The sequence below is a fragment of the Aotus nancymaae genome, unplaced genomic scaffold (genome assembly GCF_030222135.1).
Source record: "Aotus nancymaae isolate 86718 unplaced genomic scaffold, 86718_ANA_hifiasm-v0.15.2.pri h1tg000064l_1, whole genome shotgun sequence".
Lineage (NCBI taxonomy): Eukaryota > Metazoa > Chordata > Mammalia > Primates > Aotidae > Aotus > Aotus nancymaae.
The window spans coordinates 23932044-24053939 of record NW_026988479.1 but is presented as its reverse complement, the minus strand read 5'-3'; the positions used below and the strand labels follow the sequence as shown (position 1 = coordinate 24053939).

General features: G+C 42.1%; 1 protein-coding gene, 1 long non-coding RNA gene and 1 other non-coding gene across 3 annotated transcripts; 2 read left to right on the top strand and 1 right to left on the bottom strand.

Moving 5' to 3' along the window:
• The first annotated feature begins 10436 nt into the window (after window positions 1–10436).
• On the top strand, window positions 10437–79070 carry SH3TC2 (SH3 domain and tetratricopeptide repeats 2). The gene is made up of 17 exons (XM_021664913.2): window positions 10437–10604; window positions 20849–20947; window positions 25013–25140; window positions 34394–34499; window positions 36210–36353; window positions 37420–37621; window positions 38355–38428; window positions 40828–41023; window positions 47624–47757; window positions 50591–50632; window positions 50754–52448; window positions 52556–52736; window positions 69300–69450; window positions 71796–71918; window positions 73485–73635; window positions 75120–75316; window positions 76799–79070. Exons 1-17 carry the CDS (start codon window positions 10553–10555, stop codon window positions 76988–76990), a joined length of 3867 nt encoding a protein of 1288 aa, XP_021520588.2. The 5' UTR covers window positions 10437–10552; the 3' UTR covers window positions 76991–79070.
• On the top strand, window positions 15872–15977 carry LOC135270710 (U6 spliceosomal RNA). The gene has a single exon (XR_010338839.1). It is a non-coding gene; the product is annotated as a U6 spliceosomal RNA (small nuclear RNA).
• Window positions 69052–90134, bottom strand: LOC135270648 (uncharacterized). Its single transcript, XR_010338784.1, has 3 exons — window positions 89954–90134; window positions 79629–79747; window positions 69052–69354 (listed from the first exon to the last, which is right to left on the bottom strand). It is a non-coding gene; the product is annotated as an uncharacterized LOC135270648 (long non-coding RNA).
• Between the last annotated feature and the right edge of the window lie 31762 nt (window positions 90135–121896).

Below are 121896 nucleotides of genomic sequence, written 5' to 3'. Positions count from 1 at the left end.
CTATGGTCTTAAATGGGATTGGAGGAGATAAGGAGTAGAGGAATAGACACATTACTGTTCAAGGGCACTTTCAGTGCAAACCTTCCAGGGTGAGGCTTTGGTTTTCTGCCCTCGACACCAGGTTTGCCCATAGGAGACACAAAACGGGGAGCAGATGCTTTAAAAGGCCGTCAGCTTTCCCAGGTGAGTCAGAGTCTGCAGCTTGGTAACCTAAGCCCTGGTCAGCAGCTCCACCTTCTTTCCTGGAGCCTCAGCTGACCCCTGAAGAGGGCATATTTTACATCTCATGCAGAAGAAAGCCTGGAGAAAGCCTTGCTCGAGACTTAGTAGTCTGCATTTCTGATGACTGCCGGGCTCTACCACCACAGATGCCTGGTTTTGTGTTTCTGACAAAGAAGTAGAGCAGAGCGGTAAGGATAAAGGCCCTGGGGTGACACGGCCTTGGTTTCCATCCTGCTGGCAGACAGAGCTAGAGCAAATCACTCAGACTCTTAGTTTCCTTATCTTTAGGAGGGGGGTGAATGTTAAGTGAGGAGTTTTCACATGAGCACACAAGTGCTCAATAAGCATTTATTATCGTTGTTGTTAATGTCCACAACAAACAGAACTTTTAAAGTAACTGATGGTGTCTGATGAATTAGTGTCCATAGTGTATAGTAAGTTACAAGGCTAACATTCTGATCATATTTCTGCCACTAGCTCCCTCCAATATCAGTCCTCTGCTCATTCAAACTGAAAAAAAGTGTTCCCTAAACTGGCCTCGATGGTAATCCTAGCAGCTTTTGATAATGCCTCTTTCTTAATCTGGGATTGTCTTCCTACCTATTTTCTGCTTATCAAAATCCCATCATTCAAGGCTCCCAATCACATGATACCTCCTCCATAAAACTGTTTTTCCCATCGAGAAGTGCTAATTTTGTTTTCATATGGAATATATATCTATTTACTGATGATTCCCACGTCTGTATTTTTCCATAGAGACCTTTCCCCTAAATACCAGACTTGTGAACAGTTCTACCCACCCCCCACTCACCCAGGCCTGCTCCCCTGGCAGGCCTCCTCCTGACCCTCATGCGAGATAGATCAAGTGCCAATTGTAACAATAGGAGAAACAAGCTCTTATTCCTCCTGTCACATACAACATTCAACACAGCATATAGAGTATTTTACTACTTTCCTGAAAAAAACGTTTTCTCACCAAAATGTATCTGTTTGTTTTCCTCACATACCAAGAAATTCTCCAGCAGACACCAACTGGGTGTCCTATAATTCAGTTCAGTTATGACACTATCTACCTGAAGATAGTGTCAGATCCCACAGTTTAAGAGCCCAGTCTCATAAATTTGCCCTCCACTTCAGATGTCAGTCACAAGTTCCTGGTTGTGAGCTGTACTTCTGACTAGCTAGCTGTAAATTAGGGGTTCCCATGATTCCTTCTTTGTGTTTGATTAATTTGCTAGAGCAGCTCACAGAACTTGGACACACTTTACTTACCTTTACCCATTTATTATAAAGGCTATCACAAAGGATATGGATGAACAGCCAGATGGAAGAGATGCATAGCGTAAGGTATGTGAGAAGGGGCACACAGTGTGCCACCCTTCCAGCACCTCTACTGATTGATCAACCAGGCAGCTCTCTGAACCCCGTCCTTTTGGGGTTTTATAGAGGCTTCCTTATGTAGCATGACTGATTAAATCATTGACCATTGGTGATTAGCTCATCTTTAGCTCCCGTCTCTTCTTCAGAGGTCAGAGGAGTAGGGATTGAAAGTTCTAATCTAATCAGATAGTTGATTTTCCACTGGCTAAGGAGTCCACCTTTAGAACCTTTAGGACAAAAGATGTTCCTATCCTCCAGGAAATTCCAAGGGATTAGGAGCTCTGTGTCAGACGATCATGTCACTTAGGAAATCATAAAAGTTTTAAGAGCTCTGTCTCAAGAACCAGGGACAGAGACCAAATGTGTATTTCCTTTTTTTTTTTTTTTTTTTTGAGTTGAGGTCTTACTATATTGCCCAGGTTGGTCTCAAACTCCTGAGCTCAAGCAATCCTCCTGCTTTGGTGGCCAAGGTGCTGGGATTACAGGCATGAGCCACCATGCCCACCATGTGTTTTTTATTATGTCACACTTTTACACAACCTCCATCAGTTCATGGCACCTCTAATCCTAGGTGCTCAGGCCTTCTCTCATACCCCACATCTCATGCAACAGTCAATTCTGCCTCAGCCTACAAAACAAACCAGACTCTTACCACTTCTCATCACCTCCACTGCTACTACTGTTAAAAGAAAAAACTTTCAAAAAATTAACACCATTTAATTGAGCAAAGAATGATCCACAAATTGGGAACCCCCCCTCTTGCCCCACTCCCACCAGAACAGGAACAGTTTCAGAGAGCTCTAGGCTGCAACTTGAGCAGGCAGCATTTATGGACAGAAAACAGAAATGAGGTACACAGGCTGCTTGATTGGTTACAGCTCAGCATTTGCCTTATTTGATCGTGGTTTGATCAGTTGGCTACCTCTAACTGACTGAAGCTCTGCTGCTGTGATTGGCTGAGACTCAGCTTTTTGTTACAAAAGTATACACCCAAGTTAGTTTCAGTTAGTTTATGTACTGTTAGGTTATAGTTTGTAACATAAGAAATCAAATATGTAGGCATCCTCAGGCCAAATCCACTTTAATATTATCCTTAAGAAAAGAAAAATGCTCCAAACATTCTGAGCTGTGTGAGATATGCAAAATTTATAAGGCTCAGAGACATGAGTATGGGACTTCAGTAATGTCTCCTGCACCCATGCCCTGAGTCCATTTTTAAAGACATTTTGTTCCTGACTAGTTGCCTCACCCATACTCTTCATTTTCCTGGAATCTGTGAAAGAAATAACAATGCATAGCCAATCAATAGCTTATGTTATTTTAATGTAAATTATTGGTAAATAACTTAGGAACTGCTGCTTTTTCTTTTCCTTTAAAAACCCACCTGTAATTGCTGCTAATTCCAGTGCATATTCAGGGCAACTTGAATCTATACTTCTGGGTTGCAGTCCTCAAACTTGACTCAAATAACCTCTCTATTTATATTAAGTTTGCTTCAGTTTTGTTTTCCTTTAGAGTGACCCCCGGTCCTGCCACACTCTTGCTTGCATTACTGCAATAGCTTCCTTCCAGTCTCCTTGCTTCACTCTTGTCCTTTTCTGCCAAGTCTATTCTCAACACAGCAGCTGGAGTGATTCTTTCAAATCATAAGTCATATCACTCTTCCATCCCAAATTCTCCAGTGGCTGCCATTTCACTCAGATGAAAGCCACTATCCTTAAAATGATCTAGCAAGCTCTATATACCCATGTCCTTGTTACCTCTCTGACTTCATTTCCTACAAATCTCCCTGTGCTGGCCAATCTTCAGTCATCCTTTGGCACCTATTCTGCACTCTTTTCTAACCTGTGCTGTGCCCCCAGGAGGCTGGCCTCTACAGGCTTCCTCCACAAAGCTCTCTTACTCTTTGGCTTCTAGTTATATTCAATCAGGGGATGATGGAAGGTGAGAGGATGGAGTCTTTATTCTGCTGGCCCCTTTCTATTCATGATCTTGGCTAGGTCATGGCTATGTTCCCCTATCAAAGACATAGCTCCTGGCCCTGGGCCCTGGCTGCAGCCGGCTCTTGCTAGATTCCACTAGCTACCCCTCCTCTTGTGCCTTCAGGTCTAAGGATATTATGACTTGTTTTTATTTCTAGCCCTGGAGGGTCTCATCATACTTGCTGGTTTACCTTAACCCTGCCCACACTTTTGTAATGAAGCTCCTTCTTCATTCTTTCTTTAATTATGCCCTTGAGGGTGTCTGCTTCCTTTTCCTTTCTCACTATGTTCAAGTCACACTTTCTTCTGCTCTTCCTCTATCATGCTGGGCACCCTCCTGCCCCCGGGCCTTTGCTCTGGCTCTTCCTTTTCCCTGGCATGCTCTTCCCCTGGCTGCCCCTGGATCCTTTCCTCATGTCCTTTCAGTCTTTGCTCAGTTGTCATTTTCTCAGTGATGACTTCTGTCTCTCTGCCCTTCTGAAAACTGCAGCCCCTCTACTCTGGCAACCCTTTTTTTCCTCATAAGACTTTCCACCTGTAACACACTATATAATTTACTTATTTATGATATTTCTTGCCTTTCTCCTTTCGCTAGCATGTGAAAGCTACATGAGGGAGATATATTGTCTTTTTTCCTTGCTGATGTATCCTCTAGACTTAGGTCAATGGCTGGGTGTAGAAGGTGATCAATACAGATTTGTTCACTGAATAATTTGTTGAATAAATGACATACCCTTATCTCTTATGGGATCTGTATTAGTTTCCTAGGACTATTCTAACAAAGTACCACAAACTGGGTTGAGATAATAGAAATCAATTGTCTTATAGTTCTGGAAACCAGAAGTCCAAAATCAAAGCGTGAGCATGGCCATGCTCCCTCTGAACCTGTAGGGGGAATCGTTCCTTGTCTTTTTCTAGTTTCAGGTGGTTTGCAGGCAATGCTTGCTAATCTTTGGCTTGTGGCTACATAACTCCAATCTCTTTCTTCATTGTCACATGGAGTGCTCCTTGTGTGTCCTTGTCTATTCAGAGATTTTTGAGACAGAGTGTCACTCTGTTGTCACCAGGCTGGAATGCAGTGGCGCGATCTCGGCTCACTGCAACCTCTGCCTCCCAGGTTCAAGCAATTCTCCTGCCTCAGCCTCCCAAGTAGCTGGGATTACAGTCATGCGCCACCACACCAAGCTAATTTTTGTATTTTTAGCAGAGGTGGGGTTTCACCATTTTGGCCAGGATGGTCTCGATCTCTTGACCTCGTGATCCACCAGCCTCTGCCTCCCAAAGTGCTGTGATTATAGGCGTGAGCCACTGAACCCAGCCCAGGTTGTTTTTTCATAAGGACAGTTTTATAAGGTCATATTGTATTAGGGACCTACCCTACTCTAGTATAACGTCATCTTAAATAATCATGTCTACAACAAACGTGTTTCTGAATAAAGTCAGATTCTGAGGGTTAGGACTTCAACATGTCTTTTTCCGGGGGACACAATTCAACTGACAATGGGATCTTTTCAGTTTTTCCCTGGAATTATAGTACCTAAGTTACTATTGCTCCAACTGGATTACAAATTTTCTAAGAAAAAAATTCAGTTTTATACCTGTAACGGCAAACTGGTGGTTCTCGGGTTGGATTTAGTCTGCAGGCAAGTTTGTCTGTCTTGAAATATATAGTGCTTTGAAAGATTTTTTGAGATAATTTATAAACATTTATTTATTTATTTTTAACATTTTCTTACAGAAAGGGCATTTATATATTGCCCAGGCTGGTCTTGGACTCCTGCCTTAGCCTCCCATAGCTTATGAACATTTAAACGTTAGGAAACTTCAGCTACAAATCTGGATTTCTGGTTTTCATGACAAATAAGAATGTCTGGTTACACAGGCTGTCTTGCACCATGTTTCTCATTGCTCAAAGCCTAGCAGGGGCTTCTTCCTAGACAGAGCAGCACCCTCCATGCCCCACAGGTACACTCTCCCTGTTGTTGCCCCAATCTTGACACCAGTGAAACTGTCTTTGCAAAGATTATGATAGTGAGAGAAGTTTAATATGACTGATTTCACCTTGCTTCTAGCCTCACAGGTTGGCTGTCTTTCCGCATCCCTAGGTATAGGTAAAGATAACCATAGGAGAAATTTAGTTTTAGTTTAACTTTGAAGCAAGGATGATAATAGTCTCCCCCCGAAAGTGAATTCCCTCATTGTTTGGGGGCTGAAACTGCCTTTGGAAGGATTAATGAAAAAACCATAAGATTAAGATTATGGGAGGGACCTGAAATCTGCTAAAATGTAGATATAGTTCCTATGATCCCTTATTGCTCAGGAGTCATGTGGTCAGAAGTCACAAGATTTGTGACTCCCTCAGCTGCTTCTGTAGGTAAAACTACCTACAGAAAATTGGTCTTTTGAGATACCAATTTTTTAACTACAAAAAATTGGTCTTTTGAGATATCTTTCAGTCTCTTACATTCTGACGACTGAGTGACCCCATCCAGATTCATGAGTCATGACTTCACCTGTCCTGTGTTTCCCATTAGAAATGAACTCAGTGCATGAGGACCATTTTCCACATTCCTTATATTGCATCTCCAACCAATCAGCAGCACCCACTCCCTAGCCCCCTGCCCACCAAACTATCTTTGAAAAACTCTTAACCCTAAACTCTGAGTCTTCAGGGAGATTGACTGGAGTGATAACCCTGGTTCTTCTGCATGGCTGGCCTCACGTTAATCAGAGGTTTTCTTTGCTGCAATACCCCAGTCTTGTGAACTGGTTTTGTTTTTGCAGCAGGCAGAAAGAATCCATCAGGCAGTTACAGTGGGGTCAGTTGCCACTTGTCTCCTGGACAGCTCACTCATTTCCATCAGCTGCCTGGCTCTTACAGACATATGAGTTTGTAACCCCTGAACACCAAGCAAATATCAAGGAAACGAAAGGTATTCCATAATGATGGCAATGACAGTGATGGTGGTGAGTTGAAGGTGGGTTGGAGCTCCACTTTTTTTTTGACCATATACTCTTGAGGCTTTCCCAATCTAGCCTTATGTCCACTGCTCCAAGATGTCCAGTGTTAAGTTCTCTGTCTGCATCTTACTTATTAGCAGCATTTGACATAATCACCTTCTGCTCTTGAAATAATTTCTTCACTTGAATTCTGTAGCATTTTATGCCCTTGGTGCACATCCTCTCACTGGCTGATCTCTTTCTCTTTTGCTGGTTTTGTACCCCTTTCTTATTCATATAAAAATTGGTATGCTTGTAGGGCTCATTCTTGATATATCCTCTGTATTCTATCCTCCACTTTCTCCCTTAGGAGATCTTATTTGGTCTTCTAACTTTACATACCCTCTGCACAGTAACAACTCCAAAATACTTACCTTCAGCTTTTAACTTCTCCCTGAACTCCAGATTGCTTTGCCTACATTTGCTGGGATGTACTAAAGGACTATTAAATATCACATATACGAAGCCAAACTTCTGGTTTCAATTCACAAAGCTTCTTTTATCCTAGAATTTAACATTTCAATAAATATTAAATTATTTCAGTTTTTCAGGTAAAAATGTTAGAACTACTCTAGAGTATATTTTTTTTTCCTCTCATACATTCAATGTATCAACACATGAAGATTCCTGAAAAAGATGAAATTCTTCTCAAGAATTCTTGACTGCAACATGGGAAACTTGTGTGAGTTTCTAGTCTGCTGCTCTGTGGAATTTGGACTAAAGACTGCAATAGCAACTCTTTCTTGAGTTTCCAGTCTGCTGGCCTGCCCTATGGATTTCAGATATGCCAACCCTCACAGTTGCAGAAGCCAATTAGTTAATTTTTTTTCTCTCCCTTTCTCTATCTGTATCAACTTTTATCGGTCCTGTTTCTCTGGAGTACCTTGACTAATACACCGTTATTTCAAAATATGTCTAATACCTAAGCCCTTTTCATCACCTCTACCAATATCACTTTGGTTCAAGACATCATCATCTCCCTGCTGGACGTTACAATTGTTGCATATCTGGAGTTCCATCTATAGCCTATTTTCCGTGGGGCAGCCAGACTGACCCTTTTTAACACCATAAATCAGGCATGTTACTCTTCTTTTTAGTGTCCTTCATTGGCTCTTACCTTATTCAGAATAAAAGCTGAAGTCCTTAGATGACCTCCAAGGCCCTACACTGTATCATCTCTGGTGGCAACATGATCAGAGAGACTCATCCCTCCTGCACCCCACTCCTCGTCTCAGCTCTCATCTCCTGGGCTTTGCATAAATGGTTAGCTGGCTCCAGAGATTTCAGTCCTTCCTAGGCCTTCCTCATTGTGTGTCCTAGTAGTCATGGGAGAACACACAATGTGTCCTATGTATCAGTGCTTTCTTCTGCTGCTTTCTCTGACTTCATCTCTGTGCCCTCCCCTGCCTCACTAGCCTTCAGCCACACTTCCTTTAACATGCTAAGCAAGTTCCTACTTCAGGGCCTTTGCTCCTGCCTGGACATCTCTTTGCTCTAATAAATTCATCAGGCTACCCAGGAGCAGAACAGCACTAGTTTCTTGCATCTCAAGGGAAGCAATGACTTCATCCAGAATGGACTATTCATTTACGACTTGCTGCAGTGTGTGTCTCAGCCAACTGTCCAGGGTGTCATCTATAACAGATGGCCCAGTAGTTGGTTTTGATCATTTATAGTCTGATTGTTGTACCTGTGTAAGAGTGGTGTGTAAACCAGTCAAGGAGCAATGATAAGTCTGCACATTTGTCAGCATGTGTAAGTTAGAGCCTGGGGCTTCTCACCCCTGTCTGATTTTCATGTACATCCCAGTTTTAACTGACCGCTTTCTAAAGAAACCTTTCTCCTTTCATTGGGGGCCCAAGAAAACATTCTAATTCGTACTCAAAAACACTGTGCTTTGGTAAGGGAAACACATGAGAAACCATATGGGAAGTAGATACTTTAAATAAACCTGCACAGAGAAAACATCCTCTTTGGTGACAATGTGATCAGAGAGATCCCATCCCTCCTGCACTCTACTCCCCGCCTCAGCTCTCATCTTCTGGGCTTTGCATAAATGGTTAGCTGGCCCCAGCGATTTTAGTACTACCTAGGCCTTCCTCACTGTGTGTCCTAGTAGTCATAGGAAAACATGCAATGTATCCCATGTATCAGAAACGTGATCCTTCTGGGCTGTGGAATCAACTAGACCTGGCTCAGTCTTGAACATTCATAAATGGTGGGAGAAGGGAGGGAGTTGGACAAGTTATACACTCCTCTTTATCCGTTTCCTCACTTACAAAGTAGAAATGATGCCTACGTAATGGGGCTGTTATGGGATTTAAATGAAATAATGTATAGTGAGAGCCTGACCCACAGTAAACATTCAGTAACCATACATACCAGTTTTAAGTGGCTGCTTTCTGAAGACTCAGGATGAGTCAGCATGGAGATGGTCAGCAAAGTTTCAGAGACAGGCTTGAGACCCTTTCCTCTGGGTCTGGGCTGGTGTGTGCAGTGGATACTCTTGACTTCTTCAGTGGGACTGACTCCTAGGCCATTCTTTGCCTGGTCATACAAGTTCTTCTCTCAGAATATAAACTTGATCAGGCCACTGCTCTCCTTAAAATGCTGGTGATACTGACCTCAAGTTCAGCCTCTAAATAGCCTGCAACACAGGCCCAGCAGGATCCCACCTGCTCTTGGCTCACACCTCCTCTTCTTTGGGCCTCTCACCAGGATCCTCTCACCACTTTGTTCTAGGCATGAGGAAAACATTGGGTGAGCAGTGCACTTTGAGGTTGGTGGTTAGAGCGGTCATGCTTTCGTCCATCCTTGCTGGCATTCAACCATAGTTTCTCCATCGCCTTTGCAAGATCTTATGAGAGGTTTTCTGAAATTTAGCCACACTGTGTTAACTGCATTCTCCTGCTCCGCTGCCTGTGTGAAACAGAAATGAGGTTAGTCTGGTGGGACAAGTTTTGTATGTATATCTGTAGTCTGGCTGTATTTTTTTTTAGTTCTTTTTTTAATTGACACATAATAATTGTACACATTTATGGGCTAGAGTGTGTTGTTTCAATATATCTATATATCGTGTAATGATCAAATAAAAGTAATTAGCATATCCATCATCTCAAACATCATTTTTTTGTGTGTGATGAGAACATTCAAAATCCTCTCTTCTATGTTGAAATATATGACACATTATAAACTATAGTCCCCCTCCTGTGTAATAGAACACTAGAACTTATTCCTCCTATGTAACCCTAACTTTGTACCTGTTGACCAACCTTTCCCGGTTCTTCAATGTATTTGGTTTTTCATCCCCTCACCTGTAAAATGCTGGGTTTAATCAGGTGATTTCCTGCATTCTCTTCCTGCACACCAGCAGCTGGGGCTTTGCGTGTTCATCAGTGAGGAGCTGGCTCATTGATGCTGCTAGGTTGTGGTGAAATGCTGCTGCACCCACAGCTCTAACTTTATCAGAGAGCCAAGGGAGGCCTTTGCAGAGAGAAGCTGGGTGGAGATCACTTTAAAGGGGTGGCAGGCCAGTCATGTGGGCCAAGTCAGTCAGGGAGGGAGCAAGAACAGCAGTCTTGATCTCTGGGATGTTCTCTGCCCTCCTCCCCCGCCCTGGCTGCCCCCACAAGAACCACACTGTGTATCTCAATCCTAGAATGCGAGGAATGTGCTGCAGGCCGATAGGCAAGAAGCGATCTGCTGAGAGGCAGGGAGGAGCCCTGTTCCCCAGGCCTGACAGTGGGAGAGCTGTGGGCCTGCAGGCTGGGCTGGGCCGCCCCTCCCACCCTCCCTGGGCCTCCTGCTGTAGCCGGGATATCAAAGGCTTCATTGTGCATTGAGCAAGCCTCGGTCCCTCGTGTGCCAGGGAGGAGGCGGGAGGAGGGACACCGTTGGGAGGCTGTCCCTTGCAGCACTTTTCTGGCTGATGTTCCCAGGGGCCTCAGCCAGGGTAGGATGGTACACACATGGGTGGCTGCTTCTGCATCCCCGGGGAGCGGAGTCTGACCTGGGGCCCAGGTGAGTTTCCCAGGGGGCCCTTGGCCTGTGGCTTGGCAGAGGTGGATGGTCCAGTGGAGGCTCAGGGACCTGCTGGGTTGGGGAAACTTTTCTCCCAAAGATGGGGAGATGGCTGTGCTTTCTTGCTGCCTTTCCTTCCTCCCTGGCTAAGTGTTTGTCATGCTGGCTCTGTAAAAAGGGAGTAAAGCCTTGAAACATCTATTTTTTCCTGAAGAAAGAGGCTTTGAGCTCATTCTGTCAGGAGCTGAGCAGCACTGCTACTGGCTGCCACTCCCAGGGTGTGACTAAGCCCTTCCTTCCTTTTTTCCCGAGATTCGCCAGGACAGGAAGAAAGTTCAGGCTGTGAGTTCCTCTGTGGCCTATGGGTGGTCATAAACTTGGCCTTAGTCACTCAAGCCTATTTTTGTCAGGGTTGCTGTTACAGGAGAAAAACAGACAGTTTCCTGCCTCCAGCTCTTACAGTGTGATTTGTGTGTGTTCATGTGTGTGAATGTGCATCAAGTTGAGGCAATGGAGAGTTGTTGCTCTAAGAAATTGTCCAGTCATGGGAGAGTGACTTAGGGTGACCAGCCATTCTGGTTTGTGTGGGACTGAGGAATCTGCTGGGATATGTCAGTTCCAGGCCAACCAGGCTGGTTGGTCTCCCTGAAACAACCTTCTTGCTTTTTTTAGGAAGAGAATCAAGGTAGGGCCTTGTGTTCTCTTGTGTGGTGTTTATCAAGAAGAGTGGTGGCTTTGGGGAAATGTGGGGATAAATTGGGGGAGGGAGGCTTGTTTGGGAGGTAGGGGAACATCGCTCCAAGGAATCATTCCTAACCCTTGTTAGAACTCTGTGTCTTCCTGGAGCGCCGCCATGGAGCATCCCCTAGCGAAGGGCTTTCTATTCTCTGACAGACAACTTTCTTCTGTAGGCTTATGATTTGGGCTTGTAGAAGGCACTTGAGGTCCTTAAAGTGAACCAAGCAACCGTATTCTCCTTCCTCTGCTTGAAGTCTTGGCCTAGGCACCTTGGCACCTACAGCAGGGAGTGCCTCCTGGAAAAAGGCAGCCCCTGGGCCTAAAACTATAAGCAATACAAACCCCAAACGATGCCCTTGGCACAAAAGGCATGACTTTAGCTATGAACCATTTCGCATTGCCAGATTTCTCAGATGTAAACACTTTTAGTCCCTCCCCCTAAGTCCTATTGTCATTGTGTCCCATAGGAGCAGAAATAGCATGGAGGGAGACATACAGGACCGCTGGTCTGGAAGTCAGGGATTGGGGTTCTAGATCTGACTCCGTCTAACTCTAGTTAGGCAGGTATCATCTTGGCTACTCACCTGGTCTTTGAGGCCAAAGTGTCTCGATTTGATCTTGGTTCTTTTACTTGCCTTGACAACTTATTTAACTTCTCTGTGTTTTAGTTTCCTTATCTGCAGCTTTTATGAAATGATTATGCCTTCTTCATAGAGTTGTGGTGGGGATTAAATCTACATGTGAAACAGCCTGGTGCACAGTTAAGCACAATAAAATTAACCATTGTTAATTCCATTTTGACGACCTTAGTATATCTCACTCTCTCTCTGGGCCTCCATTTTGTCATCTATACAATTTTAGGGCTGTAAACTGCGGTGTAGAGGTGTCTCAGGGAGCTCTGCTCCTGTGCCCTCTCATCCCTACCTAGAGCGGCTCTACTTTTATTTGACATCTGTCCTTCAACCAAAGATTTCCTGTAGAACAATTATGCAGCTCAAAACAAACAAACAAAATATTGACAAAGGTCAAAATCTTAATAACGCTATCATTCAATTACTTTACATTTTTCACCTTCTTTTTGCCATTAATTACTGGCTGGCACTCCAAATTCTTCTTTTCACCAACAGTCAGCCTGCTGTGTATCTCCCTGGAGACTTTTCATGCCATTCCTCCATATTCTTCCCCGGATGTGCCAGGCCCTTTTCCTAGTGAGGTTGATATGGGTGTTGTAGGTCCAAGTCCAGTTGATCTGGATATTCCCATTCCAGATTCCCCCATTTATCCTAGAGATACTTCATTCCTTTTTTAGGAACAAAGTATGAGATCCATCCTGGAGCAACTTAATAGTTGTATGACCCTGAGTAAGTCTCTCTTGTTTTTAGAACCTCAGTTTTCCTGGCTGCAAACTGCATCTAATGGTGGTACTTATTCCATGGAAGTTTTGTGAACATTAAGTTGAATAATTCATCTCATGGACATCTCACAGGGTCTGGATTTTGATTACCCTTCAGTAACTATGGGCTGTTTTATCGTTAGTTAATATGGACCACTCCCACATCACCTCCTCCTAATTCCTTACTGGCCTGGAGAAGTCCATGCTCATGTTTCCCAGGCTACTTCTGCTTTGTGTCTATTTAAATGGGAGTTAACAGCGGAGAACAGACAGAGTCCTCAGGGCTAAGGGATACAGGAAAAGAGAAGGTTCTTGAGCTGGCAGGCTGGTTTTCATGGAGTAATGCAATAATGAACATTGACTCTGACTACTCCAGGCAGCTGCATTCTTACATGTGGACTCTGCCTGCAGCATCTGTTCCCTGGGATGGCTCTCCATTGCTCACAGAAGTCTCCTGACTGCACATGGTGAGAGGATAGGTTCTGATAAGTTCCTATTAATCATCTCTGACCTCCCCACCCTATCTATGAGTTTTTTCTTGCCATTGTTTAATAAACTATAGTTGCTCACTTTGGATCACAGAAAAAGTCATGTCACAGTTTGTTGATTGAAAAGCTTCTAGTACTTCTCCCTTATTTTCAATACTTATTTGAAGAAATTTGGCTGATTTACGCCCTTAAACAGAAGATGTGGAAGAGATACATTTGCCTCTGTTGATCACTGGTGCTTGTAACTTTCCTTTTAACCTTTTTGATAAATGTGAATTATCAGGATAATAACAGGAGATCAAGGGTGAATGCTGACAATAGTAAATGATGCTTCACTTTTGAATTTTAAAAGAGGTGTAAAGCATTTGAAACATACTGATAATAGAGAATATTAGAATAATTATACCACCATCTAGCTGTAACAAATTTTCGCATTATGCCATTTTATCTTTATAACTTTACTTTTTTCTTTCTCTTACTTTTTGAATAAGTAAAACATCACCAACATACTTAGGGGCCCCTGGATATCTCTTTCCAATCGGATTCGCCTTCTCTCTCCACATAATCAATTTCATGAATTCAGTAGTTAATGTGCTTTTACTACATATTCATAAACTCACAATCATACAAAGAATTGTTTTGCAGACTTTAAAACTTTAAAACTTAAACAAAATGATATCATAATGCAACTTTTATATTTGGCTAAATATTATGATCTAAGATACATTAATGTGGATAGATGTAGCTGTAGTTCTAACATGCTATTCCTCCCAAGAAGGAGCAAGTGGGTTTACATCATTAAAAACTGCTGATGGTAGGGTTGTTGGTGTGGGTAGAGGAAAAAAATGCAGAGAAATGTTTACTGTTTAGTCTTCTGTTTAAAGTTGAGCATGGTGGCGGGTTTGTAGGAGCAAAGAGAGATTGAGAGAGGAGAAATGAAGGTGAATTCTCATTTTCAGCAAGCTGTTGTAAGATGTTTCCCTGATCAGAGGCCCGAGACTTTAGAGTTCTGAGGTCAGGTTAATGTAGTGAAAATGGTAAGGTCTATATCCATTGATTTGGATGGCCTCTGGCTCTTTTGCTAATTTGCTGTGTGATCTCAGTAAAATCCGGACTTCTCTCTGGGCCTTAGTTTCTCAACAGTAAAATTGGGAGTGGACTTAGGTGATCTTTTAAATCCCTTCCTTCATTCATTTTCTGCAATTCTTGCTGCTTCCCCACCTTTATCCCTCATATTTAATATGCAAAGATGCCTTCTCTTTTCTTGTTTTAAAATATAGCCTCATTCACTATATGCCCCCACTTCTCATTGCCAGGATCACAGCCCACATTCTGACACTCACATCCCTGGATTTTCATGGCACCTTTTCAGCTGGTCTCCCCGCCTACTGTGTTTTTTTCTCTTGGTCCTTCCCATGTTATCCCAAGTAGAACTTTTTTACTTTTGTTATACCATTCCCAAACTCAAGAACATTTCACATCTCCCCATTGCTTACTGTATCCATTCTAAATGCCCCTGCCTGCCTTAAAGTACTCCCCCATCTTGACCCTACCATACTTACCCATTTGGTCCCACAACCACCCACCTCCCTGGCATGTGCAGGGTGGCTTCTACCATCCCATGTGTGTACAAAGCTCATTCCCACCCTATCCTGTTTTCCTCCCACTTAAATACATCTGCCAAGAACATAAAAAGCAAGCCATCAACTAGGGAATCATATTCAGAACAAGTATATTAATAAAAAAGCTCTTACAACTCAATAATGATAAGATAAATAACCCGACAACAATTGCAAAATGTTGGAATGGACACTTTCATATAAAAAATATATGGATGACTAATAAGCACGTGAAAAAATGATTAATGTCATAAGTCATTAAGGAAATGCAAATGGAAACAATCTGATAAAATGGCATACCTACTTAGAATGGCTCAAATTAAAAAGACTGATAATATCAAGTGTTAGTGAGGATGTGGAGCAACTAGAACTCTCACACAGTACTGGTAGGAATACAAAATGTTATAACCTCTTTGGAAACCAGTTTGGCAGTTTACAAATAAATCTCAATGTTTTTCTGAATTGAGTGTTAGTAACTTTTTCTGATAAATAATAATGAAAATAAAACTAGCTTATATTGAAAGGAATTTATTGATTAATAACTGAAAGTCCAAGTTTTTTTCTTCAGATATTGCTAAATCAAGGTGTTCAGATGATATTATCAGAAAGCTATCTTTCCTAAGCTCTGTTTGTGTGAGCTGGACTCAATGTCAAATGGGCTTTCTCTTTGTGGTGGGCACCACAACTCCAGGCTAATGTATTCATAGCTTCTGGTGCAGTGAAAAGAAATCTCCTCGCTAAGTGTACTGATGAGGGTCCTAGAACTAATTCCCATTGGCTTAACTTTGATCATGTGACCATGGCACCGCATAACCCATTTGGATTATGCCTGAATCATGTGCTCACTTTTGGAGCTAGGGAGAGAGCCACCTCCACATAGACTGGGTTCACATGGGTCACATGGCTAATGATGACACCAGGGTTAGAGTCCAGGACTGTCTGATTGCTGCATATCCTTAGCCACTTCTCTACCTGCCTTCAGTGTTAGAAAACAAATGCATGGTCATTACAGAATATGTGAAAAATAGAGTGCTTGCTTTGGTAGCACATATGCTAAAATTGGAAAGATACAGAGAAGGTTAGCATGACCCCTGTGCAAGATGACATGCAAATTTGTGAAGTGTTCCACATTTTGAAATAGACAATAAATGGATGCTGGGCTAAATACCTAGGTGATGGGATGATCTGTGCAGCAAATCACCATGGCATACGTTTACCTATATAACAGAACTGCACATCCTGCACATGCACCCCTGAACTTAAAATAAAAGTTGAACAAAAACTAAAAGAAGGGTGGAGGAGGGGCTTTATCATTAAAAAATGTCAATATCATCAGAGAAAAAAATGTCATTAAAAAAAGCATATGGAAATGTTCCAGATGAAAGGAGGCTAAAGATATTTAACAACTAAATGTAATACTTGACCCTAGACTGCATTCTATACTGAAGAAGAAAATATAATAAAAAGAATATTACCGATATTACTGGGCCAATTGTCAAAGATGGAATTTAAATAGTAAAGTATTAATATTAAAACAATGATTAATCAGCAGCCTGTATTGTTAGTAGATTGTGTTATCATCTTTAATATACAAAACTTTTATCTTTCAAAAACTGATATTTCAGTTAAATAATATTTAGATGTGACTACATAAAAGAAAAAATAGAACATTTGGAAAGTAGATGAAAACTATCAAAAAGATTGTTAAAATGACTCAGCAATAACTACCATAAACCTTTTGGCTTATTTTCTTTCAGTTATTAAAAAATCATACATTTTTTCTAAGGTAATTTATTCTATATGACAATTTTTTGTTGCCTTGAATCATCTCTGATTCTTTACCATGGCCCAGCTCAAGTTTTCAAACTTCTTCGTGTTTGAAACATATGTAACTGCACATGTAAAAGAATTATGTAAATGGTCAAACCATGGGTAACTATTGGCTGTTTTTCCTGTTATAGAATACACTCTAATTTTCCAACTTCCTTATTGTTTCTCCAAGAGCTGCCCTTCTGGCTCATGGGATCCAAGGTCTCTGGTGAATTGGCTTGAGCATTCTTACATTCTAGAAGACATCAGAAATATCCAGAGTGCTTATTAAAAAGGCACACCTCAGGGTTCTACCCCTAGATATTCCAAAGTAGAGTAGATAGAGAGGGGCTCCAAGAATATTTAAAAAAATCAGCTTTTCATAAAAATTTACCACTAACACATATACACCATAAAATACTATGCAGCTGTAAAAAGGAATGAGAGCATGTCTTTCATGGGACATAGATGGAGCTCAAGGCCATTATTCTTAGCAAACTAATTCAGGAACAGAAAACCAAATACCACATGTCCTCACTTATAGGTGGGAGCTAAATGATGAGAACTTATGAACAAAAAGAAGAAAACAACAAACACTAGGGTCTACTTGAGGGTGAAGGGTGGGAGAAGGGAGAGGAGCAGAAAAGATAACTATTTAGTACTGAGCTTAATACCTGGGTGATTAAATAATCTGTATAACAAACCTCCATGATAGAAGTTTACCTAGGTACCAAACCTTCACATGTACCCCAAAACCTAAAATAAAAGTTTAAAAAAGAATGTTGAGATCAGTAAAGGCTTTAAGAGGATTTAAATTTTTTTACCATTTATATAGAATTGTGCATGAAATCATGTGTACAGTGTGGTGACTTTTCACAACTGAATATACTTATCGATATTGTTTTATAAAGTTGTAATTCATTCATTCTCATTGTTGTGTTGGATTTATTTATTTAATTAATTCTTTTGGGATGGGTCTTGCTACGTTGCCTGGGCTGGGCTTGAACTCCTGGGCTGAAATGATCCTCTAGCCTCAGCCTCCCAAGTAGCTGAGATGGTAGTCATGTGCCACCATGACTGGTGGCTTGCTGTATTAGATTTAACTATATGTTATATATACATCATTTACTTGTCCATTCTAGGTAGACTGACATTTGAATTGCAGCCAAGTTTGGGTTCTTATAGATAGTGCTGCTCCTAATATTTTAGTGGATGTCTTTTGGTCTTAGTGCATGCATATTTTTAGCTTGAATTGACACTGTAAGTTTTCCAAAGATAGAACTTCAGTTTATTGTCACACTTGCAGTATATGGATATTCTAGTTGCTCTATATCCTCACAAACACTTGACTTTATCTGTGTTTTATTTTAGCCAGTCTGTGTAGTTGTGTTCCACTGTGGTTTTAATTTTCATTTCCCTAATGAGGTGAAACAAATTTCCGTGTATTTATTAATATTGTCTTTGGTGAAAAGCCTATTCAAGCCTTTTGTCCATTTTTCTGGTGGACTGGCTACCTATTTCTCAAAGATTTTTGGCATTCCTTACATGTTCTATGTTTTAGTTATTTGATGACTATACATATATATGGTCAACATTTTCTTGTACTGTCACTTGCTTTTCAGTCTCTTAATTGCATCTTTCGATTAATAGAAGTTTCTAATTTTAATGTATTACAATTTATCCATTATTCCTTTTGAGGGTAGCACTTTTTCCATCCTGTTTAGGAAATCACTGACAACATCAAGTAGATAGTCTTCTATATTTTCTATAAGTTTTTTTTGTATAGACATCTTTTTAAAAGCAATTATCTAAAAAATTCTGATACAGACATACACAAGCCACATTTTGCAAAACCTTGCAATTTTTTCTGCTCTAATCCTCACAAATCCTTAAAAAGCTTAAAAATCCTTTCCCCAAGCTACGGTCTCCATCCTTGACTTCCCTTCTTCAAGGTGGGCTCATCTCGCAAGCCCTTATTGTCAGGCTGTTGCATTTTCTCAGAGAAGTCTACAGCAGGGATAGACTTGTAAACTTGTCAGGGCCAGGTATAAATGAGTGATGGAATAGGGTGGGGACCATGGTGGCTGGAGAACAAATGCCCCGTAGAGGAACAGCAACCACTCGGCCCCAGCTAATTGTTGTCATATGACAATGAGGCTCCTGGGCTACAGATCTGCCATGTTTCAAAACAAATCCAAGCATCTGGGTTAAGTGAAACATGTCAATTTCTAAATGATGTCAAGCAGTTCGAATTAAAAATTCACTGTGTGGGCCTGAAAACAATAAAGAGGATATTTGTGGGTTTGCTGTAGTCTATGGTCAAACTTTGTCCCAGGGAAGCAGGCTGCCACTCCAAGTGTGGTCCTGGGAGCAGCAAGAGGAGAATCACCTGTGAACACATCAGAAATGCAGAACCTCAGCTTTCAAACACTGAAGGAGAATCATCATTTATCAATATCCATAGGTGATTCATAGGTACAATAAATTTCAGAAGCATCAATGTAGACATATGGTTCTCAACACTGGCTCAAATTAGAATCTTTTGAAGAACTTATTTTAAAAAATCTATAAATCTGAACCTCTAGGGATGAAACAATATTTTTAAAAGGCAACCTAGATGATTCAAATAGGCAGCTGGGGTTTGAAAGCACTAATTTAGATCAGTCTTTCATTTATAAGTGGGGAAAGTGAAAACTCACACAGTGGAGAGGTGAAGTATCTTGCCCAAGCTCCCTGAACTCATGTATGGGAAAATTTGATTTGTGCTCATTCTCATTTCTCATTATTCCCAAGCCAGTGCCTTTTTTCTGCAGTTGCTTTTGGTTCCTCAGGGCAGAACTGAAAAATCATCCTGTTCGAATATAGCTCATTGCTGCCAGGTTTCCAGCTAGGCTGCTTAGCTTTCAGCATTGAACAGCTAACAAGATTTACTGGATGAAGAGCTGCTGGGCCCCTGCTTCTGCCTTTTCAAGCTGAAATCCACTTCATTCTTCCTGTACATCCCCAAAAACAGTGCTAATTGCTCCCACTGTGAAGAAATGGAAGGTCCTCAACTTGGGTGTCAAAATCTCCCTCCATAGACACTGAATGGAGACACAGGCTATCATCAGCAATATGAGCATTTAGGTTCAACATTAACCAGAAGTGAGTGTGACTGCTTCACCCATGTTACATTGTTGGGCTGTATCATTAGAAGCACAGATCCACGATGCAAAACTTGGTAGGCATTTTTGGCTCTGATGCACAATTCTGTAAGCAAATTAAATGAGTGACACACAAATAGTGGTTGAGCCAAGGTTCCCTAACTCTGCTTTTCAGGACCAGGTAATGCTTATGACATTCTGACTCCATGGTACAGTTCTTGAACGGGTTTGTGGAAAAAAAGACAGAATCCAACAACCAAAATTAATGGGTGAAGGACTTGAGCTTCCTTGTTGTACTTTGGGGATGACAGAAAGGAGACCCATGTTCTACAGCAAATGTTTTTGACATTTCCCTCTGTATCTACTTCATTATGCTTTATACTTGTACCATCTTCTTTCTTTTCAACTCTCTGCCATCCAAGTTTTCTCCTTCCCAGCTCTAGCCTGTGTCTTGATCTTCTTTCTTCTCCTTTTCACTCCACTTCTACAGTTGTGAAGACAGTAGCTTTTCAGAGAGTTGGAAAGAAAGAGATGCCTGACAGGATCCTATTTAATGGGTAGACAGAAGGACAGCTGGGGACAATCACACATTTCAGGGCCATTACAACTACACCCCAGTTATCTCCCTAATGATGCCAGTGTCTGTCTCCACTCCAGCCCTTCCCTCCCTTGACCTCCCAAACTTCTGGGATTATCTACCCCCATTGAACCTTAAGCCTTGCTGTGGTCAGACCTGTGATGACCTGTGTAGGCTCAATGTATATTGAGCACCTTCAGTGTTCTAAGCCATGAGACTTAGTTTGATATGCGAATGGAGATCTGCTTTTTTAATAAGATGGGCATACCCAGACTGCTGCTGGATTGAGATAGCATGTATGACAGTTCTTTGATAATAGCTTAGATAATTATAAGGCAATGGTGATAACAATTAGAATTCTTCTATGCCACCAATCCTGGAAAAAAGTTGTCACTTGACAAAAACTACAGCCTTGCTTATAACTTGTTTTCAACTTCCTTACACTCTACAAATGACCTTTTATTTCATCTTCTCTAGGTAAAGAAACTCCTTCCAAGGATCCAACTGTTTCGAGTGAGTGTATAGCCTCATCTGAATACAAGGAAAAATGTTTTCTGCCACAGAACATGAATCCAGGTATCCAAATCCCAAAGACAAGCCCTATTCTTCCATGTCGAATATTACAATAACCTCTTTATCTCTGCCATTTGAAGAGCCCCTTCCCTCTTTTCCTCTTGATGAAAAGATTTTGACTATGGTATTTGCTTGTTCACAAATCTTCTGTTGCACTCTATTGCCTACAAGATTAATTTTAACTTTCTCAAGCTTTCACTCAAAGCTCGTCACAATCTGGCACTTATTAGGAGCTCCATACTTATTTGCTTTGTTAAAGAAAGTATGTCACAAATTAGATTTGAAGGTATTGAGACATAGGGGTAATTAAAAATATTTATATTCAACATCGTACCTCAAAGAGTTGTTCTTACATTATTGGTGCTCAGAATATGTTTGATAAATAAATACATGGGCTGCATGGGGTGGCTCATGCCTGTAATCCCTGAACTTTGGGAGGCTGAGATGGGAGATCACTTGAGCCCAGGAGTTGGGGCCCAGCCTGGGCAACATAGCAAGACCTCATCTCTAAAAAAATCAAAAAATTAACCAGACGTAGTGGCATATGCCTGCAGTCCCAGCTACTTGAGGGAGTGAGGTGGTAGGACTGCCTCAGCCTGGGAGGTTGAGGCTGCCTCAGAATAAGTAAACAAATGAATACATGAATGGTCAAATGAATACGTGGAAGTCACTTTTACATGCTATATGATACCTAACATAGTACTTTATATATAGTAGGTTCCGAGTGAATATTTATTAAATAAATAAATAAATAAATGAATATGTGAAGTGAGATTAGCTTGAGCAGAAGGGCATCTGTATAAATCTTGCAGAAGCAGAAAATGTTTTGAAATTAATGTGAAAAAAATCTTATTCTTAATACACATCTCTCACAAAATCCCCTTTAAAAGACATTAATGATGCCTGCAAAGAGAAAATTGTCATCAGAGGAAAGGTGCACCTGTGCTGAACCCTGTACCGGAAACTCTGAGGACAAACCTGTAGACAACTTGATTTCTGTTATACAGCAGATGGGACCATTTTAGAGGGCAGTTCATGTGCCAAGTGATCCTCACATGTTTTTCCCATTTTTGCATGCTCATTGCTAGGTGGAAGTGCCCAAATCTCCATTTAGCTGATGGGAAACAGTCTCAGAGAGGAAAGTGACTTCATTGTGACACAGGTGACATATGATCAGGAAGGGCCTTATTCAAAACCATGATGTTCCTTCACCCTCCATAAATATAGCTCTCCCTGTAATACAAAATACAGACTTGTGAAAAAGGTTAGAAATATGTAAAGGATCTGGACCATGTAAATAGATATTGCATACATGTCATATGGGGTTCTTTCTTTTCCCAATTTCAGATGAGATCAAGCATGTTCAGGGTGGTATGGCCATGGGCCCAATTTCAAATTCTGTCAAACTTCTTGATTGAAAACTGCCCTTTCTTTCTTGATACTGTGTCAATCTGCTTATCTGTCTGTCAGCTTGGACCACCCTTGAAAAAAACCTGAATTACCATCTGTTGTTTCATGAATGCTGTAGGGTCAGCATTTTGCCTTATCAGTGCATGAAGGCCAGTGAACAAAGGGTATCTGTAGGTAAAACTGAACTGACCTCGGGCTGAACTTGTCCATCTTTCAGCAGTTTCCACCCTGATGCTGTTTCCAGGAAGGTCACGGAGTGAGAAGGGGAGATGGCTATAGCTGCCAACCTCTCCTTAATGCGGTACAGTTGCAGACAGAATCAGTCAGACATATTATCACAATTACAGAACTGACTTTGAGAAGGATTCAGCTGTGACACAATACATTTCCTGAAAACTATATTGAGCTTGACTTTCTCCCTGCTTTAGTGATGCAGAGGGCACTGTAGGATCCCACTGTGGACACAGAGTTTCTGCTTTAAGTATCAGTTCTCATGGTTGAGATCTTTAAGTCCAGGTCTTTTGAGTTCCATACACGTGGATTCATGGGCAGTGCAAGGAGATTCACACCAAAGGCCCTGTTAGGCAGCAGGGTCTACTCTAAGAGATTTGAACAGGGATTTTGGATCAGGTTTTGGAAGGATAGATAAGATGGGTTTGGTAGAAAGAAATCACAGAATCAGTTATTGCCAAAGTTAATAGGTATGATCACCTGAAGACAGCCAGCCATGAGCAGTACTTGCTGGTGTGGGGAGGTGAGCAGGGGCAACAGCTAATGCTTAATGTGTTTACTGAATATTTAATATGTACCAGGCACTGAGCAAAAGGATTTATATGCATGATCTTATTAGGAAGCATTTTTTTTGGAGGCAGGATCTTGCTCCATTTCCCAGACTGGAGTGCAGTGGTGTGATGTTGACTCACTGTGATCTCAGCCTCCTGTGCTCACGCCATCCTATCTCAGCCTCCAAATAACTGGGCTACAGGTGTGTACCACCATGCGCAGGCCACCATATCTGACTACTATATGTGTGTGTGTGTGTGTGTGTGTGTGTGTGTGTGTGTGTGTATATGTATTTTTTTGGGGGTGGGTCAGAAGACAGGGTTTTGCCATGTCTTAAACTGGTCTTGAACTCCTAAGCTCAAGCTCTCCTCCTCTCTTGACCTCCCAAAGTGCCAGGATTAAAGGCATGAGCCACTGTGCCCGGCCTAATAAGCATCTTAAAACCCCTGTGGAACAGGTACTATAAAAGCCATTTTGCTAATGGGAAAAGTCATTCATAGAGAGGCGATTAATTGTTTAGGATGGCACAGTTATTCAGGGGCATAGTCAAGCCTTGAGCTGGAGCCTGCATGACCCCTCCCGGGGCTTCATCTTTGCACTGTACCTCCTCCTAGAGCTCAGCATGCCATGAGGCTACCAGATGGAAGCCTGGACAGATGCAGGGTGCTGAAGAAGAAGGGGTTGCATGAAATTGGAGCACAAGCCTAGGAGGAACGGACTAGAACAAACACCCACATGAAGTTTATATCAAAGTCAGGTCATTTAATAATGTCATAGAAGAGCTTGTTTGCAGCCATAGCATTTTCAGGACTTCTAGGTTGAAAACAGGCCTTTTAAAGGTAGAAGTCCACAGCTGCCTTGTAGACTCAGGTCAGCATAATAAGGGTCATCTCTGATGTGTGCTGAGGAATTTGCAAAGGTCCTGGCAAGTGGGGGCTGGAAGTGAGACCTCTGTGATAATCTATTCCAATGCCTTCTTGGTTTATTGTGCTAATTACTGTCTAAAGAAGACACATTGCAAGTGCAATTATATGATGAACCTCCTCAGTGTGGCCTTTCTCGACAATACTATCCAAAGGCATCCCCTGCCTTCAAGCACTCCATCTCTCTGTCTCTAGACCCCATTAATTTTTTTTTTATAGCACTCTTCTCCATCTGAAACTATTGTGTTTGTAGAATTACTTGTCTAGTTACTCACTTGCCAAGAAGAATACAAGCTCCATCAGAACAGGACTGTTTTGTTCTCTGCTAAGGAGCCCATAAAACAGCTTCTAGCTTCTGGGAGGCTCTCAATAAGTATCTGTTAAATGAATGTGCATTCTGGAGAAATTAAAGGTAGACTTTAATACATTAACTAATTACCTTGACAAACATTAATAATTGCAGTATCAGAAAAAACAGGTTAGAGAAAATGTATGCGTTTTTGTGTAATGCACAAAATGTCTGTCTATAACATATGATAACTTTGACATATAAGTACATTTCCTTAAATATGAATAAAGTCCTACTGATTCTAAACTTTCATACATCATTCACAGGGAGCAATGTATGTCCTAGCTGGTCCTGTGTCAACATCATTACGTCAGCGCCAGGCAGTGTAGGAATAAACCCAGGGCAAAGCAGAAATAACCAACGTGAGTGCATCAACTCCTACAAATCCAGAGCCCTCCTGGGTTCAGTATGTGTTTTTCCTCTAGGAAGGACAATTTAAAGGGGTGATCTGAGGAGTGTTAAGGCCACTTTAATCTGTAACTAATGAGGATACCTGTTGAAGGTTCAGTTAAACATACAGGGGAAACACTGTGGGTTTATCTAACTCTTTCTTCCTTGTTATTCCATTTCTAGCCTGATCCTTCTGTATCTGTTCTCTTTAAGACCTGACACTCTCCTTCTGTGTAAAGAGCCGCTCCAGGAGGTGTGTAAATGGACCCCTGCAGGAAGCTGCTCGGAGGCAGCTCTGGGCGCTGGAGAATGAGGACCAGGAGGTGCGCATGTTGTTTAAGGTGAGCGTGCGGAAACAGGTGAATGCTGAGCGCTGACTTGTGTCAGTCTGCTACAGGATTCCTAGCAGCTAAGACAGCATCTGGAGCAAAGTAGGCCCTCGGAGAAAACATCTAATAGGCTGAATGAGCGAAAGATTGCATACACATTCTCTGCACAGGAGTGGAGAGGAATGGGCAGGAACTCTGAATGGGCAAGTTGGAGTTGCTGAGTCAGAGAAAAGTTGGTTTCAAATCTTCTATTAGTTGTGTCATCTTTGACAAGTTACTTAACCTATATAGAATGGGAATTGTTAAAATACCTACCTCATTAAGTATGCTTCTTTTCTAATTTGGTAATTTTGAATTCTTTTTTATATGTGATACAATATACATAACATAAAATTTTCCATTTTAATAATTTTTTAAGTGTACAATTCACTATGGCACTAAGTACATTCACAACCTATCCACCTCCAGAACTTCTTCATCATCCCAAACTGAAATTCTATATCTATTGAACAATAACTCCCCACTATCCCTGTCTCTCAGCTCCTGGTAACCACTAAGTATATATTTTTAAACTACCAAGATTGCCAATCAAAAAACAATACCTTATAAGTATTTGGATTAGAGGAGGAAAAAACAATAAAGCAAATAAACCAATTTCTCATCTTTCATAGTAGATAATATCTTCATTTGTTAAAACCAAGGAAGAAGGATATGATCAAATTATTTACAGCTTAGGACATACTATGTAGAAGAACGAAAGTCAGAAATGGAAAAAAGTTGTCTCAACTAGAGGTAGGGAAAGGATAATATTACTTTACATAATAGACTAATATGTTCTAGTTATTTTTTACAGTTTCTGCATGAATCTGGTACAAATTGAAGGAGAAAAGTGGTCTAAATGTCATGCAACAAAAAAAGATAGTGTCTGGTTTTTCAGGGGGAAAAAATGAGATTGTATCTGTAGAGAGCTTGGCATTGTTTTTGGCAGTGATATGTGTTCCATAAGTAGTAGCTACAGTTTTTTGAATTTTATTTTATTTTTTAAATACCTGGAATTCAGGAACTTGGAGATACTGGCTGCTGTTGGAATTGTAGTTTTCCTTTATTTTGAGTCTCATTTGGTATGGCAGGAGCAGGGTTGATTGAGAGAGCTGGTCTGATGGGCTGAAGCTTGAGTCAGACAAACTTGTGGGCTAAAGTTGAGGCCTGAAGTCAGCTAGATCAGAAGTCTAATCAAGGCTCCGCAACTTACTCCCTGAAGGTGATGTTGGACAATTTACTTAACCTCTCTGTGCCTTGTCCTCCTTGCATATACAACAGGGAGAATGACGTTGATTAATCTAAGATGCCATTGATTATAAAATGCACTGTTATTTTATGTACCTCCAAGAAAGAAAGCAAATGCTGCCAATTAAGGTTGATGACATACTTCCTAATCTTTTAGTTTAGAAGTGGTTAAATGTGAAAAAGCACATTTTGGAATGGACTAAATCCTGTCATTGCATTCTCTTTGTAGGGCTTTTGTGGGAGTTAAATGACATACTGGTCATAAAGCTCTAGGTGAAATGCCAGGCATGTAGCAAATTCTCTGTAAGTCGATTTTTACCTACCACCCCTTCCCTAATTATGGGCTTAACATCCTCCAAGCATCTGGGGCCCCCTGGGGTCTGGTATGGCAGAAGGAACCCCAGAGTTCTGACTTTACTGAACTGGGGCTTTTCTTCTGGATTCTTCCATCTTCTTCTTCCTCTAAGTTTCCCTCATGATAGGACTCCAGGAGCTGGTACTGATGACAGGACCTGGCCTGGTAGAGGGATGTTCTGACCATCACTAGTTATAGTCAACTCTGGAGGCTTGGACAAACAACAGAGATTTAAGGAAAAACTAAGTCTGGGCAGTGATTTAGACCTGTTTTTTTTTCTTTAGGTATTAAAATAAAAACCCAAGAGACTTATAGGCCTCCTCTCACTCTCCTTGTAAGCATGTAAATTGGAATGCCTTTCTGAGGGACAGTTGGGTGACTGCATTTTATGATTAAAAATATGCATATCCTTGCATTTCCAATTGTACTTCTTAGAATTACTTGTGTTAAAACAATTAAGAATGTGCACAAAGATTTAGCTATAATGATTTTGGTCACAGTACCATTTAGGATATTAAAAAATGTAAAACAGAGAGAGGGATCCAAGATGGCCAAATAGGAACAACTCTGGAGTGCAGTTCCCAGTGAGAATGAAGAGGGTGAGTGATCACCGCATTTCCAAATGAGTTTTTACTGCCCACAGACCAGGAGACTCCTGGGCGGAAAAGTGCCACAAGTCTCCAGCATGGCTGTTTCAGCTGGTGCAGTGGGTCACTGCACAAAAACCCACACATATCTGGGCAGCTGTTTCAACTGGTGCCTGGAATGCCTGGGAGACAGAGTCAGAGTCACCCACTCAACTGAAAGAAAGAGGGCTGAAACAGGGAGCCAGGTGATCTGGCTCGGTGGGTCCCACCCCCACAAAGATCAGCAATCTGAAACTTTCTGAATTGAGAGTTTCACAGCAAGCACAGCTGGACCTGGTACAGTCCAGCTCTGCGGAGGTAACGGTGTATGCCATTACTGAGGTAGTCCACCACTACCGAGGCAGTCCATCATTACTGAGGCAGTCCACCATTACCAAGGCAGTCCGTTGTTACTGAGGCAATCCACCATTACCAAGGCAGTCTGCCATTACAGAGACAGTCCGCCATTACTAAGGCAGTCCACTATTACAGAGGCAGTTCTAACTATACCACTGTAAACAAAACTGCAAGGAAGTTCACACGATAGCTGGGCAGAGCCCATGGCAGCTCAGCAATGCCTTTGCTGGCAGACTGTGAGTAGGCTACCTCCTCGCTGGGCAGGGCATCTCTGAATAAAGGCAGCAGCATGTCAGGAACTTATAAATAAAGCCCCACCTTCCCAGGACAGAGCACCTGGGAATACAAGGTGGTTATGAGTTCCGCTGCAGCAGACTTAAATGTACTTGCCCAGCAGCTCTGAACAGAACAACGGAGCTCACAGCTCAGCACTTGAGCTCCTATAAGGGACAGTCTGTCTCCTTAAGCAGTTCCCTGACCCCTGTATATCCAAAGAGACACCTCATAAATGACAGCTCAGGCTGACATCTGGCAGGTATCCTCCTGGGACAAAGATAACAGAAGAAGAAACTGGCAGCAACCTTTACTGTTCTGCAGCCACTGCAGGTGATCCCCAGGCAAGCAAGGTCTGGAGTGGACCTCCAGCAGTCCTACAGCAGAGGGGCCTGACTCTTAGAAGGAAAACTAAAAAACAGAAGGAAATAACTTCATCATCAACAAAAAGGATGTCCACTCAGAGACCCCATCCAAAAGTCACCAACTACAAAGACCACAGGTAGATAAATCCACAAAGATGGGAAGAAACCAGTGCAAAAAGGATGAAAACACCCAAAACCAGAATGCCTCTCCTCCTCCAAGGGATCACAACTCCTCACCAGCAAGGGAACAAGGCTGGATGGAGAATGAGTCTGATGAATTGATAGAAACAGGCTTCAGAAAGTGGGTAATAACAAACTTCTATGAGCTAAAAGAACATGTTCTAACACAATGCAAAGAAACTAAGAACCTTGAAAAAAGGTTTGACAAAATGCTAATGGGAATAAATAGCTTAGAGAAGAATATAAATGAATTGATGGAGCTGAAAAACACAACATGAGAACTTCGCAAAACTTACACAAGTTTCAATAGCCGAATCAACCAAGCAGAAGAAAGGATATCAGAGACTGAAGATCAGCTCAATGAAATAAAATGAGAAGGCAAGATTAGAGAAAAAAGAGTCAAAAGAAATGAACAAAGCCTCCAAGGAATGTGGGATTATGTGAAAAGACCTAATCTACATTTGATAGGTATACCTGAATGTGATGGAGAGAATGAATTGAAGCTGGAAAACACTCTTCAGGATATTCTCCAGGAGAATTTCCCCAACCAAGCAAGGCAGGCCAATATTCAAGTCTGGGAAATACAGAGAACACCACAAAGATATTCCTCTAGATGAGCAACCCCAAGGCAATAATCATCAGATTCACCAGCGTTGAAATTATGAAAAAAATGCTAAGGGCAGCCAGAGAGAAAGGTTGGGTTACCCACAAGGGGAAGCCCATCAGACTCACAGTAGATCTCTCAGCAGAAACCCTACAAGCCAGAATAGCGTGGGGGCCAATATTCAACATCCTTAAAGACAAGAACTTTCAACCTAGAATTGCATATCCAGCCAAACTAAGCTTCATAAGTGAAGGAGAAATAAAATCCTTTACGAACAAGCAATTGCTCAGAGATTTCATCACCGCAAGGCCTGCCTTACAAGAGCTTGTGAAAGAAGCACTAAACATAGAAAGGAACAACCAGTACTAGCCACTCCAAAAATGTACTAAATGGTAAAGAGCATTGAAACAATGAAGAAACTGTGTCAACTTATGGGGAAAACAACCAGCTAGAATCAAAATGGCAGGATCAAATTCACACATAGCCATATTAACCTTAAATGTAAATGGGCTAAATGCCCCAATCAAAAGACACAGACTGGCAAATTGGATAAAAAGTCAGAACCCATTGGTGTGCTGTATCCAAGAAATCCATCTCATGTGCAAGGATACATATAGGCTCAAAACAGGGGATGGAGGAAGACTTACTAAGCAAATGGAGAGAAAAAAAAATCAGGAGTTGCAACCCTAGTCTCCGATAAAATAGACTTTAAACCAACTAAGATCAAAAGAGACAAAGAAGGGCATTACATAATGGTAAAAGGATCAATACAACAAGAAGAGCTAATGATCCTAAATATATACTTGCCAAATACAGGAGCACCCAGATACATAAAGCAAGTTCTTAACAACCTACAAGGAGACTTAGACTCCCACACAATAATACTGGGAGATTTTAACACCCCACTGTCAATATTAGACAGATCAATGAGACAGAAAATTAACAGCATCAGATCTGGACCAAGCAAACCTAATAGACACCTACAGAACTCTCCACCCCAAATCCACAGAATATACATTCTTCTCAGCACCACATTACAGCTACTCTAAAATTGACCAAATAATTGGAAGTAAATCACTCCTCGGCAAATGCAAAAGAACGGAAATTATAACAAACAGTCTCTCAGACCACAGTGCAATCAAATTAGAACTCAGGATTAAGAAACTAACTCAGAACCGTACAACTTCATGGAAACTGAACAACTGGCTCTTGAATGTTGACTGGATAAACAATGAAATGAAGGCAGAAATAAAGATGTTCTTCAAAACCAACAAGAATGAAGACACAATGTAGCAGAATCTCTGTGACACATTTAAAGCAGTGTCTAGAGGAAAATTTATAGCAATAAATGCCTACATAAGAAGGAAGGAAAGATCTAAAATCGACACCCTATCATCAAAATTGAAAGAACTAGAGAAGCAAGATTGAAAAAATGCAAAAGCCAGCAGAAGACAAGAATAATTAAGATCAGAGCAGATCTGAAGCAGACAGAGACATAAAAAACCCTTCAAAAAATTAACAAATCCAGGAGCTGGTTCTTTGAAAAGATCAATAAAATAGACAGATCACTAGCCATATTAATAAAAAAGAAAAGAGAGAACAATCAAATAGATGCAATAAAAATGGTAAAGGGGATATCACCACAGATTCCACAGAAATTCAAAGGACCATCAGAGATAACTACAAACAACTCTATGCACATAAACCAGTAAACCTGGAAGAAATGGATAAATTCCTGAACACTTGCATCCTCCCAAGCCTAAACCAGGAAGAAGTCGAAACCCTGAATAGACCAATAACAAAGGCTGAAGTTGAGGTAGCAATTAATAGCCTACCAACCAAAAAAAGGCCAGGTCCAGATGAGTTCACAGCTGAATCTACCAGACATACAAAGAGGAGCTGGCACCACTCCTTCTGAAACTATTCCAAACAATCCAAAAAGAGGGAATCCTTCCCAAATCATTTTATGAGACCAACATCATCCTGATACCAAAACCCAGCAGAGACTCAACAAGAAAAGAAAACTTCAGGCCAATATCCATGATGAACATTGATGCAAAAATCTTCAATAAAATACTGGCAAACTGATTGCAACAGCACATCAAAAAGCTTATCCATCACGATCAAGTAGGCTTCATCTCAGGGATGCAAGGCTGGTTCAACATAAGCAAGTCTATACACATAATTCACCACATAAAGAGAACCAAAGACAAAAACCACGTGATTATCTCAATAGATGCAGAGAAGGCCTTCGACAAAATTCAACAGCCCTTTATGATAAAAGCTCTCAATAAACTACGTATTGACATATCTCAAAATAATAAAAGCTATTTACAACAAACCAACAGCCAATATCATACAGAATGGGCAAAAACTGGAAGCATTCCCTTTGAAATCTGACACTAGACAAGGATGCCCTCTCTCACTACTCCTGTTCAATATAGTAGTGGAAGTTCTAGCCAGAGCAATCAGGCAAGAAAAAGAAATAAAGGGTATTCAATTAGGAAAGGAGGAAGTCAAATGGTCTCTATTTGCAGACAACATGATTGTATATTTAGAAGACCCCATCGTCTCAGCCCAAAATCTCCTGAAACTGAGAAGCAACTTCAGCAAAGTCTCAGGATACAAAATCAATGTGCAAAAATCACAAGCATTCCTATACACCAATAACAGACTCAAAGAGAGACAAATTAAAAATGAACTGCCATTCACAATTGCTACAAAGAGAATAAAATACCTAGGAATACAACTAACAAATGATGCAAAGACCTCTTCAAGGAGAACTACAAACCACTGCTCAAGGAAATAAGAGAGGACACAAACAGATGGAAAAACATTCCAATCAATCATATTGATTCAGGAAGAATCAATATTGTGAAAATGGCCATACTGCCCAAAGTAATTTATAGATTAAATGCTATCCTCATCAAGGTACATATGACCCTCTTCACAGAACTGGAAAAAATCACCTTAAACTTCATATGGAACCAAAAGAGAGCCTGCATAGCCAAGTCAATTCTATGCAAAAAGAACAAAGCGGGAGGCATCACACTACCTGACTTCAAACTATACTGCAAGGCTACAGTAATCAAAACAGCATGGTTATGCTACCAAAACAGAGATATAGACCAATGGAACAGAGCAGAGGCCTTGGAGGCAATACCACATATCTACAACCATTCGATCTTTGACAAACGTGACAAAAACAAGCAATGGGGAAAGGATTCCCTGTTTAATAAATGGTATTGGGAAAACTGGCTTGCCATGTGCAGAAAGCAGAAACTGGACCCCTTCCTGATACTTTACACTAAAATTAACTCCAGATGAATTAAAGACTTAAACTAAGACCTGACACCATAAAAACCCTAAAAGAGAACCTAGGCAAAACCATTCAGGACATAGACATAGGCAAGGACTTCTTGACTGAAACGCCAAGAGCATTGGCATCAAAAGCCAAAATAAACAAATGAGATCTAATTAAACTCCAGAGCTTCTGCACAGCAAGAGAAACAATCATTAGAGTGAACTGGCAACCAATAGAATGGGAAAAAATTTTGCAATCTACCCATCCGACAAAGGGCTAATATCCAGAATCTACAAAGAACTAAAACAGATTTACTAGAAAAAAACAAAAAAGCCATTCAAAAGTGGGTGAAGGATATGAACAGATACTTTTCAAAAGAAGACGTATATGAGGCCAACAAACATATGAAAAAATGCTCATCATCACTGGTCATTAGAGAAATGAAAATCAAAACCACATTGAGATACCATCTCATGCCAGTTAGAATGGTGGTCATTAAAAAATCAGGAGACAACAGATGCTGGAGAGGATGTGGAGAAACAGGAACACTTTTACACTGTTGGTGGGAGTATAAATTAGTTCAACCATTGTGAAAGACAGTGTGATGATTCCTCAAGGACCTAGAAATAGAAATTCCATTTGACCCAGCAATCCCATTACTGGGTATATATCCAAAGGATTATAAGACATTCTATTATAAAGACACATGCACATGTATGTTCATTGCAGCACTGTTTACGATAGCAAAGACCTGGAACCAACCCAAATGCCCATCGATGATAGACTGGACAAGGAAAATGTGGTGCATATACACCATGAATCTGGAAACCATCATTCTCAGCAAACTGACCCAAGAACAGAAAATCAAACACTGCATGTTCTCACTCATAGGTGGATGTTGAACGATGGGAACACATAGACACAGGGAGGGGAGCATCACACACTGGGGTCTGTTGGTGGGGACTAGGGAGTTGGGGAGGGATAACATGGGGAGAAATGCCAGATACAGGTGACAGGGATGGAGGCATCAAACCACATTGCCATGTATGTACCTATTCAACAATCCTGCATGTTCTTCACATGTACCCCAGAACCTAAAGTGCAACTACATATATATATATATATATATATATATATATATATAATGTAAAACAGTCCAAACATGAAACCATAGAGAAATCATTCATTATGTTAATGCAACAATGCTATATGTAACCATTAAGAATGGTATAAACTACATGATGATATGAAAGATGCTCTGTGAAATATTGCTTGCAACAAAAGAAGATTGTAAAAAGAATTTATGGAATGTGATTCTATGTATGTGACATAGTTATAAGAAAACTGGTGTAGGAAAAATGATTCAACGTTATTACATGAAGGTGTTAACACTGATGATCTTTAGGAGTAGGGACTAGGGATGAATTTTATTTTTGCACATTTTGGTTTTTTGTTTTTCAGTTTTATATTAATAAAAATAATCATTAGACATAGATTCACAATCGGATTTGCTTTTAAGATGCCTTCTATGAATCATCATCCTCTAACCTCCCACATACACTTTTTTTGTTTTTAACACAAAAAGTAGCATTCTCTGCACATAGTTCTATTCCCAGGCTTCTTTTTGCTGCTGCTGCTTTATAGCAGTGTTATATCTGGAGCCTGTATCAGTACACAATGAGCTTCTTTCTTTTCTGTGACTGCATAATACAATATTTCAGTTTGTGGATAAATTGTACGCCATTTTAACCAATCTCTTTTTAATAAATATTTAAGTTGTTTCTATTTTTTTTTTGGTGATGCAAAAATCAATGCCATAATCAAGAAGTTTATACAGAACATTTGCTCTATGTATGAGCTTGCTAATTGGACACTTCTGTCATTCCAGGCTGACTCATTGTTTTCTTTACGTAGGACCTCTCAGCAAGGTTGGTCAGCATCCAGTCTCAGAGGGCCCAGTTTCTCATCACCTTCAAGACCGTGGAGGAAATCTGGAAGTTCTCCACCTACCTTAATTTAGGTACGATACAAAGCAAGGGGGTGGAGGATGACCTCCTCCACAGTTCAGCCAATTTGCAGGGCTTGACATTGAGGAATTGGGCTGGCTTTGGTAATTAAGAAAAATAGAGCCTTAAAAGGGATGGTTAACTTTTGAAATATCACAGACTGCCTCAAACTAAATCTAAAGCAAATATTAAGTAGTATTCTAAAATGCCATATAAAGAAGTGTGCTGCTTTGTATCCAGGGAGATCCTTTTTTTTATTAGATAACCAATCAATTAGAAAACAGTACTGGTCATCTACTAAGTTCAAAGTAACTGAAATAGATGTGAAGCTGGGGCTAGTATGTGTGTGTTTAAAACTATAGGGAACTAATCTTGAGTAAGATCAAAGTAGCTGCTCAACATAGTAAATAGTAAAGTTCCAGATTTTTTATTGTATGTATTAGAAAAGAGTTAAAGAAAGAAACAGGAATTATCTGCTTATAGCAGCCTCCAGCTGCAGGGTTTTCTAGAATATAAACAAGGATATTGGGATGCAGCATCAGTTCCATTGTGGTGGTAAATTCTTCATCTGCATTCTCCAGGGAGAATAACTTATAATGGGGAAGTTATGGTTGCAAAATGAAGCCAAACAAAGCAAGAGGCCACCTAATTTGATGTATGTTTTATATCTCCCAGAAAATGCTGGGCTCCACGCCAACATACACAGGGACAGATGTTGTGTAGGAGTGGAGGGTCAACATGACTCAAGACTGGAAGGTGTAACTTCTCCTCTTATGGTCTGGAGATCTGCTCTCCACACTACACATTTCCTTCTGGACCATCAGGCATCATCACTATTCAAACTGTGCTTCATGGACCAGAAGCAGTGGCAGCACATAGGACCTGTTAAAAAAAGGAGAAGCTCAACACTATCTCAGACCTTCACTAGGCGTCTGTAGTTTAATAAAATCCCCAAGTGATTTGTGTGCACATTTAAGTTCAAAATCTGCACACAGAAAAAGGATGGGATGTAATTATAGACGATACATAAGGCCTAGATCAACACAATGGACAGTCAGGGTGGAAACAGGCAGGCTTTTGCATCTTAGAAAAAAGAAGAAGCCTCAAGAGAATCAATAGGAGTAATTCATATTTATGGCCATGTTTAAAATACTATGTATAATTATTAGAGTTTTACAATTTACATAGTTTTTAGTCTGCTTTGACCAGAGAGATCTTCTGGGCATTGGAGGTGGAGCAGGGTCAGAGCTTGTGGGTGGAAGCAAATCCTGACTCCTAAAATTCACTGAGGGGGAACCATGTAGAAACTCCATAGCCACTGCATCATCCAGGCGCAGTAATTTGAACTTCAGATCAGGAGAACTTTAAGGAGGCACTAGGAACCCCTGAAGCCAACACTGTAAACTTGGAGACCTCCAGGGATGTATAAGAAAAAGGCAGTTGGTTTTGGTCATCTCATTATGCATTTATGGAAACCCACAATATGTTGAAATAATAAGTAACATTTAGAAATGACTTGTATTTCCCAACAGATGTTGAGAAGACTCAATTAATTCTAGAAAATGTCTAGCTTTTTCTCTTATGCTGTTTTAATTCCAGTTAAATGACAGGTTGGGGCTCGTGGTCTGAGAATCAAGCTCAGGAGGGAACTTTCTCACTCTCTTCTGTGCTCAGCTATGTCAGAAATCATTTTGTTCAGGAATCTTGTTGGCTTGACTTCTTAGGCTATGTATCCATGTGTCTGGAACATCTCCTCTTTGACCACAAGTACTGGCTCAACTGCATATTGGTGGAGGATACAGAGATCCAAGTGTCTGTAGATGATAAACACCTGGAAACAATATACCTGGGACTCCTCATACAGGAAGGTGAGTGTGGCATAGGGGTAGGGATGGGATCTTATTCAGATATTTGCTATCAGAGGCCCTGAAATAAGCAGGATACTAAGGGAGGGAAAAATCATTCAAACGTGGCATATTCACAAATGAAAGCACCTGTTATCATAGTACTTCGAACATTCCTCTCAGTTCAACACCGACATCACATGAACAGCTCTGGTGGTCAGTCTCACTGACTGATATTAGAATTGCTTGGAGAGTTTTCCTAAGATAACTCATGCCAGGGCTCCACTTAGGCCCATGAAATCTCCGAAGATGAAGACCCAGATATTGGCATATTTTGGAAAGTTTTCCACATAATTGTAATGTCTACCCAAAATTGAGAAACGTTTTTCCAAACATGTGATATAATTTGATTGTAAAATAAAGCTGCAAATGTTGCAAAACCTGAAGTTTTTCATGAAATTGAGGAAAGTGATATTGAGGAACCCTTTGGAGCACCTCCTGATCTGTTTACAGGTGAGCGTCCAATCAAGTCCACCAATTAACAACTAATGAGGTGGATATGCCTGATGACATCACAGGCACATGAAAAGAGCCAGATTTGCATATGACTTTTTTGCAAAAAGGATTCTTCTTATGATTGCATTGCATGAAGGAAAGAATTTCATATCATGCTATTATAAAACTTATTGGAGTAATTATATTCACTCAAACGAATTAATTCTTTTTTGGTTCTAATTTGAATCATGATGTTTCAATGATAAATGAAATTCTATTAAATATTAATATATTTTTACAAGTTTTCATCTCTTCTTCAAGATAAAGTCCCAATTAAGTCTTTTTCTCATAGATAATTAGAAATGTTGGTGTCTAATAATCTAAAATATTGGTGTTCCCTCTCAATGGCTTTTTTCTTCTTGGTGCCAGTTTTCCTGGGATCACAGGCCTGTTTTAATGTCTCCTTGTGAAATGTCTACTTTACATTAAGGAAGAAAAGTACTCCAGCTCTGGTTAGAAATATTACTTTATGTGATAATCCCTTTTCACTTCCTGCTACTCCTTGGAAAGCCATTGCTTTTCTCATTATCCACAGGCCACTTCTTCTGTAGAGCCCTGCACTCTGTGACTCCATCAGCCGAGAAGGAAGGGGAGTGGTTGACACTTTGCAAGAATGAGTTAATCTCAGTGAAGATGGCAGAAGCAGGGTCCGAGTGGGAAGGCGTGTCCTTGGTGACAGGTCAGCGGGGCCTGGTACTGGTGTCAGCCTTGGAGCCTCTGCCTCTCCCTTTCCACCAGTGAGTAGCCATCTGCCTCCTGGGAGAGAGTCCCAGAGCAGATTGAAGTCTGCACAGAACAGAGTAGGCATGCTTTCAGATGTGGGCATCCACAGTGTGGAGGAGAAAACAGATTCTTGGTGGCTCTTTATCTTTCTGTCTTTTTCTTTTCTTTTTTAACAATCAAGGTTTGTACAATTTAATGGCATTGGAGACAACTCTGAATTTTAGATGGGCATTGTATCTAGGAGCAAATATACCACATGGCCACCAATGTAGGTTTCTCCATGTATGGACTGGGAACCATTTGTCTGGGTCTCCTCAGGCTCTCTTGGGGTTGATTCTAGGAATCTGCATTTTAAATAAACTTCCCAGAAGATGTTTTTCACACTAAAGTTTAAGAATTCCTGCTGGAAGATATGATAAACTTAAAATTACAGATTGACGGTAAACATTAACCCAGGCCATGGACCTGTGTGTAGCTTTGGCAGAGATCTGACAAAATGTAAAGGGATTGTTTGTTAGTTAGTTAACTGACAACTACTTTCAAAGCCACAAAATATCCCAGGTCTGTTACCACCTCACCTCTTCACAGGTCCTGGTAGAAAGTAAGTTCTCAATAAATCTTTGCCATCATTTAAATAAGAGAAAAAACAATACTTACCATTTATCATCATTGTTCTGATAGAGTGTTCTGTTCATTGTTGCAAGTTTTTGAAATCCATGTTTGCAAACCCCATGTTTTCATTGGCAGATGGTTCCTAAAGAATTATCCAGGAAGCTGCAGCCTTTCCAGGAACAGGGGTTGGACAGGCTCCTATCAGATTGGTATGGCTGAGTCAAAAACATAGTATTGTTGGGGAGATAATGTTGTCCTGCCTCTCAATTTTATCTGCAGATTTGGAGTCAGTTGATGTGAATTTCTGTCTCATCTCTGCTAGGGACTGGATTTAGGGAAGTCAGTTTCTTTCTGTGCACGTGGTTTTCCCTGCCTGTGAAACGATAGGTCTCAATCCAGGGGGCAGCTACACATGCCTGCAGGTGTGGGCAGGACACACAGATGCTAGAGGGCCTGGATGGAAGGTGTTAGGGAATGGCAGGAACAATTAGGGATTTTAAGATACATGGGTGAAAAAAGAGCCTGGTGTGGGCCAAATTAAATGTTTTGTGAGCCAAATGTGGCCTGTGGGCTGCCTGTTACAATCGCTGGTCAAAACATTTTCTAATTTCCCTTAGACTTTTATAAAATTAACTTTGAATTTAGGAAAAGTAGAAATCCTGGCATATAAGGGTACTCAGTAAAAATTTGTTGAATAAATGAATTACAAACACACACACAATTTAAGTAATCTCTATATGTGTGTATACACACACATATCTGTAAGTAATGTATATACATATCTACTGGATAATTAAGTCTGACACTTTTTAGACATCTAGAATATATCTTCTATTTATCGTCATTCTTAGAACTCCCCTTTACCCTCCTGCCACACACTCCTACCACAAAGCACAATTTTACAAGTGCTAAGCCCAAATAACACACACACAAAAGAAACAGAAGGATTATGGAACTCAGACATCAGATCTAATCAATTACCGATGACAAGATTTTTAGCTTCCTAAAACAGTATAGCCTTGTAGTTAGAATGCAAGGCTTTGAAGTCTGTTCTGGGTTCAAATTCTGGTTCCCCAGCAGTGTGGTCTTGGCCAATCCACCTGTCCTATGTTGCAACTTCCTCATTAGTAAAATGATACAATAAAACCAACTTTAATGTCTTTATGAGAACCAAACAAAATGACATCCATAAATCACTTCATTCAGTTTCTGGTACAACGTAGATACTCAACACATGGTAGATCCCATCAACCCACAAAACAAAGAGAATTTCTGATCTTGAAGACACAATCTAGAAAATTGACTACAAATGTCAGAAAAAAATGGCAGTAGCTTTAGCAGAGAAGCTAAAGCAAATATGGAAACTGAGGCACATAAAACTCATTATCTCTACCAGGCAGGATTAATAGAGAGGCTAACCAGCAGTTGGAAGTCTTAAGCTCTAGACCCAGTGTTGCCACACATAAGATCCTTAGACAAATCATGTACCCTCTCTCTCCCTCTGTAATCTGGGAAAAGGTGATTCTGATAGTTTCCCTGCCCTTGGAGGCTCTTGGGAAGACCTGAGAAAGTGAATGCAAATTGTACTTTGTAAACTGGACAGCAAAACATTCATCAAAAGGTCATTGCTAGATCCTAGTCAGGCAATTTATCAGACTGAGTAATTACCATATTCAGAAAGTGAGTCCTTTCGATTTTTTTTTTTTTTTTTGAGGCTGGAGTGCAGTGGCGCAATCTCATCTCACTGCAACCTCCTCCTCCCTGGTTCCAGTGATTCTCTTGCCTCAGCCTCCCACTGGGTTATGCCCAGCTAATTTTTTTGTATTTTTGGTAGAGATGGAGTTTCACCATGTTGGCCAGGATGGTTTCAATATCCTGACCCCATGATCCACCAGCCTCGGCCTCCCAAAGTGCTGGGATTGCAGGGGTGAGCCACTGCGCCCAGCCGGGAGTCTCGTAGATCCTTCTGAGTCATTAGAAGATTTCTATTCTGCCATTGGTAATGAGGCCAATGTTTACTGAGGGCTGACCAGGTACCAGGCATTGTGCACTGTATCTCTTTGATTCTTTTTAATATTTATAAGCAGTAGGGATTCTTATTATCCCCATATTACAGTTGGGGAGACTGAGGGTCATAGAGGCCAAAGGAGCTGGAAGGACATGGAGAGCTCCTCTGGTTTAATGGTTCTCACACACTGGTCTGTGGATTTGTGCCAACCATGACAAAGCATTTTTATGACGGTGGCAAAATTGGACAAAGCAGGACAATGCAGTTAGCCTTCCTTTTTCCCATAAGCTACACTTACTCATTTTTAAGGCATATCCAGTATCTGAGAATATCTTTTTTTTATGTCTGTTAAAACATAAAAAAACCACTTTTCTTTGGTGAAAGTGGATTATAGTTCTTTTAAAAATATGTTCTAGTTTGGCAAAATGAAAAGCCAACTGAGTCATTCCTGCCAATTTTTGGATGGGGAGGGTAGTGGAATGTTACTGGTCCTTGACATTCTAAAGTCTGGGAACCCCTCATTTTCTATTGCATTGGAAGGTGGTGGGAGGCTCAGCTGTTCACACCTTCTGTAGCTGATCTGTGTGCTATTTTCCACAGGCAGAGGACGCTGTAAGGCCTTGAAGGATTATGAGCCAGGAGAAAAGGATGAACTGAGTTTCTACCAGGGAGAAAGCATTGAGATCATTGGCTTTGTCATACCTGGGCTTCAGTGGTTCATTGGAAAGTCGACGAGTTCAGGGCAAGTGGGCTTTGTCCCCACCAGGAACATAGATCCTGATTCTTATTCCCCAATGTGAGTATGACAGTGAGCATGTCCTGGAGCTGGGCTGCCTTTCCCAGGGGTCCCTCCCCTCTTTGAGCAGATTTGCAGTTGAGCTTCAAGGGTGCCCTGGTAACATGGAGCCAGAAAAGCACGTTCTGACGCCAAGATTGATATAGAAAGGAGAGAATGCATCATCAGTTCAGTTTATTTTAACAGGTGGTCACTGAGGACTTCCTCTGTGCAAGGAAAGAAGCAAAACTCCAAGACAAAGGGCGTGCTGTTAGGCACTGGGGGTGCAGCTTTGGTACTTGGATCCTGCTACCCACCCTGTCTAACCACAGGGCCCCTTCAGAGGAAGGGCACACACAGGGAGTGATAGATTGGCAGCGTGCTGATCCCACGTAGGGCTAGGAGGTAGGTCCCATGTAGGTCTTCACTCATTCAGCTTTCAAGTCGAATGCCAATGTGTGACATCAGCATTGGCTAAGAAGGCGGAGTGCTTCTCTTACTCTTTTCTGCCTTGAATCCAGAAAGGCTGGTTCTGAGGGGCAGACTCATCTGCTTGGTCAATCAGGAGAAGGTGACCAGCCTGCTGCATCTACCCTGTCAAGGAAGGGCAGAGGTATGGGGTATTGGCCCCTCTTTTTGGAGTGGGCTTCCTGCATGGGGATAGGAAACAGCAGAAAGCCTGGGTGCAGGAAGTAGATGGGGAAAGGGAGAGTTGGCTCCTCACACTGAGACAGCATAGCTCCCTACACTGGGAAAATGTGGCCAAGAAATGTCTAAGGATCTGAACAGAGACTGAAATTCTTTCTCTTGTGGGAATTAGCCAATGAAGAGAGCAGACCAAGGAGCAGAAGCTCCCTGTAAGCCCTGTCCTTCATGGGGAGAGGAGACAGAAGACTATTTTCCCTATGTGGAAATGTGGGAGTCCAAGTAACTATAAACAAAGAAGATCACTCACTGAGCTCCTGGAGAGGTATGGAGAATGATGGGGATTTGTAAGGAAGAAAAGGATATCAAGGGAACTTCATGAAGAAGATGACATGTGAATTAAGCTTTGCACAATGTAAAATATTTCAACAGATATTGATGGGAAAAGAGGTCACAGGTAGCAGAGTGAGTCAATGCTTGAAGAATGACCCATGTAGTTGGGAGGGAAGTTGCCAGAAGGGCACTGGTGCAGCAAAGGTGGGTCCATGATATAGAAACCTGGGAATGCCTGTGTCAAGGCGCTGTCCCTTAACCTGGTAGAGAATGGGGAGCCACTGCATGTCTCTGAGCAAGTGTGACATATTATATGACTGGACCTTTTCTCTAAAAAGCGAAACCTGGCTTTGGGGAAGGTATGAGTCATCAGGGGGAATCTGAAGACAGGAGACCAGGGTGGCACTTAGAAAAGGGTGAAAATGGAGAGGAGAAGCCACTGCTGAGGACCAATGGACAGGAAATCAAAGATTCCAGGAGCTTTACAAATATGGATACCTCTGTTCTGCCTCCAGAGGCTCTCATGTAACTGGTCTGGGTTGGGACTAGGCAATGATATTGATAAAAGCTCCCCAGGTGTAGCTGCTGGTCAGTCAAGGTGAGAACATTGCTCTGAACCACCCCTCATGTTACCACAGGGGAAGTGAGGACCCCAGGGGTGAAGTGGCTAAACCCAGGGCCTTCCCTCTGGAACCTTAGAATCCTGACATCAAATCCAATGAGCTCTGGTTAACTGTCCTGGTGATTTTAAATCCTGACGTTAAATCCAATGCATTCTGGTGAGAAATTCCAGTGAAAGGGAGAAAGAATAAACAGAATGGAATACAGGGATGGGGGAAGAACCCTGGAGAATGCCTCCACTTACAGAGCAGCGTAAGTGAGAATGCAGAGAGGAGACAGAGGAGCCACAGAGAGGAAGAAACAACCTGTGGGAGAGGCGGGGCTGACACCTGTGCTGTCCTCAGAGACACACAGCAGGGCCAAGTGAGGAAAGGCCTTTGGGACCAGCCATTGGGAGGTCATCCAGAGACACAGTAGCTAAATGGCTTACAGAGTTCCAGAGTCAGGCTGTCCAAAAGGCATTCGTGACCACGTGAGTGCAGCTTGTGCCTCCATTGGCTTACCAGCTCTGCGACTTTGGACACGTTCATCTATTTCTCCATGCCTCAGTTTTCTCATCTGTACAATGTGTAGAATGTTAGCACTTGCCTAGGGTTGCCATGACTTTAAATGAGTTAATAATACACACAAAGCCTTTAAATGGTGCCTGACACTGTGTGTGTGTGCATGTGTGTGTGTGTATGTGTGTGTGCATGTGTGTGTGATCCACAGGCACTAGCACTTATTATTGTTGTTTATGTTGTTGCCATTGTTGTGGGTGGTGATTTGAGTTTTCATGACTTATATTTGGACTTCTGCACCTCATGCTAATTTACCTCAAATGACTAACTCAGCACTACCGAATTAATTCAGTCATCACATTTTCGCTGGCTTAGTAGTAAGGGGTCCTCTCATATTGAAGAGCAGCATCCCCTGTGCTGTGTAAGGTTGCCTACGACGTTTTCCTCTGCCTGGTCGCTGTGGGACCCAATGCACCAGCGATTGCACATTTGGTACAGAAGATGAAAATGAGCCAGAAAACAGGGAGGGATGCCACAAGGAGAAGAGAGGAACCTGCTCCTTGCATATCCCCTGAAGCCCTCTCCAGATATCAGAGCTCCTTGAATCACAGCAATTGAGGGATGGGTTTTGAATTCGGAGGAATGACCCAGCTCCACACAAGGAGCAGCCTGGGAGTTGAAGTCTTGGCACTCTGCCTTTGGTCTGGCCACTGGGTGTCACTCTTCAGCTATGTTCGTTGGGTGTCAGAGTCTGAGAAGACGGTCTCAGCCTTTGCCGAAGTCTCCACATTCTCTGTGCAGGTTCTCTTTTTGTGCTTGTATATTACTCCCTAAAGTATACGTGTATATTTAAGTGCCTAAATTAAAAAAAAAGTAAGATTGATAAATTAATGTACTCAAAACAAGAAAAAAGAACATAGGAAAAAAGCTAGTATTTTATAGTATTACAGTTAGAAAACACTCTTTTGTTACCTCCCCTCTTTTATTCTTCATATTGTTTGTGTCTTTATGATTCAATTTATTGTGGCAACTATTTTTGCAACTAATAATTTTTCCAATGCTCTCAAAGCCATTTCTTTGCATGATGTGTCTACATGTAATATATTTTATAACATATTGATAGCAAGTTGTTCACTTCCTTCTTCATAGAGTATCTATTTTAGTAGCTGTTTCAGTGAAGATCTGTGGGTTATAAATACTCTCAGTCCTGAGTCTTGGTCTGTCTTAAATATATAATACTTAAAATATACTCTTGTAGGATAATGTAGCTAGTTATAGCATAACATCTTCAAAGTTTGCAGGAAAAAATAACTCTTAATATAAAATTGCAAATCCATGTTGCTGGGGACTTGTCCATTTTGTTAGTCTTTTTAGAGAATCAATTTTTCTTCTGTTGACCATCTTTATTGAAGTTTTTAAAATAATGATATTTCATTAATGACAGCATTTGCCTGGATTATTTGCTTCTACTTTCTTTGTTTTTATTTCATTATGTTCTTATCTTTTAAATTTAATTCTTTCATTCCATGAAATTGAAGGGTCAATAGTAATTGAACCAAGAATAGAGGAGTAGGAGAAGTAGACAACTTAAAAAGACCTGTAACCATAAAGAAATGGACATCCTGTTAAAAATGATATTATTTTTATTTATTTTGTTCAGGACTTGGTGTGCTTCTTCAATATGAAGATTCATGTCTTTCTTCAATTCTGGAAAATTCTCGTTCCTTCTTCCTTTGAATATTGCCTCTTTCTCATTCTTTTTATCCTTTCTTCTGGAATTCCTATTAGAGGTACGTTGGACTTATTCTATCCTCCTTCTTGCTTAATCAGTTCTTTTATATTTTTTATCTTTTTGTCACAGCAGGCTACATTCTGATTGATTTTCTTAACATAATCTTCAGTTTCGTCTCTGAATGCTTACCTCTGTTATGACTAAACTTGCTGTTTAATCCATCCATGTAGTTCTTCATTTCTGTGCCTTTATTTTCCATTTTCTAGGATTTGTATTTTGCTATTTTTCACATATAGCTGTTCTTCTCACAGTGCTCAATCTTTTCATTGTAGCTTCTATTTTTTCTTATTATTTCACCCTTTAAATTATTCTTATAAATTATTCTTCAGATTATCATCATTTCTCATTTTTTGTAGTGTTAATATAGTTATTTATGCATCTGCTGGCTCTCTTTGTGCATAGTTCATTTTCTTGCATGGTTTGTATTTTTTTGTTGCATGAACTAATTTTCAACCTTTTAAAAGATGGGCTTTGTATCAATCCTGGACTGAAGAAAACCTCCTTGCTGACTAGATTTTGCATTTGCTTATGGAAACTTAGGGAGTAATGATCCAGGACTGTTTTTTTAAATCTTAATTCTTGGAACGTGGTACCAATACCAGGTAGTGTAAATTCAGATCCCACATGTCCTAATGGTATAAGCCTAGGTGTTTGATGTTTTCCAGGAACTCAAATTGATGAAAAGTGTGTTCTTGCAGGTAGGAAGAAATTTTCCAATCTGCTCTTTAAAGCAGTTGAATCTTTTCAGACTCTAGGATTTATGTAGGGAGTTTAATTTGGCTCCCTGCTTCAGGCAAGTCTAAAATCACATCTTTTGTCCTTGGGGTGGGTATTAGAAATTCAGTTTCAGTTCTGAGGGCCAGAGTCCCAGATGAAACCACCAGGGGCTCTGGGCCATCTGCTCTCACCTGCCAATCTGGGTTTGGTTTTTGGTTTTGTTACTTCCTTCCAGTGATGTCCCTTTCTTTCTTTAAAGAAGGTACTAATAGATTCACCTTTGTTACATTTTATCCAGGATTTTTCTGTAAATACGGGGGAGAGTGGCCCTTTTGGAGTCCTTCAACCTGCCATATTGCCAGAAACTTTGCCATGCTCTTCTAACCCAATTTTCATGTTTGGAAATTTCTAATGCAATTTGTCAAGCTTCTTGGCCTTTCTCTAAATTCCAAGTTCTCTAAGTTCTCCTGGAACTCAGGACGTTAGCAGCCGCTGTGATGCAGTGCACACAGAGGTAGAAGACCTCAGTTTTACTTTCAGCTTTACCACTTTCTAGCTGTGCAATTCTGAGCGTGTCACTGAATCTTTCTGAACCCCTTCCTTAATATACAAACATGGATTAAAAATGCCTCCATCGTAAAGTTGTCATAAACAGCAAATGAAATAATAAATTTAGGAATACATTATAAAATAGAAGAGATCTATAAAACTTTGGGATCATATATTATATACATATATTTTATCCCAACTGAATTTAGTCATAAATTTCAGTTACATGCTGTTTTAAGATTAGAAGCTTCTGTGGTGCTGGAGGGAATCTGGAGATAAGCCCAGAGAGATGAGGGCCCGGTAAGTGTGGTGCTGTGAGTAGTTTTCTCATCACTGGCTTTCAAACTGCATTCACCTGAGTTATGGGGACAAATGATAACGGCTGATTACAGCACCCCATCCTGTCCCCTCCTTGAACACTGCTTTAACTAGAGAAGTTCTTACGTCCTGTTCTACTACTTCCTAACCACCAACTTCATTTTGCTGTGCCTTAGTTTATTCATCTGCAAAAAGGATAAAAGTGGTACCTGCCTCATATGGCAAATGTGTGGATTAAATAAAATAACAGTGTCTGGTTCGTCATACCACTTTCTCCCAAAGTATTAGCTATTATTAACTCTTGGGCTTCCAAGTTAATTTTGTTTTAAAAATGGTTCTGACATTACGACATTATCTATTGAGAACTAAAAGTGACCTAAAAAATTGTTCAGATAGATACAATCCAGTAGCTTCCAAGGCACTTCTAGTTTTTAAATTACTTAATTCTATGGCAAATCTCTAGTAAGATAATTAGGCTTAACAATTAGTTTATACAACAGCATGAGTATCAAGAGCTCTGTTGTTTATTATTTCAGCTCCTCTGATCTTCATTTTACCCACTTCTTTCCCTTAGCGATTCCAATCCTCTTCATGTTGCCTAAACTCTTGTTCTATGCCATGGAATCAGATCTTAACAACGGTGAAAGATTCCTCTGACTATGGTCAGACTATCTTCATTGTTCCTCTAGGTAGTGTCTCTTGTCCTTCACTTCTTCTTGAAATACCTTAAGGACAAATAAACTCCTTTTAGTGGTCCCTTTTGAACCCTTGCATTTAGGGCAATCAACTTCTCTTTCTTCCATTAAAAATGGGTACCATGTGGTCTCAAAGAATGAGTAGAGGTTGAGAGAAGGGCTTTGTTTTTCTTGGGAGATGGAGTTTTAAGAGGAGGGGTGTTTTCATCCCCACTTTGACCTACTGGACAACCACACCCCTCAGTTCTCCCAGCATGATGTGCTGATAGCTCTTCTTTCTTGGTGGTATAAATATAGTATGCAATGGTGAGAGAAGGAATCCAATTTCATCTGTGGGCAGTTGGGTTGATGGCTTTTCTTCATCCTCTACCACATCCTAGTGTGGAGAGAAGAGGAGATAGAGTCTGAAGCCTTGCACTGATCTGTCTCTATGTCTTTTGCCCCGATGCAGGAGCAGGAACTCTGCCTTTCTCAGTGATGAGGAGAGATGCTCCCTGTTGGCCCTGGGAAGTGATAAGCAGGCTGAGTGTTCCAGCTTCCTCCACACTCTTGCTCGCACTGACATCACATCTGTCTACCGGCTCAGTGAGTGTTGGTCCTTAGACCCCTTCAAAAGCCTGGGGTCTTTAAGAATAAGATAGTGTCCCTAACCAGGAATAGAATATCCCAAAATTCTAATCCCATTCATAAATCTGGGTGGGCATGGCCACTATTCTGTTGATGACCCGAATCATATTTAATTAGCAGCATTTCACTTTAGATTTCAGGTAATTCTGGGGTTGCAGGGGAACTCTGAGACACGATGAAACCAACTCACCTATACTATGGGTGGTTGGCTGTATTGGGCCCTCCCTCCTATCTTAGGGAAGGAGAACTTCCTGAGTCCTGGCTGAGGTACCTTCTGGGGCTGTAGTAGGCCTCCAATGACATGGGTGGGGCTGTAACTATTACAGCTGAAAAGGCCTTAAGAGATCATTCCTCATCTCACATTACAGATTGAGAAATAAGGCCCAAAGGAATTAGCTAGGATAAGAACTGCTAGCCAGAGCAATCCACTTTACCACACTGCTCCTGACACAAAATGATGTTGAGTTGTTGAATGTGTTAGTCTTGGGTGTTTTCTGTGTTGTGGAATCAGATCTAAACAGTTGTGAAAGATTCCTCTGACAAACGGACTAGTTTTCAGCAGTGTCTGAGGGACTGATTGAATGAATGAATGATACTCATTTCCCTTATTTTGAGAAAGGCCCATTGCTCTGTGTCAGGGAGTACATTTTCTCATTGATGGTGACGTGAGGAAGAATTTTTGTTTCTCCCATCTCTTTATTGATGACGACATGTCCGCTCCTGTGTAGCCAGATTAGATGATCCATATTTTATGGATACAGTCAGAGATTCTGCAGAAGGGGCCCTCTGGCCATCTCCTAGGAGCAGAGTCAGGAGTTGAGAGCTTTGTCCATGCATAAAGAGCATTTGTGAAAGCACCTGCCTCAGGCCTCAGCACCTTGACCTGGCAGAGCTTTCTTGGCACAAGCCACAAGCAGATCACACTGTCTTATGAGGTTGAGCAGGAAGCTGGAGCAGTAGGCACTGCTTAGTAGGTGGGAGCCTGATGTCTGAAAATTGAGGTGCACTAGCAGTGTTCCTTGAGGAGAAGGCCTGGGGGGCAGACTTGGATCACGATTTCTACCAGCTATTGATCCAGTGGTGGGGAGGATGCAAGAGGAGGCCCCAGACAGCACTTGCCTCTCACTCAGAAGATCAGGAGTGCATCTCTGAGGGGTGCAGTCTGTGCCTTATGGTTGCACAGGCTGCCCCAGCACCAAGGCAAGCAGCAGGGGGACAGCTTGTTGGCAAATTTTAGTGCTCCCAAGGCCTATACCCTAAGGAAGGATGACCCTCTGTAATTCTCCCTCCCAGAAGGGATACCATTTTGTAACTTGTGTGCCATTTGTGCTCTCGGTGTCCTGGCCGGGAGAGAAGAGGTGGTCCAAGATGGGCACCAGCCCCTCCCCATCTGAGAGGCCAGGGTACGTGAACAGCTGTCCTTAGCCAAGCTCTGTAACTCTCCCATCTTTAGCTGCAGGGCTTTCTACCCTCTGGAGGTTGTAGATCTGGAGTATCTGCAATGATAATCTCTGGAGAAGCCCTCCCTGGAGAACAGCAGGAAAAGGTTTGACTTGGCGAGGGGCTTGCTGGTCCTCAAAGCTCACTGGAGAACTCAGAGTGGTGGCACAGACAGTTGTTGCTTCTCTGCTAAGAAGAGTTAGAATCTTCCTTCTAGCAGCTGCCATCCTGTGGAGTGTGAATCTAGCCTTCACATCTACAGTTCCACTGTGGTTCCTTTAGCCAACAGCGGTCACTTTTTCACTGCCAAGCCCCAGGTGTCTTCCTGGTTCTTACCTAGTCTCGTGGCACTTTGGTGGGATTAGGTGGCTATGTTTTAAGTCACCTTGGCCTCTGTAACTCCGTTTTCTCTCTGACTGTGCCTTTTCAGTCTCCCTCAATGGCTACTGCTTGCCAGTGAATTGCTCAGGCTTATTAACAAACTCCCCCCAGCGCTCCCCTACTGTTTTCATTTTCCCCCAATGCCTCACCTGTGTGATTACATTTAGTTCTGGGACTCTGGTCAGCAATTAGTGACCTGCTGTGGGTCACAAATCTGTGTTTGCAAAGTCTCAGTTTTTCTCCTGGGCTCCAGACCTACTTCATTCTCTGCCTAGAGCTCCTGCAGCTACCTCAAACCCCAAATGTCTAAAACCGCACTCTAGATTCTCCCATCCTCTACTTCATCCTCGGGTGCATCTTTGCTCCTTTTTATTCACCCTTTGCTTCTGGCCCCTTGCCCCTGCCACTTTTACAAACACAGTGTCCAGCCCAGTGGACACATGGAACCAACGTCTGCCGAGTGGATAAATGATGAATGAATGGAGGAGGGAAGAAGGAAGGATGTGATACATTTGGAAGTGGGAGGCAGCACTATGTGCTCCCATGTGCCCTGTGCTGGGAGTTGTGTCCTGGCTCCCACTGAGAGATTTGGGAACTTGCTGAGAGATTTGGGAGCCACATCTCTCTGGTCTTGAGATTCTATCACAACCCCCACTGTTCCCCGCTGCTCTACCTGAAGTACCCACACCTCTTGGCATAGAGCCTGTGTTTCCAGCTTTTCTTCTCTGACTCTGAGTTTCACGTGTACCTCGGTTCCCAGCCGTGAAGTGCGTGGATTACACAAGATGATTAGGCCCCTGCCGCTCTTAAGATGATGGTGAAAGGAGAATTCTGCCCTGTTTCTTAATGATGACTGATGGTCTTCCACACCAAGTCTCCTAAGGGGCCACTGGTCTGGGGTACACCTGGAGGCATGGGCATGGTGGCCCATCCTGATCTAACACCAGGTTTGTTCTTCATCTCTACTTAGGTGGGTTTGAATCCATCCGGAATCCTCCAAATGATCTGAGTGGTGAGTAGCAATCATGCTGAACCTGACCTCATCCTTGAGGACAGCGCTCCTGTCCTCTTGCCAAAAGTGGGCTCCTTAGGTGCAGGCGCCCAGGGTTGCTCAACTTTGCCTGTCTCTACAGCATCCCAGCTCCAAGGCTTCAAGGAGGCCAGGCCTGGCAGAGCCTGGGAGGACCGTCAGGCCGTGGGCTTCCAACAGTCCAGCAGCTCTGAGGACTCCAGCCTGGAGGAGGAGCTCCTCTCGGCAGCCTCAGATAGCTATCAACTGCCAGAACCTGATGACCTTGATGACCCGGAACTGCTCATGGACCTAAGCACTGGTCAGGAAGAGGAAGCTGAGAACTTCACCCCCATATTGGCTTTTCTGGATCATGAAGGTTACACTGACCACTTTAAGAGTCTCTATGACTTCTCCTTCTCTTTCTTCACTTCTTCCTTTTATAGCTTCTCTGAGGAGGATGAGTTTGTGGCCTACCTGGAGGCATCAAGAAAGTGGGCCAAAAAGAGCCACAGGACCTGGGCCCATGCCCGGCTCTGCTTCCTCCTGGGCCGGGTGAGCATTAAGAAGGTCAAACTCTCTCAGGCCAGGGTGTACTTTGAGGAGGCCATCCACATTCTCAATGGGGCATTTGAGGACCTATCCTTGGTGGCTGCTCTGTACATCAATTTGGCTGCCATCTACCTGAAGCAGAGGCTGAGACATAAAGGCTCCACCCTGTTGGAAAAGGCAGGTGCCTTGCTGGCCTGCCTGCCTGACCGTGAGTCTAGTGCCAAGAATGAACTTGACGTGGTGGCCTATGTGCTGCGCCAGGGCATTGTGGTGGGCAGTAGCCCGCTGGAGGCCAGGGCCTGCTTTCTGGCCATCCGCTTGCTCCTGAGCCTAGGCCGGCACGAGGAGGTCCTGCCCTTTGCTGAGCGCCTGCAGCTCCTCTCTGGACACCCTCCTGCCTCTGAGGCTGTGACCAGTGTTTTGAGTTTTCTGTACGACAAGAAATATCTTCCACACCTTGCAGTGGCCTCTGTCCAGCAACATGGTATCCAGAGTGTCCAAGGGATGTCTCTTCCTATTTGGCAGGTCCACCTGGTCCTCCAGAACACAACCAAGCTCCTTGGCGTTCCCTCCCCAGGCTGGGGTGAAGTTTCCACCTTGGCCTGCCCCATGCTCAGACAGGCCCTGGCTGCCTGTGAGGAACTAGCAGACCGGAGCACCCAGAGGGCCCTGTGTCTCATCCTGTCAAAAGTGTACCTCCAGCACAGGTCTCCTGATGGTGCCATCCACTACCTGAGCCAGGCATTGGTGCTAGGGCAGCTGCTGGGTGAGCAGGAATCCTTTGAGTCTTCCCTCTGCCTGGCATGGGCCTATCTCTTAGCCAGCCAGGCCAAGAAGGCTTTGGACGTGCTTGAGCCACTGCTATGCTCCCTGAAGGAGACAGAGAGTGTCACTCAAAAGGGAGTTGTCCATAACCTCCTGGGACTTGCACTCCAAGGTGAAGACCGGGTGAACAGGGCAGCCAAGAGCTATCTTCGGGCCTTGAACAGAGCTCAGGAGGTGGGAGATGTGCGTAACCAGGCAGTGGCTATGGCCAATCTTGGCCACCTGAGCCTGAAGTGCTGGGCTCAGCACCCAGCCAGAAACTATCTCCTGCAGGCTGTACGACTCTATTGTGAACTCCAAGCCAGCAAGGAGACGGACATGGAATTAGTACAGGTGTTTCTCTGGTTGGCTGAAGTTCTGGTGTCTGGACGCCAGCTGACACATGGCCTCCTTTGCTATGAAGTGGCATTGCTGTTTGGCTTAAGGCACCGACACCTAAAGAGTGAGTATGTCCTGTGCTTCTAGGAAGCTATAGAGAAAAGGGTTGGAGCAAGTTTTGTCCGTGCCCTGTCTCAGGTCATCTCATTCATGTCCCTGCTTTGTGTTCAGGTCAGCTTCAGGTCACCAAGTCCCTCTGCCATTTCTACAGCTCCGTGTCCCCAAATCCTGAAGCATGCATCACCTACCATGAGCATTGGCTGGCCCTGGCTCAGCAACTCAGGGACCGGGAAATGGAAGGGAGGCTGCTGGAGTCCCTGGGACAGCTCTATCGGAACCTAAACACTGCGAGGTGAGTCAGGCTCAGGAACTTAAGGAGAAACAGTGTTCTTTCCCACAGGAAGCCAAGTCCAAATGTACATGGTACAGGCGGGGCATTGTGCAAAAGAGCAAGGGCTCTGCAGCCACCACAGTGCATCCATCACTTACTAGTGGTGTGGCCTTGGCCGAGCTATTTAATTTCTCCATGCCCCAGTTTCCTCCTCAGCCAAAGGAGGATAGTAATGGCATCTATCTTATAGTGTTATTGTGAGGAATAAATAAGTTAATGTTCATAAAACACTTGGAACTGTGTTTGATATGTAGATAAGGCTCAGTAATGTTAACTGTGTCACTATTACTTGTGTGTTTCCATAACCGCCTATCATGGGATCATGACTGAGGGTGCGTAATTCAGAGAAGTGGCAATTATACCAAGGACAGAGGAACCTGCAGGAGAAAGGACACCCCCCACTGAAAGCCGGGGTGTAAAATTTCATGGTAAAAAAAAGTTTGGTTGGTAACTTACCTTTAAAATGAAATCGTAGATTATGAAATAAAGTGTATTTTCACCTTTTAGTTAAGAATATTTACATTATAATTTCAACTATGCATTAAGTCTTAGAATAAACATGGAATAATAGGAGTGTTGACTTTTTGGCTTAATTATGCTGACAAAATTATATAACAGAGCAATGGAGCATTCCTTTGTTTTGTGATTGACTTTTCAGAACTACCTTAAAAATCCTCATTTTTGTAAAAATAAATCAAAACTTAACCATTTAACCCAAATGCCTCCTTTAATGCTTTGGTATTCACATTATTATCACTTGGAGATTTTGCCATCATCTGTTGATTTTCTCTTTTTCGTTTCTTCACTGGTCTAATGCTGCTTCACCCTTATTTGCCACTGGGCAGACTGAAGTTCTGCTCTGTAACAATTCTTAAATTGATTCCATTAAATCCTGCACAGGTTGCAAGATCTTCACTTTCACTTTACAACAGATTTGCCTTGCAGTATTGCATTCATAATTAATTATAAATGGCTTCTAAAATAGAGCATTCAGAATAGCTTCTAAAATTGCTACTGTTAAGCAGAGAGAGAGGTGGTTGAGGAGAGGCTAATTAAATGAATTTTTTTTTTTTTTGGCTTTGCTAAGCAACATGGTAACTGTGTGCACCTGGACAATCAGATAAGGAATTATCAGATAATGAATTCCACCTTGCCTTCTCTCTCTCCTCCAGTCTATCTCCCTCTCCCTCTCCAGCATTCCTTCCCTCTCTACAAGAATCAGGTATCCACCAAACCTCCTGCTGTCTTTGCCTTCACTCCCGGGGAGGGAGTTTCGGATTCAAGCAGCAGGTAAGGAGTCAGGACACCCCAGCTCCACCCTGCTTTCATTCTAGGATACCCTAAGAGTCTGGATGCTTCTGGAGAAGATCCAGAAGGCAGGCTTGAATTGACTACTGAGATGACATAGTCATATGCTCATAGTGAAGTATCATAGGACTGGGCTCTGGAAAAGTTGGATTCTAGGGGACAGGAGCAAGAGTGCCAAATATGTGTCGGGCTATTGGCACCTCTGACTACTGGGCAAGCTCAGTCTTAAATACTCTCAGATATCGCCTACCCCACTGCCATCCTTTATTCACCAGCTCCCCACTCCAGATGCCTAAACCCACTGAAATATTGAGGGGGAAGCCAGAGAGAAGGCCCTGGATGCTGTCAGCATGAACCACAGAGGCTTTAGTTAAGATGGGATGCATAATCATTGTCCTGATGTGATGGGGGGTGAACATACTACAAGGGGGTGATGGAGCGGAGGTCAGGGGTGGGTCTACAGATGTCCCAAGAAGTTACTGGAGGGAGTCAGAAGCCACAGAGCTGGAAGAAGAGCAACCAAAACTGAATTAGGAGACAGATAACTTGATCCTGCCCTGACCTAATAACGTGTCCTTAAATCAATCACTTTTCCTCTTGGTCGCCTTCCTTCTGTAAAGATAAGTTGAATCAGGTACCTTCTAGCTGTAAAATGTTGAGTCTGGGACCAACTAGCTATGCTATTCTGTCACTGGATATTCATACTAGAATTCCTGCTGCCTCCAAAGTGTATTGAATTTTTGGTGCAGATTCTTAAAGTTGTGGGCCTTCTAGGGTGCCTTTGAAATCAGAGATGTAAGCTTTTAGGGTTTGAAAGACTGTAGTATGTTCAGAAGGTCTTGTGGGCAGACATTGTGTCTAGCCCAGAGCTTGGCACAGAGGAGACATACAGTGCGTGTGTGCTTGGGGAAGCCAAGTAGTTAGTGAGTAACTTAGTCTACTAGCTCACAGCCCTTGAGCTGAAGCTATATGCTGATGTGGCCACTGATGATTATGACGGAGAATGGAGGAGCTTGTGTGGAGGACTCCATGGCTCCTTTGCTTATGGCTCAGGTAAGGAAAGGTGTTTGCAGCTTGGAGGCAGGCTCTTCTGTCTTTAGTGACAAGCACAGTAGTCAGAGTGCCATGAGTAGAATCCCAGATGCCCATTCCAACAGTCTTTTGAAAACACTGGCCTACATAGTATTAGCCACAGAACACAATGCATCCTTTCTAAGGAATCTCCATTGATAAAACACCAAATCACAGATAGTGAAGTAGAGTATCAGAGTTTTGCACTCAAATGAGGAACCGGTTTTTTTGTAAAATTATGGAGTTGCTTAAGGTTAAAGAGCATTACACCTTTTTAACTAGGCCGAGGCGGGTGAATCAGTTAAGATAAGGAGTTTAAAATCAGCCTAGCCAACATGGTGAAACCCTGTCTCTACTAAAAATATAAAAAATAAATTAGCCAGGCATGGTGGTGGGTGCCTGTATTCCCAGCTACTTGGGAGGCTGAGGCAGGAGAATCACTTGAACCTGGGAGGTGGAGGTTGCAGCAAGCCCAGGTCGTGCCACTGCACTCCAGCCTGGGTGACAGAACAAGACTCTGTCTAAAAAAAAAAAAAACAAAAAAAGGGAGAGAAGAAAAGAAAAGTATTACACCAGTATTGAAGGTGATAGAGTGAAAAATGAAGGTCTCCCTCTAACTTCCCTTTCCTTGATACTTTCCTGAAGTAACTACTTAAAGATTTGTAAATATCCATCAAGGACTAGTTCATGAATATTAAAGATTATATATGATACATATTTTCTATCTTAAATGTTAGATATATTAAATATAATATACACGTTTTAGTTACATAATAAAAATAAAATTTCCATTACATAATATACTGTTCTGTTACTTGCTTTTTTCCATTAAAAATATCACTATGAAATGTCAATCCAACATTTTATCACACTACGGGAGCCCTTCCAATGTGTCAGGCATGGTGGAAGGTGTTGGGGAACTCAGTGGTTAGAAAAAAACAATCCAAACAGCCACCAACAGAATAGTCTGCTCTATGTAAGAGTGAGCATGTTGCCTTTACAAGTATTCAAACAGAGGTTGACTATTCAAACATTTTATTGAAAAGTTTCCTGAATTGAACTGGATCTGGAACTACTTACTAACAGCTTTATTGAGGTATAATCACACACCATAAAACTCAGCCTTTGAAGTGTGTAATTTAGTTTTCAATATATTCATACAGTTGTGTAACCATCCCCACTATCTAATTTCAGAACATTTTCATGGCCCCTAAAAGAAAGCCTGTACCCATCAGCAGTCACTCCTCATTACCCAGCCTCACTCTAACCCTGGAAACCACTAATCTGCTTTCTGTCTCTATGGATTTGCCTATTCTGGATATTTGATATAAATGGAATCATACAGTATTTATCCTTTTGTGTCTGGATTCTTTCACTTAGCATCATGTTTTCGAGGTTCATCCACGTTGTCACATGTATCAGTACTTCATTACTTTTTATGGCTGAATAATATTTTGTTGTACTGATATGTCACATTTGTTTATTCATTCATCAGTTGATGGACATTTCAATTGTTTCCACTTTATGCCTATTGTGAATAATGCTGCTGTGAACATTCATGAACAAATTTTTTTTTGAAAGAGAAAAAAGAAAGAAAGAAAGGAAAAGAAAGAAAAGAAGAAAGAAAGAGAAAAAGAAAGAAAGAAAAAAAGAAAAAGAATGGAAGAGAGAAAGAAAGAGGAAGAGAAAGAGGGAGAGAGAATGGGAATCTTGCTCTATTGCCCAGGCTAGAATGCAGTCTAAAATTGGGTATTAAACACCTCTTTTATGCCAATAATTGTGCTTAACAATGGAGACGGGAAGGAATAAGGGAGGAAAATAACAAACAAACAGCCAACCAATGTTTCATTTAAACCTGTGAAATGCTATGCAATTGCTGAGAAGTGATTTACTTCCAATTATGTGGTCACTTTTAGAATAGGTGTGATTTGACACTGAGAAGACTGTATGTTTTGTGGATTTGGGGTGGAGAGTTCTGTAAATGTTTATTAAGTTTACTTGTTCCAGGTCTGAGTTCAAGTCCTGGATATCCTTGTTAATTTTCTGTCTCGTTGATCTGTCTAATATTGACAATGTGGTGGTAAAGTCTCCCACTATTATTGTGTGGGAGTCTAAGTCTCTTTGTAAGTCATTAAGAACTTGCCTTATGTATCTGGGTGCTCCTGTATTGGGTGCGTATATATTTAGGATCGTTAGCTCTTCTTGTTGCATTGATCCTTTTACCATTATGTAATGTCCTTCTTTGTCTCTTTTGGTCTTTGTTGCTTTAAAGTCTATTTTATCAGAGACGAGAATTGCAACTCCTACTTTTTTTTTTTTCTCTCCATTTGGTTGGTAAATCTTCCTCCATCCCTTTGTTTTGAGTCTTTGTGTATCCTTGCATGTGAGATGGGTCTGGATGCAGCATACCGATGGGTTTTGGCTTTTTATCCAATTTGCCTGTTTGTGTCTTTTGATTGGGGCATTTAGTCCGTTTAAATTTAGGATTAATATTGATATATGTGAGTTTAATACTGCCATTTAATGCTAGCTAGCTGTTTTGCCCATTAATTGATGTAGACACTTCATTATGGTGATGCTCTTTACCTTTTGGTATGTTTTTGAAATGGCTGATACTGGTTGTTCCTTTCTATGTGTAGTGCTTCTTTCAGAAGCTCTTGTAAAGCAGGCCTGGTGGTGATGAAATCTGAGTACTTGCTTGTTCACAAAAAATTTTATTTTTCCTTCACTTATGAAGCTTAGTTTGGCGGGATATGAAATTCTGAGTTGAAAAATCTTTTCTTTAAGGTTGTTGAATATTGGCCCCACTCTCTTCTGGCTTGTAGGGTTTCTGCTGAGAGATCTGCTGTGAGTCTGATAGGCTTCCCTTTGTGGGTAACCTGACCTTTCTCTCTGGCTGCCCTTAGTATTTTCTTCTTCATTTCAACCCTGGTGAATCTAGCAGTTATGTGCCTTGGGGTTGCTGTTCTTGAGGAATATCTTTGTGGTTCTTTTCGTCACATTCAGGTACACCTATCAAATGTAGATTAGGTCTTTTCACATAGTCCCATATTTCTTGGAGACTTTGCTCATTCCTTTTTACCCTTTTTTCTCTAATCTTGTCTTCTCATTTTATTTCATTGAGTTGGTCTTCGACCTCTGATATCCTTTCTTCTGCTTGATCAATTTGACTGTTAAAACTTGTGCATACTTTGTGAAGTTCTCGTATTGTGTTTTTCAGCTCCATTAATTCACTTATATTCCTCTCTAAATTGTCTATTCTCATTAGCATTTCATCAAATCTTTTTTCAAGGTTCTTAGTTTCTTTGCATTGGATTAGAACATGTTCTTTTAGCTCACAGAAGTTTCTTATTATCCACCTTCTGAAACCTGATTCTGTCAATTCATCACACTCATTCTCCATCAGGCCTTGTTCCCTTGCTGATGAGGAGCTGCGATCCCCTGCAGGAGGAGAGGTATTCTGATTTCAGGTGTTTTCAGCCTTTTTGCGCTGGTCTCTTCTCATCTTTGTGGATTTATCCACCTGTCGTCTTTGTAATTGCTGACTTTCAGATTGGGTCTCTGAGTGGACATCCAGCTTGTTGGTGATGAACTTTTTTCTGTTTCTTAGTTTTCCTTCAGTGGACGCCCCTTCCCTACAGAGCTGGACCTTCCCAGGTTCAGCTGTGCTTGCTGTGAAACTCTCAATTCAGAAAGTTTCAGATTGCTGATCTTTGTGGGGGTGGGACCAGTTGAGCCTGATCACCTGGCTTCCTGTCTCAGAGCCTTTTTTTTTTTTTAGTTGAATGGTGGATTCTCTCCCAGGTGTTCCAGTCACCTGTTGAAAGGGCACTGGAATCTGTGTAATTTCCCTTGCGGCGACCCACTGTGCCAGCTGAAACAGTGGTGTTGAGATTCGTGGCACTTTTTTACCTGGGAATCTCCTGGTCTGGCTCCCTGTTTCAGTCCCCTTTTCAATCAGCTGAATGGGCAACTCTGCCTTCCCGGAGCTCCAAACGCCAACTAAAAGGGCACCCAGTCCTGTATACTCTGCACTGAGAACTGCCACCCTGGCCAAAAGAGTCATGCTGGTGACCCATGGGGCTCCTCCGCTGGGAATCTCCTGGTCCGTGGGCAACAAAAATTCATCTGGGAGTGTGGCGTCCACTCACTCTCTGCACTTTCACTGGGAGCTACAATCCTGAGCTGCTGCTAATCGGCCATCTTGGATCCCTCCCTCATGAACAAATTTTTATATGAAGAGGTGTTTTCAGTTCTCTTGGGTAGCCCTAGGAGCAAAATTACAGTCATACCATAAATCTATGTTTAAACTTTTGGGGAACTGCTAGGCTGTTTTTCAAAGTTACTACACTGTTTTTCATTCCCATTAGCAATGCATAAGGGTTCTAGTGTCTCCCATCTTCACCAGCACTAGTTAGTGTCTTTTTTTAATTTCAGCCACCCTAGTGGGAGTAAAATTGTATCTCATTGTGGTTTTGATTTGCATTTTCCTAATGACTACAGATATTGAGCATCATTTCATGTGCTCTGGCCCTTTGTGTATCTCTGGAGAAATATCTATTCACTTGTCCATTTTTTAAATTGGGTTGTTTGTCTTTTGAATTTTGAGTTGCAAAAATTCTTTATATATTCTGGATACAAGTCCCTTATCAGATATACAATTTGCAAATATTTTCTCCCAGCTCATGGGTTGTCTTTTCACTTCTTGATCCCTCATAGGGTGAGTTGGGAACTATTTCTTCCTCTTCTATTTCTTGAAAGAGTTTGCGAAGGATTAGTGTTAATTTTTCTTTAAACATTTGATGAAATTCACTGGTGAAGACTTCTAAATCTAGACTTTCCATTGTAAGGAGGTTTTTTTTTTTTAATTGCTAATTCAATATCGTTAGTTGTTATAGGTTTATTTAGATTTTTTATTTCTTCTTGGGCAGTTTTGGTAGTTTTTGTCTTTCATAGAATTTGTCCATTTCATCTAAATTAACTAATTCGTTGGTATATAATTGTTCATAGTATTCTTTCATAATCCTTTTTATAATTTCTATAAAGTTGGTAGTAGCGTTCACTTTAATTCCTGAATTTTTTTTATTATTGATCTGTCTAGTCAAAGATCTGTCATTAACAAAAAATTTTAAACAAATTAACTTTTGGTTTTATTGATTTTTTTCTATTCTTTATCATTTATTTTTGGTCTTATCTTTATTATTTCCTTTCCTCTGTTCACTTTCGGTTTCCTTTGATCTTTTTGTCTAGTGTCTTAGGTGGACTATTAAGTTATTGAGATTTTGTTTTCTTTTTTAATATAAACATTTACAGCCATAAATTTTCCTCTGAGTATTGTGTCTACTCCATTTTATATATTTTGGCATGCTGTGTTTATTTTCATTCATCTCAAAGTACTTTCTAATATCCTTTGTGATTCTTCTTCAGTCTATTGGTTATTTAGGAGTATGTTAATTTCCACATATTTGTGAATTTTTCAAATTTCCTTCTGTTACTGATTTCTAATTTCATGTTGTGGTGGGAAACATACTTTGTATGACTTTTTACATTTGCTGAGATTTGTTTGGTGTCCCAATATATGGTCTATTCTGAAAGATGTTCCATGTACACTTGAGAAGAATGTGTATTCTGTTGTTGTTTGGTGGAGTCTATGAATATCTTTTAGGTTTAATTATAATTTTTTATTTGCTTGTTGTTCTTATGTCTGGTTCTGCTATCCATTATTGAAAGTGTGTTATTAAAATCTCTAATTATTGTTGAGTTGTCTATTTCTTCCTTCCATTCTGTCAGCTTTTTCTACATGTATTTGGGGGCTTCATTAGGTGTTGCATGTATGTTTGTAATTATGCCTTTCTGATGGATTGAGTCTATTATCATTATAAAATGTCCTTCATTTTAATCTTTTAATCTGATATTAGTATAGCCACTCTAGCTCTCTTTGGTTACTGTCAACATGGTCTATATTTTTAGTCTATTTGTGTCTTTGAATCTAAAGTATGTCTCTTGTAGACAGCATGTAGTACAAACATTTTCTTTCCTCTCCATTCTTCAATGTTTGTCTTTTAACTAGAGTGTTCAATACATTTACATTTAATTACAGGTAAGGTAGGATTTATATCTGCAATTTTGTTATTTTTTCTCTATATTAATAGCTTATATCTTTTTGTTTTTCTATTTTTCCATTACTGCATTCATTTGTGTTAGATATTTTCTTGTATACTATTTTAATTTCCTTGTTATGTCTTGTCCTGTATTTCTTCCTATTTCTTTCAGTTATTTTCTTTCTTTTTTTTTTTTTTTTCTGAGACAGAGTCTCACTTTGTCACCCAGGCTGGAGTGCAGTGGTGCGATCTCGGCTCACTGCAACCTCTGCCTCCTGGGTTCAAGTGATTCTACTGCTTCAGCCTCCTCAGTAGCTGGGATTACAGGCATGTGTCACCACGTCTGGCTAATTTTTGTATTTTTAGTGAAGATGGGGTTTCACCACGTTGGCCAGGCTGGTCTCAAACTCTTGACCTCAAGTGATCCACCTGCCTCAGCCTCCCAAAGTGCTGGGATTACAGGCTTGAGCCACCACCACTCCCTACCTCAGTTATTTTCTCAATGGTTACCCTAGAGTAATAATTAGCATCTTAAAAAAATGTCTTCGGAGTTTTCTGGTCATGCCCACAGCCCTGCACATGCATATGGTCTTCTAGATTCCCAGGAATATGTCAGAGCTTTTAAAGCTTTTTATGGACATCTCATTTCCCATCTTTTCCTCTCATGTGTGTGTTTTTGTGACCTTTCCTTGTTTGCTCCAGATATTTTCACCACCTAAGGCAGTGACCATATTAAACAATTGCTGCTGATTATTTTTGACGTATGCCTCAGGGAAAAGTTTGTTTTGCACTGAGTGAGCTCTGAGTGAGGTTAAATGATTGCAAGCAAGCCCTGTGAGTGGAGGCTTTCAGGGAACTTCTAAACAGATCAAACAGAAACAGTTCTCTGGGGATGGAACTTTGGAGGATTTCAAGCTCATTGCTCATTGCTTGAAGATTTCAAGCTCATTGCTAGGTTGGTGGTTTTTCCAGCTACCATGATTGTGAGGCTGTTGGTTTTTAAGTGTACCACAGAGCTAGGGACAAGCAAGATGTCTCTAAGGCAAGTTGAAAATCAATGAAGCTCATTTTCATAACGAGATTCAGCCGTTTTCCTGAATAAACACTCCTTGCAAACCTTTGGTTAATATCCAGAGTTCTGAAAAGTTTTATTTAGATAATTTTTGCCTGTTCTCATTGCTTTTATGGAGGAGTAAATTTTTAGAAATCTTTACTCCATTGTTCTGTAAATTGATCTAGATTAGGTTTTTTTTTTTTTTTTTTTTTTTTGAGACGGAGTTTCGCTCTCGTTACCCAGGCTGGAGTGCAATGGCGCGATCTCGGCTCACCGCAACCTCTGCTTCCTGGGTTCAGGCAATTCTCCTGCCTCAGCCTCCTGAGTAGCTGGGATTACAGGCACGCACCACCATGCCCAGCTAATTTTTTGTATTTTTAGTAGAGACGGGGTTTCACCATGTTGACCAGGATGGTATTGATCTCTTGACCTCGTAATCCACCCGCCTCGGCCTCCTAAAGTGCTGGGATTACAGGCATGAGCCACTGCGCCTGGCCTAGATTAGGATTTTTAATTTGAATAGTTCATAGTTTTAAACTCTGAGATTCTTATTTGTATAATTGGGAGGAAATAAATATCCACTTTTGCTTTACAACTAATATGAGTGATACTGAGTGGAATATTGGGAAATACTTTAGGTGTCAGAGGAAACCCCTGTACACATAAGGTCATTGTCCCTTTGCAGACTGGCCAGTTCAACAAAGAGAACATGCTGTAATGCTGTATTTATTTAGCATGTATAAATCACCTCCTACAAACCACTTAAAAAAATAAAAGAACAAAGACCAATTACAGAAACTGATAAATGGGTGTTTCTATGCACCTGGGGGTGGTTACTGTAATTTAGTACTAAGCTTCCTGGCAGCTGAGTTAAAAAGGGAAAAGCTGTATGAGGTTCTCACTGTCTGACAAAGGAACATAAACACATGTATCTGTTGGAGCAAATGTTTTCCTGGCACAGATTGCTTAGGAGGAATTTATTAAGTGGGTCTTGATGTAATGGACAGATTTCTTCAACTAAATTTTCCTCAAGGGATTTGCATTCTCACAAAGCTCAAAGCCACAGCAAGCAGAGGCAGGAAGTGTTCATAGAAGAAGCGGCAGGCTTCTGTAGGGGCAGATTTGGAGGGAAAGGAGACAGTGCTTTCAGCAAAGGATGGGGGTGATCTGTCAGGGAAGACTTTATCAAGGTGGTAGTGTTTGAGGAGGCCCTTGAAGGCTAAGTAATATTTTGAAAAGTGGAGAAGGGTAGGTTTTAAGTGGAGGAAATAGCAGTAGCCATGGAGAGGTCAGGACACATTTGAAAGACATTTTGTAGATTTAACAGACAGGTTTTGGTGATCAACTGGCTATAGGTCATGACATGGTTTGGCTGTGTCCCCACTCAAAGCTTATCTTGAATTGTTGTTCTCATAATTCCCATGTGTTGTGGGAGGGTCCTGGTGGAAGGTAATTGAATCATGGAGCGGTTTCCCCCATATTCTTCTCATGGTAGTGAATAAGTCTCACAAGATCTGCTGTTTTATAACAGAAAACTCCTTTCGCTTGGCTCTCATTCTCTATCTTGCCTGCTGCCATGTAAGACATGCCTTTCACCTTCCCCCATGATTGTGAGGCCTTCCCAGCCACATGGAACTGTGAGTCTATTAAACCTCTTTTTCTTTATAATTTACCCAGTCCTGAGTATGTCTTTATCATCAGTGGGAAAACAGACTAATACAGGTGCAAAGAAGACTCAACTTCTTCCCCAGAAGGAGATATGGAGGTTGATGGGCATGGGAGGGGTTATAATGGGTATCCAGACCTGTACAGTGAACATCCATAGTGAAAATGATTGCCATAATAGAAAGCCTTTAGTAAGCATGGATTGTTTAGTAAGCCATATGTAAATCTCAGGACAACCTTATGAGGTAGAAAGAACTATGGAAATGGAGAACTAAAGAAGCCAAACAACTTGCATGAGGTTTCCAGCAGGGATTTATATCCAAACTGTGTGAATTTAGAACAGGGTTTGCAAACTTTTTAAATGAAGAATCACATAGTGTTTTAGGCCTTGTGGGCCATATGAGCTCTGCCACAAGTATTCCACTTTGCAGTTGTAGTATGAAAATAGATAAATAACTTTATTTACAAAAGCAGATTGAAGACCGTATTTTGCTCATGGGCCATAGTTTAACAACTCCTGATCTAAAAGGCATAGTCTCATGCACTCTATGTATTCTGTCTGCCGGCCAATAATTCTTGCCCTAGACAAAGGAAATAGGTATGAACACTATGGAGTGAAACCTTGTAGAATTGTATGGTTGATAGGGGCCTCGTTTTCATCAGTCTGACCCCTGCCTGCTATAGAGAGTCCAGACAATTCCACCACTTGGTTTCGCTGGTACTAACTCAGATCCTTGACTTCTCAATTTAAGATGGTTTTTATGATCTCATGCTACCTTTTTACTGATTTTAATTTCTCTTAGTTGAAAGATTTTCTCTAGGGTTTAGAATCGGGTTATAGGGTATGTGTGTGTTGGGGTGGTGGGGGGCACAGGTAGATATTGAAAACTTTGTCCCAGCCTTCAGGTTTTTACCTTGGGACACTTTTCTGTCCCTTTGTCTAGTATCTTCAGAATCATGCCTTCTCTGCCTCCCAGGGGACAACTACAGAATTTAGTTTGATAAAGGTTTGCAATCTCTCAATGGGAGGGATCTTAGGGAGTCTTGTTTTCTGTCTTGAGGTGACACAACACAGACTGGCCATAGAACTGAACCAGATAAGGTCCATGAGAACTCTGTGGCTCTATTAAATCAATTCAACAAATATTTACTGAGCATTTACTATGGCCCAGGAACTGTGCTAAAAACTGAACAAGGGTGACAAGAGTCCCTGAGCTCACAATGATGACAGAATATTTCAGAAAATAAATGTATAAATAGCCATCAAAGGTATCATATAAATTGTGATAAGTGCCACAAAGGATGTGCATATTATTTTTAGAAAGAAGGGATGCCTTGCGTGTAATAGGTCCTCTCAAAATGATGATTAATTCTCTGCATATGAATACATTAGTAGCCTAGCAGCCATTGCTCCTGTCTTTTATTGTTATATTTATGCTTCTTATTCCTCTGGAACTGAAAAAGTGAGACTTTTAAAAAAATATAATTAATATGTTAATCCCTAACACAGAAGCAATTATTTCTTCATTTTCATTGTAAATAAGGAAAGAATTGTTTTTGCTGAAATGTCCTCATCTGATCACAAAGCTATAATGTACACCACCACCCCAGTTTTGCACATGAGGAAATTTGTTCAAGGTTTAAAATAGCTTATGTCTTTTAAAACTTTAGGGTTTTTAAGGTGGTAATTAAAACAAAAGTCTTCCCAAGTGCTAATACCTGAGCCAGAAATTAGGTACTGCTTGAGGAGGTAAGTGTAAGGGTTCTGGGTCAGACTCTGAGAGTTAGATCCCGGTTTAAACAGGGCTTATTACTTGGTGCAAGTTAGTCACCCTTACCAAGGCTTACTTTTTTCTATTTGGAAAATGAATATAATAATAGTACTGATCTCTTGGGGCTGTTGTGATGATTAAATGAGATTTTGCATGTAAAGCACCTAGTACACACTAAGTGCTCAATAGATGTCGGATAATAACACTGCCATTGTTACTATTATAAGACAAAGCAGTTGAGAGCTCAAAATAAGGCTTTAGAAATGTGCAGGAAAACTTGGATCTGTTTCAGAAAGCAAAACAAAACAACAACATTCCACTGGATTTCTTTATTTGCAAAATGGGCTAAGAATTCTAACGGCTTGGGGTTTCTATGGGGATTAAATGAGAAAATGTCTGCTGAAAGTATATGCCCAACCCCTCACATAGGTCAGCCCTCAGTTTTTGGCCATCTTTATTATCAAAACAGGATAAGACCAGTAGTGGAGGCTGGGCTTTAGACAGAGGTCAGACAGACTCATCTAGGCAGGGCAGGAATCTGGGAAGCCCCAGCAGGTGGTGATAAGAGGAAATCTAGAAATGCAGGTGTATTGGGGTCACTTGGCCATAGACTCATGGTTGATGTTCAGGCAGGAAAGAAGAAACAAAGACTTAGCCCCAGAGACTGAACTTGAGGACAGGACAAATGAGAGAAAGAAGAATCAAGATGGGAAAAGGAGAGGAGATAATATGCCAGGACACAGGCAAGACCCAGAAGGACACAAGGCTGACTCAGTGCTGGCCCACCAGCAGTGCTCCTTGCTTCTTTGGCTTTAGAAGCCAAAGCAAACCTAGAGCCTGTGGGTGGCAGCTGGAGGAATTGGCATGCTGGGCCATCTGGTACTCAACTGATAGGTGACACCGTAGGCCACTGGCAGATATAAAGTAATGGGGGTGAGTGGTGACAGGAAAGAACCAAGGAAGCTGGACTACCGCCCAGTTTTAGACCACAAAAGCACTTGTTTTTTACCAGAGTTCATAGACCGTGTGCAAGTCTTGGTGAGGGCAATTGTCTTTGGAAAATCCTCCATTTGCAAGGAGTCTTAATGGTGCTGTGTGAGCAGCCAGGTCTCTGTAAGTCTTGCCTTCCCCTGATGGGGTGTTTCTTGGAGAGAAACAGAGATCTCCTCTCTTCCTCAGTCATAATGAACTCAGAGGGAGAAAGTACAAGAAGCAGATGCTGGCTCTGTCAGTTGGCCTGTCTGTAATAACCTAAATCTTGTTCCCTGAAGGTCTGGAGAAAACAACTATAGTAGCCCAAGGGCATCTCAGGACAGTAAATGGTCATATAAAAAAACAGAGCAGGAAATAGGATGAGGGTGAGATTTATGGGTCTTGTCTTCACCAGCAGTTTCAGTGAGAGTGAGGAGAGTTGTGGAGTCCAGGCCTGCTGAATCTCAACCCAGCTTGAGTTTGTGGGGAGATATAAAGTGGGGAGAGAAACGCAGGGCTTCTTACAATGGAAGACACCTGCGGTTACTGTAGCTGAGCCGAGGAGGTTGGTGATCACTGCAGCATGGTGTGGAGTTCTTTAGCTCCTTGCATTCTCAGAGGAAGTTTCACATTTTAAAACTTGAGAAAAGGGTGGCCAAGGCCCATCCTGGATGTCAATAAATCTCATGTTCAGAGCAGGGCAGAAGAGAAAGTTTGAGGTTTTTCTTTCTATTTCTTAGAAGGGCCAAACGCCTGGCACTCTCTCCAGAAGGCCAGCAACTGCCCCATTCCCAATAAGGATCAGGGCCTTAGGAGTTGAGAGCAATGCTCGTTTCCCTCACGGCGCATAAAGGGGCCTGCCAGCTGAGAGGTCCGTGATTAAGTGGTAACCACGTTTGTTGAGGACTTTCTACTTAAGTGTCCACAGACGTGGTTGACGAAGGTGAGTCTTTCTGGAAGGAATTGCATGGTTTGCTGCGGTGGTTCTCAAACTTTGGTGTGCCTGGAGTGTAACCAGGGTGTGTCTTAGGAATGCAGGTCCCTGAACTGCAACTGTAACGAATCTTTTTCAGTGAGTCTGAGGTAGCTCTGGGGATTCTGTGCTTTTAATAAGTTCCCTGGGAAATGCTGATACAGGTGGGCCACAAATCATGTTTGGGAAATATGAGTCTTATGGGACGAATCCTAGGCTGCTACTCAGAAGAAGCGAGTTCTGTCCTTGGATCTCCCCCTAATGTGCTGTGCAAACATATATAAGTTATTTCCAATTTCTGGGCTTGTTTCCTCTGTAAAATGAGAAGATTGGACTAGATCAGCAAGTCTCAATCCAAGCTGCACAACAGTGGAGAGCTTAGACACAATGCTTGTGCCTGAACCATATTCCAAGCGTCCAGTGCTCAGGCTCTCATGATGTTGCCACGCACTGGGAAAGAGTGTGGCAGTATATATGCTTAAAATACTTCCAGGTGACTCTAGTTGTTGCTGGCATTGAGAACTACCATCTAGATATGCACAGTGTTCCTTCTCTGTGTTTGAATACTGAATCATGAGAAAATATATTACCTATGTCTCATTTCTTTGTTGGTCCCTCTACTGTCATGGAGGGAGAGTTTTCTGCAAAATACAATTTTCCAGATAATTAAAGGGAACCCCATTAAGCACCAACTTGTTAAAACTTTCACTCTACTTTGTTTTTTCTTTATAAACAAAACATCAAAATCTTTTCGATGATTTAAAGTTACTATTACTGTCACTCATTCACGCATTCACTCAATAAGTATGCATTTGGTGTCTACTTTGTGTTAGTAACTGTATTAGTTCGTTCTCATGCTGCTAATAAACACATACCTGAGACTGGGTAATTTTTAAAGAAAAGGAGGTTTAATGGACTCACAGTTCCACATGGCTGGAGAGGCCTCAGAATCATGGCTGAAGGTGAAGGAAGAGCAAAGGCAGTCTTAAAAGGTGGCAGGCAAGAGATTGTGTGGAGGGGAACTGCCCTTTATAAAACCATCAGATCTCGTGAGACTTACTCACTATCATGAGAACAGCAGTATGGGGGTAACTCCGTGATTCAATTACCTTCCACCAGCTCCCTCCCACAACATGTGGGGATTATGGGAGCTACAATTCAAGATGAGATTTGGGTGGGGACACAGCCAAACCATATCAGTAACATAACACCAAAAAAAGTTATAGGGCAGTCAAAGGATTGATGGACCATGCATCAGTAATAATAATAATTATAAGTAATCTTTAAACATTCATCAGGTGCCAAGGACATAGTAGGCACCGTTCTAAGCAGTCTAGTTTTATCTCATTTAATCCGGACAACAGTCCACTCAGGTGGACACAATTATAGGCCTGTTTTACAGATGAGGAAACCAAGGCACAGAAGAATCCTGTACTTTCTCAAGGTCACACAACTGATTGGGGTAGAACTGGGATTCAATCAAGCCCACCTCCCTGTGTGATGTGGGACATGGCTGTTCCTGCTCAGAGCTTCTGTTTCATTCTGTGCTGAGTGAACCCTGAGGCCCCTTTGAGCCCTCGCACCTCACAAGTTAATGTCTGTTCCCAGGTCGCTCAGGAGGTCACTCACGTGCATCAAGGAGAGCCTGCGTATCTTCATTGACCTGGGGGAGAGAGACAAGGCTGCTGAAGCCTGGCTTGGGGCAGGGCGACTCCACTACCTCATGCAGGAAGACGAGCTGGTGGAGCTGTACCTGCAGGTAGGCCTCTTGCAGAGCTCTCTGGGAGTTGTTGACTTGGGTTATTTGGGGAGGCAGCTGTACCTTCCAAATCAACCAGCTGGAACCACAGAGGGATGATGTTTACCCTCAGGCTGTGGAGAGAGGGTCAACACTGGGCTGCTCCCTGAACACATGGTGGAAACCAGGGTGGTCTGGCAAGCTGAGTACAGGCAGCAAAGGGCCAGTTGCTGAGTTCCATGTGCACCCTTGGAGGATGTGAGGCGAGACTCGCATAGCACCTGTAATGTCACTTGTCCCATTAAGTATACCCGTCTTTCCAAAGCTCAACATACACCCTGACTTCAGGGTTTTGCTGCAGTTTGAGGCAAGATTGGTGTGTATGTGGGGTATTAACAATATTATTCTCTTTTTATTTTTTGTTTGCATACTTTTCATATCAGAGATGTGGTACAGTGTAGTGCTTAAAATTGTGGGCTTTGAAGAGAGAAAAACCTAGAGTCAAATCACAGGGCCATCACATTTGGACTGACTATGTGACATTTACTAAATGCTCAGAACTTAGTAAATGTTTAATACATGATATTTTACTGCTATTATTATTTGTACAATATTGACATTAAATACTGTGACGATATGTAAGATGTTTAATTCTATAAAGATATGCCATTGTTTTCTTTCCCATGTTTTTTTCTCTTTTTTTTTTTTGAGACGGAGTCTCACTCTGTTGCTAGGTTGGAGTGCAGTAGCGCCATCTCGGCTCACTGCAAGCTCCGCCTCCCGGGTTCAAGCAATTCTCCTGCCTCAGCCTCCCAAGTAGCTGGGACTACAGGCACACGCCACCATGCCCAGCTAATTTTTATATTTTTAGTAGAGACGGGGTTTCACAGTGTTGGCCAGGATGGTCTCGATCTCTTGACCTCGTGATCCGCCTGCCTCGGCCTCTCAAAGTGCTGGGATTACAGGCGTGAGCCACCACGGCTGGCATTTTTCCCTCTTTTTACTTTTCCTTATGCTATCACATAAACTTGCACAAATTTACTTCTACTGAGACTTAACAATGGCTGCTTAACACTGATTGCATGCTTCCTGTGTACAGGAGACTTTGCTAAACGCTTCACTTGTGTGACGTAGTTTAACCCTCATTATAAATGCAGTAGGAGTTTCCATTATAATTTCCATTTTACAGATGAAGCTCAGAGAGGCTGAGTAATTTGCCCAGTGTGATACAACTGGTAAGTAAGTGGTGGAGCTGAGAATTGCACACAGTGTGACTTAGAGCCTCCAGTCTCAGCCTCTGTGCCATCTGCCTTGCGATTGGGCTGAAAGGTTTCAAGAGAGCACACAATTCAGTCTTCTCCTTGCGTGTTCTGGGAGACTGAAGTCCACAGGGCACTGTTCAGACTGTGCATTGTTTTGATGCCAAAGCCTCCTGACTCCAGGATTCCACCTCACTGCCCCTCTCTCTCTGTAATTGCCCATGCAATAACAGCAACTGCAGGGTCTTGCCCTAGTGATGAAATGTTCACTGGCCAGAACTGATCCCAGGCCCCACTCAACCCCAACTAACTGATGTTGTGCAGGGTCATTTCCATGGAAGTGAATCATTCTGGACCTGAGGCTATTTGAGGTCCTGTAATTGTGCTGCAGATGCAGCGGTTTATTCTTTACTTTTCCACTTCCTTAGCACATCTGGTGTACATGCAATCCAAAATAGCTTGCTAGAGATAAAGAGGATGTGGAGGCTAGGGTATTGGGATGAAAGCACTGACATGTGTGTGCCATTGATTATTGGTGTGAACTTGGGGAAGTTCTATTTTCTGTCTGAGCAACACTATCACCATCTGGAAAGTGTAAGGTGTTGACCTGGATCACTATTTTTCAATTTCAGTTATTTACATATTAAATTCATGGTTTTGCTATATACATGTACCTTCTGTACCATTGTTTACTTCTTTTTCTTTGATTCAACATCAAATCAACTTAGCTTTTTTTTACACTTAGCCTTATCCTACACAATACTAACTAAAATTGCAGGTTGTATGCATTGTTAATCTCTTTTTTCTAAAACACATTAAATAAGTATTTATTATACTTATTTATAAAAACAAAATGTTTCTCTATGTACTATTAAAAATAATCTAGCACCACCAAAAGTAATCTCTCACACCAGGATGGGGAAATGCCAGACAGGAGAATCTCTAAGTCCTCTTACCAGCCCCATGAGTGTGCAGACCAATTTAGGATTTGGGAGACTTTAGCAGAGGATTAATTGATTTAAGTGGTCTTCATCTTAGCTCTGCCAGTCCTGTGGCAGTCTGGAAGCCCTTCTCTCTGCCTTTAACAGCTGTCTCTGTCCCACCCAGGCAGCCATCCAGACAGCCCTGAAGTCAGAGGAGTCTTCGCTGGCTCTCAAACTTTATGAAGAAGCAGGTGATGTGTTCTTCAATGGGACCCGCCACAGACATCATGCAGTGGAGTACTACCGAGTAAGTCCAAGCTGTGCGGTTTGATGAACCAGGCCCTGGCACAGACATGGGCAGGGTCCGGCTGGACTTCAGCCTGGGTCCCTCTTCTCCTCTCTTGCTGTTATTTCTTTTTTCTCTCTTTCTTGTCCAGTACCCACCCACTCGCCCTCTCTTCAATCTAGCGGGAGCTCAGGGAAGGTTCTGATAAACTTAGTCATTCTCAGGCTTGCTAAGTTATCCTTCTTGGGATAATACACCGAAATAATTGAGTCCAGGAGTTCAAGACCATCTCGAACTCTTGGGTGCATGGTACTTTACAGTTTGTAGCACACTTTCAAGTTTACCAGTGTTTCCCACTTACTACTGGTGGCGCGATGGGAGATTATTCAAAGGGTTACATAGATGAATGCTTTTGTTTGGTCATAGTTTTAATGAGCATGCATTAAAATATGTTTTTTAGAAACTAAAAATGTGGCCAGGGGCAGTGGCTCATGCCTGTAATCCCAGCACTTTGTGAGGCTGAAGCAGGTGAATCACCTGAGGTCAAGAGTTCGAAACCAGCCTGGCCAACTAAAAAAAAAAACCCACAAAAATTAGCCAGGTATAGTGGCACGCACATGTAGTCCCAGCTACTCGGGAGGCTGAGGCAGGAAAATCGCTTGAGCCTGGGAGGCAGAGGTTGCGGTGAGCTGAGGTTGCGGTGAGCTGAGGTTGCACCACTGCACTCCAGCCTGGGTGAGGGAGTGAGACCCCATCTCAAAAAAAAAAATTAAAAATGTATTATACAAGCTCATCAAACATATGATTTTGCAGAAATTATTGCAAAGGATGAGGCAAGAAAAAAAGAGTTGATGTTAAGAATAATACAAATTAAATGTCCAGATATTAAGCAGGTATGTCAAAAATTGGGATTGTTATTCATCACTGACTGAAATTTGGGAAGCTTCATTATCTTATTTGATCCTAAAATTGTTTTCATTCAGCTATTCATTCATTTGTTTGCTCAGTTCTTTTTTCAGTGATCAAACATTAGCAAGCACCCAGTCTGTGCCAGGCACTGAGCTAGGGAAGAACAGGGAACGCATCTTTGACTATTGAGGGGCTTATTTTCATATGCATTTCATTTTGTAGATGAGAAAACTAAGGTTCAGAAAGATGAAGTGATTTGCCTAAAATTCTATCATAATAAAGACATAGAAATGACCACTTACTGAGATATTAACACTCTATGGGCGTACTCATGTGTGTTTCATAGATAGCGCTGTGGATGCTAGGGGAACGCACAGCTGACACAGGAACAACTTCCCACATGACCTTGGGAAGAGGTTCTTCTTATTCCTCCAGGTTTCCCCAATGTTAGGGGGCCCAATTCCCTTTACTTTTCTACTTTAAGATATGGGCAAAGCACCATGAGCAAGGACCAGAGAGGGAGTAGAGTAAAGGCACACAAGGAAACATGGCTGACCCCCATTTGTTTTAGTCCTCTGCCATCCCCCAACCCCTGCTTGGAGAAGATAAGCCTCCTAGTGTATGGTATGCACTGATAATTCCTAGCTAAACTAAGATTCCTTGTGCCTCTGTTCTTAGGCTGGAGCTATTCCTTTAGCAAGGAGGATGAAGGCAGTGAGAACTGAGCTCCGGATTTTCAACAAGCTGACAGAGCTGCAGATCAGCCTCGAAGGCTATGAGAAGGCTTTGGAATTTGCCACCCTTGCTGCCAGGCTCAGCACAGTCACAGGTTGGTGGTCTTTACTGTCGGGAGTGTTGAATGGGAGGGATGACTAGTCAAGGATAGAGAGCAAAGTAATAACAACACAGGCTCTGGAGTCAGACTGTGTGGGTTCAAATCCCAGGTCCAACTGTCAGGGAGTAAAACTGCAGTTAGTAAAAGTGCATTTTCCCATGAAACTGAAATGTATATGAAGGTCAGGTTCCTATTACCCTAACTCACAACATAGCTGAATATCTTGTGTTTATGGCAAAAGCTAGTGGAAAACAATAAAAGTCACCGGAACAGATAAACGGCAAAATAAAAAAGATTAAAAAACCCCTCAACTTGAATGTTGGTGCTTGAAGAAAAGCAGGATTGATTAGAGAAACCTTGATTAGATGTAAGGTTAAATAGAATATTCTATGATGATTCCAGAAGGGACTTCTGGGCATTTTCAAGGGCATCTAATGTGGATGATACTGGACTTTATTGTGTCTAATTGCACTCTTGAGAGCTCTTTCTCTCTTTTCCATATCTTTTTCCTTGTTGCATAAGACCTCATCTGAGTGACTGTGTGCTAATCTTAGGGAAGGCCTTGAAGGCCCCAGGCAGCTCTTCTGAGCACTTTATCCCTCACTGGACAGGAGCTGAAGGGAGGTTGCATGCATCCTTTATACATGTACTTCCCCTGTGGCTGATTTTTTCCATATCAGAATATTCTCTCTCTTAGATTTTCTCCTTTAATTTTGGCTTTTGGCTCTTTGAAGCTTAAAAGTGATGTTTTTAGATGGTATCCAACAGCCACCTTGCAAATATTTTAAAGATATGGTTGCAAGTCTTTGTTCCCTGTAAAAGGCCGCTCTGTATTAAAACAACAAATCCAGCAAACAGTCATAGACCTGTTAGAAGCCAACATTCTAAAGCATGGTTTAAGGGTGAACAGGTGTCTGTAGCTTATCTGAGACTGAGAGCAGGTAAAGGGGCCAAGAAGACACTGCTATATGGTGGTACCCAAGATAACTCTCTGAAGAGAGACTTGTGTGTGAGGAAGGCATTTGTTATGCAGAGTTATCCATTGCAAACTTAGCTACTCCATCAAGCTAATCTTGTCACTATGACCCATTACAAGGGTTTAAAAAGAATTATTTCCCAGAATCCTACATTACAGTAGCGTCTGCAATAAAGAGAAAATTTTCTTCTAGGAATCACCCCAGGAAACCTTGACTGGCACCCATCCTCTACTTAGTTACTCTTATAGAGCCCTGCATTTTCTTTTGTAGCACGTATGACAGGTGTAATGTTGCGTTTGTTTGTGGGATTATTTAAGGAATGCCTGTCATGTGTGACAATAAGCTTTATGAGTACAGGCACATCTTCTGTCTTATTCCATTATACCCCAGCACAGTCCCCGACATCCAGTAGACCTTCAAAAAGTTTTATGGATTGAATGAGTGAACAAATGAAGGGAAGTGTTGGCTGCAGGATATCTCTCTCAGTCTTCTAATTCCTAGGAGATCGGAGGCAGGAGCTGGTGGCCTTTCACCGCCTGGCTACAGTGTACTACTCCCTACACATGTATGAGATGGCTGAGGACTGCTACCTGAAGACCCTGTCCCTCTGTCCACCCTGGCTGCAGAGTCCCAAGGAGGCTTTGTACTATGCCAAGGTGTATTATCGCCTGGGCCGACTCACCTTCTGCCAGCTGAAGGTAAGAGCCAGACTTCCAAGATTTCTTGACAGCCACCACCCAACCATTCTGCTTCCTGACCCAAAGACAGTGAGGATCCTTTGGGGAGGAGTTGAGAAAACCAGAGTGCCAAGATGACGAGTCTTGTCTCATAGGGTGGATAGTGGCTCTTAAGGGACGTGGAGGCTCTTCCCACTTAGTCTTGCTGAAGACCTCAAAGGACTGAGCCCCAGATGGGGAGGCTATAGTGAGCTGAGACCTTAGCAGCTGGGACTACAGGTACACACCACCATGCCTGGCTAATTTTTGTATTTTTTGTAGAGATGGGGTTTTGCCATGTTGCCTAGGCTGGTCTCAAACTGTTGGACTCAAGCAATCCACCAGCCTCAGCCTCCCAAAATGCTGGGATTACAGGTGTAGGCCATCATGCCTGGTCCAGAACTTCTTATTTTTTGGTGACTTCTAGAGTTGTGTTGGTTGCAAGTCTCTGTTACAACCCTGACCTTCAAACTGTTTCCCTAGGTTTGGCTTCCGTTTACCAGAGGTCACTGTCCCCTGAATCACAATGCTTAGTCTCTTAATATAGTGGCTTCTGAGTCACTCCTGTGTTTGGCCCCCGGGAACCCACAGGGCAGCTCTGCTGTCCTTTTCTTATTTGCCAGACTTTGCTTCTGGCCTGAATTAATTACTAACTTATGAGGGTTAATGGAAACCAGGCAGCCTTCTTGAGTCTCACCCAAAGAAGCATCTGTTTCTCATCTTTACTGTGTAGGGAGGGTGGAGGAGGTGGGGGGGTCTGGAGGGGGGTTTTGTGAAGGATCCTCTAGTCATATTGCCTCTGCCCCACAGCTCCCAGGGACAAAGTGTGTGATCTGATCATGTCAATCAAGAACTCTAGGGATTGTAAAGGGAAAAACTCAATTCAAACTTCCTTAGGAAAAAGGCAGCTTACTGGCTCAAATAATGTGAAAGTTGAGTTACAGATTTAGCTGCAGATAGCTCTGGATCCTGTTTCTCAATCATCATCAGGGATTTCTCCAGCTTTCATTGTATCCCTTGACTTTGTATGTTTCTATTTTGCTTCATTTCTTGGCTTTTTCCCCTTCTAGCTACTGGCAGGTTCAAGTTCACCTCCGAACCTGCCAGTTCAGAGGGACCATTTTCCTTATTGAGTCACAGTGAAAAGTCCCTGGGAGTGGCAGACATAGGTCAGGTTTGGGTCATGTCCACATCCCTGAAGCACTGTGTCCAGGGCAATGATGTTTCATGATTGGCCAAGCCTGAGTAAGGGGCCACCTCTGTGCCTGGGATGGAAGGCACTGTGATTGGCAATGCCCCAAGGACCGCAGTGGAGGGAGAGAGGAGCTCCCCTAAGGACTCAGGAGATGGGGATGGAATATAGGGCAAATAAAAAAAAAGCTAGAGTGGCCAGTGCAGCCTTCTAGCCTGTCCTGGAAGTGTTGCTAATGCTATCTCTTCTTTGCCCCCATACCATGGGGTTAGGATGCCCACGATGCCACTGAGTACTTCTTGCTGGCCCTGGCAGCAGCGGTCCTTCTGGGTGACGAGGAGCTTCAGGACACCATTAGGAGCAGGCTGGACAACATCTGCCAGAGCTCCATGTGGCACAGCAGCCCATCTGGGCGCTCCTCAGAGAGGGCGCGGTGGTTGAGTGGTGGTGGCCTGGCCCTCTGAGGAAAGCTGTCCTGTCTCTGGACATTTGGCAGGTCAGACTCTGCCCCCTGCCCTAGACTCTTAGATACTCATTGGGAGGGTCCAAGTCACTACCTGGCCCAGTCCCCTCATTTTACATTGAGAAGAATGAAGTCCAGAGTCAGAGGGGCTCATTGCAGGCTGCAGAAAGCTTTGATGGGACAGCGATGAGAATTCCTGGCTCCGGGCTTTGCATCTGGAGTCTTTACCGGTTGATTGTTGCCTTCCACACAAACAGCCTCTGAAAAGCACTTTCTCCACATGTAATTCTGGAGAAGATGAGGAATCTTGCCCTCTGGGAACCTTCCTTCCTCCCCCGGTGAGGAAATCAGTCACTGCACTGGTCCAAAGGCAAGCAGATTGGAGTTTGTGTTCTTCATCGATTTTCTCAGGGAAAGACCTCCTCCCCTTGCCAGTGAAGGAAACTGTAGTTTCTTCCATTTCTTTCTTCAGAACCAAAGTAGGTATCACTCCTCGTGCTCACAAGGATTGGCAGAAGAGAATTCAGCAGGCTCTAAGCTCGAAAGGCACAGCCTCAGAATGGCCAAATGAATTGCATGAAATCTGACTTGGATTCACCATCTTCCTCCTGCCATAGGGCTGTGCTCCCACAGATAACCTCCCAGAAACTCCAGCGAAGCTTTCCAAGAGCCAAGGCTTGGAAATTGAGTGTTAAGAAAGTTATGACACACATTACATATAAATAGTGTATATGATTAGATATTGCCAGTTACATTTACACACACATTTTGTCTCATCTACAAAGGGGACAGATGAGGTGGAGGACTTGAAGGATGGGTGAGAATACCAAGGTCTGTCATTTTTTTTTTTTGACAGCATCTTGTTCTGTTGCCGAGGCTGGAATTCAGTGGTACTGTCAGGGCTCACTGCAACCTCAGACTCCAGAGCTTAAGCCATCCTCCTGTGTCAACCTCTTGAGTAGCTGGAATTACAGGCACATGCCACCATGCCCAGCTACAAGGCATCTTATTGATCTCAGGGCAGCTCCTTTACAAAGCACGTCTATTAATGACCTATCACTGCAGAGCACACTGAGTGGCCTGAAACAATGCTTATAATCTCATGGTTTCTGTAGGGCAGGAATCCAAGCATGACTTAGCTGAGCCCTCTGGCTTAGGGTAGCTCACAGGCTGCTCAACTTAAACTAGAGAAGGATCGACTTCCAAGCTCACCCACACAGTTGTTGTTAGGAGTCAGTTTTTTGCTAGCTGTTGGCCAGAGGCTTCCCGCCGCCACTTGCCACGTGGAACTCTCCACGGGGCAGTCACGACATGGCACCATGCTTCACCAGAGGGACCAAACAGGAGGAGCAAGAACCAGAGTGAGCAGGAGAGAAGGAAGTCACTGTCTTTCCATAACCTAATCACAGAAGTGACATCTCCTTAGTCTTGCGTATTCACTTCATAATAAGTGAGTCACTAGGTCCAGCTCCCACAAGAGGAGGGGTGTTTACCAACAGCTTGAATACCAGATGGTGAGGAATCATTGGGGATCATTTCAGAAGCAACCTACCACAGTATCTGAGTTCTTTGATAATGAAATCAGGAATTCTCTAAGACAGTGAACTGAAATTACAGTCCATTAGCCAGCAGCATCAGGATTGCCTGTGAGATTGTTTGAAATGGAAATTCTGGGGCCCCACTTATGGTCTCTGAATCAGAATTTCTGGATACCGGACCCCTGACTCGTGCAAGCTCTCCTGGTGATTTTAATGCACACTAAAGCATGGGAAGACCTGCTGCCGGACAAGAGCCCTCTGATAGTGTGCAGAACTCTTACCTGGTGAACTTGTTGAACATGAACTTCCTGGTTTCTATCTCTAATAATTCTGATTCAGTAGATCTGGGATATAACCCAGGAACATGCATTTTTAGCAAGCAACTCAAGCAAACCTGATGCAGGTGGTTTAAACTTGCTCCTTGTGTGAACAAACAAGGAGACCAGCCATAATTCCCTCCGTCTGATGCCCATCAGCTTAGCTTTTATTGTCAGACCATCTGCCCTTAATTTTCAGCTTCTTGGACTGACCAGACGGTTGGTTGTATCACAGGGTGAGATGGGAGCATTGAGTTGAGCTGCCATTGCATCTTCTAGTCACCAAGGTTGTCTATGCATCGGCATGTATTTTCTCTTAGAGACATAGTTGATCGTCAAAAGGCTGTCTACTCCAGAGAGTATTCTTCTCCAGGAAGGAAGTGAAATTATCTAATCCACAACCATGTAGAATAAATGCGGTTCTGCCCCCACCACAAGCTGTAAAAGCCCCAAGGTGGGAGGGATGTTGTGTTGAGGCTATTCAGTCTAATCTCCCGTAAAGAGCCCTTTCAACAACATTCCTGGGAGACAGTCAGGGGCACATGCATTCCAGAACAGTTACACCTCATACATTTAAAGAAGGCTCATGCAGCCCTGGAACCCATGCCACTGGCCATTCCCCATCTGACTCAGGTTACAGATCCCTTCCCTTTTCCCACTGACTGCTCACTCTCCTCTGGCCAGATTCGTTTCTGTTTCTCTGAAAGAGCGGTTCCCATAACCACACCAGGCTTTTGACATTGGCTGGTGGGTGAAGAGTACAGAGGGATGTTACTATACTTACTATGATTCTTCCTCTCCCCAGCAGCACATCTGTCCTTGGTTTCTACTGGGCTTTATAATCAACTGAAACTTCTGTGTCTTCTGACTTGAACTTCTGTTTGGACAGATCTTTCTCAATTGCTGCAAAGATACATACGTATTTTCATATGCAAACAAACACACATATGTGAAAGGCATTGTTTCTATCCATTTTACATTTCACTGGACATTTTAGCTAAAATGTTCTGATTCTGTGCACTTTGATATTCCTGTAAATCTGATGAATTTACCTGTAACCAGGTTAGTTATAAAAATGTTTAGCATGTTTCCAAAGACAAGGGTAGAGTATTTTTTTAAAATGAGAAAAACACTGTGCTATATAATTGCAATTACTATGTTCTATATGTAAATCGCTTGCTAAAACTCTTTTAAAAAGTGTTTAAAATTTTCATTTTTAAAATGTGGGCCAACAATTCCCTTTGGAAACATGTGGATGCTATTTTTTTTTTCTCATGATCCATGGAGAGTAAAGTGGTGATTGGATCTGGTCTCTACTTAAACATTTTTAGAAAATAAGTGTATCATAGCCAAAGATGATCTAGTTACCCTCTTTATTCTAATTGTCCCCTCAAGACTTATGTGGGCTGCATGGCTGCTGGCTCCTTACACCTAATCTAAATAAAGAACAAGGAGGGCATTGCAACATTGTGGAAAACCCTGTAACATGTTTTCTCAGCTCTCAGGTATACTAGTTCCTTGTCCAACAGCATTAACATTCTGAAATCCAATACTGCTTTTGTCCTTTTCTTATTTGCTTTTCCATTATATTCAGATGCCTTTATATTGTACCTCTGTCTATATAGGTACGTGTGTGTGTTCATTTGCTTCCTCTTTGTCAATATAATGCAGCTCATTTGGCAGCAGTTTATCTGAGGAAGGAAATATGCCGGAATGGAGGGTGTTAGGATGGGGAATGGGGTAGCCTATCACTGGAGGGAACCTGGGTTTTGGTCTTGATTTTGACATTAAATTGCAGTGTGACCTTGGGCTAGTCACTTCACCTCTATACACCTCAGATATTTGTCCTCTGATATAAGAACCTCACCTTTGGGTTTCTTTTCAGCAATGTTATTTTATACTGTATGAACATGATGAGAAACAGTATTGGAGAGATGAAATAATGTATTTTTATAGCCCAATTTTATTCTCTTCTTTTTACAGGTGAGTAAACTGAGGAGCAGAAGGGTAACTTTCTCCCAGAAAAAGTTAGTTGGTACTTAGTGTCACAGACAGAAGTACTTGGTGTGGGGTTGGGGGGAGGCTGTGGTTTCATGACTCAAGGACTTAGTTGCACAAATGATAGGATTTCTGCTGTTTGGGGATACCTTCACAGTTGTATGTATATATGTACGCGTGTGTGTATGTATGCATGCATTTATCACAATATGTACCATTCAAAGAGCCATTTACAAAACGTTTCCTAAATTGACTTACTTCTTTTACTCATATGAACATTTTTATAAAGGATGACTAGTCTATGTAGAAGAAAAACTTATATTGTTTTCCATAAACAGAATTCCATAAATAGCAAAAACAATGAAAACAAAACAACACATTAACTTCAAGTTAGGTCCTGTTGTTCATTGCAAGCACCCGGCCTAGGCCTTACCTGGCATTGTCTGAAAACAGATAGATTAATAAATGGCAGAGGGTATAGATGGCAGCATATCATCAACCACTTTCTCCTTGTGCACTCAGAGAAATGGAGTAAGCAGGGAAGAGGACTGAGCTTTTTTCCATGAGCGTCAGTGTCATTCAGTGCCAGGTTTGGGCACACACTTTGGGAATTGGGGACACAGCTGGGTCACAAGAAAGGGGCAAATGATTTATCATGTAATATGATTCAGTATCAGAAGCACTGTGATTGAAGTTAATTACAGGATGTGATGGGCACTGAGGGGAGGAGATTTTACCAGGCAGGGTTACAGGCATCAGGAAGGGCTTTCTGGAGGACATGACATTCAGACTGAGTTCTGAAAGGGAGATCTACTTAATTCTAACTGCAGACCAGCAGAATGGTATTGACAGACAGTGCATGTGTCAAGCAAAGGTCCGGAGGGTGGGCAGGGCATGATGATTTCTGAGAACAGCAGCAAGTTCAGTGAGGCTGGAGCAGATTCAGGGAAGCAAAGAGGGTTTGGATTCTACCTGGAGGTTGAGGGGAAGCTATAAAAGGATTATAAGCAGTTGAAAAAAACATAGTCAGACTTGTACTTTTGAAAGATGATTCTGGAAGCAGCATGAGACTAGATTAGGGCAGCAGTGGGGAAGGTGGAAAACCCATTCGGACTTGGCTATTCCAACAAAATGCTTCAGGCTTGATTCAGATATCACGAGTTTTCCCCACTAATGTTCTCCTTCTGATCCCACCTTGCATTTAGTTGCCGTGTTTCCCTAGGCATCTCTGCTCTGTAGTTTCTGCCTTTCTTTGTTTTTCATGATCTTGACAATTTTTGTCTCTTTTCCTCTTGTTAATTCTTCCCATTGTGATATGTGGACAAGGGGCAGAGAAGGAAGAAATTCAGGGGAATGGGCTCTGCACTTACTTAGATGGCAGCTCAGGTGGGGGCAATGGAATGTGTTTTGGAGTTGGGCATACTTGGGTTAGAAACTGTTTCTTACTAGCTGTGTGATCTTCCACAAATTAATCAACTTCCCTGAGCCCAGTGCTGTCAGAATTATGTCAGACTTCTTTATTTCAAAGGCAAGGAAATGGCTAAAGCAAATCCATCTTTGGAGGTATGTTGTAAGCCTTGACATTGAGATGTGCAGCCAAACCTAGAGGTGTGGCCAGGCACCCTGGTCCTGCATTCAGGGACACTCTGAAGTTACCCCTCCTCTTTATCACTGAGTGACCTGAGCAACTTACTTTATCTCTTTAAGCTTCGATTATTCCTCTGCTCAGAGTTTTGAGACGAGATGTGTGGACGGCTTGCTGTGAATACTCAGTTGGTGTTAGCTGTCACATTGAAGCAGAATTGAGTAGATTCTTAGTAAGCACATCTATTCCTGGGTCCCATGTTGTAAGTGGGAGGATGTGTATGTTAGGAGTGCTCTTTGCTACTGGGCCTTTCACTTGGTAGTCTTCCCTCTCGGGTGGGACAGCATGGATTTCCTGATGTGTACTCCCTCACTCCCCGAATTCTATTTGATTATTCCAGAACTCAGGGGACTGGAGGATGACGGCTGCTGGAAGTGCTGGCTTTAGGAATGTGTACTTCATTCACCTTCCTCTAAGGGATGTCTTCTCCTCAGAGAAGTAGAGACAAGTGGCTGCTTAGAGGGTGAGGATTCTGCCCAGTTGCCATGGTGCAGGATCAAATATAACAGATGTGGCCGGGACTGCACAATGGGGTTGTTTGGCTTGGCTTCCCAGTAGACGCTGGGAGGCAGGTGGGAGGGAAGGATACTGTGCTTTCAAAACGATTGTAAGGGTGAGAACTGAGCTGCCACTTCTAGTGCTGCCTTCGACTCCTTCTCCAGGGCATCACACAAGCTTGAGGGATGAGGCTCCTTGAGGTGAGCTTCCAGACAGGGTAGGTGAGAGGATGGTTGAGGTCACATGGATAATGAAAAGACAGGCTAATCGATTGCTGTTCTTTTCTGTGAGAAATCCAAGAGTTCCAGCAGGGGGCAGTGATGTCCTTCCTAAATAGTGTTATCATTGCGAAAGAATGTATTTAATATTAATAGTTCTGAATCAGACTAGGGTAGTGGCTTTCGAATCCTTTTTCGTTGTTATGTTGTTGTTGTGGCCCACAGCAAGAAATGAATTTTCTGTTGTATCCTCGTGTGCATAGGTTTGTGCGTATGCAACAACATAGAGGAATGCACTCTGATACATTCTGTTCTGTTCTATTCATTTTTAAAAATATTTTATTCTAGCTAAAAAAGTCTCATTTATGACTCACCAGATGAATTTCTCATTCATTAACCTGTAGTTTGAAAAGTGCTGACCTGGAGGGAGGTCTCTAAAAAAGTGCAGAAGAGCTCTAGCCTTTGTTCTTTTCTACGTATTATTTTATGAATATCTTACTTCTTTTTGAGACCAGAGAATGTGTACATCTCAAAATAAAAATAATAGTTGAGGCTGAACATGTGTTATGCATTAAGTCCTCTGCAAAACCTTGTGATGACTCTCATGTAATCCAAGAATATTTTGGTATAGTTACTATTATTTTTTTCTTCACTGAGGTTTAGAAAATTGATGTGGGTTGTCTAAGTCCAAAGTTAGTGGTGATTGAGGTGAGATTTGAACTCATGTCTCTCTGATGCTGGAGCTAGAAAATGAAACCATTATATTATATTGTGTTTCTGGCAGGTGATACATCTCTGAGAGAAATGCTATCACTAATATGATTATGAATAGGAACTAGATTAAAACTTGTTTCAGCAGCCTGAAATACTGGGCTGAAATCAATACAATGATTCTGTTGTAATTGAATCAATCAAAATTGGTTACTTTAGAACAGAATTGGAGATAACTGACTTTCTTGGAAAAAAAAAAAAAAAAAAAACAACACTGGTGTTATTGTTGACCACAGTCAGGTAACTTAGCCTAGAAATAAAAATAGACTGTATTTCCCAAATGGAAAATAGAAGGAGGAAAAGAAAGCTTTGACCTATATTAGTGATTTGTCAAACAAATTATAAGATCTATAAGTTATGTTTTGAAGACTATTCCAGGTGGGGAGTGAAATGAATGAAGGAAACTTGTAAGAGACTTCAGAGCCAACAATAGATGATTATGGATATCTGAGGAAGGGAAGCAGCCAGGTAGAGTTTTGTGGGTCTCACTCATCATGGTACCTATAGCTTGAATGGTGGTAGCAGAAAGAAGATCATGAACATGAGAGAATAACCTATTTTTGACACCATGGAAAAAGTTATTAGGGACATCCTTCTCCTCCAAATATGTGTTGTGAAACAAGTAGCCTGGGAAGAGCCCATGTTCATGTAGAGATGCTTTACTTCTTATGCATAAATATTGGTAGTAACACTTTTTTACTCAATATTTAGGAATGCTTAATTATCTACTTCCATAACCTTCCATTTTACTGTGTGTGTGTGTGTTTTTTTTTTAATTTAGGGTTGCATGTTTTACCATTATCTATGAAAAGGATTTTGAAAATAGATGCCTCATTTCTGTCTTTTATTTTAACCTTTCAAATCTAGCAGACCATATTTAAACATGATCTGTATGACTCTCAACTCCTTTATCTTCCTTGCACGGGCCAAATAAGTGTGAAGGTGACTTTTTTTGTTATTGAACTTTCTTGCACATAGAGAACTTCTGATGTTTGTTCGGATATATTGGACATCTACTTCATAGAGACATTCATAGGAATGCCCCTGATTCTTTGAACATTGTACCAGACAGCAAGCAGTGAAAATGGCTACATCTGCTTTCCTCCTCAGGGGAGCTGCCAGGGGCTAGACTGAAATAACAGCTGCGTGGTAATCCTGGTGACCAAAAACTACTTGTTCATAAAACAAAACAAAACTAACTTTTGTCTGTCCTAGAACACATAGCTTTGGGACTCTAGTGGGTGGAGGGAAAGGATAGCAAGCAGAAAGATTACTTGGATTTTCATTTCTGGTTGTTTTAAAGGCCTAAGAGCTTACATAAACTGATATTCGGATCGTTTTCCAAGTCCTGTGGTGTTCTTTTCTTTTTTTCCAAGTTGTGTAAAGTCCATCTGTCTGTTTCTCTCTCTCTTTCTATCTTTTTGGCAAGGTATCACTCTGTTGCCCAGGCTGGAGTGCAGTGGTGTGACCATAGCTCACTGCAGCCTTGACCTTCTAGGCTCAGGTGCTCAGGTGATCCTCCCACTTCAGCCTCCGAGTAGCTGGGACTACAGGCATGCACTACCAGGTCCAGCTAATTTTTTTTTTGGTAGTTTTTGTAGAGATGGGTTTTCACCGTGTTGCCCATGCTAGTTGCAAACTCTTGGGCTCAAATGATCCACCCGCCTAAGCCTCCCAAAGTGCTGGGATAACAGGTGTGAGCCACGGCACCAGGCCAGTTTGTCTCTTTTTTCTTTTTCCTCATGTCTTTAGCATTTCTCTTTTGCTTGTGCTCATTGGTCTCTCCACTTTTCCTTCAAAATACTTACCATAGTTTAAAAGTATTCTTTATTGTAAGTTTTTTTGTTTTTTGTTTTTTTTTGGTAAATAATCCATGTGTACCACCTAGATTGGAAGTTCCATGAGAGCAGGAATCTTGTTTGGGTCACTCAGCTCTGTATTTCCAAAGTGCATCCCAGTGTCTGATGCATGGCAGGCTCTTAATAAAGATTTTTATTTTTTGAGACAGAGTCTTGCTCTGCCACCAGGCGCCAGGCTGGAGTGCAGTGGCACTTGGCTCACTGCAACCTCCGCCTCCTGCGTTCAAGCAATTCTCCTGCCCCAGCCTCCCAAGTAGCTGGGACTGCAGGTGCACACCACCATGCCCAGCTAATTTTTTTTTTTTTTTTTTTTAAGTAGAGACGGGGTTTCACCATGTTGGCCAGGATGGTCTCAAACTCTTGACCTCGTGATCCGCCCGCCTCGGCCTCCCAAAGTGCTGGGATTACAGGCGTGAGCCACCGCACCTGGCCTTTAAAGATTTGTTAGATGAGTGAATAAAAAAAATAAAGTAATGAAATGTTGGGCTCAGGTTTTGACCTCTTCTTTTCACTTAAAAGAGGAAGAAAGTCTTAAAACTATATTATAACTACTTATTGCTCATGAGTGATGGAGAAATCAGGTGATAGGGCTGCTCACATACATAGCAGGTATTCAGCAAAAGTTTGAGAATAATAAGCATAATTTTCTTTTGTTTAGAATAAGTTGCTATAGATGTGGTGTGTCTTTTCTTAATTTTCAAAAAGGTAGTAGTTTGACCAGGGATAATCATGCTCTTTTACTGAAGCTGTAATAGTCATTGTGCTAAGTAACTTACCTACAGTGTAGGATTTGATCCTCCAAAGAAGGTGACATTATCTTCCCTTTTCAGATGAAGGAATCAAGGTTTAAAGTACTTCAAATGTTTGCAGAGATTCAAAACCAGTTTTGTCTAATCTGAAAAATCAGTGCTTTACATACTTATGTAACTCTGGTTACACATTTTCTCTTTCAGAACTTAGGATCTTCAAGATAAATATTTCTCTTTTGAACATTTGAATGTTTCCCTTTGTCTTAAAGAGGAGGGATGATAGAAAATCTAGGGGCAGGGACCTTATATAAGCATTGTTGCACCAAACACCACAAGACATCCCTTCAGTGATGAATGTTCTATGGGATAAAGAGCCAGCGGATAGGTGGCACCTTTAAGGCATTTTGAGGCCTGAGTGGTTCAGAGTACTGTTTCAGAATCTCAAGTCTCTTTCCTTGGGAAATTATAAGTTCAGGGTGGGATGCAGGATGAAAAGTTCATCCTTGCCCTTGAATATCTGTTAGTCTGTTTCGGGGAGATTGGATGCATGTGTGCAAAACACTAGCAGCAAAACTCTGAGTTTAGCTCCTTTAGGACAGAGGAGTCAGATGGTCACCCATCTATTCATCCATTTACTCACCCACCCATTCGTTCATCCATCCATCCATCCATCCATCCATCCATCCATCCGTCCATCCACCCATCCTTCTGTCCGTGCATTCATTTATCCAACCAGTCATTTAACCAACCAATCATCTCACCACCCAACCACCCGCCTACCCAACAGAGCAAGCAAGCAAGCAACCAACCAACTAATATTGAACACCTCTTATGTGCTAAACTCACAATCCAGTGAGCAAGATCATGACAGTCCCTGACCTCATGAGTCATATGGGCTCCAAGGCAAGTCAGAATCCTCTGATGAACTTACCTATTACTCTTATCATCACAGTTTAGATTTGAGCACTTATACCTCAAACACTGTTCTAAAGGTTACTCTTATTATATAATTGACTTCCCTTAATTTCTCTGACCTACAAGAAATAATTGCATTGTATAATTATTCATATAACACATATGAAGAAATGAGTTCAAAGATGTTAAGAGATTAATTCCTACTCTAAGTCCTGTAGATAGAGAGTGGCAGCGTCAGGACACTAATCCAAACCTTATCTATATTGCACGTATTGCATAAAATCTTAGCTGAAATTCTGATCAATTTTATAGAACTTCAGCTAGCTAGCTCTTGTTCACCTGAACTTCCTGTCTAGGATGCATGGTGGCACCACTGAACAACTCCACTGCTTATCAAATGTGTGACCATAGGCGAGTTGTTAAGCTCTTGGTGCTTCATGTTTGTCATTGGCAAAATGGAGATGATAATAGTACTTATCTCATGGGATTGTGGTGTGAATCAAAGGCGTTAATATATGTAAAGTGCCCGGCCCATGTTATATAAATGTTGGCTGTTATTGTTATTGTGTTGACAGACATTTCAGAAGAGTACTTGTTTGGGCGAAGAAGATATGAAAACTTCTTTGTTGAACTTGTGGGACTGAGACATGCTTAGAGGAATGCAATCTGGGCTAGATGCTTGGCTGTTTAGGTGAGCATAGAAGACAGCGATGGCCTCAGTCTGCCTCCCGTGTCCGAGCATCATCTGCAAATGATTGCCTCCATCACTCACCGAGCACAGGAAGTTGTAACCTCCCTTTATTGGTGCTGTCATTTCGAACGTATGTTTAGTCTGGCAGGCATTTTGATCCCCATGATTTATTGCTGTGGGTATTTTGACTCCATGCTTATAAGTACAACATAAAAAACACCAATAATAGCCACATTTTTCTCAAGAAAGTATTTTCTTAATTAATGCTTACTCAGTTTCATTCTAAGATATGTGTTCAATACAGAGCAGTTAAATAATTTCTACCTTTTTCCATCTTCTTTTTTATTTTATTGAAATCATTTTATGGAGAATAATTCTTTTGCATGTGAAATTTCACAATGATAGCTTGTAATTTATTGACAGCAATTTATTTGGGTCAAATTTCAGCTTCTGCCACTGTGAATTTTCCATTGTAGTTTTATTTCTACTAGGTCAAATTTTCCTGTTTCAAATTTGATTGATCTGAATTTTTTTTTTGGGACAGTTTGATTCCTCTGTGAATGTTTACTCATTAACCCATTTTTTGTGTAGGTTAGCTGTGGTTAGTTTTATTTTGAACTGATTATTTCAACCAAAGCAGTGAGGGACAAATGCCCAATCACCTTAAGCATCTATGGAAGCCTGGGGTGAGGCCAGGTAAAGGCAGACTGGACCAGTCTAAATGAAATGCTGTGGGATAAGTTTTCATTCACAGAAGATGGGCAGAGTAGCAGATCAGTGGTAACTATCAATGATACAAACTTCAAAGAAATGACAAGATACAGAGGTCCAGAGTTAAAGTCAATGATATATGTGGAGCATGATGATTTTCCAAACTATTCCCAAACACTCTGAGCTGCGCATGTTATACCCAGCAATTTAATCCTGGAAGAGTCTTGGTGCATGTTGCAGGGATGAGTTAGCTCAGTATGATGTAGTCAAAGAGCAGAGGGACTGGGATCAGGTGATCTTGGATCCAAACCCAGTTCTGTCACTCCTTGTGTATACTGGGATAAGTCCATTTCCCACCTGAGGTCTCAGTTTTACCAACTATCAAAAGATGACTCTAAAATTTCACAGACCCCTTTGAAAATCTGAAAAAAAACTATGATATCTCTTCTTGGAATTATGTACACACACCCATGTTTACACATACTTTCAAAGGGCTCATAGACCCTTTAATGCACGCCCAAGGATGATGAGTTAAAAACCTCAGCCTCTGTAATCTGTCAGGACCTGTCCAGGGTTGACATGCTAGGGCTTAGGTAAGTGTTATATATGTGTTCTCCAGGTGATGCCTGAGAACTGACACACACACTGCTTATGGATAAAAATGGAGACATCCAGAAAAGTAGGATCTGGAACCCTTTGTATGCATTGTTGGTTTCTTAGTGTTTTCATTAATATTATGAATGGTTAAGAGCATAGACCTTGGGATTATGCCACCTGGGTAAAAATCCTCGCTCTGTGCATGGTCTTGGGCAAGGCATTTCACCATTCTGGGCCTCCATTTCTGCTTCTGTAATATGGGAATATTAATGCTAACAACTTCGTAGGGCTTTTGGATGAAACAGCTAATGTTCAATTGTTACCTCTTGTTACCTCATATTGAACTCATGTTCAGATAACTTTATGTCATACAAAGTGGAAGCTGCTGAGCTTTGGAGACCCTCTAGCTCAGCTTTGTTATTGTATGAAAGATGAACCAGAAAAAGGAAAGCCTTACCCACGGTCACCCAACACATCCATGTTAGGGTTGCTCTCTGACACTCCTCTTAGACACCAGGAAAGTTGAGCCACCATGACATCATCAGCATACCAGCTTCCAATGCAAGAGGATTCTCGCCTTCATGGATAAAGTCCCATGTGATGATCTGCCGTATCTGTAGAGTTCTCTGACGCCAGCTGTTTCTGTTGTGAGTATAGAGTGATTCAGGGCAGGTTGGATGCCAGTGAGTATAATTTATATAAAAGCAATATGCAAGAACCTCTCATTCTACCTGGAAACTAGTCACACTGATTCTAATTACAAGGCTTTTGTGACCCCAGCTGACTGGTCACCCCTCCCAGAGCAAGCATTTCAACCACCCACCTGCAATGTCTGGAGACTACTTGATGTTACCACCACTAAAAGAACTGGAAATCCTCGGGGAAACCCTTCAGACATAACCACTGTATTATCTGACAGAAAGCAAATGCTAAGGTAGAAGCCCACTCAAGAAACTTTCAAAGACTCCTGGGTCCTGGGAAATACAGGATAAGCCCATATGGCTGAGGTTAGGTTTGCTGTCAAGGGAGCTGTGGAATTTATTGCTGGAGGAATGGTTTGTGTTGCTACTTCCACCAAAGAAATTGACCCTCTTCTTCAGAGCACAGTAAGCGTTACACATACCCTACTGAAAGCACCTCCTTTGCCCTGCTGGTTTCAGTAGTAGGAAGTACATTCCTGCAGTATATTCACTCTCACACCCAATGTGGTAGAATGAGTAAAAGCTTTTGTATGAACAAGAAAAGGTCCTCTGCATATGTTAATTTCTACTCCATGTGTAGTTATTGGCCTTTTGCTGTGAATGCTCCTGGTGTTTTAAAGAGCTGTATTAAAGGTTTTGGGGCTTCTGAGGGATTGGGGTTTTGAAAATTCCCTGGAAAGTGTCAACAGATGTTCAACAAGTGATCTAATTCTAGGTTTTAGGAAAAGAAGTTTGTGGTAGGACTTGGCTGGGACCTCAAGGCCTGGAGTCAATGCTGAACTCTGACATTTGGCAGCGTTGGGAACTTGGAGACATGACTTAACCTCTCTGGGCCTCAGTTTCCTCACTTGTCAAATGGGTTATTCTAGAATTTGCCTTATAGAGTTTCTCTGAAGATTAAAAGAGATGATGTACTTAGAATACTTAACTTAGGGCCTTGTTTATTGCAAATATTTAATATATAATTGCTATTATATTTTTTACCCTGTGTACTCTATAATAAATACTACAGCTAATGTTTACTGAGCATTTATGGTGTATCAGTACTGGATGAAATTCTTTGAATGCATGATTTCAATTAATGCCCACAACAACCTCAAGGGTGGTATGATTAACATGCCCATGTTATAGGTGGGGGAATGAGGTCTTGGAGAAGTTCAGTCGTTTGTTTGAGGTTCGATAGCTTGTGAGTAGCAGAGGCAGAATTTGAATTCAGTTGATATGGTCTCAGGGCCCATGCTCTTCACTGCCAAGCTGTTCTGATCTCCTTTTGCTCCTGTCTTGGCTTCATCAGCATGCTTGTCTTTAGGTTAACCTGGTCTTCTCCTCAAATCCTCTCCTATGAACCACTTAGCAGTACAACATTGTGTGGGTATGCGTGTGTGTTGACAAGGGCCAGCTTGCTTATGATGAGAGGTATAAGCATTTATAGTTGAGGAAATGAAGACTCAGAGAGCCATACATTTGTATTTCTAAAGAGGAACTGTTTGTCATCTTACTATGAACATATTTTAAATGACCAATGTTCTAGTAGGAGAAAGGGACTGCAAATGCCAGCAGAGACAGGAATAAATCAGAGAAAGAACAAAACATAGCAGCCCACCCAACCCCAGAGCACACCATCATGGAATCTACTTTGGGGTTATCTCAGTTTCCCCAGGATGGTTCACCTATGAGAGAAAGCAAGGAAAACTGGCTTAAGGGAGCTACATTCTGAGTGAGAGTAGAAGTCACTTGGAAATGACTCATAGAAAAGAAGCAGCCCCCACCCCATCAAACACACACATATACACATAAATGTGCACACACATGTGTATCCCCCACACCCACCCCAAGAAGTCATTATTTTCTGTTATGTATTTCATTTTTCCTCCAGTGCAGATGGATTGATTCACAGTGACATTTCCTAAATGCCCTGTTTGCTACATAGCTCTTCTCTTCCAATTCATTCCAGCTGCCTCTGCGCTCCAGATTGTTGAACCTCTTGGGTCTCTGTGACTCAATTATTGTGGGTCACTCTCCAGATCCCCTTGAATGAGTGGTTCCAGTATTCATGTTCTGGAAGGATGGCATAAGATTTTATCAGACTGTCTTATAATCAGTGCAGACTGGACCACGCAGAATTGTACCAACATCTACAGCAATATACATAGGCAGTCTGAAAATGTCAACACTTTGCAATCCCTAAAACTCACATGTAAGTCCTTCCTTCAGAGTGATTTTCAAGATTACACAGTTCTGCTGACCAAGGTATAGCTCCAGCCAAAGAATTCAACAACTACAATGTGATTTCTGAATGTGAATGAATTCAGATATTCCTCAGCCACATTTATGCTGCTTAAGGAAGACCTAGGTTCAAATCTTGTCTCAGAGTGCTTAGAATCAGCATTTACAAATCACCTTATGCTTCTGAGCCATGGCTCTTTCAACTGTAAAATGGGGATAATAAATACCTATATTGCAAAGTTATTGTAAAATTAATGTGTTAATATGTCTAAAGCATTTAGCACGGTGGCTGTAATGTAATAAGTAGTTAATATATTATGGCTATTTTTAAAACCCATGACTTGAGCCTGTAATCTTGGAAAAAACACTCAAAAAGGGAATTCAATGACTCCAAAAGGAACTCAAAGAGATATAAAGAAAATAAGCTAAAAAACAATGATGATAGCAAATTCTTCCACAATGCAAGACATTATTTTGTGTGTGTTATGTGTGTTATATGAGTGTGTGGTTGGTGGTTATTTCCCTCATGTTTGGGTTCAGTAGGGCACAACTAGAACCAAATAAGGGAAACATTTTGAGTGAGAGAAAAGGTCGCTTGTCTCAAATCCAAAGAAGAAAGCAAAGTGATAACCCTTGAACATTAAAGTTATGAGGATTATGTTTTTGAACCACAAGATGTAACAAGTGACATAACAAACCACCCCAAAAGTTTCTGACCTAAAACAGCTTATCATCATCTCTTGGTCTGATGGATTGACTGGGCTGGGCAGTTCTCGCTTGGGTTCTCTACTGTGGTTGCAGTCTGATGGTGGCCCGAGCTGGAGTCATTGAAGACTCCTCTCGGCTGGTCATCGAAGTTTGCTTCCTCACAGGGCTGGCAGTTGATGCTAGTGGTTGGTTGGGAGCTCAGCTGGGGCTGTGATCAACTGGAGCCATGAGCCATGTCCACTCCATGTGGCTGGGCCTTCTTACAACATAGCATGGTGGCTGAGTTCCAAGAGAGTGCATTCCAAGAGCTAGCCTTCCAAGTGATTAAACCAGGAGCTGCAAAGCTTCTTATGACCTGGCCTCAGAAGTCACACAGTGTCACATCTGGTGCATTTTATTGGTTACACAAGGCCAGCCTAGAGCTGGTGTAGGAGGGGATTTCTCAGTGGGTGAACACTGGGAAGCCTGGTTCACTTGGGGCTATCTTGGGGACTAGATAGCAAAGGCAGCTTTACAAGACCAGATAGCACTCTCATTTGGGGTAGTATTTTTGATAATGATTTGCATGTCTATGGGAAAAGGAGTAAAGATGCTTTGTTACCTGCTTTTTATAAAATCTAGTTTGTTCCCTTGAATCCTCCACCATTCAACTTCTAGCATGTGTGCATAGATTTTTTATTACCCTGTGAAGCCAAAAGAACACAGTCTCATCCTTAAGAAATGCAAGAAATACATTAGGCAAGTCACCCTCTCTGTCTCCAAGTGGGCAGATGTGACTCTCTGTCCCTGGCCACAGGCAGGTGCAACAGCATTCTCAGCACTTCCTTGTGCATCTGGAGAGGTGGCCAAAGTGGAGATGGCTCACTTTTGGGTCAGCTCACTTTGGGTGCGGCCACAGAGTGGAGATTTTCAGATGAGAAATTCTGTTTCTTTAGAACACCTGTAACACACACACACACGCACACACACACACACACACACACACATACACACACACAGATTTTGAATGAGGCCTAGAGTGAAGATGTGACGTGGTGAGCTTCCCACCTTGTTAAGTGGTGGGGGAGTGACCACAACTTTGTTCTTCTAAATCTTAATCTGATGATCTTCACTGAATCACTCCACCACACTCATTATAAGGTTTCCCCTTGTTTCTGTAGTCATTGCTGACGCTTAGTTATTTCAGTGTTTGTACATAGTGAGACTCTCAGAAAATGCTATAGGTGGGAAACCCAGCCAAATATGTGGGAGTCTTATGGAATATGACCAAGACTACGGATGTAAAGATCACACAGGTCTGCTGTGGGATAGAGCTGTTAGCTGGAAGCTCAGCGTAACCTCTCCTGAATAAGCCCTGGGAGAGTTTCAACACCTTATCTCCTTAAGTTTACTTATGTACTCAATAAATAGTTATTAGATTCCTCCTGTGTGCCTGGAACTGCCCCAGGCTCTAGCAATAGATCAATGAACAAAACTCATAAAGTTCCTGTCCTCTTGGCACTTACAATCCAGTGAGAATATTCCTGAACATTTCCAATGGTGGCAAATAGAACCAATATTTGTTCAGAACAAAGACAATTGGCAAAAATGTGCTTTTAGTCCTCTCCCCACAAAGGGGTTACAGTAGTTAAAATATAATTTAAATCAAATTAAATTTAGAAGCATTTGATTTACACATTCCTTCTAAAGTGTGAGAATAATAAGATGCTTTTGGGATGGATATAAATAAAGAATTTCAAATTAGAGTACTAAGCACAATGGGCTACCATGAAATGCATTAGCTGGGGAACTAATATTTCGTTTTCCAAAAATCATTTAGAAACAATAGCTCCCTGGCATTGAACTGGAGTCTTTGAAAACTCTGCCTCTCCTTGGAATTCTTGATATGACCTCATATTATTGCATTGTTAAATAATCTCAACATTTTTTGGGTGTAACTGATTTAACAAGTTAACACTTGATGCTGTTTATACAACGTGTCCCTTGGAGGAGCAAGACAGAACAGGACTGGGAGATTACAGCATGGGAATGGGATTTAGGCTTGTCACATTTGGTTGACTGAGCAATTCTTATGCTCTGATTTGGTTTATTATGGTGCCTACAAGTCACCCTAACAAGTGGCTTAATAATTTGTCAAAAAAGGTATCTGTCATATAGTCAAACCTGTTAAGTATGAATAATCTAATTGAAATTCACTTTTAAAATGATAATTCAACAAGCATTTATTAAGAACTTATGATGTTTTAAGCAATGTAGTTGATAGAGGTTGCTACTCTGGCAGATCTTAACTCACAAAGGGTCAGAGAGACAGCAGAAAAATGAGTGCTATGATAAAAGTAAGATAGGGAGATGTGATAGGGAGTGAGTGGGGTTACTTCAAGTTGGGTGGTTATCAATCATGATAAGGACTGACATGGTATAATTGTTTAAAGGCTGGTTGTGTCTGATTTTTGTTTAAACCAGCCTTTGGAAGGGGGCTGCACAGGATAATGAGAGAACCAGGCAAAGGGTCAGAAGTTCTAAATTCTGTAACTAGCTTTGCCATTAGTAACTTTGAGGTTGGCTTTCCAGGGCCTCCATTTTCTCACTCACTCTATCATTAAGAACTGGGACCTAATAAAAGATCTCTAAGGTTCTTTTAGTTTTAACATTTAGTAATCACATGATTTATGCTATTAGGTTTTAAGAACATTCACTAGCAATGTCTGTTTTTTAATTAGCACAATGTTTAATTCCTTTCTGATTTCAGATATATTTTTTCTCTTGTTCTTACAAAAACTCTGTAGAGATGAAAAAACTGTGGTATAAGGCAATTAGGAAATATACCCAACTTCACATGGGCAGTAAAATAAGGCTATTAAGGAGGGCTTTAGTGAGTGACAATTGATTATGATTGGATCAGAACAGCCATACTTAAGATGTTGAACTAGTGAGTTCTAATTTCCTTTTAAGCACCAATATTCCTTTATGGGTTTTTCAAAAATCACTCCCATAGATGGTACTCTGTAAGTCTCATGTCAGAAAAATGATCAAGTGATATCTATAGGTTACTTTGCTCCGAGCACTGACATGAAGTCTTTTGAGCCCTAATGGAGATACGACAATGTGCCAAATCTATAAAAATGACATTCCACACATTGAAAAATAAGGGTGGCTGCTGGGAATGCAAAATGAAACAGCTGTTTTGGAAAATGCTTTGGCAGTTTCTTATAAATTAAACATACACTTACAGAATAACCCAAAATTCCTACTCCTAGGTATTTATACCAAAGCAATGAAAACTTATGTACACAAAAACCTATACACAAATATTTAGAGTCGATTTATTCATAGTTGCCAAAAATTTGAACACCCAATGTCCTCCATCTGGGAAATGGATAAACAAACTATGATGTATTCATACAACAGAATACTACTCAGTAATAAAAAGAAATGAACTCTTAATACATGCAACAACTTGGAGTTATATTGAATGCATTATGCTAATTAGAGGAAGTCATACTCAAAATGTTACATACTGCATATCATCCATATGGCATTTTAAAAACTATAGGATCAGCAAACAGATCTGTGCTGTGAGTTGGAGGAAGAATTGATGATAAAAGTTACAAGGAAATTGTTTGAAGTGGTGGAGCTGTTCTGTATCTTGATTGTGGTAGTGGATGCATACACAACTGAATGCATTTGCCAAAACTCATAGAACTCTGCAACTAAAAAAAAATTAATTGTTTTATATATAAATTATACCTTCATAACAGGGTACCCTAAAAAAAGTAGTAATATATTTTTGGATGTGTTTTGATTTTAAGTGCTTTGAGTGAATAGTTTCTTTTTTCCAGAAAAGTAGCTCATTCTTATTAGGTGTTTATTTTCTGAGGATGTCAAGTGGAGTCAGAACCAATAAAAGTTCTATCAAGAAGAGTCTCAGTTAACCAGATCAGCTTGCTCAGGTTGGTGGAACCATGAAAACTAGATAAGAAATAATGAGAGTAGCCTTCCATTGCTTCGATCCCTAGGATTCACTTCCTGTCCTGTTTTATACACTTTGTAAATGGTACCTCTATAATCCATTATGCTTTTTGGCATCATTGCTCACTTTGACTATTTGCAGATTACAAATTGTTTGATGTCAAAGAAGTGAGTGGAGTACATACCCTTCAAGGTGAAGCTGGAAACAGATTTCTCCTTTTGAGTACAAGTTCTCTTAGGTCAGATACTGGGAACAAATTTATTTATGGCACCAAGCACAGCTCTTTGAGGGCTGGAACACCCACTAAACATCTAAGCAAAAGAGGACATTTACCCTTCAGGAATACATGCTGACAAATTCCTTCCTATATGCCAACCTGAAAGACCAAGGCTTGGAGGTATATGAAGCATTGCCCAGTCCAGAGTGAGGCAGAAGACTGAGTCAGGGGTTTCGACTTAGTCAAGGAATGCTCAATTTTCACCTTTTCCCTCTTCCTGCATATCTTCCTCAGGAGTCATCAGCCCAGACAAGGCCCCAAGGTTTTTCCCAATATAGTTATTTAGGAAGTCACTATAAGTCAAGTGGAGTTGGTATTTATATGGCATTTGTTCATTTTAAAATTTATTTTTAATTGATAAATAATTGTATATATTTATAAGGTATAATGAATAAACTGAAAAATTCAATAGAAAGCTTCAACAGTAGGTTCGATTAAGCAGAATAAATAATGAGTGAACTCAAAGACAGGACATTTGAAATTATCCAGTTGAAGGAACACAAAGGAAAAAGAATAAAAGAAGTCTGTGGGAGCTATGGGAAACCATCAAGAGAACTAATATTTATATAATGCAATATCAGAAAGAGAAGAGAGAGATAAAGGGACACAGAGACTAGCTAAAGAAATAAAAGCTGAAAACGTCCCAAATCTGGGAAGAGATATCAATTTCCATGTACAAGAAGCTGTTTGCAGGTTCTTTTCACTTTTAGAAACAGAAGGTGAAACTCAAATTGGCTTAAGGAATTTTAAAAAAATGTATTTGTTCAAGTGGCTTAAAAACCACGCTGGTTCCAGGAGCAGGTTGACAGTACCTCAAAGATGTCACCATCTCTTGGATGTGCTTTCCCTGTTCATTCCTAAGCTTGATGCAGTTTCAGGGTGGTGACCAGCAGCTTTCATCTTACCTTCCCTCTCCCCTGGGTTTGACTAGAACAGAAAAAAGAGCATCTTATTCCCCAGCACTTTGGACAAGAGCTCTGGACATGATGGACATTGTCACAGGGAAATAGATTACCATTGTTTGACCAGCCTGGGACATCTGAATTCAGGGATAGAGAATACAGATAGGGGCCATTGGCAGGGGGAAGGAAACCCCCAAATAGGAAACTAGATTACTGTTACTGGAAGGGGAATGTGCACTTCAGCAACATGAAACCAATGTGCAATTCAGCCCCCACATATGCAGAACTGTAAAAAAGGGAGCTGCATTTGGTTTCTTGGGACCTCTACCTGGATAAACTAAGTTCAAGGGTTCAGGATGGATCTAACAGGATGCTTCTACTCCCAGTACATTTTTTCTTGGTGCTCCTTGCTGTCTATCTCCTTTTGAGCTGTTTTCATCCACTCAGAACCTGGTCTGTTCCCTCCATTACCATATCTCAGGCCACAGGTGTATTCATGACACCCAGTGCCCCTCTTCAGAGAGACAAGGTGGGAGCTTTTCAAAAGGAATTTCTACTAAAAATGGTAAATGGCAATTTGAAAAAAAAATCAATGAAGAAACGTAACAAAAAAATACAGTACTCAAAATGCTTTTAACGGGACATATTTTATACAGCATGTGCTTTAAGCCAAATTAAGTAAAGCCTAGCCATGGATTAGATCCCAGAAGGTGAGAACAGCAAGAAATATTTAAAACATTCTGCTAATTCTCCCTCTTTATCCCATATGTGGGACACTAAGGCCCAGGAAAGGGAACAACTGAACCTGACATCAGCATCAATGTCAATGCCAATGTCAGTGTCAGAACTGGGCCTAGAACCAACATCTTCTACTTCCAGGTATGACGCCTCTGCTGTTTCAGTCTCCTAAAGTGATCCTTCACAGGGTCCGCTGGTGTTAAAACAGCTCATTTTTATTTTAAAAGTATTTTAAGTAATCTATATGAACAAATGTTGGGGTCACCACCTGCGGGGGTCTGTCCTGCAGACCCTGACTCGATGGATAAATAAAGTACACTGACACACAGATGTTATGCTTTGTCAGTTTGATGGAGTGTGTCTGGGCAGCTTACAGACTCCCCGGAGAGTGCCATAAACAGTTGCAGACACCAACCCTCATCAGCCAGTGAGACTTGCATTTATTCAGTAAAGTTTAATAGACAAAGGCTTGAGTCAATTCCACTAGAGGTTAAAGATTAAAGGACAGGTTCCTATGCCCAAAGCAAACATCATTAGTGGGTAATATCCCTGGTCAACCTCTCTGCCAAGAAGGCTGTCCTGCTCAAAGGTTAGTTTTAAGATCACATGAGTAAACAAGCTAGCTAGGTAAGCTACTCACATTCCATTGTATTTGCACCCTAATCTCTCTGGCTCCTGCAAAGAGACTCTGGCTGCCTTCAGCCAAGAACTAAAGAAAAAACCCTTGGGCCTTCCAAAAGAGTTTGAGGCTATATTCTATAACTTTCTCTAATATTGTTCCCTTAATATTTTTGCCACCACCCTGAGTGAATCCCCAAGAACAAATAATGAATTCTCATGATTCTCAAATCAAAAATTAAACATGCATGCTCCCATTTCCCTACCATAGGCCACATTTAAAAAATTAGTTTTTTTGTGTATTCTTCCAGGGGTATTTTCTATGTATAAAAACAATTCAGTAATATACTCTCCCACCATTTTAAATATTATAGCATACTATACACTCTGCTTTGCATCTTGCTTATTTGAAAATGTTTATCTTGGAAAATCTTTCATATGACTATACAAGCAGTATCCTCATTCATTTTTACAGCTGTAAAGTATTTCCTTACATGATGGAAATGACAGTTTATTTAGCAGGTCCTCTAGTGGTGTCAATTTGGTTATTTTTGATACTTTGCTACTATAAGCAATGCCGCAATCAGTAACTTTAAACACATGCAATTTCATATGTTGTGATTATATATGTAGGCAAAATTCTACAAAAGTAAAATAGCAGAATGCTAAGGACACATGTATTTGCTGTTTTGATAGATGCTGAATTGTCCTTCATGATGGTCGTGTCAATGTATTCTCCTACAATGCTGAGAGTGCCTTTTTCCTCAGGCCCTCCCCAACACAGCCAGTTACCAATGTTGTCTTTGTGTGTTTAATAGTAGTGAGATGGTATCTCAATGTTTTAAAATTTTAACTACAGAAATATAAAAAATTAATACCAGAATCCTGTTTCCAGAGTAATTTTTATTACTCAGAACCCGGTCTGTTCCCTCCATTACCGTATCTCAGGCCACAGGTGTATTCATGACACCCAGGTGCCCCTCTTCAGAAAGACAAGGTGGGAGCTTTTCAAAAGGAATTTGTACTAAAAATGGTAAATGGCAATTTGCAAAAAAAAAAAAAAAGAATGAAGAAAAGTAACAAAAAATGCAGTACTCAAAATGCTTTTAACACGATGTATTTTATACAGCATGTGCTTTAAGCCAAATTAAGTAAAGCTTACCCATATATTAGATTCCAGAAGGTGAGAACAGCAAGAGATATTTAAAATACTCTACTAGTTCTCCCTCTTTATCCCATACATGGGACACTCGAATGATAGTAATATTCTCACACATATTTCCACCTTTTTCTCACCCCAAATTCATTATTGACATCATTAGAACATACAATAGCTATTTCCTGAATTTTTATCCGATTTTAGGCCCTGGAGCTAAAGCCCCACCCAAGAAAGACACATTCTCTGTCTTGTGGGGCTTATATTCTAGTTGGGAAGGAATTTAAAAATAGACTATTAGTTTAAAGAGTGTTAAGTGCTTTGAAGAGTACATAGGGTTGATGTAGCAGAGGGAACTAAGGTGGGGGCACGTTAGCCTGGTCCTCTGCTTCCTCCCCAAGATCTGTGATCTTTAGGAGCAAGTAGGATGAAGTACAAAGTGAGCAGAGTGCTCTCACTAGCTTACTATTAATAGTAGTGATTTTTTATTTATTTTTGGCCTGAACTGACTTGTAGTTTTGGTATTATGTAGACAGAACTTTAAGATCACCATTAAGATCACCTCAGAGAGACTGCTCAGCTAGAGGCAGAAAAGGCCATTCCAGTTCCTCTAATGGGCTGGTGCTAAAACATAAATGTCAATCTGGTTCCTGAGGACATGAACCAGAACTCAGTTAAGAGTAAATTATCTTCTCCCTTTCACTAAGCACTCAATAAACAACTCATTGTCTAGTGCAGGCATAGAAAATCCTATTAGGATCTGGAACATAGCCCAGTTTGCATCGCATGGGTTAGGTAGTGGGAAAACACGGCTTAAGGGATCAGGTAAAGGGAGCTGTGTTTCTGCTTCTTACCTCCTGGCTGACTGTGGGCAAGGAGTAGTGGGAGACTTAAAGACTTCTGGTCAGGAAGCTTGATTAGAAGCATAAATCAGCTTCCTGCTCTGTCATGGTACCCCTCTTAGAAACCAGCCAGGCCCCCACCATGGGCTTCAGTTCTGATTTAAGTCTTGCCTCTTTGTATTTAAGTCTCAGCTTCTCTGAGACTGGAACCTGGCTTACCTTTCACCCCATCTCTCCATTAGGCTCTGGTCCTATTGCTCTCAGAACTCCCAGAAGCTTCATTTTTCTTGCTCAGGCTTCTGACCATTGTCAATGACTAGGCATGCCGTTCCATGTGCCCAAGACCCAGGGAGTGCCCGGCTCCATCTCATCTTGCTGGGTCTCTGTTGAACTGCTCTCTTTCTCAGGCTGGCACTCCATCTGTGCATTTCCTTGGACACAGTCTTCTGTTTCTCAGAATGTCATTCCCGCATGCACATCTGGCTGGCTTCTCCTGACCCCATCTTAAAGGCATTGTGAGTTTCTGCCTTCCCCCACTCTGGCCCATACCATGGTTAGACTTAACAAGTGGCTTCCAACTCTTTCTTGAGCAGTGGAACCTACTTTACATGTGAACTGTTCAGTGGAACTCCATAACAGAAAATGGCAACAACAAAACAACAGCAACGACAACAACAACAACATCAAATAGCTTATTTAGACCATTGGAATCTTCCTGGAAAGAAGCACATCACTGTTTGCTGAACCTAGAAAGCACTATAGAACCCCAGGACTCTTCAAAATTTAGTTGGAAACTTAAATTGGGCAATTCAGTCTGTCCCTTTCTATTTTCTAGGCAGCTCAGACAATTAAGTGCCTTGCTAAGACCACACACCTTGACTAATAGAATCCAGTTTTTTTTTTTTTTTTTTTTTTGAGACGGAGTTTCACTCTTGTTACCCAGGCTGGAGTGCAATGGTGCGATCTCAGCTCACCGCAACCTCCGCCTCCCGGGTTCAGGCAGTTCTCCTGCCTCAGCCTCCTGAGTAGCTGGGATTACAGGCACGCACCACTGTGCCCAGCTAATTTTTTGTATTTTTAGTAGAGACGGGGTCTCACCATGTTGACCAGGATGGTCTCGATCTCTTGCCTTCATGATCCGCCCGCCTCGGCCTCCCAAAGTGCTGGGATTATAGGCGTGAGCCACCGTGCCCGGCCTAGAATCCAGTTTTTAGAATGTGCTACCCCCAACACAATGTGAGCTCCTTAAGAGGACAGAGATCTTCCGTGCATGTGTCACTCCTGTATCCTCACTGTGTAGCACAACAGCTGGCACATAGTAGGTACTTGAGCAACAGTGGTGAATGAATGAACAAGTCTTATGAGCCATGATCTGGGCACGTCAACAAATGTTTGTTGAGGATGTTTTATGTGCCAGGCTCCCTGTCCTTGGCTCTGGGAATGGAATAGAAAAAGCTGGTCAATGTGGTTTCTTCCAAACGGACCTGAAACAAATAATCACAAGTAGTTTATGAAATAATTGCAATGTGCCAAGCTCTGTAAAGAGGGAATATATGGGCACCTGAGAGGGCCTGGGACCTCATCTAGAGCATCTGAAAGGTTCTCTTGAGAGACTGATGTGACTGTTAAGTGAAGAGGGGTCAGGGTTTCTAAGGCACAACTGGACAGAGAAAAGGAGCTCCGCACGGAGCAAGAAGCCAGCTGTGAAGGGGCATAGGTGAGAAAGAGTGAGCTAGAAAGGGGGGGAGAGAGAAAGAGAGACACAGAGAGAGACAGAGAGAGCCACATGTTTGCAGAAGCCCTTAAAGATCCAGGTGGCTGGGTGGGAAGAACCAAGAGAGCAATGAGAGGAGGCTGTACACTGTAGAGGTGGGACTAGGCCAGAGGGCACAGGGCATTTGGGGTCTCAAAAGTGGCAGGAGATTCGTAAATCAAAACGTAGGCCTCCCAGTTGTCTTAGTAAATAAAGTCTTGTTGGAACCCCGTTTTGCTTGTCTATGGCAGGATTCTCACCACAACAACAGAGCTGAGTAGTTGCAACAGAGACTATCTGGCCCACAGTCCTAAAATATTTTCCACTTGGCCTTTCACAGAAAGTTTACTGACCCTTGGACTAAAGGAACCATGGAGAATCAAGAGGGCAGGAGCCAGGTGTGCCTCAGAGCTGCCTGCTAGAGTGAGGTGGGGAGTAGGATGGAGGTGGGTCCTGACCCCCAGACCCACCTATCCCCTTCTAATGCCTTGTCTGTCATCTAAGCTATGGGTGTGGCTGAGGCTTGGTGAGGAAAAGCTCTGACCTCAGCTGCTCAGCTGCAGGACTCCTGCCAGACTCTGTCACTGCTGCAGGGAGGGCTGTCTCTGCCTGGAGCCATGGGTTGGGCAGGAACAGGGCAAATTCTCAGCCTCCACCCGTCAGTTGTATGCACTGTTCCTTAAGCCCTCTGCACTTGCCAGCTTCTGTGCCTCTGTACAAGCTGTTCTCTCTGCCTGGGGTGGCTGTTTCTACCTATCGTTGCCTGTCAAAATCCTTTCCACCCTTCCAGGTGAAGTTTAAACGCCACTTTTTTTGGGGAGCCAGCCCTGATTATTGCCCCTTCCCCTGGGCCCCACCTCATCCTCATCCAGGAGGAATGCTCACTCCTCTTCTGGCCTCCCATAGCACTCCATTTTCCCTTCCTTTGTTGTATCAACAGGAGCAAATTACGGGTTCCTGGAGATGCGTTAATCCATTAATACATTCACTCCACAACTATTTATTAAGCACCTACTATGCACCAGAGGTTGTGGACAAAGTCTCTGCTTTCACAAGAATCAGAGACAAAAAACAACTACCAATAAGTAAGTAAATAAATGAAATATTTTCAGGCTGATAAGGGCTAAGCCAAAAAAAAATCTCATGTTTGAGAGTTTTGGGGTGGTGTATGGGTACACCAGGTTAGGCAGGTCAGTCAGGGACGGCCTCACTGAGGAGGTGAAATTTGAGCTGAGGTATGAATCATTTATGGAAAGCGCTGGAGGGAGGGCATTCCAGGTCGAGGGGAGAGCAGGTGCCAAGACCCTGAGGCAGGAAAAAGCTTGGTGTGTTTTAGAAACAGAAAAAAGTCCGGTGTGGTGGGGCTTCCGTGGAGGAGGAGAGGGAGGCTTCAGGGAGGCCAGTGGGGCAAGGTTGGGTCAGGCTTTGTGAGCTCTGGTGAGCAGCGTGGGGTTTCGTGTGTATAGGAAACCACTGGACAGCGTTAAGCAGGAGAGTGATGCCCTTTCTTTCAGCTAGGTGCTGAGAATGCAAGGAAGACTGGCGATGCTCCCTTTCCTCTAACGTGTATGCCCTGGTAGAGGTGCCTTCCCTTGATGAAAGTTATCCAAGTGCAAGGTCTGGTTTCTACTTTGCAGATGCAGATATTTGATGTGCCAGGTTTCTCTCACCCCCCGTTACTGAGAGTGTAGTTCACAGTCCTCTGTGGCATCACCTGGGAGCATGTGAGAAATGCAGACTCCGGGGGCTCACCTCAGACGCTCGTATGAGAATCTGCATTTATCAACAGCCCCGATTGATTTGTATTCACGTTAAACTGTCCTAGAAGTAATCAAGGTAGAGAGTGACAGACTCTCACTAACCAAATTGAGAGGACAATAATGAGTCAGATGCTAGCTCAGCAATTTATAATAAGGGCTAATAACCTTACACAAGAGCTTTTCAAAATTTTAAAGTGCATATATATCACCTTTGAATCATGTTAACATGCAGACTTTGGGTCAGTAGTTTGGAATGGGACCCCAAATTCTGCATGTGTAACAAGCTTCAAGGTGATGTTGATGCTGCTGGTCCCAAGACCCAAGCCTCATGTGACACTCATGCCATCAGTTCACTTGATTTTTATGATTATGCTGTTGTGACTTGCTTTGTCTCATTATGTGAACCAGGAAACTGAGCATTAGGAAGCTTATGTTTGAGCTGTGTGATGTTGGGCAGGAGGCTAGGCTCGGCTCATTCTGTTGTCTGTAAAATGGGGTTGGGGTACTTCTGCCTGCATTAGAGGATTGCTGGGGAAAGCAAATGAAGTAAAGCACATCCTGAGCTTGGCACAGCGCTTGGCACACAGCAGGGACTCAGTATTTGGTCATTTGTTTATTTTCTAGTACTTGAATCTAGGTCTGCAGCCTCCAAAGCTGGGGCTCTCTCTCCCAAGGTTAGTAGAAATTAGGGGTCAGCTCAGCTGGAGGATGAGGTTAGGAATGAAAATATTTAGCAATAATTGAATATGGGGCTGTTTGCTGGCAGTTTCCTTGGAAGTATGATGATTTCATGTCTCCAACTTCAAGGATATTTGTATTGGAGTTTTACCCATCAAAGCTTCTTCTTCCTCAGACTATGCTAGAGACACACAGGCACGTCTTTTGATCTCTTCTTTTTCCGCTCTAGACCACATGTTCACACAGCCTGTCCTGACAACAACCATGACCTCAGACCCATCAGAGTTCAATTGCAAAGACCACAGCACCTTGTGCTATTCCAGGCATTGCTTCTGGAGGAGATGCCCAGATTCCCAGTTGGCCTCAGGTGACACAATGATGACTGAGTTTACAAGCCTCTGTGGCCATCTCCATTTAAACAAAGAGACAGCATGTCGTGCCTCCATTCACTGTTGTCTCAGCTCCAGTTTTTGATACTGACATTCCTGAAAGTGCTTCAAATCCTGGAGATAGACTCAGTCTGTAGCTCCTTAACAGAAATAATCTGTACAGCACTTAATAATTTATTAAGCACTTAATTTTATTTCATGGCTTTCAAAAGGGCATAGAGCAGATATTATCCAAATTGTAAATTAGAAAATTAAAGAGATTAAGTAATGTTCTCAATCACTCATGCAGTAACTGCCTTCCAACTCTGAGTTAATTTAATTGACCTATATTTATTGAGCAGCCGGAATGAAGAGGCCCTGTGCTAGGCCCTGGGGACAGAATACTGAGGAAAAGCAGGCATGTTCTTGCCTTCATGGAGTGGGCATTCTAGTGGGGAAGACCTATGTTAAACAAATAGCCAGCCATATAAATACAACAGTGCCTCTGTGATAAGAGCCAAGGAAAAGAGGTGGTGTTGCTTTGAGAGCCTAATAGAAGGGGATTTGACATAGAAGAGAAGGCTTCCTTGGAGCTACTGAGCTGGGATTTGAAGGATGACCAGGGAGGGCCCTGACAAGGACTTTTGTTTTTACCCTGAGTGCTTTCCAGCCAATGGAGGGGCTGGAAGATAGACATTTAGCACAGAAACCCCCTTTAGCACTAATCTTAGTCTACGTTTTTAATCCTTGCCTTAGTCTCCTACTTCCCTGGGACATGCTTGAAGACAGGAATTAAATCTTAAGTGGAATGAGACCCAAAGAAATTAAATCTGAACTGAGAAACTCAGTCAAGGCTCTGACCATGCATGCCACCCTCAGTGAATGTCCAAAGAATGTAGGCAGCAGGGCATTGAAGGCAAAATGCCAACATTCCAAAGAGGCAGGATGGTGGATGATTTATATCATGAACACTCAGGTCAGTGCCTGAAAATAAGGACAGCAAGGAATCTAGAATGTTCCATCTTGGGCCCCCTTTCATGCAAAATCAGAAAGCCGTTTTGTTCTTCCTGAATTCCATATTACAGCAAGTTATCTAATCCCAAGGAATAGAAGCTGGTAGAGTATGAACTCTGGTGTCTGAATGGCTGGGTTCAAATCCCAGCTCTTCTACTTAGCAGATTCTAAGCAAATCACCACTTCTCTTTTCATCTTCATCTGCCAAGTGGGGAAGATGAGATCTCTTCTAAGTTGTTGTGAGGATTAAACAAGATAATGCCAGTGAAGTGCTTGACACAGGGTGAGTTTTAGTAAGTGGTCATGATAGTATTATTAGGGGTGCTGGCCTAGAGCCTGGGCAATTTCACAGCATGAGCCCCTAGTCCCGCACTTGTATGGGTGAAGACCCCCTGTGAAATATGTTTAGCTGCCTCCTTCAGGTTTAGTTGTTGTCACTGCCCTAATGGAAAAAAAAATAACTCCTGAGATTGACATCCATAGACCATCACCATGGGGGCCCTGCCTGATTTTTCAGCCTCCTTTGAGATCACTTGCATGCCCTGCAGTACCTGCTGCTATTCCCCTAAAGCATCATACCCTTCAATGGGAGATGCTCACCTGTATAACTGCTCACCTGGTTACCTCCTAAAGTCACATCCTTATGAATCCTTTCCCAGTTTCCTGATGGAAAGAATTCATTCATTCAATCATCAAGTATTTGCTGTTGGCACATCTAATGTGCACCAAGCCTATTTGAGGTATCAAGGACATAGTGATAAACACAGGTTCAAAATTCCTGCCCCTGTGGAGACTCCATTTTGTTTTGGAGAATAAGGCAATATGCAATATGCAAAACACAAATTAGTAAACAAGGTAGTGTCAGACACTGGAAGAATGCTTTCAGGGAGAAAACAAAGATTACAGGATAGAGACTGCTGGGGTGCATGTGGAGAAGCTATAGGGTATAAGAGGTTTGGGGAAGACCTGTGTGAGGAGAATGCATAAACTGAGACTGACTGATGAGAAAGAGTTGGCCAAGTGAAGTGATGAAAAAAATTGTTCCAAGCAGAGGGAAGAGCAGAGCAACCAGAAGCAGAATAAAGGGCAGTGGGACCAAGCAGAGTGAGGACAGTGAGGATGCTGTGAGTGCAGCTGGAGAGGTAGGCATGGGCCAGGTCACACTTTACTCTGAGACTCCTCCCGTGCTTCGAGATAACTCTGTTGCAGTCTTTTCCACACTGGCATATGATGGGGGCATCAGGGACCAGGGATATTTTTTTGTCTGTACCCCAAGCACAGTGCCTGGTTCATAGGACTCACTATATGTTGATTGAATAAGAACCAATTTGAGACAGGGCTGGAAAGTCTGGAATGTATTTTGGTTGATGCAGCGTGTCTAAGGCAGTCTTTGCTGAATCAGCACCCTTGATACATTTCTTTCCAAGTAATTTTGGTAGTAACTGGGCATATGACCAAAATTTGAAAACAGTGCCAAATTACAGATTTGGAAGACTTGCCTCTGATTAAGATAAGCATAAATCATCATTTCTTCTGGAAGGAGGCAGAGCCAGACAGGAGGTGTTCTGGAAACAAACATGAGCTGTTGATCAAATGCTAATCAATTTCATAATTAAAATTGGAGCTGAGTATAGTGACATAAAAGGAAAGACAGAAATGTGACCTCTCCAGAACTAGAATAGACTGGGACAATAAACACTGGCAAAAGAGGACCCTGGGAGAGGGAATCTGATGGCTGAGTGTGATAATTGGAAAACAGACCCAACCAGGATGAGACAGCGGCCAGGAGCGAGGGGCTGAGTCACCACCGAGGAAATATCGAGCCACACGCAGCTTTTCCTAACTGCCTAGCGAAAACCGTTTGCTCAAATCCTGTTCTATTTCAGGAAGCGTCAACTGCATCATAGGAAGTTCTGCTCTTTCCACATTAGGAACAAGAGTCACTTCTCTTTGCTTTTGGGTGTTCACAGGGTGCCAGCTCTGGAGGGCACAGGGTTATTCTGCCACTCAAATAAGGTAGATCAGTACAGTTTAAACTGGGCAGTTAAGCCGGTTGCCTTCTCTCAGAGAAAAGCTGACCTTGAGTTACCGCCGTAAAGCATGGGTTTCAGTCCCTCTGAGCAGCCCTAAAGTGTTCCTCTGTCAGCTCCAAAGGAAAGAGGAAAAAGGTGGCCAGATTTCATTCACTGTCATCTTCTCCTCTTTCTCCCTTCTGGCCTGGGAGAGGAACATGAAAATGCTGGTCTCACCTTCCCAGAGAGGAAATCATGCGCAAAGACTCCAGAATGTGCCTCCTTTGCAGGCTGAGCCTTCTGTGTGTTCTCATAGCCAATTATTTCCTGGGGACATTGCTGAAAGCTGCCTTCTGAGGGGGATCGGGGAAGGCAAATTGCAGGTGACCTTGTTTATCTCCAGGCCTGATATAAAGAGTTACAGTGGATATGTGGTGAGGTTCACCAAGTATCGGATGCACACACTGAGGATTTTATAGGACAAAGAGTTCTTGTTGGGTGGGGCTGGGGATTTTGTTCTTCCTCAATTCCATATTACAGCAGGCTATCTAAGGATTATATTTAAATTTTGGAGTGTTTGAAAGTTTCCACAAAACTTTCTAGGTTTTATTTGAAATCTCAGCATAACTTGGTTCAGTAGCTGCCTGTCTCTGGGTTTTAGGGATGGATTAGGTGATGATTTCCTAAATGCCATGACTATTTAATACAACATTAAAAACAATTAAATCATAGAAAGTTGTGCCTGATGGAATTCTCCTTTATCTTCTTGATAAAGGAAAGAAGAAAGTCCCAGTATAGAGCTAAAATATCTTCAACACCCTTTTAACACTTCCTGAGCTTACATTTTTACAAAATGAGACAGGCTTCAGACTCAGTCTTCCTTGGATGGCAAATGTCTTTCTAGATGATAATTTAATCATACCATTTTGTCTTTGTTTTATTTATTTCTCTGGTTACCTTTTATTTTAGACAAATGATTCTAGTTTTCCATTTACAGCAGTGATACAGGATTTTCTCTTAAAATAGACGCGTTTCTGTAGATGAGAACAGTTGAAGACGTATATGAAAGTGTTATTGGCATATGACAAAAACTGTGGGGTTGGTACCTGAATGGCTGGACTTTGGGAAACCCTCATCTAGGTGACCTTGAAATGTTTTCCTGGCCTGTAAATATGAATGGCCCAGTTTCAGCACAGAGCACACATTGCTGGCCTCCACACTGTCTTAAATGTAAGCTTTGTGTGGACAGCGATTGTATGTGGCTTTTTGGCCCCTGTATCCCAAATGTCCAATTCAATGGATGGCATGTGGCTGGACTTCAACAAATGATTCTGAAGGAATAAATGTCCGACTCAGGTGAAAATGAGATATGTCATCCCTTTTATGTTTGGGAGCAAAGGAGAAGAAAACCCCTGCATTTCAGATCCTGTTGGGCCTAAAACAAGAGTGTGGTCTCAGTAGGTACAGGTAGGCATGAGCGTGCATACACACACACACATAGCAGAGGAGTTGGGGCAGTCCTTATTCTACCATTCACTGCTATGTGACTCTGGCAAGGGCCTTAACCTCTCTGAGCTTCAGTTTCTTCATCTGTTAGAACACACACACATACATGCATACATTCACACACACGCACACATATGCGCATACACACACACACACACACTTTGTGTTTTAAATGTTTACCCAAGTTGAATTTTTGTGTTATCATTTAAATTTACAGAGCATATCTAATACTGTTTTATTTAAAAAAATAATTTAGCCTTTGACATCTTAGATTCCCTCTGAAAAAAGGCAATGTTTAATAACAAATGAGTGAGTATATAAATTGATATATTTCTCTTTTATTTTCATTTTCAGTTTTCCTTGTTTTCAAATCTCATTGGCTCTAAGCTTGGAGTATTTTTAAAATGACTGGCTGTTTTGTTCAAATGATGTTTTAAACAAGCTTTGGCGCGAGCCGCAGACCTATTGTGATTGCTGGGTTGAAATTTGGGTGTGCCACCAAACTGCCTTGGCTAAATGACAGTTTAAACACAGCCAAACAGCTGGTCCTGCCGGGAGACTCATCGGTGGGAAGATTCCACAGAAACAACGCCCTGGCTCAAACATTCCTGCCCCTGCAGGGGGATCTGAGGGACCAGGCTGTCTCCTGGGGTCCAAGGGAGATTGCCAGACTCAGGGGGAGCCATCACTGACCCTCATTCAAGTGAACCTGAGTTCTCTTTCCTTCTTCCCCTGGGGCCCTAGGAGGCTCTGACTTCCAGCAGTAGTTGGAAGCTGCTGCTTCTAAAACTGGAGTTGGTGGAACACAGACAGAAACTGGACTTTCTCGTCAGCCTTACTTTATATTTCAGGGGAAGGCTTGTCCTTGGATGGGGGCAGGAGAAGGAGTTTGAGACCATCTTTCAGACTGAGACCATCTCTCAGTCACCCCTGCTTCCTCGCTCCAACTCCAGCCATTTGGTTGAATTTATTAGCCTTTTCTGAGGGCAAAGGACAAAGTAAACAAAAAGGAAAGCAGAATTCTGTGCAGTGCAATGAAAAAATTTCCAGTGATTCAAACAGAGTGAATAGTTATTACAGAAAGAGGAAAGTGACAGGGCCATTGTGATGATGAATCAAGACAATATGAGTAAAGCATTAGAAGCTGTGTCCCACCTGTAGGAGACACTCCATGAACAATAAAAGCTATTGTTATTTAGCCGATCACATGGTAACTTATAGGGTCCAGCCCTACAGGGTTCTGTGAGCCCCTCCTGGCTGGTGTGGAGATGAGAAATTGTAGAAATAAAAGACAAAAGACGCAGAGATAGAGAAAAGTTTGGGCCCAGGGGTCCACTGCTACCCAAATAGCGGAGACCAGCAGTGGCCCTGAATGCTGGGAAGCTCTCACTTTTATTGAGTTGCAAATCTGGGGGCAGGGTAGGTAGGGCGTGGCCTTGGTGGTGGTGACTAGGGGCAGGGCAGATAGGGTGTGGCAGTGATAGGGTCAAGTACATCGCATGTTATTCAGGTAGGGGCTCAGGTATTTCTGGCACCGGAAATGAGGTAAGGAGCATAATGCATCAGCACCTTTTCCATACTTATCAAGAAAGAACTAAAACATTAAGATTTATATTACTATTACTGATTATCTTTTCTAAGACAAAAGGAACTAGGTGCAGAAGCAGAACATGGGAGTAGACATGGAACGTGACCACTAAAGCACAGCATCACATAGAGACAGTTAAGCCCCCGGATGCCTGTGGGGTTCCCTGACAGCTGTCAGGCCTTACCACAAGAGCTTGGAGAAGCGGAGTTTTCTCCTAACTTCCTCAGGAAAGAGATGTCTCGGCCATTTTGGACATCTCCTTCCCTAGCTGGCTAAATAGCGGGCGCTTTCACAGCTCTGGCGCTGCCGCACAGCCAAGGCGTCCTCCAGCAGCCCTTATGTGGGCATGACAGAGGGCTTAAAGCATCTTGCCTTAGTGTCATTCATTTCACAATGTCATCCCAGGTTCACACTTCCGACCTGATAGGCATTAGTAAAAGAATTAAGATCACCTATGAATAACTAAGATCACATATGAATAACTAATTACTACGTTTATATTTCTAATTACTTTCTTCATTATTGATATGGAAATAGGCTGAGGTCTTTTGCTCCTGCCTCAGCGCTTATGGGATTTCCCCCCTACAGTAACTGGCTTCTAGTAAGTCTTAGTGTAGGTTTGTTGAAGAGCTAATGATGGGATTGGCTGCCTCTGGGGGAGGAAGCTAGCGGTGTCCAAGCTGAAGATGAGCATTGTTGAATTATGATATCGATACTCTCATCTAACACCAGAATAGAGATGGAAATAAGCTCAGAGACAATGCTGTAACTCTGCCCCCATCAGCCCAGCTGGTCCTTTAGGGCAGGGTGGCATTGACTGGCCAGACAACAGTCAGACTTTCCATTGGCCCTCCCCTTTCTGCATAATTGATTTTGAAGTTAGAATATGCCTCAGGCTAAGCAAACATGCCTTCAGATCCCAGATATTTGCAGCAGCCCTTTAATAGGGCCATAGTTGGAAATGGTGAAGCAAGAGACTGTCCCCCTATTTAGCATGCATTTTTTGAGTTTTTGAGGTTTGGCATGAGCATCCAAGGAGACTCCTCCTGACCTAGTGGAATATTAAGACAAAATATAAGGTCTCTGAGGCTGTGTTGCCTTTATTTTCTCTCCTGACCTAAGAGTGTGTGTGAAGCTAAACTGCCAGAACCCAATACTTTACTCAGTCTAATGAACCTGGAGGGGGATAACACTTAGGATATTGGAATAGGGAAGTGAGTACATTCACTTGAATCCTGAATCCTGAACCCATGTGTGAGAGCAGATGAAATGCTCAGGATGGATTGATTACAGCCCTCGTTCCTGGGCCAGTTTGCCTGGCAACTTCCAGTGCCTGCTTCGAGTTTGTTTTACACCTTCTCTTCCTTCTTTCGAGTTGTCCCATGCCCTCTAGTAAATTTCCCTTTAGGTAGAGACCTTGAGTGGTCTCAAGTTCAGGTCTACCTGACTCAAAGTCTGTGAACTTAACCGTTATGCAATATTGGAGCCTCTCTGCTTTCTCCCGGGCCCGATGTTCGAAGACGCTCTGATTCTGAGAGTCCAAGAATGCACAGTTCTAAAACAATATGATTAATTACTTTTCTATTATTTTAGAGCTGGTCAGTGTTCACAGCTGCAAATCTCCTTCCCGAATGAGCTGTCACCGCCTGAGCTGTCAGCTGAGGGTATGTGAGAGCTTTTAGACTTTGAGCTCAGCTGACAGAACACAGCTCTCCCTGCAGGCTCCCTATTGTTTGGCCACTGCTAGCCTAGTCTGCTCACTTGTCCATAAGACTCTTTGGCGTCTACCATCCCTTAAGAGATATCTACAAACCACATGGGAGAAAGATGAATTTGAACAAGGAAGTGAAGGAAACAGGAGCTTGGACATAGGAGATTTTGCCCTGTTGACAATCCTCTGGAGGTGGCCCCAAGATCTATGCAGTAAGCAAGTGATGAGCAGGGCGTCATGACACCTCTGAGAAATACTTCACTGTCTAAATTCAGAATGAAAGATTAGAAATTACCTCCCATATCACCGCTGGGAAAAAGGAAACACACATTTGTACTTAAGCATATAAAAAGTAATACTTCCTTGATGTTATTCTTGTATTCGACAAAGTAGATAATTTAAATTGTGGGAACAGACGTACCTAATGTGAGACTCAATAAGCCACTTTTTATCATAAACAAAAATGTAGCACAATACTTTCCAAATTGCCCTCTGACCAAAATATTGCTCACCTCCAGCTGTCCTGTGGGCTTCTTCAGTAAGGGAGCTCACGTTGCGCCATCTGCACCTGGTCACAGTGGCGAACCTAGAAGTTTTAACTTTTTTAGTGATGGAATAATGTTTTCAAACATAGTTTCATGGAGGACTCTGGTGTACAAAACAGATCCGATGGAGCTGCTCTGTTGAAGTCACCTCTGATCTTCAGCATCCCCCTTAGCCCTCCTACCGGGGTCCCTGAAAAATCTGAAAAATTGCAAGATTTGAGGAGCCGTTAGAAAACTACTGGCTCAGCACTTCATTTGAACAGAATTGGATTAAGTGGGTCTGGGATGAACATCACTTGTGGATGGAAGTTTTCACTGGTTTTTTTCTCTCATCCCTCCCTTTCCCCCACCCCTAAATATAGCTGAGGGCAGTAAAAGAGTGGTTTTTAGTGATCTTCAGAGATGAGGTGAGAGGGAATCTGTGTTACCCAAATGGGTGGCACCTACATAGATGTCTTTACTCGCAAGTTACATATGTGGTTGTAGAGTCCCTGGTAAGATGAGGAGATATCAAGCTAGCTCCTTGAAAAACAGGAAGCCTTGTGCAGGTGTTCCCAGTGGAGCTGAAGGTCTGAAGGTGGAGCATGTCCAGAGTCATCAGAAAAGGCAGGTCAGTGCAACCTTTGAAGTGGAGGATCTAGGCAAATAGGGCAGAAGGCAGGAAGGTGCAGAGCTGAACCAAGTGGGAGAGAAGCTCAAGGCAAGTACTGAGGATGCTGTAGATTTATAAGAACTGGAGGGAGGGGCAAAGAAGTCAGTGAACAGGTGAGAACACAGGCTAAAAGAGAGCAGCCAAGGACAGAATGTCACAAGCTGAGCTGTCTGCGGCCCAGGCCTTTCAGTGGCGCCTGGCTTCCTCAGAGCAGTGTTGGAAACAGCTTAAGGGCCTTTGTACCAGGAGGAAATCTGGCTGGGAGTCCTTTTGCTTTGTGTCTGTCCTGTTTGTCATGCTTCTGGGGTTTTTGGATCTCTCTAAAGAATATACTCATTATTGGAGGATTTGAGTTCGTGTTTGGGGGTGGGGAAGCCAGAAACCAATCCAGCTGATGTCTGTGTGGTTTCATGGCTTAAGTCCCTTTCATATGATCTCATCGGTCCTCTGAAGCATGTCAGGAGGGTCCATACGATGAATATTACATAGGATCTGATGTCAGAGGGCACTGATTATGCCGACACTGCTTATAGAAAGCAGAGGACTAATGAGGCAGGGAGAGAATGATGATTCAGACTTGGAGTGGCTGCGCACGTGCAGCTCATTGCAGTGGTGCATGTGAATGGCCTCCCACATATGCCTGGCCACTGGGCAGAACGGCAGCAGTTATGCATTCCATTAGCAATAGGTCAGACTGGCGTTCGGCTAAGTTTCCTGGATCATGCCACTCAAATATGTCATGTGTTCTCGGTTGTCATAGAACATTGCTCAGGAAGGGTGATCTAGGCCAGAGGCCACACAATGGCTGCCCCCAAACTGTGCTACCCCCGAGATGTTTTCTTTTTCAGTTAGCTCTGCATCAGGTTTAAAGTTTTGAATTGGTTGCCAATATTTAAAAATGAGAAGATGCTCTCAATATTTGCATTTCTGGTTTACTTAAAATACTGGAGGGTCTGATTACATTGGTTTTTGCAACTGCCTCCTTTCCATGAGTCATATGTTCTCCGCATGCCACAGTCCCCAGCCAGCCTGCTTTACTTCTTTACCTCTCTAGCTCCATGAGCTGTAGAGTTTGAGTCCTTTGGCTTAGGTTGTTGTCTTACGTAACTTGCCATGTAGACCTGAGTTGGCAAACTGCTGTCTGTGTACCGTATATGGCTCTTCACCTGTTTCTATAAATAAAGTTTTATTGGAATGCAGCCACACTCATTTGTTGACACACTGTCATTGTTTACACTACCCAGAGTAGAGTAGTTGTGGCAGGGACCATATTGCCTGAAAATTCTAAAATATTTATTATGTGACCGTTTAGAGAAATGTTTGCTGAGCTCAGTTCTGGACTATGGCCAGAGGGCTGATTTTTCACTACAGAATGGCCCACAGGGTGTTTTCTAAATAAAAGTTTTCTGCTTTCAGAGGAATCCTATCACTGTTCTTAAACTAATTTCATTACTTTCTTTCCAGGCTTTATTTATAATCCACCAAAATGAGAGGGGAAGTTGGTGATCTATTGTTTTCCAGGCCTGGGTTATTATGCGGCCATACAACATCAGTTTTAGTGTCAGGGCCATGAGGCAGTTGGTTTCCTTTTATTTTTCCCTTGCCTGCCATATCCATGGGGAAAGAACAGGGCAATCCATGGGGAAAGAAAGGAATTACAACAATAATTCAACCTAGAATCATTGGCATCCTGCGTTTCTATTTTTTTTTTCTTTTTAAAGATGGAGTCTCACTCTGTCACCAGGCTGGAGTGCAATGGTGCGATCTCGGCTCATTGCAATCTCCGCCTCCTGGGTTCAAGCAATTCTCCTGCCTCAGCCTCCCAAGTAACTGGGATTACGCCACTATGCCCAGCTAATTTTTTTGTATTTTAGCAGAGACGGGGTGTCCTGCATTTCTACAGACTCTACCTCTAACCTACAGGAAGAAGCATTGCTAATGATATGATTATTTCTGAGAACAATATCTTACGTAGGTGCAGTGGAAGTAGTTAACTCTCTTGCAGTGTTTCTGCACTTTATCCCACATTTCCTTCTCAAGACTATCTTGCAAAGCATGCCAACTGCCTACTCAACTACTCATCTTTCTCCAATCTTCTTTGCTGTGGAGTCCAGCTCTACATCATGACAGAAATGCCGGAATATTGCTCAGCTAGCCTTCTACAGGGGCTGGAGGCGCTAATGTTCTGGCTAATGACAGAATGAGGAAGTCTTCAGCGAGGCTTCTAGGAAATAGTTTCTCTTTCATAAGACAGTGATAGGTGCAAGAGAGACTCCCTATCCCTTACTTTCTGTTTCTAGGTGTTGCTTTGTGACATTTGGATGTGATACTTGGCTTTGTGGTGGTGGGATGTGGTATTTGGAGCTGTGGCAGCCATTTTAGGACAGAATGGAAGATGATTTGTGGAAGACAGTCAAAGGAAGGATGAGGAATGAGAAGATACTCAGTTCCTGGGACATCCCTGAGCCTGGAACCATCTCCATTTGGACAATTCTCATTATACTAATGAGAACTAATACTAATAAAAGCTTTCTGTTGAAACCATGTTGGATCAGATATTCTGCTACTTTGCAGCCAAAAGCATCTTCATTCAAAGAGCTGAGTACTACTACCTCTAGTTTATATAATTTTTAAACATTTAGCAAAAATGCATATAGTTCTTACTATGTGTTAGGTACTGTTCTGAGGGCATTCTGTGTATTAACTCATTTAGTTCTTGTAAATATAATATGAGACAGGTATTATTATGCCCGTTTTGCAGAAGAGGGAGCTAACACTCAGCATACTAAATACTATATGAAGTCACACAGCTGGTAAGAGGCAAAGCTACGGTTTTATCCTGGGGAGTCTGGCTTCAGAGGCCATGGGCTTAATTGCTATCCTCTAGTAGACAGGAAATGGTTTACCTCAGGTCACATGACCCAGGTATTCTTCTAGCACCTGGTGCCACTCTTCACCTGGAGTAGACACTGGAACTGTCTCTAGACGCACCCATCCACCTCCTCAGCAGACAGTGCGCTCTCCACAGCTGTCTTTCTTTATCACCCTTAAGCTCATTATAGTCCTGGATCTTAGTAGGTGCTAAAGCCAAGGACTAGATTTGAAGCCACTTTTCTGCCCACCTGCTGCTCTTTCTTACTCCCTCCTAGCTGCAGGCATCAAACTGTTGCTGGCCAGATTAGCACAGGAGGAGGATACAGGAGGGCAGCTCCCCTGTGCTCCGTGTCCCACCAAAGGGATATTGTGTGGTGGTCGTGTGCACTGGGTTTGGAGTCAGAAAAAGTTAAGTTCTGCAACTTCTAGCTGTGTTAACATGGGAAAATTCCTTCTCCTCTCTGAACCTCAGTGTCCTCTTCTGTACAACGGGATAACAGTGACCTAACCAATAATGTTGTTTGACTATTAGATGAGGAATGCCATATAAAATGTTTAACAAAGTACCTGACACCCAGAAATCAGCCGGTAAGTGAAACATATTGTTATGAGGGATATTACTTTTTAAATTCTCATGATCACAATGTTTGAAGTAGTTTGTGAGCTAAAATATCTAGAGACCACCTGCTCTGTGTGAAGTAGAGGAAATCTTGGGGCATCTAGGAGGGAGGGAGAGGTGCTGATAGCCCAGCTGTGAGATCTCATTGGCTGTAAAGGGAGTGTGTTGCCTGAGACAATCCCCAAGTGCCTTTCCCAGCTGGAACAGACCACACTGTGACATGCACCAAACAGATGGCCTGCATTCCCTCTAGGAGGCTACATGGCCCAGGTGCAGCTACCATCATTGAGGGGCCTGATTCAGTTGTTTCTCCAAAACTGGGCAAAGTTGTCAGTGAGTTTCTATCCCATTGGTACACACACAATGCATGACCAGCATGACTGGTGCCTGGTGCCTGGCAGGAGGTGAATGGTTAATAACCCTGAGATGGATGAATGAATGAACTCCAGCATGTGAGGGAGTTGTGTCTATGACTCCTGAAGGTTGAGCAGGTTTGGTTTCTTTTAGTATAAATATTTAGAACATGACCATGATTACAGTTTTTGGCAAGAGTGAATCACTTACTCATGGTCATGGCCTTGAACCTAACCAAACCGCGAGCCAGCACCAGAATAAACTGCACAGAACCGCTGGCCTCAGCCAAAAGGAAATTGACTTTTTATTGACCCATAAGACAGGTCGGTTTTTTTTTTTTTTAATTTTACAAACAATACAATGTCTAGTAAATCTGACCAAAGCAGATATTTCTATTTATTTATTTTTCTAAAACCTTGACTGGAACAAAATTAGACCCCACATAATCCTTATTTATAATATTACTCAATATGTGCAAATAGTAACGCTGTTAACTAACATTCGTAGGGCAATGCTATGCGCATTATCTCATGTATTCCTCAAACACACCTACGAAGCATGTGCTATTTTAATTCCCATTTTACAAGTGAGGAAAATTTGACAGCTAAGTAACTTTTGCCAAGGTCACGTGGCCATTAGAAGGCAAAATGAGCATTTGAATCATTTGAATATAGGTTTACTTGATTCCCAAGCCAGTGCTATCAGCTCTCTGGCTGTCCTGTGTCCTCAGCATCAGTGACAGCTGCAGTTAATTGAGCATACATTATGAGGCAGTCACAGGGCTGAGGATTCTTCACACATGAGCTCGGTCAATTCCTCCACAGTACTATCAGAAGTGCACTATCGTTAGCTCCAATTTAGAGATGAGGAAACAGGGCTTTCACGAGATTATGTAACCTGCCTGCCATCTGTGGATGGCGGCGCTAAGCTCTTCTTGCAGATTGACAGAGCTCAGCAAGTTCTGGGCAATAAAGAGTGGGGGACTTTTCCAGTGTCACACAGTGAATCAGTGGGTGAGCTGGAACAGAACTTCATTGAAGACTTTTCATTCACTGCTAGGAGAGTGTTGTAGTTAACAGTGGGAGGGGGACCTGCCATAAGGTCAATCTGCTGTGTCACTTGCCCCAGTGAGAGGAAGGAGTTTAGCGGATTAGAGCATATACTTTGGATCGTACAGACCTGTGCTCAGGTGACCATGGGAAAGAGCCTTCCTCTCCCTGAGTCTCGGTCTCTTCTTCTGCAGAATGGAATAACCGTAAGCCTGCCTCTTGGGTTTGCTGACGAAGTAAATAAGAGAACACACATTAAATGTCTGGCACAATGACTGAGACGCAGTTAACATGGAACAGCTGTTGTTAATTAAAATGATCTATGATCCAAAAGAGGCTTGGAAACACTGCACCATATGGAGAAGGCTTGAAATTCACTTTGCAATGACTGACTTGTGACAGGAAGGAGGCATAAAGGCTGAAGAGTGTCTATAAGAGGTACACATGCACTTGGGACACACAAACATATGCACACATGTACTTGTGGCATATGTACACTCATAGACACGTGCACACGTGTACACACAATATACTTGTACACACATGCTCTCATACATGCACCTGCATGTGCTCTCACGTGGGCACACACATACATGCACAATATACTCATGGCATTTGTGTTTTCATACACGCATCTGCAACTTGCACACACATGCACTTGTAGCATACACATGTACACACAATATACTTATGGCATACATCTGCTCTTACACATGCACACATATGCATCACACACAATACACTTGTAGCATACACATGCGCACATGCATATGCACACACATACACGTGCACACACCTGCATGCACTCACACATGCCTGTGCACACACACATTGTATTTGCACACACTCCCTCCCTTCCTTCGCCTGGTGAACACCTACACATCCTTTAGCTATCAGCCCAAAAGTCACAGCTTTAAGGCAGCCACTTTGACCCAGGCCAGGACACTCAGGCGGAGCTATCTTGGAACCTAGCACCTCCACCTCTCATCCAAACTGTCCTCTCTCAGCCCACGGCCACTTCAGTCTCAGGCTCTGTTGCCATCACTCTAGAGGGTCAGGGTCCTCAGGGACCCTCCTCAGCTTGCATCTCATTGCATGTCATTGAACAATTGCAGTAAGTTGCTTAATTCTGCAATTCCTGCTAGAATGCCAGTTCTGTGAAAGGCAGGGATAAAGCTGATTCTTCTCCATGGATCAGAATCACTTGACACAGACTGGCACATAGTATGTCTTCAATACCTAGATGCCATTGACTGAACGGAACCACCAAGATCTCTTTTACATGCAAGCTGGAGAATAAGCTTAGTCATATTGGGGTTACCCTGCACAAGATATCTCGTATGGGGTTTTTAGCCATGGGGTCTCTAATGATTTGTAGGCTTACCCAGAGGAAGCCAAGCCTCAGAATGCTGTAGAAATGGGGGAATAAAAGCTAATTTTCAAATGCATTCCTAGTCACCAGGAAAACAAATTTTTGGGGAAAAAATGTCTATCAAGTCTGAAATGTAGACAGCTCCCTAGTGCTTCTGACTGCACTTTCTTCTGGAGGTTAGGGAACACCAGCAGCTGCCATGAGAAAGACTGACTAGTCACCATCTGGGCTGGGGCACACTATTTTTTTTTTTTTTTTTTTTTTTTTATCTTACAGCAGTAGGCAGGCCCCTGTTAGACATAAAGAGGGCAGAGGCTTGTTGGCCTCATGTATGTCTTCTTTTGTAAAGTATCTGATTACTGTAGCCTTGTAGTATAGTTCGATGTCCGGTAGTGTGATGCCTCCCA

Coding starts and splice junctions, on each gene's coding strand:
- SH3TC2 (XM_021664913.2), top strand. CDS start 10,553: ATGGGTGGCTGCTTCTGCATCCCCGGGGAGCGGAGTCTGACCTGGGGC. Junction 20,948..25,012: donor GCCACAGAACATGAATCCAG/GTATCCAAATCC, acceptor GTTCTCTTTAAG/ACCTGACACTCTCCTTCTGT. Junction 38,429..40,827: donor GACAGGCTCCTATCAGATTG/GTATGGCTGAGT, acceptor TATTTTCCACAG/GCAGAGGACGCTGTAAGGCC.